The sequence below is a fragment of the Anolis sagrei genome, chromosome 3 (assembly GCF_037176765.1).
Source record: "Anolis sagrei isolate rAnoSag1 chromosome 3, rAnoSag1.mat, whole genome shotgun sequence".
Taxonomy (NCBI): Eukaryota; Metazoa; Chordata; class Lepidosauria; order Squamata; family Dactyloidae; genus Anolis; species Anolis sagrei.
In genome coordinates, this window is record NC_090023.1 from 1,267,861 (window position 1) to 1,400,000 (window position 132,140).

General features: G+C 46.5%; 3 protein-coding genes across 4 annotated transcripts in view; 1 reads left to right on the forward strand and 2 right to left on the reverse strand.

The window, feature by feature from the left end:
• The first annotated feature begins 314 nt into the window (after positions 1–314).
• On the forward strand, positions 315–41,528 carry APBB1 (amyloid beta precursor protein binding family B member 1). 2 transcript variants are annotated; one of them, XM_067466388.1, is made up of 15 exons: positions 315–387; positions 3,821–3,912; positions 11,178–11,807; positions 16,439–16,650; positions 19,663–19,719; positions 24,534–24,628; positions 24,823–24,880; positions 25,354–25,491; positions 26,345–26,472; positions 28,855–28,969; positions 31,883–31,967; positions 32,085–32,168; positions 33,503–33,618; positions 37,719–37,895; positions 40,590–41,528. In XM_067466388.1, exons 3-15 carry the CDS (start codon positions 11,186–11,188, stop codon positions 40,782–40,784), a joined length of 2,082 nt encoding a protein of 693 aa, XP_067322489.1. In that variant the 5' UTR covers positions 315–387; positions 3,821–3,912; positions 11,178–11,185; the 3' UTR covers positions 40,785–41,528. The 2 variants fall into 2 exon arrangements, with proteins under 2 accessions (XP_067322489.1, XP_067322490.1); XM_067466389.1 differs by having other exon boundaries at positions 11,181–11,807.
• Positions 41,529–44,423: 2,895 nt separating this feature from the next.
• Positions 44,424–70,022, reverse strand: SMPD1 (sphingomyelin phosphodiesterase 1). The gene is made up of 6 exons (XM_060767184.2): positions 69,755–70,022; positions 50,213–50,994; positions 48,061–48,232; positions 47,844–47,920; positions 47,500–47,645; positions 44,424–45,498 (listed from the first exon to the last, which is right to left on the reverse strand). Exons 1-6 carry the CDS (start codon positions 69,983–69,985, stop codon positions 45,089–45,091), a joined length of 1,818 nt encoding a protein of 605 aa, XP_060623167.2. The 5' UTR covers positions 69,986–70,022; the 3' UTR covers positions 44,424–45,088.
• A 60,451-nt stretch (positions 70,023–130,473) lies between these two features.
• The window catches only part of CCKBR (cholecystokinin B receptor), a 44,441-nt gene continuing 42,774 nt past the window's right edge, over positions 130,474–132,140 (reverse strand). Inside the window, exon 5 of the mRNA XM_060771341.2 lies at positions 130,474–132,140. This exon is cut by the window's right edge and continues 1,442 nt beyond it. The gene's annotated coding sequence lies outside the window, so the exon portion shown is untranslated.

Consider the following 132,140-nt stretch of genomic DNA (forward strand, 5'->3'; position numbering starts at 1 on the left):
ATTCCCTTCTCTACATCCTTCTTCCCTTCCTTCTTCTATTCCTTTCCTTCCTTTCTTACCCCCTCCCTTCTTCCATTCCTTTCTTTCTCTCCACCCTTCCTTCTCTTCCCTTCTCCAATTCCTTCCTTCCTCCCTTCCTGGGCCCTGCTGGATGCCCCCTGGGGTCCCCATTGCCAAAGGGGTGGGGGCGCCCCTTCCTTTCCCAGTCCAAAAGAGAGGGGGGGAGGGGGTGCCTCTTTTTGCACCACCACCCGCTCCCCCCGCCCAATTCTGCTCCTGCAGGGAGGGGCTGCCAGCCTCGGAAGCGGAAGCGACGCTCTCTCTCTCTCTCTGCCCCCCCCCTCTCCCTCCATCCTGGGAAGGCGCCTCCCTCCTCCTCCTCTGCAGGTACCCACGGGGTTGCCACGGGTGCCAGCCTTCCACGCTCCAAACCGGGGGGGGGGGGTGAGTGCAAGGGGGATTCCCTTTGGAGGGAGAGAAAGAAGCCCCCCCTTCCCCTTGGGGGGTCCTTTGAAAGGGAGGAGAGTGGAGGGGGGGGTGTAGGCAGGTGCAAGGCCTTCTTCCCAGCATGATGGCAGGGTGCCCCCTTCCACTGCTCTCATAGTGGGTGCATCATGCCCAGGGGTTGGCAATTGCACTCTTTGGCTATTATGATTATTATTATAATTAGGGGGGGGGGGGTCATGTTATTGTTATTCCATCACATCCTGGGATTTGCAATTTGTACTGTTTTGCTATTACTGTTCTTAGAGGGGCATTGCAATCCTTTATAGGGAGTTTAATCGTGTGTGCATCATGTCCAGGTTTTGCAATTGCACTCTTTTGCTATTATTACTATTATTGTTATTATTATTTATTAGGGGGGGGCATGTTATTGTTATTCCATCACATCCTGGGATTTGCAATTTGCACTGTTTTGCTATTACTGTTATTGGAAGGGCATGACAATCCTTTATGGGGAGCTTAATAGTGTGTGCATCATGTCCAGGTTTTGCAATTGCACTCTTTGGCAATTATGATTATGATGATGATGATTATTATTATTAGGGGGGAGCATGTTATTGTTATTCCATCACGTCCTGGGTTTTGCAATTTTCACTCTTTTGCTATTATTATTTTTATTGGAAGGGCATTGCAATCCTTTATACTATAGGGAGTTAAATAGTCTGTGCATCATAGCTTGGGTTTGGCAATTGCACTCTTTGGCTATTATTATTATTATTATTATTATTATTATTATTATTAGGGGGGAGCATGTTATTGTTATTGCATCACGTCCTGGGATTTGCAATTTGCACTGTTTTGCTATTATTGATATTGGAAGGACATGACAATATTTTATATTAATAGGGAGTTTAATAATGTGTGCATCATGGTTTGGGTGTTGCAATTGCACTCTTTTGCTATTGTTATTGTTTATTATTATTATTATTATTTATTAGGGGGGAGCATGTTATTGTTATTGCATCACGTCCTGGGATTTGCAATTTGCACTGTTTTGCTATTCCTGTTATTGGAAGGGCATTGCAATCCTTTATCTATTATAGGAAGTTTAATATTGTGTGCATCATGTCCTGGGTTTTGCAATTGCACACTTTTGCTATTATTATTATTGTTATTGTTATTGAGGGGCATGTTATTGTTATTGCACTATGTTCTGGGTTTTGTAATTGCACTCTTTTGCGATTGTTATTCTTGTTATTGGGGGGCATGTTATTGTTATTGCACAATGTTTTGCAATTGCACTCTTTTGCTATTATTATTATTGCTATTCAAGGGCATGTTATTGTTATTGTGCCATGTTCTGGGTTTTGCAATTGTACGCTTTTGCTATTATTATTATTATTGGGGACATGTTATTGTTATTGCACCATGTCCTGGGTTTTGCAATTGCACTCTTTTGCTATTATTATTATTGTTGTTGTTGTTGTTGTTATTGAGGGGCATGTTATTGTTATTGTGCCATGTTCAGGGTTTTGCAATTGCACTCTTGCTATTATTGTTATTGGGGGGCATTGAAATCTTTTATGGAGATTTTAATAGTGTGTGCACCATGTTCTGGGTTTTGCAATTGAACTCTTTTGCTATTATTATTATTATTATTATTATTATTATTATTATTATTATTGAGGGGCATGTTATTGCTATTGCGGATTGTTCTGGGTTTTGCAGTTACATTCTTTTGCTATTATTGTTATTGTGGGGCATGTTATTGCTATTGTGCCATCTTCTGGGTTTTGCAATTTCACTCTTTTGCAATTGGCAAATTATTGTTGTTATTGGGAGGCTTGTTATTGTTATTACATCATGTTTTGGGTTTTGCAATTGCACTTGCTATTGTTATTCCTGTTATCGAGGGGCATGTTATTGTTATTGCATAATGTTCTGGGTTTTGCAATGTTCTGGGTTCTGGGGGGGCATTAACATCTTTTAGGAAGATTTTAATAGTGTATGCATCATGTTCTGGGTTTTGCAGTCACACTCTTTTGTTATTATTATTGTTATTGGGGGCATGTTACTGTTATTGCATCATATTCTGGGCTTTGCAATTGCATATTTTGCTATTTTTATTCTTGTTATTGGGGGCATGTTATTGTTATTGCACCATGTCCTGGGTTTTGCAATTGCACTCTTTTGCTATTATTATTATTATTGTTGTTGTTATTGGGGGCATGTTATTGTTATTGCACCATGTTCTGGGTTTGCAATTGGGCTCTTTTGCTATTATTATTATTATTATTATTATTGGGGGGCATGTTATTGTTATTACATCATATTGTGGGTTTTGCAATTGCACTCTTGTTATTGTTATTCCTGTTATTGGGGCATGTTATTGTTATTGCACAATGTTCTGGGTTTTGCAATTTCACTCTTTTGCTATTATTATTACTATTATTATTATTATTATTGGGGGGCATGTTATTCTTATTTCACCATGTTCTGAGTTTTGCAATTTCACTCTTTTGCTGTTATTATTATTGGGGGCATGTTATTGTTATTGCACCATGTTGTGGGTTTTGCAATTGCACTCTTCTGCTATTATTATTATTATTATTATTATTATTGGGGGCATGTTATTGTTATTGCACCATGTCCTGGGTTTTGCAATTTCACTCTTTTGCTATTATTATTATTATTATTATTATTATTATTATTGGGGGACATGTTACTGTTATTGCACAATGTTCTGAGTTTTGCAATTGCACTCTTTTGCTATTATTATTATTGGGGGGGGGGGCATTAACATCCTTTATGGGGATTTTAATAGTGTGTGCACCATGTTCTGGGTTTTGCAACTGCATTGTTGTGGCATGAGAGGGAAGAGGCCTAAGGAGGCGGATTTGGGGGTTTACCTGGTTTGCAGGTATGGAGTATTGACCCCCCCCCCCCCCCCAATTTATCATTTATTGTAAGAGGCCAGCCCGTGAAGAGCATGCATGCACAGCAACAAAGCACACATCCCAAAGGCTGTGTGGGATTTCCATGGGATGTAACCTAGGTATGGGCCTTCTAAGTGTTTTGGACTGCAATTCCCACCATTCCTCACAGCCTCAGGCCTTTTCCCTTTCCTTTTCCGCTTAAGCGGAAAAGGAAAGGGAAAAGGCCTGAGGCTGTGAGGAATGGTGGGAGTTGCAGTCCAAAACACCTGGAGGGAGGGCCCAAGCTATGTCTTTAGATGGTGTTGCACTCCACCTTCCAACATTCTCCCAATTGGTATCCCAGCAGGGTATTGATCAATATAATAATACTAATGAAAAACCTTAATAATAATGATAATGATAACGATGTAACCCCTTCCCCTCTGCTTCTCTCCCTGCAGGCCCCCCTCCCATTCCAAAGGATGTAGTGGCTTCCTCCTCGGCCACCCTCCCCGCTGACCACTGACCGCTTGACTGCCCGCCCTTTCACCAGGTGAGACATTGGAGCAGGGCTAGGGGTCATTTGAGGCAGAAGGGCAGCCCATATGTCAAAGGTGGCATTGAGCATGTGCAGAGGGACAGCCTCTGGGTAATGAGGGGGTTGTTGTTGTTGTTGTTGTTACATAACGTTGAGCCCTATTGGCATGCGTGTTTATAAACTTGTATGTCTTTTAATATCTGCCTTTCATAGTATTTTAACTGTGTCATGCCCTGCCTTTGACCATTGAGGAGAGGCCAGTAACACATAACATGTATTAATTATTATTATTATTATTATTATTATTATTATTATTTGTCAATCTCTGAGTCTTAATCCAACTCAAGCACAACAAAAAAAATACTTTAGATTTCAAAAAGGTGTTTCTATAATACTGTAGAAGAATGTGGTTGTGTCACAAAATAATAATAATAATAATATATGAATAAAAATGTTCTGTTCGTTTGTGGGATTAACATAAAGGAAAACCCACTGGACGAATGGACACCAAATTTGGTCACAAGACACCTCTCAGGGCAACGAGTGACCACCACTCACAAAAACACTGAAAAACACAGCAGAAGAGACTTAAAAAGCCAAAAAAGCAAAAAAAATGCATTACAACACATGTGCAAAACCACATATATACACAAACACACATATATACACATATACACAAATATATACACACATATACGCATATATACACACACAAAACACATATACACAGAATATACACAAACACACATATATACTCATATACACAAATATACACAAATAGATACACACATATACGCATATATACACACACTAAACACATATACACAGAATATACACAAACACACATGTATACACAAATATATACACGCACATATACACAAATATATACACACATATACGCATATATACACACACAAAACACATATACACAGAATATACACAAACACACATATATACACAAATATATACACGCACATATACATAAATATATACACACATATATGCATATATGCACACACAAAACACATATACACAGAATATACACAAACACACATATATACTCATATACACAAATATATACACACATATACACAAATATATACACACATATATGCATATATACACACACAAAACACATATACACAATATATACACAAACACATATATACTCATATACACAAATATACACACACATACACAAATATATACACACATATACGCATATATACACACATATATGCATATATATACACACAAAACACATATACACAGAATGTACACAAACACACATATATACTCATATACACAAATATACACACACATACACAAATATATACACACATATATGCATATATACACACACAAAACACATATACACAATATATACACAAACACATATATACTCATATACACAAATATACACACACATACACAAATATATACACACATATACGCATATATACACACATATATGCATATATATACACACAAAACACATATACACAGAATGTACACAAACACACATATATACTCATATACACAAATATATACACACATATATGCATATATATACACACAAATCACATATATATAGAATGTACACAAACACACATATATGCATATATACACACACAAAACACATACACAGAATGTACACAAACACACATATATACTCATATACACAAATATATACACACATATACGCAAATATATACACACATATATGCATATATGCACACACAAAACACATACACAGAATATACACAAACACACATATATACTCATATACACAAATATACACACACATTCACAAATATATAAACGCACACATACGCATATTATACATGCACAATACACATATACACAGAAAGGGAGAAGGAAGGAGGGAGAAAAAGAGGGAAAGGAGGAGGGAAGGAGAGAAGGGAAAGAAAGATAGGGAAAGAAGGAGAGAAGGAAATAAAAAAGTGAAATAAGGAAGGAATGAGAGAAGGAAGGATGGAACCAAAGAGCAAAGGAAGAGAGGAAAGGCACAGGTAGAGAAGGAAGAAAGAAGAACAAAAGAAAAAGAGGGAAGGAAGGAGAGAAAGAGGGAGCGAAGATTGGCCGCAGCAACGTGTGGCGGGTACAGCTAGTAATAATAATAATAATAATAATAATAATAATAATAATAATAATGGAATGGAGTACGACTGTGCCACATTAAGTTAAGTTTGTCTTTCTTGGTCTTAATTTGCTTTTCATTACTGAATTTAGATATTAATATCAGGTCATCACAGTTTGTGGTGTGGTGGTAATAATAATAATAATAATAATAATAATAATAATTTAATTGAGAGTCTATTGTACTTAAATGGGCTTCGTAAAAATCTACCTACCACCTTAGCTGTCTGACCATTCATAAAATTTCAAAGCTGGCAATGAGTCTTCCTGTTGCAACTCAGAGTAGGCTTCACCTTGCTTCCAAACACCACCACACAAGAGCTGTAGTTTTATAGTTTATTGAGGAGAAAATCCTAGTCAAAGTAAAGAGTAAGCATTGCAAAATTCCAAAGATTAAGGTTAAAAGCAGAATACAGTTCCAAAGATCTTCAGGAAAAAGCAGGAGACATAATCTTATTGGCAAAGTTCAAACCAGAGTCCCAGGTACAAGCAAGGAAACATTTGCCCCATGAATCACCCTGCAAGAAATCCCAAGCGTACTGTTTTCCAGGCTAAGGTTATTCCATGAAGCTTTCAGGCTAATAAGCTACGTTGAACTGACGCTTTCACAGAGTTTCCAGGAGGCCTAAACACCTTTCTAACATCAAAACATTAGGCTCTCAGCATCATAAAAGCATTGCGATGACCTTTCACCGAGCTAGCCTCCCGTCTGCTTGCCAGACGCAAACTCCGCCTGACCTGGAGATCAAGGCGAGCTTCCCGGGTCAAGTCACTATCTACACTTTCGGTATCATTGTGGGAAGGCACCTGCTCGCTATTCCCTTCGTTCAAATTCCTTTCTGGTGAAAACAGCTGTGTTGAGACTGCACTGTCTGTGAGAGCCTCAGAAGCAGGCTCAGAGATTTGAGGCACAGACAAAGAGCCAGGAAGCTGAAACCCCACAGGAATCTGAATCCCATCATCCTCATTGTCAGAAAATAGCTCAGCCACAACACTTCCTTCACGGAATGGCTTAGTTCCTTATGGGGAGGATCCCCTGGCTGTGACCTTCAGCTCCATGGTTATTTATTTATTGACAGTATTTATATTCCGCCTTTCTCATCCCGCAGGGGACTCAGGGCGGATTACAATGTACACATACATGGCAAACATTCAATGCCATAGACACACAACATATATAGACAGAGACACAGAGGCTATTTAACATTCCAGCTTTTCATGAGGGGGAGCTGTTGCTTCACCATCCCTTTGTTGTTGTTGTTATTATTATATTTATTCAACTCCACTTTACCTCTCCCGTGGGAGACTCAATGCAGCTTAACATAAAAGCATCAGCTTACAATTTGAAATATAGAAATACGCAAACATTGAAACAGAATTAAATATAATCAGTATTAAAAATTCACAGCAAAAAACCCCCATGAAAACATGTTCAGAGTTAAGTGTTGCCGGGCTCCCAGGAGGCATGATACTGCGGAGGCCATTTTGCCTTGGTGGTCACAGGACGCCCAACTCTTTGTTTGTCACGCAAGTCAGATGTTCCCACCTCAACATCTTTAAACTTACTTGCCCAATGATGCACAATACTCACATCAACACAATCCCCATAGAATCATAGAATCAAAGAGTTGGGAGAGACCTCCTGGGCCATCCAGTCCAACCCCATTCTGCCAAAAAGCAAGAATATTGCATTCAAATCACCCCTGACAGATGGCCATCCAGCCTCTGCTTAAAAGCTTCCAAAGAAGGAGCCTCCACCACACTCCGGGGCAGAGAGTTCCACTGCTGAACGGCTCTCACAGTCAGGAAGTTCTTCCTCGTGTTCAGGTGGAATCTCCTCTCTTGTAGTTTGAAGCCGTTGTTCCCTTGCGTCCTAGTCTCCAAGGAAGCAGAAAACAAGCTTGCTCCCTCCTCCTCCCTGTGGCTTCCTCTCACATATTTATACATGGCTATCATATCCCCTCTCAGCCTTCTCTTCTTCAGGCTAAACATGCCCAGCTCCTTAAGCCGCTCCTCATAGGGATTGTTCTCCAGACCCTTGATCATTTGAGTCGCCCTCTTTCTCTGGACACAATATTCCAGCTTGTCAATATCTCTCTTGAATTGTGGTGCCCAGAATTGGACACAATATTCCAGGTAAAGTGGTCTAAACAAAGCGGAATAGAGCATGGGGAGAAGGACTTCCCTAGATCTAGACACTAGGCTCCTCTTGATGCAGGCCAAAATCCCATTGGTTTTTTTGCCGCCACATCACATTCCTGGCTCATGTTTAACTTGTTGTCCACGAGGACTCCAAGATCTTTTTCACACGTACTGCTCTCAAGCCAGGCCTCATTGTCCCCCATTCTGTCTCTTTGCATTTCATTTTTTCTGCCAAAGTGGAGTATCTTGCATTTGTCACTGTTGAACTTCATTTTGTTAGTTTTGGCCAATCATCTCTCTAATCTGTCAAGATCGTTTTGAATTCTGCTCCTGTCCTCTGGAGTATTGGCTCTCCCTCCCAATTTGGTGTCGTCTGCAAACTTGATGATCCTGCCTTCTCGCCCTTCATCTAAGTCATTAATAAAGATGTTGAACAGGACCGGGCCCAGGACGGAACCCTGCGGCACTCCACTTGTCACTTCTTTCCAAGATGAAGAGGAAGCATTAGAACAGCTTGCGTTCTCTGATGAATCTCCTTTGGAGTGACACCTTCTGCTTTCAAGAATTCAATGAGTGCACGTTGCTTAAGTTGCTTTGACCGACCATCTGCGCAGGGTTCCATACTTTGCACTTTAACAACACAACCACTCAATGCTAAAGCTTCCCTCCAAAATGGAACTATAGAGGAGAGTCTACTGAAGAAGCCAGTACCTGCCGCACACCAGTACTGCCATCTGTTGAGGAGTTATGAAGGTGGAGGCATTACTTTTCATTACATTTGGGGTGACACCTTCTGCTTTCGAGAATTCAATGAGTGCACGTTGCTTAAGTTGCATTGACCGACCATCTGCGCAGGGTTCCATACTTCGCACTTGAACAACACAACCATTCAATGCTAAGGCTTCTCTTCAAAATGGAACTATAGAGGAGAGTCTACTGAACAAGTCAGTACCTGCCGCATACCAGTACTGCCATCTGTTGAGGAGGCATTACTTTTCAATCAACCCTCATATGTACAGTGTGATCAGTTGCATCAACTGACATGATGTCCTTTTAGGAGAGATTTAAAACGGTCTTTCGTTCGGCCATGTGGATAAACTTCTTCAGCAGCTCATGACGTGAGAGCACACTCCAAACTCTCTCTCTCTCTCTGCTTCTCTCTTTTTCTCTCTCTGCACTTGCATAGCTCAAGCCTGAACAAAAATGTAACAGTATTCAAAATTCCCAGGCTCAGCCATCTCCCCGACCAATCAGCTTCATGCATCTTATTTTACAGTCGACACACACACACTCACTGGTTCCTTGCATTCTCCAACATATGTTGTATGAGACTCAAGATTGTGTATAGACGTTCACTGTATCGTCCCTTGGTTTGCATGTGAGGAGAGGCTTGTAAGAATTTGTTTATTAGGTTCTTGTGGGTTTTTTTGGGCTATAGAGCCATGTTCTAGAGGCATTTCTCCTGACGTTTCGCCTGCATCTATGGCAAGCATCCTCTGAGGATGCTTGCCATAGATCAGCGGTTCTCAACCTGGGGGTCGCGACTCCCAGGGGGGTCGCTGGGCCATTTTCGGGGGGTCGCGAAGGGGCCTCAGTTGGCCCCGCCCCCTCAAAATGGCTGCCTTGTGCCCGGCAGGAGCAAGATCTAGGGGAGGGAGGCTTCGTGCGGGGCCTAGCCTTGTTGAGCGAAAGATGCAGGTTCAAATCCAGGAAGCGGCATGAGCTTCCGCTGTCAGCCCCAGCTTCTGCCAACTTAGCAGTTCAAAAACATGCAAATGTGAGTAGATCAATAGGTACTGCTCTGGTGGGAAAGTAACCATGCTCCCTGCAGTTATGCTGGCCACATGACCTTGGAGGTGTCTATGGACAACGCTGGCTCTTTGGCTTAGAAATGGAGATGAGCACCACACCCAAGTCAGACATAACTAGACATAATGTCAGGGGAAAACCTTTACCTACAACTCCCAAATGACAAAACCAACCCTCCCCCCCTACCCCCACCAGTATTCAAATTTGGGTGTATCTAGTAATGGTGCCAAATTTGGTTGGGGGGGTCACCACAACATGAGGAACTGCATTAAGGGGTCACGGCATTAGGAAGGTTGAGAACCACTGCCATAGATGCAGGCGAAACGTCAGGAGAAATGCCTCTAGAACATGGCTCTATAGCCCGAAAAAACCCACAAGAACCGAGTGATTCCAGCCATGAAAGCCTTCGAGAATTTGTTTATTGTCTAAGGCTTTCATGGCTGGAATCACTGTTGTGTTGTTGTGTCGTTTCCGGGCTGTGTGATCGTGGCCACCCAGCCACGGCACCCCAATAGCATTGGTCCTGGATGTTAATGCTGTGTATATATAGAAGGTAAGGGGACCAAACCTGTAATAGAAACAACTGATTTTTGGAAATAAGTATTGTAATTGGCTGGTCGGGGGTGAAGGGTTAGCACTGGGTGATTGGATGTCATGAAGCAGGAGAATGAAATATTATAGGTATCAAGACATACATGTTCTGTACAATTGTTAATGGAAAGTGATAAGTATAAGAATGTTTAAATACCGAATATGTTAAAGCTACAATAAATAAAAAAATTAATTGAAAAAAAAATAGATAGGTCAAGTTGACTTATTTAGGTTAGTAGTTAGTGTATGAGTAGAAAGGGTGAGAGAAACCCAGTAAGCATCTCTACTGCAAAAGAAATAACACAAGGAAAGAATAAGCTTGTACCTGAAATAATGGGTTAAGGAAAGAAACACATTTTGAAGGAAAATAAGTTCAAAACCTGTTTAGTAAAAGGAATAGTTCTCTTAAGAGTTGTTTTATGAAATGTATTAAATGTAACCTCTGAAGAAATGTGCCTTTAAGAGCTAAGAAACACTGAAACCATCAAGCTTCTTCTATACTTCAATAAACTTGTTAGTTTCTTCTAAAAAAAAATAATTTAAATTTTTTTAAAAAAATGCTGTGATTTCCTCCTCAGCAGGAGCCATGTCCAGCTCGGTGAGCAAGCGTGGCGACCTGGCCAACGACAACGTCTGCCTGGGGCTGAGCCTCTCCGGGCTGGAGCCCGCCCTGCCCCACAAGGGCCCCCCTCCCCCCTCGTCCTCGTCCTCGTCCTCCGACTTGCAGGGGGTGGTGCTGGCCCCGCCCTCGGCCCCCTCCACCCTGGAGGAGCCCCCTCCAGCCAACAGCAAGTGGGTGAAGGACGGGCAGAACCAGCTGCGGCAGGCGGCCGAGCGCGGCCGCGACCAGAACCGCAACGAGGTCAGCCCCCCACTGCTGCTGCCCCCCAAGACACTCAACGCCCTCCTGATGGCGGGAGAGGAGGAGGAGGAGGAAGAGAAAGAGAAGGACGAAGACGAGGAGGAGGAAGAGGAGGAGGAAGAGGAGGAGGAAGAAGAAGACTCCACGCCGGTGCAGAGCGAGGCTGCCACAGAGTCGGAGGAGCACAGCTCGGAGCGGGCCGCGGTTCCGCGGGGGAACGGCGGGGACCAAGGCCGCAGCGCCAGCCTCCTCTTCGGGATGCGGAACGGCGCCGGCAGCGACGAGGACTCTAGCTGGGCCACCCTCAGCCAGGGAAGCCCCGCCGGGAGCTCCCCCGAGGAAGCAGGTGGGTGGACGGGGGGCCGACGGGAGGGAGGGAGGGAGGGAGGGAGGGAGGGAGGAGCCCTCTACTAGGTTACTCAGTATTTACAGCAGACATAGGCAAACATTCGGTGCCTTGCAGTCACAGACAACGAGGCACACAAACACAACCAAAGGCAAAGGCTTCCTCTTTCATTTCCGGCTTCTGGAGGCAGCGCTCAGCTCTGGTTCTGGGAGAGGTGTCCTCCATTTCCAAGCATGTGTTGTCACCTCCTGGTTGTGTGTAGGTTACTCAGTATTTACAGCAGACATAGGCAAACATTCAGTGCCTTGCGGCCACGTACAACAAGGCACACAAACACAAACAAAGGCAAAGGCTTCCTCTTTCATTTCCGGCTTCTGGAGGCAGCGCTCAGTTCTGGTTCTGGGAGAGGTGTCCTCCATTTCCAAGCATGTGTTGTCACCTCCTGGTTGTGTGTAGGTTACTCAGTATTTACAGCAGACATAGGCAAACATTCAGTGCCTTGCGGCCACGTACAACGAGGCACACAAACACAAACAAAGGCAAAGGCTTCCTCTTTCATTTCCGGCTTCTGGAGGCAGTGCTCAGCTCTGGTTCTGGGGGAGATGTTCTCCATTTCCAAGCATGTGTTGTCACCTCCTGGTTGTGTGTAGGTTACTCAGTATTTACAGCAGACATAGGCAAACATTCGGTGCCTTGCAGCCACGTACAACGAGGCACACAAACACAAACAAAGGCAAAGGCTTCCTCTTTCATTTCCGGCTTCTGGAGGCAGTGCTCAGCTCTGGTTCTGGGGGAGATGTTCTCCATTTCCAAGCATGTGTTGTCACCTGGTTGTGTGTAGGTTACTCAGTATTTACAGCAGACATAGGCAAACATTCAGTGCCTTGCAGCCACGTACAACGAGGCACACAAACACAAACAAAGGCAAAGGCTTCCTCTTTCAGTTCCGGCTTCTGGAGGCAGCGCTCAGCTCTGGTTCTGGGAGAGGTGTCCTCCATTTCCAAGCATGTGCTGTCACCTCCTGGTTGTGTGGCTTGCAAGTCTTCTTGGAGCGTCTTTTGCCTTTTCCCGCCGAGGCAGTACTTATTGATCTACTCACATTTGCATGTTTTTGAACTGCTAGGTTGGCAGGGGCTAGGGCTAACAGTGGGGGCTCACCTTGTCCAGCAGATTCAAACTGCCAACTTTCAGGGTTCCCTCGTAGTCCGAGGATGATGGTCCTCCAAGTGTCATATTCTGGTGGTGGGTCCGTAGGTGGCTGTGGAGCCCTATTCTTGATCTGCATCTTCTCCCGCAGTGAGGGCATCGGTTTCCAGGTGGAAAGCGGTTCCAGTCGGGGTTGGCTTGATGTGCCTTCCTCTTGGCACGTTTCTCTCTTTCGCCCTCCATTCGTGCCTCTTCAAATTCTGCAGCACTGCTGGTCACAGCTGACCTCCAGCTGGAGCGCTCAAGGGCCAGAGCTTCCCCGTTCTCAGTGTCTATGCCAGGTTTTAAGGTTGGCTTTGAGCCCATCTTTAAATCCCTTTTCCTGTCCTCCAACATTCCGTTTTCCATTCTTGAGTTCGGAGTAGAGCAACTGCTTTGGGAGACGGTGGTCAGGCATCCGGACAACGTGGCCGGTCCAGCGGAGTTGATGGCGGAGGACCATCGGTTCAGTGCTGGTGGTCTTGGCTTCTTCCAGCACGCTGACGTTTGTCTGCCTGTCTTCTTCCCAAGAGATTTGCAGGATATTCCAGCGCTGATGGAATCGTTCCAGGAGTTGCATGTGACTTCTATAGACAGTCCACGTCTCGCAGGCGTATAGCAGGGTTGAGAGGGGAATAGCTTTATAAAAAAGCACCTTGGTATCCTTATGGATGTCCCGATCCTCAAACACTCTCTGCTTCATTCGGAAAAATGCTGCACTCGCAGAGCTCAGGCGGTGTTGAATTTCAGTGTCAATGTTGACTTTGGTGGAGAGATGGCTGCCAAGGGAGTGGAAATGGTCCACATTTTCTAATGTTACACCATTAAACTGTATCTCTGGCATTGGAGAGGGATTGGCTGGTGACTTTTGCTGGAAGAGCACTTTGGTTTTCTTGATGTTAAGTGAGAGGCTGAGCTTCTCGTATGCTTCTGCGAAGGTGTTTAGAGTGGCTTGTAGGTCTTCTTCTGAATGCGCACAGACGACGTTGTCATCAGCATACTGGAGTTCTATAACAGATGTTATTGTAACCTTGGTTTTGGCTTGTAGGTCTTCTTCTGAATGCACACAGACGACGCTGTCATCAGCATACTGGAGTTCTATAACAGATGTTGTTGTAACCTTGGTTTTGGCTTGTAGGTCTTCTTCTGAATGTGCACAGATGACATTGTCATCAGCATACTGGAGTTCTATAATAGATGTTGTTGTAACCTTGGTTTTGGCTTGTAGGTCTTCTTATGAATGCGCACAGATGACATTGTCATCAGCATACTGGAGTTCTATAACAGATGTTGTAACCTTGGTTTTGGCTTGTAGGTCTTCTTCTGAATGTGCACAGATGATGTCATCGGCATACTAGAGTTCTTTAACAGATGCTGTTGTAACCTTGGTTTTGGCTTGTAGGTCTTCTTCTGAATGTGCACAGATGACGTTGTCATCAGCATACTGGAGTTCTATAGTAGATGTTGTTGTAACCTTGGTTTTGGCTTGTAGGTCTTCTGAATGCGCACAGACGACGTTGTCATCAGCATACTGGAGTTCTATAAAAGATGTTGTAACCTTGGTTTTGGCTTGTATGTCTTCTGAATGCGCACAGACGATGTTGTCATCAGCATACTGGAGTTCTATAAAAGATGTTGTAACCTTGGTTTTGGCTTGTATGTCTTCTTCTGAATGCGCACAGACGACGTTGTCATCAGCATACTGGAGTTCTATATGTTGTAACCTTGGTTTTGGCTTGTAAGTCTTTTTCTGAATGCGCACAGACGACGTTGTCATCAGCATACTGGAGTTCTATAACAGATGTTGTTGTAACCTTGGTTTTGGCTTGTAGGTCTTCTTCTGAATGTGCACAGATGATGTTGTCATCGGCATACTAGAGTTCTTTAACAGATGCTGTTGTAACCTTGGTTTTGGCTTGTAGGTCTTCTTCTGAATGCGCACAGACGATGTTGTCATCAGCATACTGGAGTTCTATAATAGATGTTGTTGTAACCTTGGTGTTGGCTTGTAGGTCTTCTTCTGAATGCGCACAGACGACGTTGTCATCAGCATACTGGAGTTCTATAATAGATGTTGTTGTAACCTTGGTGTTGGCTTGTAGGTCTTCTTCTGAATGCGCACAGGTGACGTTGTCATCAGCATACTGGAGTTCTATAACAGAAGTTGTTGTAACCTTGGTTTTGGCTTGTAGGTCTTATGAATGCGCACAGGCATACTGGAGTTCCAAAACAGATGTTGTTGTAACCTTGGTTTTGGCTTGTAGGTCTTCTTCTGAATGCGCACAGACGACGTTGTCATCAGCATACTGGAGTTCTATAACAGATGCTGTTGTAACCTTGGTTTTGACTTGTAGGTCTTCTGAATGTGCACAGATGACGTTGTCATCAGCATACTGGAGTTCTATAATAGATGTTGTAACCTTGGTTTTGGCTTGTAGGTCTTCTGAATGTGCACAGATGACGTTATCATCAGCATACTGGAGTTCTTTAACAGATGCTGTTGTAACCTTGGTTTTGGCTTGTATGTCTTCTTCTGAATGCGCACAGACGACATTGTCATCAGCATACTGGAGTTCTATAACAGATGTTGTTGTAACCTTGGTTTTGGCTTGTAGGTCTTCTTCTGAATGCGCACAGACGACATTGTCATCGGCATACTGGAGCTCTATAATAGATGTTGTTGTAACCTTGGTTTTGGCTTGTAGGTCTTCTTCTGAATGCGCACAGACGACGTTGTCATCAGCATACTGGAGTTCTAGATGTTGTAACCTTGGTTTTGGCTTGTAGGTCTTCTTCTGAATGTGCACAGACGACGTTGTCATCAGCATACTGGAGTTCTATAACAGAAGTTGTTGTAACCTTGGTTTTGGCTTGTAGGTCTTATGAATGCGCACAGGCATACTGGAGTTCCAAAACAGATGTTGTTGTAACCTTGGTTTTGGCTTGTAGGTCTTCTTCTGAATGCGCACAGACGACGTTGTCATCAGCATACTGGAGTTCTATAACAGATGCTGTTGTAACCTTGGTTTTGACTTGTAGGTCTTCTGAATGTGCACAGATGACGTTGTCATCAGCATACTGGAGTTCTATAATAGATGTTGTAACCTTGGTTTTGGCTTGTAGGTCTTCTGAATGTGCACAGATGATGTTGTCATCGGCATACTAGAGTTCTTTAACAGATGCTGTTGTAACCTTGGTTTTGGCTTGTAGGTCTTCTTCTGAATGCGCACAGACGACGTTGTCATCAGCATACTGGAGTTCTATAATAGATGTTGTTGTAACCTTGGTTTTGGCTTGTAGGTCTTCTTCTGAATGCGCACAGACGACGTTGTCATCAGCATACTGGAGTTCTATAACAGATGTTGTTGTAACCTTGGTTTTGGCTTGTAGGTCTTCTTCTTCCCACCCACCCACCCACTCGCCTGCCCCTTCTTTCCTGTCCTCAGACTCCTTCTGGTTGTGCAACTCCCTGGAGACGGACTCGGACCTCCCGGCTGGGTGGATGCGGGTCCAGGACACGTCCGGCACTTACTACTGGCACATCCCCACCGGGACCACCCAGTGGGAGCCCCCCCGAGGAAGGAGGACCGCCCCACACGACAGCAACGACAACAGCGCAGACGACACCGGGGGAGGCAGCCCCCCCAGGGAGAGGCAGGTGCGTATGGGGTGTGTGTGTCCAGACACAACTGGCCTTGTGACTAAATTTGAGAAACAACAAGGACATCTAATCACCTCTCAACAAAAGTTTGCTTCAGGCACTGCCAGGCCATTATATGCTAATCGAGGTGGTCAGTTGAAACATTCACACCTAGCTCCAGCAGACAAGAGTCCTTTGTCTCACCCTGGTCATTCCACAGATATATAAAAATTTGAGAAACAACAAGGACATCTAATCACCTCTCAACAAAAGTTTGCTCCAGGCACTGCCAGGCCATTATATGCTAATCGAGGTGGTCAGTTGAAACATTCACCCCTAGCTCCGGCAGACAAGAGTCCTTTGTCTCACCCTGGTCATTCCACAGATATATAAAAATTTGAGAAACAACAATTACATTAATCACCTCTCAACAAAAGTTTGCTCCAGGCACTGCCAGGCCATCAAATACTAATCAAGGTGGTCAGTTGAAACATTCACCCCTAGCTCCGGCAGACAAGAGTCCTTTGTCCCACCCTGTTCATTCCACAGATATATAAATCCTTTTTCCTAGTTCCAACAGACCTCACTACCTCTGAGGGTGCTTGCCATAGATGCAGGTGAAACGTCAGGAGAGAATGCCTTTAGAACATGGCCATATAGCCCGGAAAAACCTACAACAACCCATCCACCCCTAGCTCCAGCAGACAAGAGTCATTTGCCCCACTCTGGTCATTCCACAGATATATAAACCCATTTTTCCTACTTCCAACAGACCTCACAACCTCTGAGGATGCTTGCCATAGATGCAGGTGAAACATCAGGAGAAAATGCCTCTAGAACAACTGCCATATAGCCCGAAAAAACCTACAACAACCCATCCACCCCTAGCTCCAGCAGATAAGAGTCCTTTGTCCCACCCTGGTCATTCCACAGAGATATAAACCCTTTTTCCTACTTCCAACAGACCTCACTACCTCTGAGGATGCTTGCCATAGATGCAGGCGAAACGTCAGGAGAGAATGCCTCTAGAACATGGCCATATAGCCCGAAAAAACCTACAACAACCCATCCACCCCTAGCTCCAGCAGACAAGAGTCCTTTGTCCCACCCTGGTCATTCCACAGATATATAAATCCTTTTTCCTAGTTTCAAAAGACCTCACTACCTCTGAGAGTGCTTGCCATAGATGCAGGTGAAACGTCAGGAGAGAATGCCTCTAGAACAACTGCCATATAGCCCGATAAAACCTACAACAACCCATCCACCCATAGCTCCAGCAGACAAGAGTCCTTTGTCCCACCCTGGACATTTCACAGATATATAAACTCTTTTTCCTAGTTCCAACAGACCTCACTCCCTCTGAGGGTGCTTGCCATAGATGCAGGCGAAACGTCAGGAGAGAATGCCTCTAGAACATGGCCATATAGCCCGAAAAAACCTGCAACAACCCAATTTGAGAAAAGTTTTGTTCCTGTTTTGAAAGTGTTATTTCCTGTTTCGTTGTGCGGCACATACTTTGCAAGTAGTTATTCTAGTCCTCAAACTTTGTTGTTTTCGTGGCTGCCACAAACTCGGTTGAATTGGTCAAGACTCAATGATGAGATATGCATTGAAATCCTATAGCGAAATGTGCTATCGCAGGATGTACCTTCCTCCCAAAAATACAAAGTTTGGGCAGTTTAATAACTTTTCCCATGTTTTTATACTAGAATCAATGAGGAAATAATAACTTTTATAACCTAAGAACAAAAAAAAAAAAATTGGAAAGGGAGATCATAACCTTTTGGAAAAACGATGCCATAACCTTTTGGGAAATGGAAATATCCATAACCTTTTGGAAAATGACATTCATAACCATTTGGGAAAATCGGGAATCTTCCTGAGAAGAGTTAAAAACTCGCTTGAGTTAACCTTCTCCTTAGTGGTAAGTGTGCGGGGTTGTGGAGTAAATAAATAGAAGCTTTACCACTGTTTCTGAACCAAAATAAACCCTGCAGTATAATAATGTGTCACTCAGATTTGTATAATGAGTAACAGTAACTTTACTTCAGTTAAAAAGGTCAAACAGAGAAACAATATATCCAGCAGTCTCTCTGAATTCTTACAGAGAACAGAGGGAATAAACAGTCCCATTAAACTTCCTGCCTGTTTCCAGTCAGCACTCTCTTCACTCTCCAAAGTGAAAGTGTCAGTTAAAATCTGAATTCTTACAGAGAACAGAGGGAATAAACAGTTCCTTTAAACGGTCTTTAAAATGTGCTTCATGCCTTAGAAATGGTCAGGCTTCAGAGAGTTGGCAGCCATTTCCTTCCTGGCTGTTTCCAGTCAGCACTCTCTTCACTCTCCAAAGTGAAAGTGTCAGTTAAAATCTGAATTCTTACAGAGAACAGAGGGAATAAACAGTTCCTTTAAACGGTCTTTAAAATGTGCTTCATGCCTTAGAAATGGTCAGGCTTCAGAGAGTTGGCAGCCATTTCCTTCCTGGCTGTTTCCAGTCAGCACTCTCTTCACTCTCCAAAGTGAAAGTGTCAGTTAAAATCTGAATTCTTACAGAGAACAGAGGGAATAAACAGTCCCGTTAAACAGTTTTTAAAATGTGCTTCATGCCTTAGAAATGGTCAGGCTTCAGAGAGTTGGCAGCCATTTCCTTCCTGGCTGTTTCCAGTCAGCACTCTCTTCACTCTCCAGAGTGAAAGTATCAGTTAAAATGTGAATTCTTACAGAGAACAGAGGGAATAAACAGTCCCATTAAACGGTCTTTAAAATGTGCTTCATGCCTTGGAAATGGTCAAGCTTCAGAGAGTTGGCAGCCATTTCCTTCCTGGCTGTTTCCAATCAGCACTCTCTTCACTCTCCAAAGTGAAAGTGTCAGTTAAAACCGTTTGTCTCAGCAGCAAGTTAGGGGCAGTAGCCTATCAGAATTCTGGCTCCTGGCATGCTCAGACAATATTATTATTATTATTATTATTATTATTATTAACAACAATAACAACAACATTTCATCTTTTCCCCTCCGTCCTCCATTTGCAGCTCACCTGGATGGACTTTGGCCAGGCTGACCCTTCGGAGGAGTCCGACTTCTGGAAGGTGAGACGTTCTTATTAATTCATAGAGTGTGAGGAGCGATAAATGGGATGGACATAAAGTCGGGGTATTTTCAGCATCCTGTGTTATTGCCTTCTTCAGTCATTATCTGATACGAAAAAAGCTTTATGTGATGTTTAAAAAGTTTGTTTCCCCAAGAGATTTGCCTTTCCAAGAGATTTTCAGGATTTTTCCGAGGCAGCGCTTATGGAATCGTTCCAGGAGTTGCATGTGACGTCTGTAGACAGTCCACGTCTCGCAGGCATAGAGCAGGGTTGGGAGGGGAATGGCTTTATAGACAAGCCCCTTGGTCTCCCTACGGATGTCCCGGTCCTCAAACACTCTCTGCTTCATTTGGAAAAATGCTGCACTCGCAGAGCTCAGGCGGTGTTGTATTTCAGTGTCAATATTGACGTCTGTAGTCAGTCCACATTTTGCAGGTGTATAGCAGGGTTGGGAGGACAATAGCTTTATAAACAAGCCCCTTGGTCTCCCTACGTATTTCCCGGTCCTCAAACACTCTCGGCTTCATTCGGGAAAAAACTTCACTCGCAGAGCTCAGGCGGTGTTGTATTTTGGTGTTAATGTTGACGTCTGTAGACAGTCCACGTTTCACAGGTGTATAGCAGGGTTGGGAGGGGAATAGCTTTATAAACAAGCCCCTTGGTCTCCCTACGTATTTCCCGGTCCTCAAACACTCTCGGCTTCATTCGGAAAAAAACTTCACTCGCAGAGCTCAGGCGGTGTTGTATTTCAGTGTCAAAATTGACGTCTGTAGACAGTCCACGTTTTGCAGGTGTATAGCAGGGTTGGGAGGATAATAGCTTTATAAACAAGCCCCTTGGTCTCCCTTCGGATGTCCCGGTCCTCAAACACTCTCGGCTTCATTCGGAAAAAAACTTCACTCGCAGAGCTCAGGCGGTGTTGTATTTTGGTGTTGATGTTGACGTCTGTAGACAGTCCACGTTTCACAGGTGTATAGCAGGGTTGGGAGGACAATAGCTTTATAAACAAGCCCCTTGGTCTCCCTACGGATGTCCCGGTCCACAAACACTCTCTGCTTCATTTGGAGGAATGCTGCACATGCAGAGCTCAAGTGGTGTTGTATTTCAGTCTCAATGTTGACGTCTGTAGACAGTCCACGTTTCGCAGGTGTATAGCAGGGTTGGGAGGACAATAGCTTTATAAACAAGCCCCTTGGTCTCCCTACGGATTTCCCGGTCCTCAAACACTCTTTGCTTCATTTGGAAAAATGTTGCACTCGCAGAGCTCAGGCGGTGTTGTATTTCGGTGTCGATGTTGACTTTGGTGGAAAGGTGGCTGCCAAGGGAGTGGAAATGGTCCAAATTTTCTAATGTTACACCATGAAGCTGTATCTGGCATTGGAGAGGGATGGGCTGGTGACTTTTGCTGGAAGAGCACTTTAGTTTTCTCGATGTTCAATGACAGGCCGAGCTTCTTGTATTCTTCTGCGAAGGTGTTTAGAGTGGCTTGTAGGTCTTCTTCTGAATGTGCACAGACGATATTGTCATCAGCATACTGGAGTTCTATAACAGATGTTGCTTCTGCGAAAATGTTTAGAGTCGCGCTAGGTGGGTAGAGAGCTGGGGCTGACAGTGAGTGCTCACCCCGACCTGGGCTTGAACTGCCAACCTTTCGATCAACGGGATTTTCTGCAACTTAGCAATTTTACCCCGCTGTGCTGAGCCTGGCCCTGTAAACATAAGCACAGTCAGTTTGCCCATCTCTGCCAGATCCACCATGTTAAGTGGGAATGTCTTCATGTTTCCAATATTAAGCATATGTTGGGGTTCAGCCTGCGTGTGAACCTGAACCTGATTCTCTGATTGCTGAACCTGAACCTGATTCTCTGATTGTATTTCCTGATGCTACTGAACATGTATTGTTCCCTGATGGTAATGAAAATGTTGATTCTGAGGTCAGTGGCTTGGAAAGTGAAACTGTTTCAGAGCCAAGCGGTGATAGCTCTCCAGAGGAGCTAACACCTGGCTTCCTTAATGAGGATAGAAAAGGACAGATTTGGAAAAACAGGAGTGAATCGCAGAGTCTGCGAAGGTCAAGCAGATTAAGGGAAAAGGAAGCACAGGCTTCAAAGCCTGGAGGCGTGTCACGAAACAGTTTCTCCAGTTTTAAGTGCCTCTCGCCAGGTTGTCTCGTTAGATCAGGCATCGTTTAGACTGAGGCATTACCTTGGCAGATTTCCCGTTTCCCGTGGCCTACATCCCAAGAGGCTTCTAGTGCTCCAAGTACGGTTAGTGGATTGCTAACAGGTTCCAGGATTTTACAGTGTTGCTTTTGGATATTGATCTAGTTCATGGATATTCTTGACTGCTGAATTTTACTGTGGCTTTTTGACTTTGCATTTTCTTCTATTTTGTAACCATTTTTCATCAATAAAAAGGGGTTGTTTTTTCCCACAGTCAAGTGTGGTGGATTGTTATCTAATGGTCTCGTTTCCTGCTCTGGGTTGCAACAGCGTATACAATATTTCCTGCGATCACCATGTATATGTGTGTGTGTGTGTGTGTGTGTTTGGGCAATACTGCACTGATCATTTCCAGCAGCAATGCTTCTGACTCTCGTGTTGTTGTTGTTCTTGAGCATCTCCTTTGTCCAATAATAACACAATTAAAAACTAAATAAGGAGGAGGATGACCCCAATTCATGCAGGCCAATCACGTTATGTCATGGAGATTGCAAGTTTTGCAAAAATATTAGCTAACGAACTGAAAGAGTTGATTCCAAATTTAATGGAAGAAGACCCATATGGATTCATTAAGCAAAGGATGCTGGCTGACCCCATTAGGAACATCATTAAGGGAGTCAACCAAGCAACGTTAAAGGAAGGACTGGAGGTCTCTCAAGCCTTCGACTCTGTAAACCACGAGTCCCTATCCCAAGTCTGTGGAAACTTCAGACTGGGAAAGATATCTTGCCAAGTAATAACTGAATGATATAAAAATAATCAGGCAGAAATAATTGTCAATGGATCCAAAATCAAGAATAATAATACTTTATTTATATTCATAGAATCATAGAATCCTAGAATCCTAGAGTGGGAAGAGACCTCCTGGGCCTTCATCCAGTCCAACCCCATTCTGCCAAGAAGCAGGAATATTGCATTCAAATCACCCCTGACAGATGGCCATCCAGCCTCTGCTTAAAAGCTTCCAAAGAAGGAGCCTCCACCACACTCCCTCCGGGGCAGAGAGTTCCACTGCTGAACGGCTCTCACAGTCAGGAAGTTCTTCCTCATGTTCAGATGGAATCTCCTCTCTTGTAGTTTGAAGCCATTGTTCCCTTGCGTCCTAGTCTCCAAGGAAGCAGAAAACAAGCTTGCTCCCTCCTCCTCCCTGTGGCTTCCCTCACATACTTATACATGGCTATCATATCTCCTCTCAGCCTTCTCTTCTTCAGGCTAAACATGCCCAGCTCCTTAAGCCGCTCCTCATAGGGCTTGTTCTCCAGACCTTTGATCATTTTAGTCGCTCTCCTCTGGACACATTCCAGCTTGTCAATATCTCTCTTGAATTGTGGTGCCCAGAATTGGACACAATATTCCAGGTAAAGTGGTCTAACCAAAGCAGAATAGAGCATGGGGAGCAGGACTTCCCTAGATCTAGACACTAGGCTCCTATTGATGCAGGCCAAAATCCCATTGGCTTTTTTGCCGCCACATCACATTCCTGGCTCATGTTAACCTTCCTCCCCACGAGGACTCCAAGATCTTTTTCACACGTACTGCTCTCGAGCCAGGCCTCATTGTCCCCCATTCTGTCTCTTTGCATTTCATTTTTCCTGCCAAAGTGGAGTATCTTGCATTTGTCACTGTTGAACTTCATTTTGTTAGTTTTGGCCCATCTCTCCAATCTGTCCTATTCTGTCCTATCTCCCCAGGAGGAATCAGGGCAGATCACGCTACACATAAATGGGAAACATTCGGTAATTTTTGGATAGACAGGACAAAGACAGGCAGAACGGAAAGGAGGGATGGTGCGTTGACGTCCAGCTTTTTGGGTGCCTTGGAGGTTGCGCTCAATTCCAGCCACAGGGGGTGCTGTCGCTCCATCCTCTGAGCCACTTCCTCCTTCCTTTTGCTCACCAGTGTTGGGACTCAGGCTGTGATTGAACCTGAACCTGTGTCTAATGTGGGTCATGAGGAGGGAAATCAGTCCCCTGTTGCTTCTGATGTGGGGGATGCTGGGATTGACTCTGATGTGTAAGATGGAGACACCTTGGTTAATGAGCTTCATGCAGACACTGACAGAGAGGCTTCGGTGCAAAGGGCAGATTCTCATGAGAATGTTCCTGTCAGGCCTTGGGAGGAAGGTTTACGCCCTCCACCTGTGAGCTCTCCAGATTCTAGTTTGGAAAACAGTCTGACACCTGGGAAAGGTAATGAAGAGTCAGATAAGCAGAGTCGGCATCTGGAGATTAGCCAGAATCGACAAGAGGCCCAATGTTTACGTAGATCCGAAAGAATTCATCAATTAAAGTCAAAGTCTGGTGGAAAATGAAACCAGTTTTTGGGATTTAAGGTTTGTCTATAGAAAATCTTGTCAGATCAGGCATTGTTTGGAAACCTAGCATAAGCCTCATGGAATTCTGGGTAAAGCCAAAGACTTCTCAGCAGCCCTGTTTGACTCTTGGAGTCTTTGTGGTTGGCCTTCTTCTCCTTCTCTTTGGTCTCCTGCCCTTTCCTCAAAACGAAGGCCTTTTAAAAATGTCTCATTAAAGTGTCCTGTTTATTAAGCCGTGCTCTTATCCCCCCCTCTTTTGTCCCCCCCCCTTTGCAGGAGATCCCCTCGGAGGAGGAGGGGGGAGAAGCCACCCCTGAGGCCATCCTGGACGAGGGCCACTCCACCCTGCGCTTGGGGGACCACAGTGGCCGGTGAGTGTGGGGACGGGGGACCCCAAAAGAGAGTCCCTCCCCATAAGGATCCCTCACAATGAGGGGCCTCATTGTGACAATGGGAGGGGGGCATCCTTCCCCAGAAGGGCGGAGGCTAAGGAGGAACTCTGCACATGCCCTGAGGCCATCCAGGTGGGGAATTAACCCCTGACACCCCTTCTGTATTTGTGCAGGTCTTTGCAGGAAGAAGAGGAAGAGCTTGCCTTCTTGGGCGTCTCCCAGGGATCAAAGGTAACATGGGCCTGGCTTGAAGGGGCTTTGGCCTCAAAGGAGGCTGGGATTGGGGGGGGGGCACCTCTTGACCTCTTCCACAGGAATATCCCCCCCCCACACACACACACACATTGTGACACTGCCTTCTTTGTAGGCCCTCTTCTTACCTGTTTGGGGGGGGGGGGTGATGTGTGTATGTATATGTGGGGCAGGGGGAGGGGCACAGGCGTCCTTATTCAGGTCAGCTTCCAAAGAAGGCTTTCACATTCAAGTCAGGGCATGTGGTGGCTTTTAGTTTGGAATATGTTTTTACCTGGATCTTTATCTGGGTATAAATTGAATAATTTTTGCGCTGAGTCTATTTGCAAAGGTTGAAGGGAAAGCAGGAAAGGGTGAGCCAGAACTTCCTAATGTCCTTCCCTCTCCCGCTCCCACCCACCCCCCAAACTGACCTCTCTTTCATGCCAATCTCACCCCATCCCCTTTCACAGTGCTTCCTGGTGCGCTCGCTGGGCTGGGTGGAGATGTCCGAAGAGGAACTGACCCTTGGCCGGAGCAGCGCCGCGGTCAACAGCTGCATCCGGCAGTTGGCAGGGGAGGGGCCCCACCCCCGGGGGAAGTGGCCGGAGGTGAGCCTCTCGCTAGGTGCTTTTTTGGGGAGGGGGCTCCTCTGTCCCTGGAGAGCGGTTGGTACTTTATAAAGGAGTATTGAGAATTAATTTGGGAATATAAAGAATCCCAAAACTGGACACCACTTGCGATTGAATGTGGCTTCTGGTAATTAAAGGACACAAAACAAAAAAGCTGTAAGGAAAGCTGGAACTTTCTTCTGGCCGAAAACCCCTTTTTGAAAGCCCTCTGGCACCCACCAACTTAGAAGCGCTGATAAGCCCTTGGCTTACTGAAAGTATTCTGAGGCAAGAGTGTGTTGGATTTAGCCCTCAGGCTTGTGTTTCTGAGGTAACACTAAAGTTTAAATTATATGCTGCCACCATAGACTCTTGATTGTTGCAGGAAACTGCTTTTTAAAACTTCATCCAGAGAGGCACACCTGAGGCAGTTGTTGTGAGCAACAAAACAATGATGTTTATTTGAGAGAACTGGAACAATTCAGGTCTAAAGCTTAGCTGTTTCAGAGCATTGTCTTAAAAAACATGTGGTTACATAAAGCAGTTCAGACTTAGTTACGCAGGAAAAACTTCTCTCTCCCTCCACAGAAATACCAACAGGATTGATTCTCTGACAGTAATCTCTAAACTCCTCCACACAGACAGTCCTTGTCTTTTGGGATCTGTCTCTCCACTTCCCAGCTATCCTTCCCAAATAGCTGCAATCTTCTCACTAGCTAACTCCGCTAGCCAACAGACCAATTCTCAGGCCTCTTTTCACTAACCTATTACATCACTCCAGGAAGCAGGGTGTGTGTTGCTGATTCTGAGGATGGTCCCTCTTACCTCATCCCCCTCCTTTTTTTTTGCACAGGGCAAGGCCATGATCCTGACCCTGGAGAAGGAGACGCTGGCTCTGCTGGACCCGGAGGAGCGGACGGTGCTGCACAGCCAACCCATCGCCGGCATCCGTGTCTGGGGGGTCGGCCGGGATAGCGGCAGGTGGGAAACATGACTGTGATGGGGGGGCTGTTGGGGGTCCTGGGTGGGGGCTGGATTCATGGGAGGATATGGGGGGCATTTTTGGGCAATTGTTCAGCAAGGAGTGCCCCCTCTCTGTTGCAGACCCCTTGGTGTCTATGACAGGGAATCCAGAGATCACAACTTACGGCCTTACCTTACTTACCGTATATTCCGGCATATAAGACGACTGGGCGTATAAGACGACCCCCAACTTTTCCAGTTAAAATATAGAGTTAAGACAACTCCCATGCATAAGACTACACCCGCGTATAAGACGACCCCTGACTTTTGAGAAGATTTTCTTGGGTTAAAAAGTAGTCTTATACGCCAGAATATACTGTACTTTGTGCCACATCAGCCACTTTTGGAAGCTGGAGCACCCTTACCCTGGGTAAGCATTAAATTCTGTGAACTTGCAAAAGCTGTCTCTGTCTCATCCTTCTTCACTGATCTCCTGGATCCTGGAAAATGGGCATCTGCCCGTTACAACTTACTTACTTAGGCGATCCCTCGTAGTCCGAGGATGCGTAGTATGCTGGTGGTGGGTCCGTAGGTGACTATGGTACTATGGCTCGATCTGCATCCCACTCCCCCAGACAAGGAAGCTCCTCCATGGGAGGATATGGGGGCACTTTGGGGTCCCCTCCCAAACAAAAGGGCCACAAAGTCACACTATTAGGACTTTTGGAAGGAAATAGAAGGGGGAAGTGAACCCTCCACGGAGGCAGGAAGCAAAACACCTCGAGTTCCTAACTTCAGGGAAAGAGTTCCTTCGATCAGCCAATAGAGAGCTCTCTATTGATCAGGTATGGCCCAACTTCGGCCCTTCATCCAGATGTTTTGGACTTCAACTCCCATAATCCCTAACATCTGGTAGGCTGTTAGGAATTGTGGGAGTTGAAGTCCAAAACATAGAATCCTAGAGTTGGAATCCTAGAGGTGGGCCATCCAGTCCAACCCCATTCTGCCAAGAAGCAGAACAAACACGTTCAAAGCACCCCCAGCAGATGGCGATCCAGCCTCCATAGAAGGAGCCTCCACCACACTTTGGGGCAGAGAGTTCCACTGCTGAACAGCTCTCACAGTCATAGAATCATAGAGTTGGAAGAGACCTCATGGGCCATCCAGTCCAACCCCCTTCTGCCAAGAAGTAGGACAATCACATTCAAAGCACCCCCAGCAGATGGTCATCCAGCCTCCATAGAAGGAGCCTCCACCACACTTCGAGGCAGAGAGTTCCCCTGCTGAACATCTCTCACAGTCATAGAATCATAGAGTTGGAATAGACCTCATGGGCCATCCAGTCCAACCCCCTTCTGCCAAGAAGCAGGACAATCGCGTTCAAAGCACCCCCAGCAGATGGCCATCCAGCCTCCATAGAAGGAGCCTCCACCACATTTTGGGGGCAGAGAGTTCCATTGCTGAACAGCTCTCACAGTCATAGAATCATAGAGTTGGAATAGAACTCATGGGCCATCCAGTCCAACCCCCTTCTGCCAAGAAGCAGGACAATCACGTTCAAAGTACCCCCAGCAGATGGCCATCCAGCCTCCATAGAAGGAGCCTCCACCACACTTCGAGGCAGAGAGTTCCACTGCTGAACAGTTCTCACAGTCATAGAATCCTAGAGTTGGAAGAGTTGGCCATCCAGTCCAACCCCCTTCTGCCAAGAAGCAGGACAATCACGTTCAAAGTACCCCCAGCAGGTGGCCATCCACCCTCCATAGAAGGAGCCTCCACCACACTTCAGGGCAGAGAGTTCCACTGCTGAACATCTCTCACAGTCATAGAATCATAGAGTTGCAAGAGACCTGGTGGGCCATCCAGTCCAACCCCATTCTGCCACGAAGCAGGACAATCGCGTTCAAAGCACCCCCAGCAGATGGCCACCCAGCCTCCATAGAAGGAGCCTCCACCACACTTCGAGGCAGAGAGTTCCACTGCTGAACAGCTCTCACAGTCATAGAATCCTAGAGTTGGAAGAGTTGGCCATCCAGTCCAACCCCATTCTGCCAAGAAGCAGGAATATTGCTTTCGAAGTTCTTCTTCATGTTCAGGTGGAATCTACTTTCCTGTAGTTAAAACTTGGAGGGAGGGCCAAAGTTGGCCCATGCCTGCTCTAGATCCAAGGGCAGATACCGCTCCACACTCAACATTGCTAACTATTGCTGCTTTCTTCCCTTTCCTTAATGCTCCACTTTGGGATTCAGGGAGAGGTATGTCTTCTTGCATTCATGGCTAAGGGGGATTTTGCTGGGCAGCAAACTGGGGTTGCTTGATGGGGGGTGGGATGTGTGTATATGCCTGAGGAGGGAAGACCACCCCATCACACCCTCATATTTGCCTCTCCTGCTCTTGCAGGGACTTTGCGTACGTGGCTCGGGACCAGCTGGCCCAGATGCTCAAGTGCCACGTCTTCCGGTGCCAGGCGCCCGCCAAGGACATCGCCACCGCCCTCCACGACATCTGCTCCAAGGTGAGGCCGCTCTCACCCTCTTGCGCCCCACTTTCTCTCTCCAAAGGGACAAAGGCGAACCCCTCCTTGTCCTCACTTGGGGGGCACAGCCCATTGAGACCCCCTGTTGAAAATTTGGGACTATAAAGCTAAGTCCAATTTCCAATGTGGCCCTTGCCATTTGCTCAACCAACAAGGCGACTTGACCTATTATTATTATTATTACTACTACTACTACTACTACTACTACTAGCCGTCCCCTGCCACACGTTGCTGTGGCCCACATGGCTGTTCTGTGTGGGAGGTTTGGCCCAATTCTATCGTTGGTGGGGTTCAGAATGCTCTGTGATTCTAAGTGAACTATAAATCCCAGCAACTACAACTCCCAAATGTCAAGATTCTATTTTTCCCAAACTCCACCTGTATTCACATTTGGGCATATTGAGTATTTGTGTAGAGTTTGGTCCAGGTCCATCATTGTTTGAGTCCACAGTCATCTCTGGATGTCGGTGAACTACAACTCCCAAACTCAAGGTCAATGCCCAACAAACCTTTCCAGTATTTTCTGTTGGTCATGGGGGAACTGTGTGCCTCATTTGGTTCAATTCCATCATTGGTGGAGTTCAGAATGCTCTTTGATTGTAGGTGAACTATAAATCCCAGCAACTACAACTCCCAAATGTCAAGATTCTATTTTCCCCAAACTCCAGCAGTGTTCACATTTGGGCATATTGGGTATTCGTGTAGAGTTTGGTCCAGGTCCATCATTGTTTGAGTCCACAGTCATCTCTGGATGTAGGTGAACTACAACTCCAAAACCAAAGGACACTGCCCACCAAACCCTTCCAGTATTTTCTGTTGGTCAGGGGAGTTTGGTGCCAAGTTTGGTTCAATTCCATCGTTGGTGGGGTTCAGAATGCTCTTTGATTGTAGGCGAACTATAAATCCCAGCAACTACAACTCCCAAATGACAAAATCATTTTTTTTGAGTGAAGGATGTACATTGGGTTGTTAGGTGCCTTGTGTCCAAATTTGGTGTCAGTTCGTCCAGTGGTTTTTGAGTTCTGTGAATCCCACAAACGAACATGACATTTTTATTTATATAGATTTACAGTATTTCTATTCCGCCCTTCTCACCGAGCAGGGGACTCAGGGCAGATTACAATGCACATATACATGGTAAACATTCAATGCCAATTAGACATACAACATATGTAGACAGACACAGAGGCAAGTTATCATTCCGGCTTCCCGGCTTCAGGAGGTTATGCTCGATTCTGGCCACAGGGGGAGCTGTTGCTTCACCGTCTACTTGTAACACCTTGATGGAGTACTTCCTCATTCTTCTGCATGCTGCTGGAGAGTTTTATGGTGTCGTAAATTAGTTAAATTAGCCTCCCCGCATAAAGCGGTACCTAAATTTCCTACTTGACAGAGGCAACTGTCTTTCAGGCTGCATAGGTCCCCCCCTGCTATGCCAGCTCCACTGGCTGATGGTCCACCTCCGAGCCCGATTCAAAGTGCTGGTTTTGACCTATAAAGCTCTATACAGTTCTGGCCCAGCTTACTTGTCCGAACACATCCATCCTTATGTCCCACCTCGTAATCTAAGATAATCCGGGGAGGCCCTGCTCTCACTCCCGTCAACAGCACAAAAGCGTCTGGCGGGGACGAGTGACAGGGCCTTCTTGGCAGTGGCCCCTCCGTCTATGGAACACACTCCCAAATGAGATAAGATCCGCTCCCTCCCTCCTGGCTTTTAGGAAAAAAATTAAAATCATGGTTTTGGGACCAGGCTTTTGGGCAGTAGAAGTAAATGTATGCAGCATTTCGGAAAGACAATGACTGGAACGGCGATTCGACGGACGAGACAGTTTTATTGTTTTGTTATGAGTTATTTATTGTTGCATTGTTGTTGTTGTTGTGTTTTCTTGATGTGTTTGGGCTCGGCCTCTTGTAAGCCGCACCGAGTCCTGCGGGAGATGGTAGCGGGGTATAAATAAAGGTTTATTATTATTATTATTATAATGAACCAGCCTGGACACAGCATATTATTTGAGAACACAGAAATGCTGGACCACACCAACAACCACCATGTCAGGCTACACAGAGAAGCCACTGAAATCCACAAGCATGTGGACAATTTCAACAGAAAGGAAGAGACCATGAAAATGAACAAAATCTGGCTACCAGTATTAAAAAGCTCTAAAATTATAACAGCTAAACAACAGAGAGGAAAAATCCAGGCACAGATTAACACCTCCCAGCAACAGATTTTCCCAGGCTCAGGCAGGCCTTCAAATGCTAATGGAGGTGATCAGCTAAACTTTCACACCTAACTGCAGCAGGGAAGAGCTCCTTGCCCCACCCCGGTCATTCCACAGATATATAAACCCATTTTTCCCACTTCCAACAGACCTCACTACCTCTGAGGATGCTTGCCATAGATGCAGGCGAAACGTCAGGAGAGAATGCCTCTAGAACATGGCTCTATAGCCCGAAAAAACCCACAAGAACCTAGTGATTCCAGCCATGAAAGCCTTCGACAATACATTATTATTGTTGTTGTTGTTGTTGTTGTTGTTGTTGTTTTAATGATTGTGTTATTGCTCATGGATGCATTTTTTAAATTTTATTTATGTCTAATTGTAGTATATAATTGTAATTGATTGTACTGGCATTGAATTCTTGCCATTACTTATGTGTAAACCACTTTGAGTCCCCCTCGGGGTGAGAAAAGCGGTATACAAATACTGTAAATAAATAATAGGTCAACAGCAAGCTAGACGTTTAATGGTCGGGAGCTCACTCCGACCTGGGCTGCCTTCGGACTCAGGAACCCTGTCCTTCCCTATAGCACTGATTGGGGGGGGGGGGCTGTGTAGGGACTCAGGAGACCCCCTTGCGACCCCTGACTTTGCCCCCCCCCCCCAGATCATGGCAGAGCGGCAGAGCCCCCGAGGGCCCCCCAACGGGCTCTTCCTAGACCACTCCAAGCTGGTGGATGTCCCCTTCCAAGGTGAGCGGCTGGCTTTTGAGGTGGGTGGAGTGGGGGGGGGGTTATATGGGGAAGGGTCTGGAAGGGAGGCTTCACATGCTTTTTCCTGCCCCCCCCCCCAAATCCATCCATCTGCAGTTGAGTTCCCAGCCCCCAAAAGTGAGTCTGTCCAGAGGTTCCAGGTCTACTACTTGGGCAGTGTCTCCGTGGCGAAGCCTGTGGGTAAGTCGTGTTTATGGAAGGGCGATGGTTATGGGTCACTCTAAATGTGGGGAGGGGGATGATCTGTGCATGGGGTGGGGGATGTGTTTAGTCCCCCAGTTCTGGGTCACTCTACATGGGGGGGGGGGCTGCGCTGTGCATGGGTTGGGGGTTGTGTTTAGTCCCCCAATTCCAGATCACTTTACACGGGGGGGGGGGGGCTGCGCTGTGCATGGGTTGGGGGTTGTGTTTAGTCCCCCAATTCCAGATCACTTTACACGGGGGGGGGGGCTGCTCTGTGTATGGGGTGGGGGTTGTGTTTCGTCCCCCAATTCTGGGTTACTCTACATGGGGGGGGGGCTGCTGTGTGCATGGGGTGGGAGTTGTGTTTAGTCCCCCAATTTTGGGTTACTCTACATGGGGGGGGGGCAGCTCTGTGTATGGGGTGGGGGTTGTGTTTAGTCCCCCAATTTTTGGTCACGCTACATGGGGGGTCTGTTGTGTGCATGGGGTGGGGGTTGTGTTTAGACCCCCATTTCTGGGTCACTCTACATGGGGGGGGGGCTGCGCTGTGCATGGGGTGGGGGTTGTGTTTAGTCCCCCAATTCCAGATCACTTTACACGGGGGGGGGGGGCTGCTCTGTGTATGGGGTGGGAGTTGTGTTTAGTCCCCAATTTTGGGTTACTCTACATGGGGGGGGGCTGCTGTGTGCATGGGGTGGGGGTTGTGTTTAGTCCCCAATTTTGGGTTACTCTACATGGGGGGGGTGCTGTATGCATGGGGTGGGAGTTGTGTTTAGTCCCCAATTTTGGGTTACTCTACATGGGGGGGGGCTGCTGTGTGCATGGGGTGGGGGTTGTGTTTAGTCCCCCAATTCTGGGTTACTCTACATGGAGGGGGGGGCTGCTGAGTGCATGGGGTGGGGGTTGTGTTTAGTCCCCCAATTCTGGGTTACTCTACATGGGGGGGGGCTGCTGTGTGCATGGGGTGTGGGTTGTGTTTAGTCCCCCAATTCCAGATCACTTTACACAGGGGGGGCTGCTCTGTGTATGGGGTGGGGGTTGTGTTTAGTTCCCCAATTCTGGGTCAATCTACATGGGGGGGGGGCTGCTCTGTATGGGGTGGGGGTTGTGTTTAGTCCCCCAATTTTTGGTCACTCTACATGGGGGAGCTGTTGTGTGCATGGGCTGGGGTTAGGGGCTGGCAATGAATGCAGCCAAATGGGCCTTCAAGGGTGGGGTATGGGGTATGGGGGGTGGGCATAGAGAATCCTTGGCCAGCTGGGGCTTCCTTCAGGGGTCTCTTCACTCACATACTCCCCCCCCCTTGGGGTCTCTCTCTGATTGGTTCCTAGGGATGGAGGTCCTCAACGCGGCGCTGGAGGCGGCCCTGGAAGCGGGCAGCAAGGAGCAGTGGACCCCCACCCAGTTCAGCGTGGCCCCCGCCACCCTCACCCTCACCCACCAGCAGGTGGGCAGCACTCCCCCTCCCCAGGGGTCAGCAGAGGTCAAGCGGGCAGAGATGGTGTGGCCAGCAGGGTGCCAAGTGGAGGAACCAGTCATCGATGAACAGATAGATAGACCTTGCTCTCCTCTTTCCCTCTCTTGGGAGACCATCACACACACAAACAGATGTACATATTCATACACATACACACACACACATATACGTACATATACAGGCAGGCCCCGAGTTACATCTGACTTGCAAACGACTCCTAGTTAAGAACAGTGGCTTTATTTATTTATCGTGTCAGGGGCAACCAGATAATTGTATTACATTTCTAACAGAACAAAACAAACAGGCAAAACACAAAATTTGTGAGTTTGGTAGTTGATTAAATGTCCTTTGCCCAGTATCTGGCCCCTTGGAGTGCCTCTGGTGTTGCTGCAAGAAGGTCCTCCATTGTGCATGTGGCAGGGCTCAGGTTGCATTGCAGCAGGTGGTCAGTGGTTTGCTCTTCTCCGCACTCGCATGCCGAGGATTCCACACTGAAGCCCCATTTCTTAAGATTGGCTCTGCATCCCGTGGTGCCGGAGCGCAGTCTGTTCAGCGCCTTCCAAGTCGCCCAGTCTTCTGTGTGCCCAGGAAGGAGTCTCTCATTTGGTATCAGCCATTGGTTGAGGTTCTGGGTTTGAGCCTGCCAGTTTTGGACTCTCGCTTGCTGAGGTGTTCCAGCGAGTGTCTCTGTAGATCTTAGAAAACTATGTCTGGATTTATAAGTCATTGACGTGCTGGCTGATACCCAAACAGGGGATGAGCTGGAGATGTCTCTGCCTTGGTCCTTTCACTATTGGCTGCTACTTCCTGGCGGATGTCAGGTGGTGCAATACCGGCTAAGCAGTGTAATTTCTCCCGTGGTGTAGGGCGCAGGCACGTCTCATGTGGCATGTCTCATTAAGAGCCACATCCACTGTTTTAACATGGTGAGATGTGTTCCACACTGGGTATGCATACTCAGCAGCAGAGTAGCAAAGCGCAAGGGCAGATGTCTTCACTGTGTCTGGTTGTGATCCCCAGGTTGTGCCAGTCAGCTTTCGTATGATGTTGTTTCTAGCGCCCACTTTTTGCTTGATGTTCAGGCAGTGCTTCTTGTAGGTCAGAGCACGGTCCAGACCTACAATATTCCTGCTTCTTGGCAGGGGGTTGGACTGGATGGCCCATGGGGTCTCTTCCAACTCTTTGATTCTATGATTCTATGAGTGACTCCTCCCAGATATTTGGGTGCACTGCAATGCTCCAGTGGAATTCCTTCCTTCCCAGGTAATAATCCTCAGAGCTCGGGATGCTTGTCTGTTCTTAAGGTGAAAGGCGCATGTCTGTGTTTTAGATGGATTAGGGATCAGCTGGTTTTCCCTGTAATAGGCAGTAAGAGCACCTAGAGCTTCGGAGAGCTTCTGTTCTACCGTCTCAAAGCTCCCTGCTTGAGTGGTAATGGCACGATCGTCAGCATAGATGAAACTCTCTGTCCCTTCTGGCAGTGGCTGGTCATTTGTGTAGATGTTGAACATGGATGGAGCAAGCACGCTCCCCTGAGGCAGGCCGTTCTTCTGTTTCCGCCATCTACTTCTCTGGCACTGGAACTCAACAAAAAAGCTCCTGTTTTGTAGCCAGAACAGTGGCTGAGACAACAGGAGTAAGAGAAGTCTTGCCCTCCAAGGGAAATTCCCTCTCGATAGTGTTATAATCCTGGGGGAAAGGGGCCTCCACTGAGGACTTCTCTCCAAACTGACCTGGACTAGGATTCCAAACTCTAACCATCTGTTTTAGTAATTTTAAAGCATTAATGAATTGTTTTAATGGCTTTTAATAATTTATTCCTGTTGTTGGCATTGAATGAATGCCTGTTGTGAAGCTGCCTTGCTGAACTTGCTGATTGGAAGGTTTGCGGCTTGAATCCGGGGAGTGGAGTGAGCTCCCACTGTTAGCCCCAGTTTCTGCCAACCTAGCAGTTCGAAAGCATGCAAATGTGAGTAGATCAATAGGTACCGCTCTGGTGGGAAGGTAATGGCACGCCATGCTGTCATGCTGGCCACATGATCTTGGAGGTGTCTATGGACAATGCCGGCTCTTCGGCTTAGACATGGAGAGGAGCACCAGAGTCCCAGAGTCGGCCACAACTCGACTTCATGTCAAGGAGAAGCCTTTACTTTTACCTACCAACTATTCTAAAGCAAACCCTATATTTAGAGTTGCTTATATGCACAAAAAAAAAAAAACAGTGCCTTGGGATGGAAGAAATGCATCCTGCTTTCCTCTCTCGGGAGACACAATCACCATATATCTATATTTAAATCTATATTTATGCATCCCACTTTCTGTGCTGATTTGAATCTCAATTTAGAGAGGAAACCAGAGTCCCCTCGGGGAGATAGGGCGGCTGTTGCAACTCAGAGTAGGCTTCACCTTGCTCCTAAACACCACCACACAAGAGCTGTAGTTTTACAGTTTATTGAGGAAGTAATCCAAGTCAAAATAAAGAATTAGCATTGCAAAGTCCCAGAGATTAAGGTTAAATGCAGAATACAGTTCCAAAGATCTTCAGGTAAAAGCAGGAGACATAATCCTATTGGCAAAGTTCAAACCAGAGTCCCAGGTACAAGCAAGGAAACATTTGCCCCAAGAATCACCATGCAAGAAATCCCAAGCGTACTGCTTTCCAGGCTAAGGTTATTCCATGAAGCTTTCAGGCTAGTAAGCTACGTTGAACTGACGCTTTCACAGAGTTTCCAGGAGGCCTAAATACCTTTCTAACATCAAAACATTAGGCTCTCAGCATCATGAAAGCATTGCGATGACCTCGCACCGAGCTAGCCTCCCGTCTGCTTGCCAGACGCGAACTCCCCCTGACCCAGAGATCAAGGCGAGCTTCTCGGGTCAAATCCTTGACCGCCCTGAGTCGCCTGCGGGCTGATATGGGCGGGATATAAGTGACGTAAATAAATAAATTATAAATAAATTATCTGCACTTTCGGTATCATCATGGGAAGGCATCTGCTCGCTATTCCCTTTGTTAAAATTCCTTTATGGTGAAAACAGCTGTGTTGACACTGCACTGTCTGTGAGAGCCTCGGAAGCAGGCTCAGAGATTTGAGGCACAGACAAAGAGCCAGGAAGCTGAAACCCCACAGGAATCTCAATCCCATCATCCTCATCGTCAGAAACTAGCTCAGCCACAACAGCAGCCTATAAATAATTATTATAATTATTATTATTTACACACACATACAAAGAGTCCCGGTGACGCAGAGTGCTAAAGCGCTGAGCTGCTGAACTTGCTGATGTAAGGTTGGGTTCGAATCCTGGGATTGGGGTGAGCTTCTGCTGTTAGCCCCAGCTTCTGCCAACCTAGCAAACACATGTAAATGTGAGTAGATCAATAGGTACCGCTCTGGCGGGAAGGTAACGGTGCTCCATGCAGTCATGCCAGTGGCCACATGATCTTGGAAGTGTCTACGGACAATGCCGGCTCTTCGGCTTAGAAATGGAGATGAGCATCAGAGTCCCAGAGTTGGACATGACTGGACTTCATGTCAGGGGAAAACCTTGACCTTTACCTACACCCACACATACCACACACTTTGCACTTCCTTCTATGACCTCACTTTCCAGGTTTGGGTGGGGAAGGAGTTCCCATTGGGAGGGATAAAGCTGGGCATAAATCAACAACAACAACAATAGAGGGATGCCCACCATCCACAGCAATGACCTCCTCCCCCCACTATACCTCTTGAGCACAAAGCGAAGTTGCTAGTAGTTGTAGTAGTATTGAAATTGCTATTATTGAACTTACTATTATCATTATTATAATAATTATCATCATATTTGTTTTTATACTATTTTCCTCTGTGAAAACAGTACTCAAATCAGCTAGTTTTGCAGGAATGTCTTTATTTTGAATGCACTTACATTTATGTTTTCCTCCCAAGTTTCAAAAGAAATATAGTTCAAAGAAGTGGATAAACATCAGTGTTATGAATTGAAGGCAGACAAATGGGGAGAGGGAGGGGCCTTTGCAGGTCGTGACCCTTCTGACCCCCCCCCCCTTGACTCCTCTTTGCTCCTTGCAGACGGAGGCTGTGCTGTGCGAGTGCCGGGTGCGCTTCCTGTCCTTCATGGGCATCGGGAGGGACGTCCGCTCCTTCGCCTTCATCATGGCTGCTGCCCCCGGGGACTTCCGCTGCCATATGGTCTGGTGTGAACCCAACGCTGCTGGGCTAAGCGAGGCTGTCCAGGCCGCATGCATGGTGAGTGGCAGGGACGTGCCTTCACGGTCACTCGGGGGGGGGGGGGGGAGGGTCTCATATGCTGTGGATCCATGATCTGGGTGTTGTGTGCATTCTGGGCTGTATTCCGGGCCATGTTCTACAAACACAAAGACAGTAGAGACAGTTCTACAAACTTTGCCTGCAAACACAAAGACAGTTCTACAGACCTTGCCTAAAAACACAAAGACAGTTCTACAGACCTCGCCTACAAACACAAAGACAGTTCTACAAACCTTGCCTACAAACACAAAGACAGTTCTACAGACCTCACCTACAACCACAAAGACAGTTCTACAAACCTTGCTTCCAAACACAAAGACAGTTCTACAGACCTCGCCTACAAACACAAAGACAGTTCTACAAACCTTGCCTACAAACACAAAGACAGTTCTACAAACCTTGCCTATAAAAACAAAGACAGTTCAACAGACCTCGCTTACGAACACAAAGACAGTTCTACAAACCTCGCCTACAAACACAAAGACAGTTCTACAGACCTCGCCTACAAACATAAAGACAGTTCTACAAACTTTGCCTACAAACACAGACAGTTCTACAAACCTCGCTTCCAAACACAAAGACAGTTCTACAAACCTCGCTCCAAACACAAAGACAGTTCTACAAACCTCGCTCCAAACACAAAGACAGTTCTACAAACCTCGCTCCAAACACAAAGACAGTTCTACAAACCTCGCTTCCAAACACAAAGACAGTTCTACAGACCTCGCCTACAAACACAAAGACAGTTCTACAGACCTTGTCTACAAACACAAAGAACAGTTCTACAAACCTGGCCTACAGACACAAAGACAGTTCTACAGACCTTGCCTACAAACACAAAGACAGTTTTACAGACCTCGCCTACAGACACATAGACAGTTCTACAGATCTCGCCTACAAACACAAAGACCGTTCTACAGATCTTGCCTACAAACACAAAGACAGTTCTACAAACACAAAGACAGTTCTACAGAACTTGCCTACAAACTCAAAGACAGTTCTACAAACCTCGCCTACAAACACAGACAGTTCTACAGACCTCGCCTACAAACATAAAGACAGTTCTACAAACTTTGCCTACAAACACAAAGACAGTTCTACAGACCTCGCCTACAAACACAAAGACAGTTCTACAAACCTGGCCTACAAACACAAAGACAGTTCTACAAAGCTCGCCTACAAACACAAAGACAGTTCTACAAACCTCGCTCCAAACACAAAGACAGTTCTACAAAGCTCGCTCCAAACACAAAGACAGTTCTACAAAGCTCGCTTCCAAACACAAAGACAGTTCTACAGACCTCGCCTACAAACACAAAGACAGTTCTACAGACCTCGCCTACAAACACAAAGAACAGTTCTACAGACTTTGTCTACAAACACAAAGAACAGTTCTACAAACCTCGCCTACAGACACAAAGACAGTTCTACAGACCTTGCCTACAAACACAAAGACAGTTCTACAAACCTCGCTCCAAACACAAAGACAGTTCTACAAAGCTCGCTCCAAACACAAAGACAGTTCTACAAAGCTCGCTTCCAAACACAAAGACAGTTCTACAGACCTCGCCTACAAACACAAAGACAGTTCTACAGACCTCGTCTACAAACACAAAGAACAGTTCTACAGACTTTGTCTACAAACACAAAGAACAGTTCTACAAACCTCGCCTACAGACACAAAGACAGTTCTACAGACCTTGCCTACAAACACAAAGACATTTTTACAGACCTCGCCTACAGACACATAGACAGTTCTACAGATCTCGCCTACAAACACAAAGACAGTTCTACAGATCTTGCCTACAAACACAAAGACAGTTCTACAAACCTCGCCTACAAACACAAAGACAGTTCTACAGAACTTGCCTACGAACACAAAGACAGTTCTACAAACCTCGCCTACAAACACAGACAGTTCTACAGACCTCGCCTACAAACATAAAGACAGTTCTACAAACTTTGCCTACAAACACAAAGACAGTTCTACAGACCTCGCCTACAAACACAAAGACAGTTCTACAGACCTCGCCAACAAACACAAAGACAGTTCTACAGACCTCGCCTACAAACACAAAGACAGTTCTACAAACCTGGCCTACAAACACAAAGACAGTTCTACAAAGCTCGCCTACAAACACAAAGACAGTTCTACAAACCTCGCTCCAAACACAAAGACAGTTCTACAAACCTCGCTCCAAACACAAAGACAGTTCTACAGACCTCACCTACAAACACAAAGACAGTTCTACAGACCTCGCCTACAAACACAAAGACAGTTCTACAGACCTCGCCTACAAACACAAAGACAGTTCTACAGACCTCGCCTACAAACACAAAGAGAGTTCTACAAACCTTGCCTACAAACACAAAGACAGTTCTACAAACCTCGCCTACAAACACAAAGACAGTTCTACAGACCTCACACTCACGATTGATTTCTACCCCTTGTTATCCTAATCCCTTTAGATCAGGCCTGGGCAAACCTCGACCCTCCAGGTGTTTTGGACTTCAACTCCCACCATTCCTAATAGTCTCTACATACAAGATTGTTAGTTTTTCCAACAATATAGTTCTCCATCCACGGCATTTCCTGCCTGTGCCAAGATTATACCTTGCCTTATATTGAGAGTCCGCCCTGTGTTGACCGCTCCTCTTCCTCTTCCTCCGCAGCTCCGCTACCAGAAGTGCCTGGACGCCCGCCCCCAGGCCTCCCCCAGCCCTTCCTCCTCCTCCTCCTCCTGCCTGCCGGCCCCTCCAGCTGCGGATTCGGTGGCGCGCCGCGTGGGCTCCTCCGTCCGGAAGGGCGTCCAGACCCTGCTGGGGACCCTCAAGCCCAAGCGCCAGGGGGGTGCCCAGACACCATGACCCCCGACCCCTCTGGGGACCTCCTCCCCTTGGAGACCCCTCCCCAGATGACCACCTCCCCCTCCCCTCACGGACTGCAGCTCCCCCCTCCCCCTTCAATGAAAGCAAGTGTGCAAGTTGTGTATTTATGCAGAGCGAGTGAGGAAGGAATGACTGCGTTCTCTCCCTTTGCGGAGCTGCTGGAGGGGAAGGGAGGAGGCAAGGGAAGAGGGGTTTTTTTGGGAGGGAGGGGGTCCATATTGGAGGGAATGGGGGGTCTCCCCTCCCCCCACAATGTCATTTAGTCTAACTGAATTGAGAGGGGGAGAGAGAAGCTGATGTTGCTGCTGTTGGTGTTTGGGTGGGGTGGGGGGGTTGTGCCTAGGCACTGACTAGCCTTGCCCCCGCCCCAAATCAAAGGACTGAGGCCTTGCAGGTGGGAAGGGGGGGGCAGAAGAGAGCTCTGTGTTGTACTAAATTCATTAATAAACTGTTCCCATTGAGTCCGGCGAGTTTGTGCTTTCGCGACAGTGTGGGGAGGGGGCAATGAATGGGACTGCTTCCTTATTTCCATTGGCAGAAGGGGGGTCTTCTGGAAGAGAGGGAAGATTCAGGACACAATAGAGTCTCACTTATCCGACCTTCGCTCATCCAACGTTCTGTATTATCCAATGCAGTCTGCCTCCCACCCGGATCCACAGCTGTTTCAATACATTGCGATGTTTTGGTGCTAAATTCGTAAATACAGTAATTACGACAGGACAATACCGTGTATTGAACTGCTTTTTCCGTCCGTTTGTTGTGAAACATGATGTTTTGGTGCCTAATTTGCAAAATCATAATCTAATTCGACATTTAATAGGCTATTCCTTTTCACATGTTCTGCCAGCCCATTTATGTTGGATAAGCGAGACTCTACTATAATAGTAATAATAATAACACTCCTGACCTCATGATCGTGGGGGGGAAAATTATGGATTGTCGATGTTGCAATCCCAAGTGATGGTAGAATTGACGAGAAGCAACTGGAGTGTTTACTCGATACGAGGATTGTTCGACTTGTGATACGAAATCCAGCATATATATCTCATTGGCTGTGTCATCCTGTTTTTGTTTCAGTAATATAATAATAATTTGTTGTTGTTCATTCGTTCAGTCGTCTCCGACTCTTCGTGACCTCATGGGCCAGCCCACGCCAGAGCTCCCTGTCGGCCGTCACCACCCCCAGCTCCTTCAAGGTCAGTCCAGTCACTTCAAGGATGCCATCCATCCCTCTTGCCCTTGGTCGGCCCCTCTTCCTTTTGCCTTCCACTTTCCCCAGCATAATTGTCTTCTCTAGGCTTTGCTGTCTCCTCATGATGTGGCCAAAGGACTTCAACTTTGTCTCTAAATATAATAATAATAATCACCATCATCATAGAATCAAAGAGTTGGAAGAGACCTCATGGGCCATCCAGTCCAACCCCATTCTGCCAAGAAGCAGGAATATTGCATTCAAATCACCCCTGACAGATGGCCACCCAGCCTCTCATAGAATCCTAGAATCAAAGAGTTGGAAGAGACCTCATGGGCCATCCAGTCCAACCCCATTCTGCCAAGAAGCAGGAATATTGCATTCAAATCACCCCTGACAGATGGCCATCCAGCCTCTGCTTAAAAGCTTCCAAAGAAGGAGCCTCCACCACACTCCGGGGCAGAGAGTTCCACTGCTGAATGGCTCTCACAGTCAGGAAGTTCTTCCTAATGTTCAGATGGAATCTCCTCTCTTGTAGTTTGAAGCCATTCTTCCATTGCGTCCTAGTCTCCAGGGAAGCAGAAAACAAGCTTGCTCCCTCCTCCTCCCTGTGGCTTCCTCTCACATATTTATACATGGCTCTCATCATATCTCCTCTCAGCCTTCTCTTCTTCAGGCTAAACATGCCCAGTTCCCTAAGCCGCTCCTCATAGGGCTTGTTCTCCAGACCCTTGATCATTTTAGTTGCCCTCCTCTGGACACATTCCAGCTTGTCAATATCTCTCTTGAATTGTGGTGGCCAGAATTGGACACAATATTCCAGATGTGGTCTAACCAAAGCAGGATAGAGCATGGGGAGCAGGACTTCCCTAGATCTAGACACTAGGCTCCTCTTGATGCAGGCCAAAATCCCATTGGCTTTTTTTGCCGCCACATCACATTCCTGGCTCATGTTTAACTTGTTGTCCACGAGGACTCCAAGATCTTTTTCACACGTACTGCTCTCGAGCCAGGCGTCCCCCATTCTGTATCTTTGCATTTCATTTTTTCTGCCAAAGTGGAGTATCTTGCATTTGTCACTGTTGAACTTCATTTTGTTAGTTTTGGCCCTTCATCTCTCTAATCTGTCCAGATCGTTTTGAATCCTGCTCCTGTCCTCTGGACTATTGGCTATCCCTCCCAATTTGGTGTCGTCTGCAAACTGGATGATCATGCCTTCTAGCCCTTCATCTAAGTCATTAATAAAGATGTTGAACAGGACCGGGCCCAGGACGGAACCCTGCGGCACTCCACTTGTCACTTCTTTCCAAGATGAAGAGGAAGCATTAGTGCAAGATAATAATAATAATCATGCTGCCGTGGGTCCCATCTGCTGCCTTTGCCTTTGGGTATCTGTTCAGGTGCAAGGAGAGTTGGAAATGATATTATTATTATTATTATTATTATTATTGTGGAAAAGAAAAAAGTCTGGATTATTGATGTCGCCATTCTGGGCGACATCAGTCGCATTGAGGAAAACCAACAGGAAAAACTCAGCCGCTATCAAGACCTCAAAGGCTCTGGCATCAACCAGTCCAGCTGGTCCCAGAGGTCATGGGCACACTGGGTGCCGTACCAAAAGATCTCAGTCGATATTTGGAAACCATAAACATTGACAAAATCACAACCTGTCAACTGCCAAAAGCCGCCTGACTTGGTTCTGCGCGCATCATCCAAAAATACATCACACGGTCCTAGGCGCTTGGGAAGTGTTCGACTTGTGATTTTAGGATACGGAAGCCAGCAGAGAGATCTCGTTTGCTGTGACATACTGGGCTTCTGTGTCAGAATAATAATAATAATAATAATAATAATAATAATAATAATAATAATAAAGCTGACACGATACAAGGACTGAAAGACTGAGCTCCAATGACTCTGGCACAAACCAGTAAAGGTGGTCCCAGTGTGATCGGTACACTGGGTACAGTGCCTCAAGACCTTGGCTTGCACTTAAAAACAACCTGGTGTTCATTTCTAAGCCAAGGAACCGGCGTTGTCCATAGACACCTCCAAGGCCATGTGGCCGGCATGACTGCGTGGAGCGCTCTTACCTTCCCGTCGAAGCAGAACCTATTGATCTACTCACACTTCCATGGTTTTGAACTGCTAGGTTGGCAGGAGCTGGGGCTAACAGCAGGAGCTCACTCGCTCCCTGGAATCAAACTGCCAGCCTTTTGATCAGCAAGCTCAGCAGCTCGGCGGTTTAACCCGCTGCACCACCAAGGGGCCCATTCTAACTTTACTTTGTATTTCCTAGTCCCACGTGGGGTTGTTGTACCGACTTTGCAACGAGAGAGAGTGCGCAGCCAAGGAAAGAGACGTCCCCCCCACCCCCAAAAGCAGCCGGCCCCTCTCCCCACCAAAGAAGACAGAAGCTGTTCCACTGAGGCAGAATTAAAGAGTCCTTTATTGCAAATGAGGGGCAGGTGACATATTGGGGGGGGGGGGTCTGGGGTGTGCACCCCCTCCTCTCAACAGTCCATAAATATGAGGGGAAGGGGCTGCCCCTTGACCCCCCAGCTAAGCCTTGGTCCCTTCGGCCACCCTCCTTCCCCTGATGACCCCACAGAGGAGCTTGGAAGAACTGGGATATTGAGGGGAGGGGGCTACTGTCTTTGGAGGGCCAGCAAGGCAAAAACAACAGGGTTGGGGGCAGAAGCCCCTGCTACTACAGCTCCTTTCTCCGCTCCTCCTCTTCCTCTTCAAGGGGTGCTTTTGTGCAGGACCCCAATATTGTGGGATAGAATGTGGGGAGGGGTCTGGCAGCGGAGAGAGTGGCCCCATCTCCCTTGCGCCGGAAACCAGTGCAGAGAAATGGCCCGATGCTTCCACAGCCTTCCTTCTTTGGGGGACCCTCTGCCCCCCCCCCATTTGCCGTTCCTCCTGAGGCCAGAGGGTGCTCTCTCTCGTCCCAAACCCTTTTCAAGGTTTGCAGGGCTGCGTGTGAATCGAAGTCCAGAAGAGAGTGACTCGAGGTCCAGCAAAGCATCACAGGAGTCCCTCCTCCTCCTCCTCTTCCGTGGATAGACAGGGTCCGTGCCCGGCGAGGCTAGCAGAAGCGCTTGCGCCGCCAGAGTGCCTGGATCTGGGGGAAGGGGAGCGCCTGGACCTGCGTGGGGCAGAGCTGGGGGTCGTCGGCGCGGCCGGTGCGGAGGGCGCAGAGCAGGGCCGCCTTGCAGGGTGCCTCGCAGGGTTCCCGTGGCGGGTGGCCCTTGTACATCAGGAACCAGAAGCGCCGGAAGAGTGGCTCCTCCACCTCAAAGCGCTTCAGCAGCTGGTCCCACTCGGACGGGAAGGCGGTGCGCAGGCCGTAGGCCTCCCGAGCCCCATAGAACCTGCGCCACTCCGGCCGCGACCCCGGGACGTTGGCTTCCGTCAGGTTCAGGATGAAGGTCTCGTGGTCCAACACTAAGAAGGAGCCGCCTGGGTAGGGACCGTCCACCTGGTAGAGGCGGTAGCCTGCAAAGGACGAGAGAAAGAAAGAATTGAAGTTTTGGACTGCAAGCTTGCTAATTGCAACATTCACACTCGATTTAAATAGACAAGGGTTCTTTCTCCCACCCTGGACATCATTCCACAGACACTCCACTTGCTTCATTGCCAACAAAACCTCTGAAGATGCCATTATCCACAGATGCAGGTAGAACATCAGGAAAGAATGCTACCGGAACCTGGCCGTACAGACCAAAACACGGTATTTTTAATGACAAAAATGTGAGCCATGCACTGAAATGAACGTCAGGAAAGAATGCTACTGGAACCTGGCCTACAGACCGAAAAACTTGTCAGAAGTATTAAAAATTAACTAGGCATTTTTAATGACAAAAATGTGAGCCAAGCATTGTAATGATGAAATTAATGCAATGACTCCGCAAAAGCTGCAGTTCAATATAAGCAGGTGTGCCTGAAGCTTAGTAGCAGCCGGTCTAACGTAAACCTCAGTGGGAGAAAGGCCTCAGTCTGAGAGAAAGCCTCACAGTGTGAGGAAGTCCTTAGTCTGTGAGAGAAGCCTCTGTGTGAGGATAGGCCTTAGTCTGTGAGAGAGAAGGTGAGGATAGGCCTTAGTCTGTGAGAGGCCTCACAGTGTGAGGTAGGCCTTAGTCTGTGAGAGAAGCCTCTGTGTGAGGTAGGCCTTAGCCTGTGGATTTTGTTTTCATGGACTTTGCTGAACTTTTCCCTGGACTATTTTGCTCCTGCTTATCTTCTTACCTAATTGGATTTACCTATTTCTTTAAAGTGCTTTTTTACTTTGCTGCTTTTTAAAATTATCTTCAATAAAAGGATTGTTTTCCTATTCAACGTGTGGTGTTTTAAAGTCAGAGGGCTTTTCCTGTCCTGGAGTGCAACGTTTACTTTCATCTTCCTCCTCCTCGTCCCTGCTGGGGCCTCTTGCCACCGCTTGGACCTTGCGATTGAGGAAGCGGCGGAGGTGCAATGGGACCGAAGCGGTGGAAAGAGGCCCCAGCAGCAACCATGAGGAGGAAGAGGAAGGTAAAGAGGGCGAGGGGGGAGCAAGAGCCGCCCCCCTCACCCTCTTTACCTTCCTTCTCCTGGTTGCCACCGGGATCAGTGTTTCTCAACCTGGGGGTCGGGACCCCTGGAGGGGTCGCCAGGAGGTGCCAGAGGGGTCACCAAAGACCATCAGAAAACACAGTATTTTCTATTGGTTATGGGGGTTCTGTGTAGGAAGTTTGGCCCAATTCTATCATTGGTGGGGTTCAGAATGCTCTTTGATTGTAGGTGAACTATAAATCCCAGCAACTACATCTCCCAAATGTCAAGGCCTATTTTCCCCAAACTCCACCAGTGTTCACAATTAGCATACTGAGTATTCGTGCCAAGTTTGGTCCAGATATAGTGCTCTCTGTAGGTGAACTACAACTCCCAAACTCAAGGTCAATGCCCACCAAACCCTTCTAGTGTTTTCTGTCGGTCATGGGAATCCTGTGTGCCAGGTGAACTACAACTCCCAAACTCAAGGTCAATGCCCACCAAACCCTTCTAGTGTTTTCTGTCGGTCATGGGAATCCTGTGTGCCAGGTGAACTACAACTCCCAAACTCAAGGTCAATGCCCACCAAACCCTTCCAGTGTTTTCTGTGGGTCGTGGGCATTCTGTGTGCCAAGTTTGGTTCAATTCCATCGTTGGTGGAGTTCAGAATACTCTTTGATTGTAGGTGAACCATAAATCCCAACAACTACAACTCCCAAATTATGTTTCATAACAGGAGCAAAATTACAGTTATGAAGTAGCAAAAGAATGTTATGTTTGGGGGTCACCACAACATGAGGAACTGTATTAAGAGGTCGCGGCATTCGGAAGGTAGAGATACACTGCGATAAATAAATAAATACCTTTAAGTAAATAAATCAATACACCAACCAGGAAGGAGATTGCCAAGAGAGGGAACTACAATTCCCAGCACACCTTGAGGATGGCAGGGGAGGGGGCGCAGCTCACCTGGGTTGAGGGCGATGAAGGTGGTGACGCTGGGGGCCACGAAGGCGATGCCCACCGGGCGGGAGAGGGTCTCCTCGTCGTAGAACATCTCAAACTCATCCACGTGCGTGTGGCCAAAGAACTGACCGGCCACCGTGCTCTCGAACCTGCAAGGAGGAGAATCGTGGGTGACGACAATGCAAGGATGATGTGGGTTATGTCCTGCGTGTCCTGTGGACCCCCACCCACCCAAAGCAGATCTAAGGAAGGTCTGCAGAGCCAACTTCCCCTCCCTTGAGCCCCAGAGAGAAGCCACGCTGGCAAGCAACGGTCACTGAGGTCCACTCAGGTCTGAGCCTCCTCACCTGTTGATGATGCGGTAGTAGTTCCAGCTCCAGCAGCGCAGGCAGTGGGCAGGGGGGATGTGCCCAATGATGTGGACCTGTGGTCAAGAAGAGCACAGCTGAGTGTGGCCAGGGTGGGGCAGGGGGGGATCCCAGCCCCCTCTGCATTCCTGGTGCTTTTGGAAAGACTACCCCCCACCCTGACCGCCCCAAGCTCCCTCCCCAGGCGGCGGCTGACCTTCTCTCCGCTCTCCTCGGCCTTCTGCAGGACGCCCACCAGCCACTGGAGCTGCCCGGCCGGATCGGTGGCGTTGATGAGGAGCCAGAAGTTGGCCTCGGAGCAGAAGTTCATGTTGAGGGAGACCAAGCGCAGGCCGGGGAGCACAGGGAGCGTGTAGAAGCCCCCCACCCTGCAAGGGAAGAAGGGAGGGGAGCGTCACCACAAGGGGACCCCAGAGGGCATCTAGACCCTCTCCATACACAAACAGATATACAGACACACACATGTACACATACACATGTAAAAATACATGCCTACACATATACACATACATATGTATAGATGCACATAGACATATGCATACACATATATACATATGGATATACACAAACATGTATACATACTCATATAATCATACACACGTATACATACCCTTATACACATGCACATATACACATACCCATATATACATACACATGTACACACATATGTGCATCTGTACATATACACATGCATATGTACAGATGCACATACACATATACACACATGAACATACATACACATATACACATACATACATATGCATATACACATCACATGTATACATACACATATATACACAAATACACATATATACATACACATACACATATACACACATGAACATACATACACACATATACACATACATACGCATATACAAATACATACAGACACGTATACACAAAAATACATACACGTGTATACAGACATATACATACACATATACACACACAGAGATATATACATATGAATATTCACATACATACACACAAAAATACATACACATATATACATACACGTGTATACAGACATATACATACATACACATATACACAGAGATATATACATATGAATATACACATACATACAGATATACACAAACATACATACACATATATACACACATGTGTATACAGACATATACAGACATATGAATAGACACACATATATACACATGTACACATACATACATATGTATACAGACATACACACATATATACATACTTATATACACAGACAAGTGTATACATATATACACAGATGTGAACACAGACATATACACATATAAACATACATATACACTGATATCCAATATATATGCATATATAATATATATATATATATATATTACAGATATACACTTTCAAAAGATACGTGCGCTACAGATTCTGGCAATTCCACCGATGTTAGTGGAATGTCACTATCTCACACAATTTGGAAGATATTCTGTTCCTGGTTTGCAAGTGTTATTTCCTGTTTACTTGTTCAGAACTTCCTCTGAAAGTCGTCGTTCTACTCAGGAAACTTTGTTTTTGTGGCTTCCACAAAGTAGGTTGAGTGGGTTGAGACTCAATGATGAGATATTCATTGCCAAAGTAAGTAAGACCAGGCATGGGCCAACTTTGGCCTTCCCTCCAGGTGTTTTGGACTCCAACTCCCACAATTCCTAACAGCCTACCGGCTGTTAGGAATTGTGGGAGTTGAAGTCCAAAACACCTGGAGGGAAGGCCAAAGTTGGCCCAGGCCTGCAGTTGATTAATACAGCCACCTTTCTGAGGCCAGAGAGACATGAATCCAAGGCAGGCAAACTATGCCACAGATGAACTAAAAGCAAGAGCAACTTAGAAACTTGAATACATGATTTCTAAGAACATCAGACCAAAAAATTGAGAGCTCTTCACCTGAATGCAACATTGTTCTCACAAAGATTGTACCAGCAGGAACCACTTTAAAAATCTCCATCCCTCCCATAACATCGTTTCTCACGCACCTGCATTTCATCTCCTTATTTTTAATTCTCTGGGAAAAGCAAGTCTTTTATGCTCTGTCTCCACAGTTTCAAGCACCTTGAACTAGAAAAGACGAGAGACAGGGCCTTCTCGATGGTGGCTCCCCGGCTTTGGAATTCCCTCCCACAGGAGATTAGAACTGCTCCCTCCCTCCTGACGTTCAGGAAGCTAACAAAGACTTGGCTATGGAATGCGGCCTTTGATAACTGAGTCAACTTTGGTCCACATGGAAGAAGAATGAATATGTTGGGGTTCAGCCTGATCCTGATCTTTGTGAAGACCCCTTCTCAAATGGACCCCTCCTCAAATGGAACCCCCCCCCCCCCCCACATACACACCTGAGGGTCTCCAGGGCGTCCGGGGGCAACCAAGGTGCCCACGCATCAGCCATGGCGTCGTAGAGCCATGCGGAGGATTGGTTCCCCGGCACGAAGGGTGGCGGGAAGGAGTTGACGGGCACGGACTCGTGGTTGCCGACGGCTGGGTAGACGGGTATTGGCCCCAGATATTTCCGGACGAGGGCGGAGACGGTGCGCAGTGCCTCCAGCTGGTCCCCGCGGCTCTGCTCCCAGACATTGTGGGCCGGGATGTCCCCCGTCCAGTAGACCAGGTCAAAGGGACCCCCGGCCTCAGGACGTCCCCGGCTCAGGTGTTGCAGTAGGTTCTCCAGCGTGTGCAACGGCAGGTCGCAGTTGCTGTAGCTCCCCCAGAAGCCGGCCTCGGGACCCCCGCTACTGTTGCCCCCTCCCCGGCAGCAGAGGGGGTCCTTGCAGGTCGCGTCACTGCCCGGGAGGTAGCCTCGGTCCCAATGGAGGTCGGTCAAGAAGAGGATCCTGGCGGAGGGGACCCCAGGGGGAGGGGGCTGTGGCGGAATTATGGGGGGTTTCGGGGTGTCCGGCAGAGAGACGTTCCAGTCGGAGTAGATATCCCAGTGTCCACAGTCGGCACCCACGAGGAGGCCGCAGATCTCGGCTGGGCGCAGGATGGAGCGGATCCAGGCGGTGAGTAGGTCGTGCTCAAAGAGGCCCACGATTTCCTGGCAGACCTCCGGGCGGGCTAGGCGGAGGCGCTCACAGGTGGCCACCGCCAGCCGACGGATGTGCTCCACCCCCGTCTCCAGCTGGCCGAAGGAAGAAAAAAGAGATCAGTCTCTGGAAAGATTATTTGGTATCTCTCACAAAGCAAAACTAACAAAATGAAGTTCAACAGTGACAAATGCAAGATACTCCACTTTGGCAGAAAAAATGAAATGCAAAGAGACAGAATGGGGGACAATGTCTGGCTCGAGAGCAGTACGTGTGAAAAAGATCTTGGAGTCCTCGTGGACAACAAGTTAAACATGAGCCAGGAATGTGATGTGGCGGCAAAAAAAGCCAATGGGATTTTGGCCTCAGGCATCAAGAGGAGCATAGTGTCTAGATCAAGGGAAGTCATGCTCCCCATGCTCTATTCTGCTTTGGTTAGACCACACCTGGAATATTGTGTCCAATTCTGGGCACCACAATTCAAGAGAGATATTGGCAACCTGGAATGTGTCCAGAGGAGGGCGACTAAAATGATCAAGGGTCTGGAGAACAAGCCCTATGAGGAGCGGCTTAGGGAGCTAATGGGCATGTTTAGCCTGAAGAAGAGAAGGCTGAGAGGAGATATGATAGCCATGTAGAAATATGTGAGAGGAAGCCACAGGGAGGAGGGAGCAAGCTTGTTTTCTGCTTCCCTGGAGACTAGGACGCAATGGAACAATGGCTTCAAACTACAAGAGAGGAGATTCCATCTGAACATTAGGAAGAACTTCCTGACTGTGAGAGCCGTTCAGCAGTGGAACTCTCTGCCCCGGAGTGTGGTGGAGGCTCCTTCTTTGGAAGCTTTTAAGCAGAGGCTGGATGGCCATTTGTCAGGGGTGATTTGAATGCAATATTCCTGCTTCTTGGCAGAATGGGGTTGGACTGGATGGCCCAGGAGGTCTCTTCCAACTCTAGGATTCTATGATTCTAAGAATTGATGAATACTTCAAAGAGAAATGACTTAGAGATTAAAGCTGGGAGAAAAGATATTTCCAAGACCCTAATGAGGAATTGAACAGAAGAAAAGAAGAAAACAACAAAATAAGAAAGAAAGAAAAGGAAACTCTTCGCAAAGGACACCCGGAAGACAGGCCGAAGGAAGGGGGAAACCTCGATTTTTGTCTCTATTACTTTTAATGCACTCTCTACACTTTCCCTTTCTGACTATGGATACCCCCACTTCTATCCACCCCGTACTTCCTTAAGTCTATTACCCAACCACTCTCTTTCCTTACCCGCTTTCCTCTTTTACTCCTCCCCTTACTCTTCTTGTTTCTCTAGACTGCTCTACTCTTTTTTTTTAACTATCGCTCTCTTTTAATCATATGTATATGGAAAATGTGAATAAAGATTATTTTTTAAAAAAAAGACTCGAGAATTATTATTTGGCATCTCTCACAAAGCAAAGCACGGCAGATGTTGCACTAGAGCCCGGAAATGCCTTTTCACCACAAGCCACACTCTGGCCAGGTAATCCAATAAGTAAAAGTCTAGTAAAAGAAGAGTATATAAAAATAAGCAAGTTGAAAACAGAGAATCAACGTCCAAAAGGTAATTTTATGGAAGCCAAGAGTCCAAAAATCCAATCAAATACACTCTCCAAAATCCTTCCACAGAGATATCCAAATATAAGATAACATGAGCTGGAATGTGTCCAGAGGAGGGCGACTAAAATGATCAAGGGTCTGGAGAACAAGCCCTATGAGGAGCGGCTTAAGGAGCTGGGCATGTTTAGCCTGAAGAAGGGAAGGCTGAGAGGGGATATGATAGCCATGTATAAATATGTGAGAGGAAGCCACAGGGAGGACGAGGGAGCAAGCTTGTTTTCTGCTTCCTTGGAGACTAGGACGCAATGGAGGAATGGCTTCAAACTACAAGAGAGGAGATTCCATCTGAACATGAGGAAGGACTTCCTGACTGTGACAGCCGTTCAGCAGTGGAACTCTCTGCCCCGGAGTGTGGTGGAGGCTCCTTCTTTGGAAGCTTTTAAGCAGAGGCTGGATGGCCATTTGTCAGGGGTGATTTGAATGCAATATTCCTGCTTCTTGGCAGAATGGGGTTGGACTGGATGGCCCAGGAGGTCTCTTCCAACTCTTTGATTCTAGGATTCTGTGACTGTGGGAGCTGTTCAGCAGTGGAACTCTCTGCCGCGGAGGGAGTGTGGTGGAGGCTCCTTCTTTGGAGGCTTTGAAACAGAGGCTGGATGGCCATTTGTCAGGGGTGATTTGAATGCAATATTCCTGCTTCTTGGCAGAATGGGGTTGGACTGGATGGCCCAGGAGGTCTCTTCCAACTCTTTGATTCTATGATTCTATGAATCCAAGGCAGGCAAACTATGCCACAGATGAACTAAAAGCAAGAGCAACTTAGAAACTTTAATACATAATTTCCAAGAACACCAGACTAAAAAAAAAATGGGAGCTCTTCACCTGAATGCAACATTGTTCTCACAAGGACTGTACCAGCAGGAACCACTTTAAAAACCTCAATCCCTCCCATAACATCGTTTCTCACGCACCTGCATTTCATCTTATTTTTAATTCTCTGGGAAAAGTGAGTCTTTATGCTCCACAGTTCCAAGCACCTTGACCTAGAAAAACATTTGTCTCCCAAATTTCTCTCAGCCTGCACTTCTTGGAAGGTTCCCATGGGAACGGATATTGCGTTCTCCAGTCTCGTGGGAACTGCCAGGAGATTCCAAAACTTCCCAGCATTTCCTTCCTCACTTTCCTAGCACTCAAAATCTGACCAGGCTACAACTGCAGAAGCCTATTTGGACCCATAACCTGTTGGGATAGTGTCTGGTTTTCAGGCCATCTCACTGTCTGTTGCAAAGAGTCTCACTGTCTTTCAGGTGCTACTTCCATAGAAATAGAATAATATGGTATGTGTGTGTGTATGACATATGTAGATAGATAGATAGATAGATAGATAGATAGATAGATAGACCAAACACAGCATGGAATTGACATATAGTGGTTAGAGATTGCTGGTCGACCTCCGAGCACAATTCAAAGTGCTGGTCTTGGCCTATAAAACCCTATACGGCTTCGGCCACCTTGTCCGAACATATCTCTCTCTACGTTCCACCTCGTAATTTAAGATCTACTGGGGAGGCCCTGCTCTCGGTCCCACCAGCTTCGCAAACTCATCTGGTGGGAACGAGGGACAGGGCCTTCTCAGTGGTGGCCTCCTGTTTGTGGAATTCACTCCCCAGCGAGATCAGATCGCCATCCTCCCTCCTTTCTTTTAGGAAAAAACTAAAAACGTGGTTTTGGAGCCAGGCCTTTGGCTAGTGGGCACAGCAGCACTTTAAACACAGAACCCGGACCGCAGGACTGTTATGACAACCGGAAATGGCTGTGACGTTGTGACTATATGATTATGTAGCTATGTGGTTATGTGATTTTTAATTAATGTTAATGTTTTTAGCCTGCTATGTATTATGATTTTATATTGTGTTACTGATATTGTAGCATCGAATTGCTTTCAAAAAAGAAAGCAACGGTTTTGAAAGGCAGCAGATCACAGGAGCTGTCTTCATAGACCTGTCAGCGGGGACAGAGAGCTTCATCTATGCTGATGATCGTACCATCACCACTCAAGGAAATCAGCTACCGAACAGGAGCTTTTTTGTTGAGTTCCAGGGCCAGAGAAGCAGATGACGGAAACAGAAGAACGGCCTGCCTCAGGGGAGCGTGCTTGCTCCATCCATGTTCAACATCTACACAAATGACCAGCCACTGCCAGAAGGGACAGAGAGATTCATCTATGCTGATGATCGTGCCATCACCACTCAAGCAGGGAGCTTTGAGATGGTTGAACAGAAGCTCTCCCAAGCTCTAGGTGCTCTTACTGCCTATTACAGGGAAAACCAGCTGATCCCCAACCCATCTAAAACACAGACATGTGCCTTTCATCTCAAGAACAGACAAGCATCCTGAGCTCTGAGGGTGGGCTGGGAAGGAATCCCATTGGAGCATTGCAGCGCACCCAAATACCTGGGAGAAATGGTGTAAAGCACAAGAAGCACTGCCTGAACATAAAGCAAAAAGTGGGTGCTAGAAACAATATCATACAAAAGCTGACTGGCACAACCTGGGGATCACAACCGGACACAGTGAAGACATCTGCCCTTGTGCTGTGCTACTCTGCTGCTGAGTATGCATGCCCAGTGTGGAACACATCTCACCACGCTCAGGCAGTGGATGTGGCTCTTAATGAGACATGCCGCATTATCACGGGGTGTCTGTGCCCTACACCACTGGAGAAATTACACTGCTTAGCCGGTATTGCACCACCTGACATCTGCCGGGAAGTGGCAGCCAATAGTGAAAGGACCGAGGCAGAGACATCTCCAGCTCATCCCCTGTTTGGGTATCAGCCAGCACGTCAACGACTTAAATCTAGAAAAAGTTTTCTAAGATCTACAGAGACACTCTCAGCAAGCGAGAGTCCAAAAGTGGCAGGCCCAAACCCAGCACCTCAACCAATGGCTGATACCAAATGAGAGACTCCCTCCTGGGCACACAGAAGACGGGGCGACTTGGAAGGCGCTGAACAGACTGCGCTCTGGCACCACGAGATGCAGAGCCAACCTTAGAAATGGGGCCACAAAGTGGAGTCCACGACATGCGAGTGTGGAGAAGAGCAAACTACTGACCACCTGCTGCAATGCAACCTGAGCCCAGGCACATGATGCACAAGGGAGGACCTCCTTGCAGCAACACCAGAGGCACTCCAAGGGGCCAGAGACTGGTCAAAGGACATTTAATCCACTACCAAACTCACAACTTTTGTATTTTGTTTGGGTTTTTTTGCTTTGTTCTGTTAGAAATGTAATATAATCGACTGGTTGCACTGACACGATAAATAAATAAATATTGAATTGCTGCCTGTGTTAGCCGCCCTGAGTCCTCCCTCGGGGGTGAGAAGGGCAGGGTAGAAATTATGTAAATCAACAACAACAATAACAACAACAACAACAGCAATGCTGCAGTGGGTCTCATCTGCTGCCTTAGCCTTTGGGTATCAATCAACCAATCAATCAATCAATCAAAACTCATCATAAATACAAATCACTATATACCTATATATACCCCCCTCTCTCTATATATATATATGTCATAGTGTATGTGTGTGTGTGTTTACCTATGCACTTTAGTAACTTATTGCATTTATCATGAGTTTTGATTTGCATTCCCTAACCACTATATGTCAATTCTAGGCTGTGTTTCGTGTATCTATATATCATACTAGCCGTCCCCTGCCACACATTGCTGTGGCCCACTCTGGTGGTCCTGGGGGTTCTCTGTGGGAGATTTGGCCCAATTCTAACGTTGGTGGAGTCCAGAATGCCCCGTGATTGTAGGTGAACTATAAATTCCAGCAACTGCAACTCCCAAATGTCAAGCTTCTATTTTCTCCAAACTCCACCAGTGTTCACATTGGGCATATTGAGTATTTGTGCCGAGTTTGGTCCAGATCCATCATTGTTTGAGTCCACAGTGATCTCTGGATGTAGGTGAACTACAACTCCAAAACCAAAGGACATTGCCCACCCAACCCTTCCAGTATTTTCTGTCGGTTATGGGAGAACTGTGTGCCAAGTTTGGTTCAATTCCATCGTTGGTGGGGTTCAGAATGCTCTTTGATTGTAGGTGAACTATAAATCCCAGAAACTACAATTCCCAAATGACAAAATCATTTTTTTAGGTGAAGGACCTACATTGGGTTGTTAGGTGTCTTGTGTCTGAATTTGGTGTCAATTCGCCCAGTTTTTTGAGTTCTGTGAATACCACAAACGAACATTACATTTTTATTTATATAGATTGTGTGTGTGTGTGTTTACCTATGTACTTTAGTAATATATTGTATTTTTATGTCCATTTGTTTTTGAATGTGTTGTATCCCACCTTGTGCCATCAAGAGAGGCAGGTAATAAATAAAATGTGTTGTTGTTGTTGTTGTTGTTGTTGTGTAAGGCCAGCAATGACCTGGGCTGGGAGGGAGAGGACCATCTTGCCCGGCTGCGTCAACAGAAGCGCCCCGCAGGAAGGCTCCCATCATCCCCAGAGGGAAGGGCAGCCTGATCTGCCTGCCGGTCATCTGTCCAGAGGAGGAATGGGCGGAGTTGAAGGGGAGGGGACTCCTCTCCACCCCCACCCCCCCCTTCCACCGGACACGAGGCTTAGAGTCCCATGACTCCCACGAGGGCCTGGATTAGAAGCAGCAGCAGGAAGCCGCACCACAACAACACAACAAGAAAGGGGGGGGGGGGGGAAGCAGTGAGGGAGGGGCACACAAGGAGGGGAGGGGGAGTGACCCCCTCCCCCAATTGCAATGTCATGTGCCAAAGTGGAAGGGCACAACATGCATTTGGATAATTCCAGTGTCATCTGCCCAAGTGGATGGACACACCATGCATTTGGATGGAGCAGTGCACAAACAAACAGGGGGGGGGGGGGGAAGGGGAAGGTTGCAGCCCCAAGCCCCCCACCCAAATAGGGAAGAGTCATCAGGAGGAAGCCTAGCTCACCCACCGCTTGCCCTTCCTGCCTGCACTTGGCATTTCCAACTCTCCTTGCTCCTAACAGATACCCAAAGGCTAAGGCAGCAGATGAGACCCAATGCAGCATTATTATTATTGCTGTTGTTGTTATTATACACAACAAGATGAGTCCACAGCAGACAAGATTAGGAAGAACTTCCTGACTGTGAGAGCCGTTCAGCAGTGGAACTCTCTGCCCCAGAGTGTGGTGGAGGCTCCTTCTTTGGAAGCTTTTAAGCAGAGGCTGGATGGCCATCTGTCAGGGGTGAATTGAATGCACTATTCCTGCTTCTTGGCAGAATGGGGTTGGACTGGATGATGGCCCAGGAGGTCTCTTCCAACTCTTGGATTCTATGATTCTATGAGGCTGGATGGCCATCTGTCAGGGGTGATTTGAATGCGATGTTCCTGCTTCTTGGCAGAATGAGGTTGGACTGGATGGTGGCCCAGAAGGTCTCTTCCAACTCTAAGATTCTATGATTCTAAGATCACTCTGCTGGTTGTTGTATTGGATCACACATCACACACCTCCCAAGTGTCTAGGACTGTGTGATGTATTGGCAAATAATGCCTGCAGATTCCAGTAAGGTGGCCTTTTGCAGCTGGCAGATGGTAATGTTGTCAGTGCCGATTGCTTTTAAGTAGAGGCCAAGGTCATAGAATCCAAGAGTTGGAAGAGGGCCATTATGACCCTCTAAAACATCTCAAGGTATCTTCAACTTATGGTCCTCTAAAACATCTCAAGGTATCTCCAACTTATGACCCTCTAAAACATCTCAAGGTATCTCCAACTTATGACCCTCTAAAACATCTCAAGGTATCTCCAACTTATGGTCCTCTAAAACATCTCAAGGTATCTCCATCTTATGGTTCTCTAAAACATCTCAAGGTATCTCCAACTTATGGCCATCTAAAACATCTCAAGGTATCTTTAACCGATGGTCCTCTAAAACATCTCAAGGTATCTCCAACTTATGGCTCCCTAAAACATCTCAAGGTATCTCCAACTGATGGCCCTCTAAAACATTTCAAGGTGCCTCCAACTTATGGCCCTCTAAAACATCTCAAGGGATCTCCAACTGATGGCCCTCTAAAACATCTCAGGGTATCTCCAACTTATGGCCCTCTAAAACATCTCAAGGGATCTCCAACTTATGGTCCTCTAAAACATCTCAAGGTATCTCCAACTTATGGTCCTCTAAAACATCTCAAGGTATCTCTAACTTACGGCCCTCTAAAATATCTCAAGGTATCTCCAACTTACGGCCATCTCATAGAATCCTTGAGTTGGAAGAGACCTCATGGGCCATCCAGTTCAACCCCATTCTGCCAAGAAGCAGGACACCGCCATGAGTCGCCCTTAATGGGCTGAGAATGGCGGTTAATAAGTGCATCAAATAAATAAATAAATAATAAATCACGTTCAAAGCACCCTCGACAGATGGCCATCCAGCCACTGTTTCAAAGCCTCCATAGAAGGAGACGCCACCACACTCCGAGACAGAGAGTTCCACTGCTGAACAGCTCTCACAGTCAGGAAGTTGTATTGTCGAAGGCTTTCATGGCTGGAATCACTGGGTTGTTGTAGGTTTTTTCGGGCTGTATGTCCATGTTCTAGAGGCATTCTCTCCTGACGTTTCGCCTGCATCTACGGCAAGCATCCTCAGAGGTCGTGAGACCTCAATAACCTCTGAGGATGCTTGCCATAGATGTAGGAGAAATGTCAGGAGAGAATGCCTCTAGAACAGTGGTTCTCAATCTGGGGTCCCCAGAAGATTTTGGCCAACAACTCCCAGAAATCCCAGCCAGTTTACCAGCTGTAAGGATTTCTGGGAGTTGAAGGCCAAAAACGTCTGGGGACCCCAAGGTTGAGAACCACTGCTCTAGAACATGGTCATATAGCCTGAAAAAACCTACAACAACCCAGTCAGGAAGTTCTTCCTAATGTTCAGGTGGAATCTCCTTTCTTTAGGAAGAACTTCCTGACTGTGAGAGCTGTTCAGCAGTGGAACTCTCTGCCCTGGAGTGAGTGTGGTGGAGGCTCCTTCTTTGGAGGCTTTGGAACAGAGGCTGGATGACCATCTGATTCCAAGGGTTTGCAGATGGCTGTTAGGAATGGTGGGAGTTGAAGTCCAAAACGCTTGGAGGCCTGTTCCGGAGGCTTTGAAGCCAAACAAGGAACGGAACACTTTGTCCTAACCATACATAGAATCCTAGAATCCAAGAGTTGGAAGAGACCTCCTGGGCCATCATCCAGTCCAACCCCATTCTGCCAAGAAGCAGGAACATTGCATTCAAATCACCCCTGACAGATGGCCATCCAGCCTCTGCTTAAAAGCTTCCAAAGAAGGAGCCTCCACCACACTCCAGGGCAGAGAGTTCCACTGCTGAACGGCTCTCACAACTAAATGTTATCTTCCGTTAATTGGCCGTTTAACATTTCGCTTCCTGGAGCACCGAGTATGGAAATGTATGCTAACCGAACGGCTCCGTTGACTCTGGCCTTCTTCCTGCATGAATAATAATGAATAATAATAAGCTTCTGCCTTCATTAAAAGACAATGGCATCGTGATTATGTTGGTTTACAGTCTGTTGCTGTTGTGGTTCGATGCCTTCAAGTCATGGAAGAGAACTCGAGCGATTGCAAGACTTGCTCAAACTTAACTCAGTGGGTTTCCAGGGCGGAGGAGAGATTGGCACCCCATGAGAGGAACCTCCTAAACAACAACAACAACAACAACAACAACGGCCTTTCCCTCTCTCCTGCAGGCCCTTGCTTCCAGGGGCCCCATTAAAATAATGTTGTTGTTGTTGTTCTTGTTGTCTGGCTCTACCTGTCTCGAAGTTCTGGCGGCAGAAGAAGACTCTTGCAAGTCAAACAAGCAGCTGAAGAAGAAAAACACGATGCCCTGGAAGAAGATGGAAAGGGAAGCCAAGAACCTGCTCTAATTAAAGTCAGGATTCGAAAGTCCTTCAGGATTTTTGCGTCTTCATTTTCCACCACCTTTGCAGGTTTATGATCCCTTTACGAGTTCTTTGGTACTTGTGACAGAAGTTCTAGTGAATCATTTAGGCCACAGAGTTGTGCCTCTGTTTGTAGTCTGTCTTGCAGCAGCGGACAAAGAGTCAGTACAAGAAAACTGCACTCCAAACCAGAGCTGACAGCTGGCACCACAAAGAACTACATGGGCAGTCCCTTGAGAAGATTGAAGGAAAAGAAGTTCTAGTGCAGTGGTTAACCTTCCTAATGTCGTGACCCCCCCTAATGTCGTGACCTCTCTTGTGCTGACCTTAAGCTTGTGTAGATCTTTAAGCTGTGCGAACCGTCTTTGTGTGGATCTCCCTTGTGTTGACCTAAGTTTGTGTAGATCTTAAGCCGGCTTCTTCGCCGTTATTTACTGAGCAGAATGTGATTAACCATCTGTGCTGCCCCACCCCCGAGTTATCAACTCCGGAAGCATAACCGCTGGTTATCAACCGTCTAAAGTCCTATCGGGGTCATAGCAATATTTAGTTAACCACCATCTTTTGCCCATAAGAGGCAATCGTACAATATCAACTAGCACTTTCCTGGTAGCCACTGTTACCATCTCTCACCATTGTAATAAGAACGACTTAGAGCACCTAGGTGCCTGCCATCTGCTGCTAGATTGCACCAGCACTTTCGCCCTTTTCCTGTCCCTCTGTGCCGCACTTTATATCAATAAGTAGAGCACTTTAGACCTAGCACTTTATTAACTGTGCCTTGAACATGTGTTGCTGCTAATTAACTTCGATCATTCACGCCCACCGACGGACTGCTCCTTAAGAACTGGTCTATTGAAGCAGTCGGAACATCGACTACCTCCCGTACTGCTGCTACCCATGTGGTCCCCCGCCCCCCTTTGGGTACTGTTTGTGTTGCTCTGGTGTTGGGGAGGGGGCAGAAGAAGAGGTGGCCTGGAGCCTGTGATGGAGAGTGTGGTGGGGAGGGGGGGGGGGAGGGGGGAGGGGGGATGCTGGCAAGAAAGTAATCTTATAGCTCACAACGGCGGCATGGAGGGGGGGAGGTGTTCCACTAGCCGAGGGGTCCCCATAGAGGTCGTGGTGGGAAGGAGGAGATGCGGGAGAAGGAGACCTCGAATTCGGCCTAATTCGGACCGCTTCTCTAAATTAACTATCCCCAATAGGTCTCCTAAGGTAACTTGGTGTAACCAGGTGAGCGGGCCCTCTGGCTTGAAGGTGGTGTTGTTGAACGCCAGGTCTGTCAACGGAAAAACAACTTGGATCCAGGACTTAATCCTGGAGGAACGGGCAGATCTGGCGTGCATCACGGAGACCTGGTTGGATGAAGCGGGGGGCGTAAATCTCTCCCAGCTTTGTCCTCCAGGTTTCTCCGTGCAACACCAACCAAGAGCCGGAGGACGGGGAGGCGGGGTCGCAGTGGTCTATAGAGATACCATCCATCTAACCAGGAGCCCCATCCCGCAGACCACAAATTTTGAATGCGTCCACCTGAGGGTGGGTGACCGGGACAGAATAGGGATTCTGTTAGTGTACCGTCCACCTCGCTGCACTACAGTCTCCCTACCTGAGCTAGCGGGGGTGGTCTCGAGCCTGGCGGTGGAGTCCCAACGGCTCCTTGTGCTGGGGGACTTCAACATCCACGCCGAGGCAACCCTCACAGGTGCAGCTCAGGACTTCATGTCCGCCATGGCAACCATGGGGCTGTCCCAACAAATAACTGGCCCCACCCACTGTGCTGGACACACATTGGACTTGGTTTTCTGCCAGGGATGGGAGCAGGGTGGCGGTGTGGAGGAGTTGTCCATCTCTCCGTTGCCGTGGTCCGACCACTTCCTGATTAGATTTAGGCTTACTGCGCCCCCTAACCTCCGCAAGGGTGGAGGACCCATTAAGATGGTCCGCCCCAGGAGGCTAATGGATCCGAACGGATTCCTGACGGCTCTTGGGGAGTTTCCCGCTACCGCGGTAGGCGACAATGTCGAGGCCTTGGTCGCTCTCTGGAATGGGGAGATGACCAGGGCTATTGACATGATCGCTCCGGAACGTCCCCTCTCAAGTAACCGAGCTAAACCAGCCCCTTGGTTTACCGAGGAGCTGGCAGCGATGAAGCGAAGGAAGAGGGTTCTAGAGAGCGTGTGGCGATCGGACCCAAGCGAGTCAAACCGAGCACGGTTTGTGTCCTCTTTGAGGGCATACGCCGCGGCAATAAAAGCCGCAAAGAAAACTTTCTTTGCGGCCACTATTGCGCCTGCAAAGAACCGTCCGGCGGAGTTGTTCCGGGTTGTCAGAGGTCTTTTAACTCCCCCTACCGGTGGGAGCCCTGACAACTCGGCAACGCGCTGTGAAGCATTTGCTCGGTTCTTTGCAGACAAAGTCGCTTTGATCCGTTCCGGGCTGGACGCCACTTTAGATGCAGTCTCCGTGGATGTGACACAAGCACCTGCTTGTCAGATTTTGTTGGATTCTTTTCAGTTTGTGAAACCCGAGGATGTGGACAAGGTACTTGGAGGGATGAGACCCACCACGTCCATCCTAGACCCCTGCCCATCCTGGCTTCTTAAGGAGGCCAGAGGGGGATTGGCCGAGTGGGTAACGGTGGTGGTTAACGCCTCCCTTCGGGAAGGCAAGATTCCAGCGAGCCTAAAACAGGCTGTTATAAAGCCGCTGTTGAAGAAACCATCACTTGACCCCACTAAATTGGACAACTTTCGGCCTGTTTCCAATCTTCCCTTTTTGGGCAAAGTCATGGAAAGCGTGGTGGCCTCACAACTCCAGGTATTCTTGAGAGACACGGATTATCTGGATCCGGCACAGTCTGGTTTCAGACCGGGGCATGGTACCGAGACGGTCTTGGTCGCCTTAGTGGATGATCTCCGTCGGGAGCTAGACAGGGGGAGTGTGTCCCTGTTGGTGCTCCTGGACCTCTCAGCGGCCTTCGATACCGTCGACCACGGTATTCTTCTGGGGCGCCTTGCAGAGATGGGCCTCGGGGGCACTGCTCTGCAGTGGCTCCGATCATTTCTGGAGGGTCGTACCCAGAAGGTGTTGTTGGGGGACTCCTGTTCAACGCCGCAGCCGTTGACCTGTGGCGTTCCTCAGGGTTCCATCTTGTCCCCCTTGCTGTTTAACATCTACATGAAGCCGCTGGGTGAGATCATCCGGAGTTTCGGGGTGCGGTGTCACCTGTACGCAGATGACGTCCAACTCTGTCACTCCTTCCCACCTGCTACTAAGGAGGCCGTCGAAGTCCTGAACCGGTGCCTGGCCGCTGTAATGGTCTGGATGAGGGCGAACAAACTGAAATTAAATCCAGACAAGACAGAGGTACTCCTGGTCAGTCGCAAGGCCGAACAGGGTATAGGGTTACAGCCTGTGCTGGACGGGGTCGCACTCCCCTTGAAGGCGCAGGTTCGCAGCTTGGGTGTGACCCTGGACTCATCGCTGAGCCTGGAGCCCCAGGTTTCAGCGGTGACCAGGGGAGCATTTGCACAGCTTCGGCTCGTGCGCCAGCTGCGCCCGTATCTTGGGAAGTCTGACTTGGCCACGGTGGTACACGCTTTGGTCACATCCCGCCTCGACTACTGCAACGCTCTCTACGTGGGGCTGCCCTTGAAGACGGTCCGGAAGCTCCAGCTAGTCCAGCGCGCGGCAGCCATGTTGTTAACGGGAGCTGGAAGCAGAGAGCATACAACGCCTCTGCTGTCCCAGCTCCACTGGCTGCCGATCTGCTACCGGGCCCAATTTAAGGTGCTGGTGTTATCCTACAAAGCCCTAAACGGTTCCGGCCCAAAATACCTTGCAGACCGCATCTCGGCCTACGAGCCCACGAGGGCCTTGAGATCATCCGGGGAGGCCCTTCTCTCGGTCCCGCCTGCCTCACAGGCACGTCTGGCGGGGACGAGGGAGCGGGCCTTCTCGGTGGTGGCCCCCCGGCTGTGGAACACCCTCCCTGCTGAAGTTAGACAGGCGCCCTCCTTGATGGCCTTTCGTAGGGGCCTGAAAACATGGCTCTTCGAGCAGGCCTTCAACTGAGTGAATTCAATGACTATGGACTGAACTAGGACTGTGAATTTTGGCTATGACCCCAGGACTTGACGAAGCGGTTTTTTAGTTTAAGTATATGTTATGTTGTATTGTCTGGTCTGTATCGTCTCGGTTCTTGTACACTGTCTTTTTGTTGTTGTGAACCGCCCCGAGTCGCCCTCGGGCTGAGAGGGGCGGTCAACAAATGCAATAAATAAATAAATAAATAAAATAAATAATGCAGTCCCTCATGTTGTGGTGACCACCAACCATAATATTGTTTTCGTTGCTACTTCGTAACAGTCATTTTACTACTGTTATAAATCATAATGTAAATATCTGATCTGCAGGATGTATTTTCATTCACTGGACCAAACTGGGCACTAATACCCAATACACCCAAATGTGAATGCTAGTGGGGTTGGGGGAGAATTGGGAGCTGTAATTTGGGAGTTGTAGTTGCTGGGATTTATAGTTCACTTATAATCAAAGAGCATTCTGAACTTCATCAGTGATGGATTTGAACCAAACTTGGCTCCCATGACCAATGGAAAACACTGGAAGGGTTTGATGGGCATTGACCTTGAGTTTGGGAGTTGTAGTTCACCTATATCCAGAGAGCACTGTGGACTCATGCAATGGTGGATCTGGACCAAACTTGGCACGAATACTCAATATGCCCAAATGTGAACACTGGTGGAGCCTGGGGAAAATAGATCTTGACATTTGGGAGTTGTAGTTGCTGGGAATTATAGTGCATTACAATCAAAGAACATTCTGAACTCCACCAATGATAGATATGGGTCGAACTTCCCACATGGAATCCCCATGACCATCAGAAAATACTGTGTTTTCTTATGGTCTTTGGCAACCCCTCTGACACCCCCTCGCGACCCCCTCAGGGGTCCCAACCCCCAGGTTGAGAAACACTGTTCTAGTGAATCATTTGGGCCACAGAGTTGTGCCTCTCTTTGTAGTCCGTCTGGGCGATTTTCTTGCAGCAGCAGACAAAGAGTCAGTACAAGAAAACTGCACTCCAAACCAGAGCTGACAGCTGGCACAACAAAGAACTACATGGGCAGTTCCTTGAGAAGATTGAAGGAAGAGTTGACAAGGAGAAGACCTGGTGATGGCTCATGAATGGAACCCTGAAGAAGGAGGCAGAAGAAGGCCTGGTTCTTGCAGCCCAGGAGCAAGCCATCACGACAAAGGCCATCAAGGCCAGGATTGAAAAATCATCTGATGATCCAAAATGCAGACTGTGCAAGGAAGTTGAGGAAACCATGGACCATCTCCTCAGCTGCTGCAAGAAAATCTCACAGACGGACTACAAACAGAGGCACAACTCTGTGTCCCAAATGGTTCATTGGAACTTATGTCACAAGGACCACCTGCCAAGAGTAAACAACTGGTAAAGGGATCTTAAGCCTGCAAAGGTCATGGAAAATGAACATGCAAAAATCCTGTGGGACTTTCGAATCCAGACTGAGAAAGTTTTGGAACCAGACATCACGATTGTGGAAAAGAAAAACGTCTGGATGACTGATGTCACCATTCCGGGTGAGAGTCGCATTGAGGAAAAACAAGAGGAGAAACTCAGCCGCTATCAAGACCTCAAAATCGAACGGCAAAGGCTCTGATTGCATCAACCAGTCCAGGTAATCCCAATGGTGATGGGCGCACTGGGTGCCATGCCAAAAGATCTCAGTCGGCATTTGGAAACAATAAACATTGACAAAATCACGATCTGTCAACTGCAAAAGGCCACCAGACTGGGATCTGTGCGCATCATTCGAAAATACATCACACCATCCTAGACGTTTGGGAAGGGTTCGACTTGTGATTTTGTGATACGAAACCCAACAGAGCGATCTCGTTTGCTGTGACACACTGTGCTTTTGTGACAATAATAATAATTATAATATTTATTCAGAGTTCTGAATTCAGATGGACAGAGTTCTGGAGCACAATACGCAGTGGAGGCTCCTTCTTTGGAGGCTTGGGTGGCCATCTGTCAGGGATGCTTTGAAGGTGACTTTCCTGCTTCTCGGCAGAATGGGGTTGGGCTGGATGGCCCACGAGTCTCTTCCAACTTTAGGATTCTAGGAATACTCCTGATCTCATGATCATGGAAAAAACCAAAGTATGGATCATCAGTGTTGCAATCCCAAGTGACTGAAGGATTGACGAGAAGCAACTGGAAAAGATCGAACTGCAAAGACTCTGGCATAAGCCAGTCAAGGGGGTCCCAGTGGTGGTGGGCACTTAAGACCTTGGCCTGCACTTAAAAACAATCACCGCTGACAAAATCGGCAAAAGTACACCCTACTCAAATCTGCATGCATTATTCGCCGGTACATCACACAGTCCTAAATACTCGGGAAGTGTCCGGTATGTGACCCAATACAAAAGCCAGCAGAGTGAAATTGTTTGCTGTGGACTCATCCTGTTGTGTTTCAAATAATGTGTGCATCAATTCGAAAATACATCACACAATCCTAGACGCTTGGGAAGTGTTCGACTTGTGATTCTGTGATACAAAATCCAGCATAGAGATCTCATTTGTTGTGACATACTGTGTTTTTCTGTCAGCAAAATAGTAATAATGGTGATGGGCTCACTGGGTGCAGTGCCTCCGGACCTTGGCCTGCACTTAAAAACAATCGGCACTGGCAAAAGGCCACCATACTGGGATCTGCACGCATTATTTGCTGACACATCACCCAGCCCTGGACACTTGGGAAGCGTCCAATGTGTGACCCAATACAGAAGCCAGCAGAGTGACCTTGTTTGTTGTGTACTAATTCTGTTGTGTACCAAATAAGAACAGCAACAATAGCCCTGGCTCTCCCCCTTGCACCCAGAGGCCCTTCTATTATTATACTAATTAAATACTAATTACAATAGTAATCATAGAAACCTAGAATCCTCAAGTTGGAAGAGACCTGGTGGGCTATCAGGACAATCACATTCAAAGCACCCCTGACAGATGGCCATTTCAAAGCCTCCAAAGAAGGAGCCTCCACCACACTCCAGGGCAGAGAGTTCCACTGCTGAACATAGAATCATAGAATCCTAGAGTGGGAAGAGACCTCCTGGGCCATCATCCAGTCCAACCCTATTCTGCCAAGAAGCAGGAATATTGCATTCAAATCACCCCTGAGAGATGGCCATCCAGCCTCTGTTTCAAAGCCTCCAAAGAAGGAGCCTCCACCACACTCCAGGGCAGAGAGTTCCACTGCTGAACATAGAATCATAGAATCCTAGAAGAGTTGGAAGACACCTCCTGGGCCATCATCCAGTCCAGCCCCATTCTGCCAAGAAGCAGGAATATTGCATTCAAAGCACCCCTGACAGATGGCCATCCAGCCTCTGTTTCAAAGCCTCCAAAGAAGGGGCCTCCACCACGCTCCAAGGCAGAGAGTTCCACTGCTGAACGGCTCTCACAGCTGGGAAGTCCTTCCTAATATTTATTTATTATTATTTATTTACAATATTTCTATCCTGCCTTTCTCACCCCTAAGGCGAGTCAACAACAACAACAATAACAACAGCCCTGGCTCTCCCTCTTGCTTCCAAAGGGCCTTGAATATATATAGTAACAGGAACAGTAATAATAATAATAGTAGTAGAAGTAGGCCTGGCTCTTGCCCTTGCTTCCAGAGAATGTTTTACTATCATAACAACAACAACAACAAGTACAACAGTAATGCCCCTGGCTCTCGCCCTGGCTTCCAGAGGCCCTTTTAAAATTATAGTAATAACAATTGTAATAGTAACAATACTAATAGCCCTGGCTCCCCCTTTTGCTTCCAGGGGCCCTTGAATATATATAACAGTAACAATAACAGTATTAATAATAATAATAATAATAATAATAATAATAATAATAGTAGTAGTAGTAGTAGTAGACCTGGCTTTTGCCCTTGCTTCCAAAGGTCTTTATACATATATAAACAGTAAGAATAACAGTAATAATAATATTACAAGCTCTTGCCCTTGCTTCCAGGGGCTCTTACAACAACAACAACAACAACAAGAGTACTAATAGCCCTGGCTCTCTGCCTTGCTTCTAAAGGCCCTTGAATGTGTGTGTATATATGTGTGTGTGTGTGTGTATATATGTGTGTGTGTGTGTATATATATATAAATAACACAATAACAGTAATAATAGTAGTAGTAGGCCTGCCTCTTGCCCTTGATTCCAGGGGCAATAATAATAATAATAATAATAATAATAATAATAGCAGCCCTGGCTCTTCACCTTGCTTCCAAAGGCCTTTATATCGATATAAACAGTAACAATAACAGTAAAAATAAAAGTAGAAGTAGACCTGGCTCTTGCCCTTGCTTCCAATATATATAATAACAGTAACAATAACAGTAATAATAATAATAATAATAATAATAATAATAGTAGTAGTAGTAGTAGTAGTAGAATTAGGCCTGGCTCTTGCCCTTGCTTCCAGGGGGTAGAATAATAATAATAATAATAATTGTACCAGTAGTAGAAGCCCCGACTCTCTCCCTTGTTCCAGCGGTTCTAATAATAATAATAATAATAATAATAATAATAATAATAGAACAATAATAAGAGTACTAATAGCCCTGGCTCTCCTCCTTGTTTCCAGGGGGTCTTATAATAATAATAATAATAATAATGACAATAATAATAGTAGTAGCAGTAGTAGAAGCCCTGGCTCTCTCCCTTGCTTCCAGGGGTTATAATAATAATAATAGAATGATAATAATAGATAATAATAATAATAATAATAGAATAATAATAATAGTTGTAGCAGTAGTAGAAGCCCTGACTCTCTCTCTTGATTCCAGGGGTTCTAATAATAATAATAATAATAATAATAACAGAATGATAATAATAGAAAATAATAATAATAATAATAATAATAATAATAATAGAATTAGTAGAAGTAGACCTGGCTCTTGCTCTTGCTTCCAGGGGTTATAATAATAATAATAATAATAATAATAAATAGCAGCTCTGTCTCTCCACCTTGCTTCTAAAGGCCTTTGAATATAATAACAGTAACAATATCAGCAATAATAATAATAATAATAATAGTGGAATTAGGTCTGAGTCTTTCCCTTGCTTCCAGGGGCTCTTTCAGATAATAATAATAATAGAATGATAATAATAATAGCAGGAGGAGGAGGCCTTTCCTGCCTAAGGAGGGAGGGGGGGAGTCCCTAGGAGTATGAGAGGTCTCCCTCCTACCTGGACGGTGAGGTCAATGGCGGCGAAGAGGGCCTTGCAGGCCGGGCAGGTCAGGTTCCTCCACCCGAGGCGGGACCCCAACAAGGGAAGCGACTCCCGCAGGGACGCCGCCAGAGGAGAAGGAAGGGGAGGCCGGCCCGGAAAGCCCTCCGAAGGGCCCGGAACGAAGAGAACGAGGAGGAGGAAGGCCCCCGCCAGGAGCGGAAGCAGCAGCACGGAGGAGCCCCCCATGGCCGCCCAGCAAGGAGAAGGAGAAGCCGAAGAGGAAGCCAAGCCTCAGCACCCTCGCCTCCTCCTCCTCCTCCTTGGCCACGCCCCTCTCCCGGGCAGGAAGGGCGGGGCCTACAGAGACACGCCCCCAAGGCAGGCACTCAGGGAAGGGAAGGAGGGGGACCCAGAGGACATCTAGCCCAACCCCTCCTGCCCAGTGCTCAGGCCTCTCCTGCTCTGCCATTGGAAACACACCATCCAAGCAGGTCACACACAGGCCACTTCCAGGTGGCTTATGTCAGCCTAAGGCCTCACACCACGGAGGGGAACCCAGAGGACATCTAGCCCAACCCCTCCTGCCCAGTGTTCAGGCCTCTCCTGCTCTGCCAGTGGAAACACACCATCCAAGCAGGTCACACACAGGCCACTTCCAGATGGGTTATGTCAGCCAAAGGCTTCACACCATCCAGATTATTGGGTTTTTGTAGGTCCTTTTGGGCTCTATGGCCATGTTCTAGACTCTAGAGGCATTCTCTCCTGACGTTTGGCCTGCATCTATGGCAAGCATCCTCAGAGGTAGGGAGGTCTGTTGGAACTAGGAAAAGGGGTTTATATATTGTCAAAGGCTTTCATGGGTGGAATCACTGGGTGGTTGTAGGTTTTTCTGGGCTATATGGCCATGTTCTAGAGGCATTCTCTCCTGACGTTTCGCCTGCATCTATGGCAAGCATCCTCAGGGGTAGTGAGGTCTGCTGGAAGTAGGAAAAATGGGTTTATATATCTGTGGAATGACCAGGGTGGGACAAAGGACTCTTGTCTGCAGGAGCTAGGTGGGAATATTTCAACTAACCACCTTGATTAGCATTTGATGGCCTGGCAGTGCCATCAAACCCATTGTCCTGTTTCCAACAGACCTCACTCCCTCTGAGGATGCTTGCCATAGATGCAGGCAAAATGTCAGGAGAGAATGCCTCTAGAACATGCCCATATAGCCCGAAAAAACCTACAACAAGGACATCTAACCACCTCTCAACAAAAGATTCCCCCAGGCACTGCCAGGCCATCAGATGCTAATCAAGGCGGTCAGTTGAAACATACACACTTCACCCCAACAGACAAGACTACTTTGTCCCACCCTGGTCATTCCACAGATATACTATAAACCCTTTTTCCTATTTCCAACAGACCTCTCTACCTCTGAGGATGCTTGCCATAGATGCAGGCGAAACGTCAGGAGAGAATGCCTCTAGAACATGGCCATATAACCCGGAAAAACCTACAACAAGGACATCTAATCACTTCTCAACAAAAGATTGCTCCAGGCACTGCCAGGCCATCAAATAGTAATCAAGGTGGTCAGTTGAAACATTCCACCTAGCTCCAACAGACAAGAGTCCTTTGTCCCACCCTGGTCATTCCACAGATATATAAATCCTTTTTCCTATTTCCAAAAGACCTCACTACCTCTGAGGATGTTTGCCATAGATGCAGGTGAAATGTCAGGAGAGAATGCCTCCAGAACATGGCCACATAGCCCGAAAAAACCTACAACAACCCAATGATTACGGCCACGAAAGCCTTTAACAATACATTAATGCCAATATTAAAACACCCTAAAATTACAACAGCAAAACAAGAGAGAGTAAACAATCAGGCACATCTAATCACCTCTCAACAAAAGATTCCCCCCAGGCACTGTCAGGCCATTATATGCTAATGAAGGTGGTCAGTTGAAACATTCCCACCTAGCTCCAGCAGACAAGAGTCCTTTGTCCCACCTTGGTCATTCCACAGATATACTATAAACCTTTTTTCCTACTTCCAACAGACCTCACTACCTCTGAGGATGCTTGCCATAGATGCAGGCAAAACATCAGGAGAGAATGCCTCTAGAACATGGCCATGCAGCCCAAAAAAACCTACAACAACCCAGTGATTCCAGCCATGAAAGCCTTCAACAATACATTAATCCAGATTATTATTATTATTATTATTATTATTATTATTATTTCCCTACTTTTATTCTCTCCCAAAGGGGACTCACAGCAGCTTGACATAAAGGCATCAGTACAACCATTTAAAATACTGTAAGATTACTATTATATTTATTATTATTATATTATTATGGTTATTTGAAACACAACAAGATGAATCCACAGCAAACAAGATCACTCTGCTGGTTATTAAATTGAATCACACTTATATAATAATAATAATAATAATAATAATAATATATTTATTATATTATATTATATTTATTATTATATTTATTATATTACACATGGTTTTTGAATCACACTTATATAATAATAATAATAATAATAATATATTATTATTATTATATTTATTATATTATATTTATTATTATATTTATTACTAGCTGTCCCCTGCCATGCGTTGCTGTAGCCCAGTCTGTGTATATGTGTGTTTGCATACACACACACACACACACACATGGTTTTTGAATCACACTTATATAATAATAATAATAATAATAATATATTATTATTATTATTATTATTATATTTATTATATTTATTATATTATATTTATTATTATATTTATTACTAGCTGTCCCCTGCCATGCGTTGCTGTAGCCCAGTCTGTGTATATGTGTGTTTGCATACACACACACACACACACACACATGGTTTTTGAATCACACTTATATAATAATAATAATAATAATAATAATAATATATTATTATTATTATTATTATTATTATTATATTTATTATATTTATTATATTATATTTATTATTATATTTATTTCTAGCTGTCCCCTGCCATGCGTTGCTGTAGCCCAGTCTGTGTATATGTGTGTTTGCATACACACACACACACACACACACACATATGGTTTTGTGCATTCGTTGTAATGTAGTTTTTGTTTTTTGGCTTTTTAATTCCCTTCAGTTGTGTTTTTCAGTGTTTTTATGAGTGATGGTCACTCATTGGCCTAAGAGGTGCCTTGTGTCCAAATTTGGTGTCAATTCGTCCAGTGAGTTTTGAGTTATGCTAATCCCACAAACATACATTACATTTTTATTTATATAGATTATTATTATATTGTTAAAAAGGTAAAGGTTTTCCTTTTCTAATCCGAAGAGCCGGCGTTGTCCATAGACCCCTCCAAGTTCATGTGGCCACTGCCATGACTGCATGGAGCACCGTTTCCTTCCTGCCATCGCGGTACCTATTCATCTACTCACATTTGCATGTTTTCAAACTGCTAGGTTTGCATTCAAATCACCCCTGACAGATGTCCACCTAGCCTCTGTTTCAAACCTTCCAAAGGAGGAGCCTCCACCACACTCTGGGGCAGAGAGTTCCACTGCTGAACCATACAATTCAACATTAATTATTAAAACATCATTTGATATCATGCAATCATGTTCAGCTTGTGTCCTCTCTCCTAAGATGAAGAATATGATGAACATAATTACAATCCCTTTCCTATGCCCCGTCTCCGTCCTATCATGGCTTTTCAAGTTCTTGACCTTCCCAGGTGACTTTCAATTTCCTGTTGGCTTCACAGTTGCGTAGGTGGAAAGCACGCACTTGTGTCTTGGCAGGGTTAGGCTTCAGGTGGTTCTCTTTGGAGTAGCTGGAGAGATTTCTCAACGCATTTGGAAGTTGGATTTCAATTTGAAACCCAAATATGTGAGATGAAGTCTTTCCAAATCCGGGCCATTGCAGGCCAGAATAATGATGATGACAATGATGATACTGACCTTGCTTTGCTTTGTAGGTCGATCCAGAAATGCTTTGGACCAGACACTGGCCAACTTGGGTCCTCCCTCCAGGTGTTTTGGACTTCAACTCCCACCATTCCTAACAGCCTACCGGCTGTTAGGAATGGTGGGAGTTGAAGTCCAAAACACCTGGAGGGAGGGCCCAAGTTGGTCCGTACCTGCTTTAGACCCAAATAGGTGAGACAAAGCCTTTCCAGGAAAGGAAAGGAGCAGGACTTTGGGCTTTGGTTGCCAGATTTGGGCCATCGCAAGCCATAACGATGACGATGCTGATTAACTGGGATTAATACCCATCAATGAATGATCTCCTCCCACCATCTCCTCATTCCCTGATAGCAACTCATGGCAAAGGCAGCCTGCCAAGGGACAGGAAGGCGTTGGTTAACCTGGGCTTCCTGTTGCCAAGCCACACCTGGCTGGGACCTCTTGCTCTGATTGGGATCTGGCCAGGTTGAGGAGGCAAGCGAGACCCACGCAGGGCTCCTCTCCGCTCTGCCTCCGCAATTACCCCAATTGCGGTTGTTGTTTGGGCGGAGGGCAAAGCGGAGTCGGACTGAGTCATGAGAGCAGAAGAAGCGGAGGATGGATGGAAGACTTGGCAAGGCTGAGAAGGAGGGAAGCAGGAAATGGGTTGCAGCAGCTTCAGAAGAAGGGATTCCACCAAAAGCCAGCCTATACACATTCCTCTGTGCACAGTACGACACTTAGGCAACACAAAGGAAATGCATACAAATAATAGGATGGGGGACACCTGGCTTGGAAAAAACCAAAACAACAGTCCATGGGAAAGGGATCTTAATAGACCTCAAGCTGAATGTGAGACAACAGTGTGATGCAGCAGCTAAAAAGACCAATGCGATACTAAGCTGCATCCATAGGAATGAAGCCGAGCACCCCCCCCCCCAAACAAGGGATAGTGACTTATAGTTCTGCAAAGGGCAAGGGCACCAGACTGCACAGTAAGGGTTAAGTCTTGGTCACATTGCCAAGGCACTAACAACAACAAGGACCCCACGAGACTTTTGGGGAATGGCTGGATCTTGGGACTTCTGCCCTTCATGAGAGTTGTAGTTTCCCAAGGACCAGCTTCGATCCCACCCAATGGCTCAGTGGGAAATCAACAGACTTTCCTTTTAGGGTTTAAGAGCTCTGCCTAATGTTTTGGACTCGCAAGGACATCTTTCCCGCTCATGAACTTCCCTCAAAATGGACTATGGACTCATATTGCTTGAAAAGGAGATATTTGATATGAATTTCTGTGGATTTCTGTATTCCCCCATCATGTATTCTCCTTATTCTTGCCCTGACACCCAAAAACCTATCACTCCTTCTCCCTCCCCTTGGGTAAATCAATCCAGGAAGCGGCCAGCTGTTGAAAGGGCAATCAGAGGCAACAAAAGAAACTCATATCCCAGAACTCTGGTGAGGACAATGGAACCTGGAAACTCTATGAGGCTCCAGGATTAAGGCCATCGGGCTGGGGATTTCCTTCTGCAGACTTTTGGCCATTTCACAATAGGAGCGAGATGCCCCTCAGGGGACCACCTTCCCAATTTTGTTTGCTTCATTCAGAACCAGACATTTCCCCAGCCTCCCCTTTTGTGCCCTATCTGATTGTGGCAGGAAGACCAGGATGAAAGTAATCAAGGATCATCGCAACTCCACTCAAGGACAATAGACTGGGCATCGCACCCATTGATTCATTTGCCAGCTCATTGTTTCTGTTTTCATCCCGCCTCTCTCAAGGCGCTGAATAGGGCTAGGCGGTTTCGTTCGTTAATTTCGTAATTCGTTATTAATTCGTATTTAAATTAGCTTACGATCCGATATTGAGCCATGCAGGAATAGTGTGAGGAGTAAATTAGATTCGAAACAATTTTTTAAATTTATTTCGTATTGTTTCGTAATTGTTTCGTAATTGGTTCAAAATTGTTTCGTAATTATTTCGTAATTATTTTGTAATTATTTTCGCGTGTCTGGTGCAAGTTTTATAGTTGTTGTTTGTTTTATCACACCAACAGTCAACAACAGAGGGAGAGGGGAGCTTCAGAAGTTCCTCCTGTCCTATTTGGAGGTTTTTTAGCATATTGCGCAATCGCGTCCGCCATTAACGAATCGATTCAAAATTAACAACATTTCGTAAATAACGAAATTTTGAAATCTCAAAATTTCGGAAGTATTTAGAATTTGGAAACGCTAGCGCCCCCTGGAAACGAATCGAGTTTAGAAACAAATTTTTCCGTGGTTACCCAGCCCTAGCGCTGAAGCAGGGAAAGCTCTCCCATTGGAGGGCAGAGGGAGGGAGTTTTGAAACTTGCAAACCTGTATTTTGCTATACATATGCCTCTGATCAATGTACTGGCATGCTTTGTGTGCGATCTATCACCACATTGCATCCGATCTCAGTTGAATCGCTCATTAAACCTCGATGCCTCTTCATCGCTTTGGCAAGAGTCTCATTTCAAATTTTAATATTAATCAAATGGCTGGAACCAGGCTTCTCTGAAGGCTCGCCAAGGTAGCGTTCCCTCTTTGGTGGGAACTAAGGGTCCTCTCCCCTTGGAGTTGACCCCCCCTAAAGTCTAGTTTGACTTCAGGAGGATAGTAATGTATATAAAAATGTAATGTTCGTTTGTGGGATTAACAGAACTCAAAAACCAGTGGGCCGATAGACACCAAATTTGGACAGCAGGCACCTAACAACCCAATGTATGTCCTTCACTCAAAATTTTGATTCTGTCATTTGGGAGTTGTAGTTGCCATGCTACTAACAGGAGCGGGACGCAGGGAGCATACAACGCCCTTGTTGTTCCAGCTCCACTGGCTGCCGATCTGCTACCGGGCCCAATTTAAGGTGCTGGTGTTGGCCTATAAAGCCCTAAACGGTTCCAGCCCAAAATACCTTTCGGACCGCATCTCGGCCTATGAGCCCACGAGGACCTTGAGATCGTCTGGGGAGGCCCTTCTCTCGATCCCGCCTGCTTCACAGGCACGTCTGGCGGGGACGAGAGAGAGGGCCTTCTCGGTGGTGGCCCCCCGGCTGTGGAACACCCTCCCTGTTGACATCAGGCAGGCGCCCTCCCTTATGTCTTTTCGTAAGAGCCTAAAGACATGGCTATTTGAGAAGGCATTCAATTAAGTGTACATCAACTGGTAATGACAACTGGAACGGAATATGGATTACGAGTTTGGTTATGATTCTACGATAAGACGGAGCGGATTACTTTAGTGTAATTATATTAGTGTGTATTAGTGATATGTTGATTTTTTGTCGTGCTTTATTGTAAACTGTTTTTTATATGTTGTACACCGCCGTGAGTCGCCCTAAGGGGCTGAGAACGGCGGTCAACAAATGCAGCAAATAAATAAATAAATAAATTTATAGTTCACCTATAATCAAAGAGCATTCTGAACCCCACCAATTATGGCATTGAACCAAACGTGGCATACAGGACTCTATTCCGCTTTGGTTAGACCACTTTACCTGGAATATTGTGTCCAATTCTGGGCACCACAATTCAAGAGAGATATTGACTCTAAGCTGGAATGTGTCCAGAGGAGGGCACATTCCAGGGTCTGGAGAACAAGCCCTATGAGGAGCGGCTTAAGGAGCTGGGCATGTTTAGCCTGAAGAAGAGAAGGCTGAGAGGAGATATGATGAGGGCCAGGGATAAATATGTGAGAGGAAGCCACAGGGAGGAGGAGGAGGGAGCAAGCTTGTTTTCTGCTTCCTTGGATACTAGGACGCAATGGAACAATGGCTTCAAACTACAGGAAAGGAGATTCCATCTGAACACGAGGAAGAACTGTGAGAGCTGTTCAGCAGTGGAACTCTCTGCCCCGGAGTGTGGTGGAGGCTCCATCTTTGGAAGCTTTTAAACAGAGGCTGGATGGCCATCTGTCGGGGGTGCTTTGAATGTAATTTTCCTGCTTCTTGGCAGAATGGGGTTGGACTGGATGAGGGCCCAGGAGGTCTCTTCCAACTCTTCGATTCTAGGATTCTATGATTCTATATTGTTCATTTGTGGGATTAATGAACAATATATTTGATGTCAACTGGACCAATTGACATCAAATTTGGACAACATACACCTCTCAGGCCAATGAGTGACCATCACTCAGAAAAACACTTGAAAACACAGCAGAAGAGACTTAAAAAGCCTATATATATATATAGGTAAAGGTTGTCCCCTGACATTAAGTCCAGTCATGTCTGACTCTGGGGTGTGGTGCTCATCTCCATTTCTAAGACGAAGAGCCAGTGTTGTCCGTAGACACCTCCAAGGTCATGTGGCCGGCATGACTGCATGGAGCGCCATTACCTTCCCGCCGGAGCGGTACCTATTGATCTACTCACATTTGCATGTTTTCGAACTGCTAGGTTGGCAGAAGCTAGGGCTGACAGCGGTAGCTCACGCCGCTCCCCGGAATCGAACCTGTGACCTTTCGATCAACAAGCTCAGCAGCTCAGTGCTTTAACCCACTGCGCCACCGGGGGCTCCTATATATATATATATATATATATATATATATACACACATTACAACACATTTGCAAAGCCATACACACACATATGCAAACACACATATATACACATATACACAAAAATATACACAGATGGACAGACTGGGACACAGCAACGTGTTTTGGGGGACGGCTAGTAATCTATATAAATAAAAATGTAATGTTTTGAAGCGGCTGAGGGGGAAAAGGAAGGGGCCTGAGGCTGTTAGGGATGATGGGAGCTGCAGTCCTAAATACCCAGAGGGCCGTAGTTTGCTCTAAGAAGAGGCGGAGGGAGCTGGGGTGCTTCACATTCTGCAGAATGGGAGAACGGAGGGGCTGGACTGGATGGCCTCTGGGAGCCCGTTCTGACTCTGGAGCAGGAAGCCTGGAAGCCTGACCTTGCTGCAGACACGTGTCCCATGCTCCTCGTGCTGCGCATGGCTTTTTCGTGGGCAGGTGGAATGACGCCAGAGAGCCCTTTCCCTCCTCATTACAACACATTTGCAAAGCCATACACACACATATGCAAACACACATATATACACATATGCACAAAAATATACACAATGCACAGACTGGGTCACAGCAACGTGTTTTGGGGGACGGCTAGTAATCTATATAAATAAAAATGTAATGTTTTGAAGCGGCTGAGGGGGAAAAGGAAGGGGCCTGAGGCTGTTAGGGATGATGGGAGTTGCAGTCCTAAATACCTGGAGGGCCGTAGTTTGCTCTAAGAAGGGGCTGAGGGAGCTGGGGTGCTTCACATTCTGCAGAATGGGAGAACGGAGGGGCTGGACTGGATGGCCTCTGGGAGCCCCTTCTGACTCTGGAGCAGGAAGCCTGGAAGCACCAGTCAAGCCTGACCTTGCTGCAGACACGTGTCCCATGCGCCTCGTGCTGCGCATGGCTTTTTCGTGGGCAGGTGGAATGACGCCAGAGAGCCCTTTCCTTCCTCCTCAAGTGTCTCCTCTTCTAGGCCTTCTTTTCCTCTTGACCTCAGGTCAACTTCAACTCAACGAAAGCCGAGCGAAAGGGATTGCAAAAGCAGGGAAGTGGTTTGTTGTTTTCCTAAAAACACACAGGATCCCAATGTCTCCAAATGCCAGGCAACTGTTCTGCAGTGGCTCCGCTCGTTCCTCGAGGGTTGATCTCAGAAGGTGTTACTGGGAGACTCCTGCTCAACCCCACAACCTTTGTCTTGTGGGGTTCCTCAGGGTTCAATACTGTCTCCCATGTTGTTTAACATCGACATGAAGCTGCTGGGTGAGATCATCCGGAGTTTCGGGGTGCGATGTCATCTGTACGCGGATGATGTCCAACTCTGTCACTCCTTCCCACCTGCTACTAAGGAGGCTGTCCAGGTCCTGAACCGGTGCTTGGCTGCTGTGACGGTCTGGATGAGGGCGAACAAATTGAAATTGAATCCAGACAAGACAGAGGTCCTCCTGGTCAGTCGCAAGGCCGAACAGGGCATAGGGTGACAGCCTGTGTTGGACGGGGTCACACTCCCCCTGAAGACGCAGGTTCGCAGCTTGGGAGTGATCCTGGACTCATCGCTGAGCCTGGAAACCCAGGTTTGGGCGGTGACCAGGGGAGCATTCGCACAGTTAAAGCTTGTGCGCCAGCTGCGCCCGTACCTTGGGAAGTCTGACTTGGCCACGGTAGTCCACGCTCTGGTTACATCCCGTCTTGACTACTGCAACGCTCTCTACGTGGGGTTGCCTTTGAAGACAGCTCGGAAGCTCCAACTAGTCCAACGCTCGGCAGCCATGATTCTAACAGGAGCGGAGCGCAGGGAGCATACAACCCCCTGTTGCGCCAACTCCACTGGCTACCGATCTGCTACCGGGCTCAATTCAAAGTGCTGGCGTTGGCCTTTAAAGCCCTAAACGGTTCTGGCCCAACCTACCTATCCGAACGTATCTCGGCCTATCAGCCCACCAGGACCCCGAGATCTTCTGGGGAGGCCTTGCTCTCTATCCCGCCTGCTTCACAGGTGCGGCTGGCGGGGACGAGAGACAGGGCCTTTTCTGTGGTGGCCCCTCGGCTCTGGAACGCCCTTCCCATGGAGGTAAGATCAGCCTCCTTGCTGATGGTATTCCGAAGAAGACTAAAAACTTGGATGTTCAAGCAGGCATTTGGTTAATTCGGTGCAATGAATGTGTTGATTACGGATTGGTAATATGGATGATGAAATTGGACCAGGATTTTAGTTAGGAGATGTGTTGGATTGTGATTTACGTGTAATATTGTGTATTATGTTTTTTTATGGTTTTAATTGTATACTGTGCACTGTATATTTTGTTGTAAACCACGTTGAGTCGCCAGTTAGGCTGAGAAACGGCGGTATACAAGGACAGTAAATAAATAAATAAATGCCGATCAAGAATAGGTCTCCACCGCCACCTGCGGACCCACTGCCAAGACATCATCCTCGGGCTACGAGGAATTGCCGAATAATAATAATAATAATAATAATAATAATAATAATAATAATTCTATAATTTGCTTTGAGTCCCCTTGGGGTAGATGGAGCGGTGGCGCAGTGGGTTAAACCCCTGTGCAGGCAGGACTGAAGACCGACAGGTCACAGGTTCAAACCCGGGGAGAGCACGGATGAGCTCCCTCTATCAGCTCCAGCTTCTCATTCGGAGCCATAAAAGAAACCTCCCACAAGGATGGTAAAACATCAAAACATCCGGGCAACGTCCCCTGGGCAACGTGCTTGCAGATGGCCAATTCTCTCACACCAGAAGCGACTTGCAGTTTCTCAAGTCGTTCCTGACACAACAACAAAAAATTATTGTTGTTATTGGGTTGTTGTAGGTTTTTTCGGGCTATAGGGCCATGTTCTAGAGGCATTCTCTCCTGCCGTTTCGCCGGCATCTATGGCAAGCATCCTCAGAGGTAGTGAGGTCTGTTGGAACTAGGAAAATGGGTTTATATATCTGTGGGATGACCAGGGTGAGACAAAGGACTCTTGTCTGCTGGAGCTAGGTGTGAATGTTTCAACTGACCATTTTGTATTATCGAAGGCTTCCATGGCCGGAATCACTGGGTTCTTGTAGGTTTTTCCGGGCTATATGGCCATGTTCTAGAGGCATTCTCTCCTGACGTTTCACCTGCATCTATGGCAAATATCCTCAGAGGTAGTGAGGTCTGTTGGAACTAGGAAAAAGGGTTTATATATCTGTGGAAAGACAAGGGTGGGACAAAGGACTCCTGTCTGTTGGAGCTAGGTGTGAATGTTTCAACTGGGATTGCACCGGGATTGTGGTGCAGCTGGCTGAGTGTCAGCTGCATAAGATCGCTCTGACCAAAAAGGTCATGAGTTCGAAGCCAGCCCGGGTTGGAGTGGGTTTCCAACCAATTGTGTAGCCTGTTGTCGACCTTTGCAACCCGAAAGACAGTTGCATCTGTCAAGTAGGAAAATTAGGTACCACCTTAAAGTGTGGGGAGGCTGAATTAACTGATTTATGAGGCCATAAAGAAGACTCCAGCAAAGCATTCCAGCGGGGAAGCATGCGGGGAATGCGGAAGTGCTTCATCAGCGTCACAGGTGGACGAGGAAAGCGACAGCTCCCCTGGCGGCCAGAAAAAGTTAAATAGCCTCTGTGTATGTCTGTATATGTTGTATGTCAAAATTGGCATTGAATGTTTGCCATATATGTGTACACTGTAATCCACCCTGAGTCCCCTGCGGGGTGAGGAGAAGGGCCGAATAGAAAAGCTGTAAATAAATAAATAAACTGACCACTTTGATTAGCGTATAATGGCCCGACAGTGCCTGGAGCAAACTTTTGTTGAGAGGTGATTAGATGTCCTTGTTTGTTTCCTCTCTGTTGTTGTGCTGTTGTAATTTTTTTAATACTGGTAGCCACCTCTCAACAAAAGTTTGCTCCAGGCAATGTCCGTCCATTAATCAAGGTGGTCAGTTGAAACATTCACACCTAGCTCCAGCAGACAAGAGTCCTTTGTCCCACCCTGGACATTATTCCACAGATATATAAACCCTTTTTCCTAGTTCCAACAGACCTCGCTACCTCTGAGGATGCTTGCCACAGATGCAGGTGAAATGTCAGGAGAGAATGCCTCTAGAACATGGCCATATAGCCCGAAAAAACCTACAACAAGTCAAGGACATCTAATCACCTCTCAACGAAAGATTGCCCCAGGAACTGCCAGGCAATCAAATGCTAATAAAGGTGGTCAGTTGAAACTTTCACACCTAGCTCCAGCAGACAAGAGTCCTTTGTCCCACCCTGGTCATTCCACAGATATATAAACCCATTTTCCTAGTTCCAACAGACCTCACTACCTCTGAGGATGCTTGCCATAGATGCAGGCGAAACGTCAGAAGAGAATGCCTCTAGAACATGGCCATATAGCCCGAAAAAACCTACAACAACCCAAGGACATCTAATCACCTCTCAACAAAAGATTGCCCCAGGCACTGCCAGGCAATCAAATGCTAATAAAGGTGGTCAGTTGAAACTTTCACACCTAGCTCCAGCAGACAAGAGTCCTTTGTCCCACCCTGGTCGTTCCATAGATCTATAAACCCTTTTCCCTAGTTCCAACAGACCTCACAACCTCTGAGGATGCTTGCCATAGATGCAGGCGAAACGTCAGGAGAAAATGCCTCTAGAACATGGCCATATAGCCCAAAAAAACCTACAACAACCCAGTGATTTCGGTCATGAAAGCCTTCGACAATACATTATTATTATTATTATTATTATTATTATTATTATTATTATTGACTGTATGCAGATTTGTTACTGTAAAAGCCATACTGCAGTCTTGATGCAGTTTAACACCACTTCAACTGCCATGGCTCAGTGTTATGGAGTTCTTGGAGATGGTGATGAGATGCTAATTTGGGCAGGAAGGCTTTGGGGTGTAACCTCTTCTTTCTCCTGTTCTGGTTTTGCTCCCTTTCTTCTCCTTGAGAAGATGCAAATGACTGGCATTAGGATGCACAAGCCCGGGGCCAAAGTTAAGACTGACTTTCTCTCTGGACGCGTTTACCATAAATCCCGGATAAAGCCACATCCCTTTCGTTGACAGTTATAAGACGGCTAGGCTCTGCCCCTAAAATCCAAATGGTGATGACTTTGGGTGCATCTACATCAGGCATGGGCCAACTTGGACCCTCCCTCCTGGTGTTTTGGACTGCAATTCCCACCATTCCTAACAGGCTCAGGACACTTCCTTTTCACCCTCAGCCGCTTAAGCGGCTGAGGGGGAAAAGGAAGGGTCCTGAGCCTGTTAGGAATGGTGGGAATTGCAGTCCAAAACACCTGGAGGGAAGATCCAAGTTGACCCATGCCTGAGCTACACTGTCAACTCATATAATGCAGTCAAAAGCAGTTCATCATATCCGAAAAATGAAGGAAATACTGAGCAGCATTCCGTGGACACAGATACTAAAAGACAAGGGAGTTCAGATGGATGGGTGTTTTTTAAGAGTGAAATACTCAAGGCGCAATTACAAACAGTGCCAACAAAGAGAAAAAAATAGGACAAAGGCAAAGAAGCCAGAATGGATGTCCAAAGAACTTCTAACTGTGCTGAGACTCAAAAGAGACATGCACAAGAAGTGGAAAAAGGGAGAAATCACCAAAGAAGAATTCAAACAAATAGCCAACTCCTGTAGGGAAAAAGTCTGCAAGGCTAAAGCACAAAACGAGCTCAGGCTTGCCAGGGACATTAAAAACAATACAAAGAGCTTCTTTTCTTATGTTGACTCATATATTATTTTTAATTTTAATTACATTTGGTCTACCCATAGATTTTAAAGTGTGTTGTCCTATTGATAATGCTTATGTTATTGTTTATTGTTTGTTGTTTTTAAATTGCTGTTTTGTTGTTGTTATTGCTTGTATTGTTGTATTTTGGGCTCGGCCTCATGTAAGCTGCACCGAGTCCCCTGGGGAGATGGTAGTGGGGTATAAATATTATTATTATGCAGTTAAATTTATTATTTATTTATTTATTTATTTATTATTCAAACTTATATGCCGCCACTCCGCTAGGGCTCGGAGTGGCTTACAAGAACAGAAATGCAGTTCAACTCCATCATATTGATGTGTAAAAGGTAAAGGTTGTCCCCTGACGTTAAGTCCAGTCATGTCTGACTCGGGTGTGGTGCTCATCTCCATTTCTAAGCCGAAGAGCCAGCATTGTCCATAGACACCTCCAAGCTCATGTGGCCGGCATGACTGCGTCACCGGGCCCCCCTATTGATGTGTAGATATTGGAAATATAGATATTCATACATATATTGTATGTACATTACAAGCACTGAAATGTAAGAAAAAATCAGGTTCTCTCTGTATTTGAAAGCCAAGCTGACAGAACAAAGGGAATCTGAAGGATCTGGGTCCGAGGCACAGGCAAGAGGAGGGTGAACATTCCAGTGGGGGGAAATAAGAAAGCCCTGGTGCAAACAGATAGAGGTAAAAAGTTAGGAATCTCTCCCCCTCCCTCCTGACATGTCAAAAGTAGGCCTCTTAATCGATCTGTGTAAGCTGTTTTAGAAAAAAAAAATGAAGACATGCCCATGCATGTAGGAAGATATAATTTGATATTTCTATGATGCTTAAGATGACGTAGTGATGATGTTATGTATGTAGAAGCATGTTTCTTTGTTTGCCTGCATTTAAAGATGTATAAAAGGGAAAGTCAATGCCTTTATCCTCACTCTGGTTGGCTTTTGGATATGATTCCACACCAGGGTCTCAGTTGAAAAATAAAACATACTTCTCTGCCTCCCAGAAAGGATCGCTCTTGGTATTCGGTTCTTGTGGGTTTTTTTCGGGCTATAGGGCCATGTTCTAGAGGCATTTCTCCTGACGTTTTGCCTGCATAGAATCATAGAATCATAGAATCAAAGAGTTGGAAGAGACCTCCTGGGCCATCATCCAGTCCAACCCCATTCTGCCAAGAAGCAGGAATATTGCATTCAAAGCACCCCTGACAGATGGCCATCCAGCCTCTGCCTAAAAGCTTCCAAAGAAGGAGCCTCCACCACACTCCCTCCGGGGCAGAGAGTTCCACTGCTGAACGGCTCTCACAGTCAGGGAGTTCTTCCTCATGTTCAGATGGAATCTCCTCTCTTGTAGTTTGAAGCCATTGTTCCATTGCGTCCTAGTCTCCAGGGAAGCAGAAAACAACCTTGCTCCCTCCTCCCTGTGGCTTCCTCTCACATATTTATACATGGCTATCATATCTCCTCTCAGCCTTCTCTTCTTCAGGCTCAACATGCCCAGCTCCTTAAGCCACTCCTCATAGGGCTTGTTCTCCAGACCTTTTATCATTTTAGTCACTCTCCTCTGGACACATTTATGGCAAGCATCCTCAGAGGTAGTGAGGTCTGTTGGAATTAGGACAATGGGTTTATATATCTGTGGAATTGCTGGAATTACAACAGCAAAACAGCAGAGAGGAAACAACCAGGCATATCTTAACACCTCTCAACAAAAGATTTTCCCAGGCTCAGCCAGGCCTTCAAATGCTAATGAAGGTGGTCAGTTGAAACATTCACACCTAGCTCCAGCAGAGAAGAGCTCTTTGCCCCACCCCAGCCATTCCACAGATATATAAACCCATTGTCCTAATTCCAACAGACCTCACAACCTCTGAGGATGCTTGCCATAGATGCAGGCGAAATGTCAGGAGAGAATGCCTCTAGAACATGGCCCGAAAAAACCCACAAGAACCGAGTGATTCCAGCCATGAAAGCCTTCGACAATACACTCTTGGTATTATTTCTGTTGTGGCTCATCTGGAGCCTCAGGCAGAAGATGATGGGATTCAGATTCATGAAGATGTTCCTGTTGTTTTTGAGGAAGAATCTGAGGAGGTTCAGTTTCCCAGGGCAAGGAATGTTTCAGATGATGTTTCTGATGTTAGCGAAACTAGCCAGGTGCAGATGGAGGAGGATGGCTCCCAGCCTGACGATTCTCAGGCGACTAACGAGCACTCCGACCTTGAGAGCTATGAAGATCTAGATAGGGAGGATCGCTTACAATTCAGAGTTCGCCGCAGTGCGAGGCTTGCTAACAAGAGGGAGGTTAGGGGTCAACGCAATGCGTTCATGCTGGGAAAGTATATTAAACGGGGTGTTTGAAGGCCAATCTTTGTCAGTGCAACTTCTGCAAACAACCTGGTAACTTCTTTGGGATTGCCTTGGCTTTTGGGCAATGTTCTTGGCTTCCTGGGACTCTGTCTTGCTGTCATGGAATCTTCTTTGATTATGTTTCATGCTGTTTGCTATTGAACTTTTAGAACTTACTTTTGCATTTAAGACTTTTCCTTTCTTCAATAAACTACAAAATCTTCAGCCTTTGTGTGGTTTGGTATTTGGAGCAAGGTGACTCTACTCTGAGCTGCGACAATCTCTCCTATCAGCCACAACAATATGAGTACACTGACTGTTACTATAGTGTGTTAAAGCACCCGTTACAGAAAATCTTGCCGACCGGAAGATTTGGCAGTTCAAGTCACAGGTTGGGGTGAGCTCCCACCATCAGCCCTAGCTTCTGCTTACCTAGAAGTTCAAAAACAGCAATGTGAGTAGATAAATAGGTACTGCTTTGGCAGGGAAGTAAAAGGCGTCCCTGAAGACATGCCAACAATTTGATCATGAAGGCATCCATGGACAACAGGCTCCTCGGCGTGGGAAATGGAACAACAACCCCCTCCCGTGGCCAAGTTAAGCACAGCTCCAGATGCCGGAAATGAAAAAGAGGGAAGCCTTGCATATGTCTATATGTTGTCTGTCTTTGTTAATTGTATAATGGCATTGAATGGGTTGTTGTGTGTTTACCGGGCTGTATGGCCTTGTTGCAGAAGCATTCTCTCCTGATATTTCACCTGCATCTATGGCAGGAATCCACAGAGATTGTGAGACCACACAATCTCTTGCAAGGCAGCAATATCACTTTGCTCCAGAGCTCCCATGGGACTTCCCCTTATTTGCATCCTGATGAATATGCATAACCAGATTTGCATTTATCACCCTAATTATAATCAGCAGAGATGCTTTTTAAAGACAGAGAGAGACCACTGAACTGCTGAACTTGCTGACCGAAAGGTCGGCAGTTCAAATCTGAGGAGCGGGGTGAGTTCCCGCTGTTAACCCCAGCTTATGGCAACCTAGCAGTTTGATAACATGCAAATGTGAGTAGATCAATGGGTACCGCTTCTGCAGGAAAGTAAAGGCACGCCATGTAGTCCTGCCAGTGGCCACATGTCCTTGGAGGTGTCTACGGACAATGCCGGCTCTTCAACTTAGAAAGGGAGATCAACACCTCCCCCCCCACCCGAGTTGGACACAACTAGATTTAATGTGAAAGGGAAACCCTTACCTTTACATACATACGTACATATGTACATACAAATACACTAGCTGTACCTGCCATACGTTGCTGTGGCCAACCTTCCCTCCCTCTTTCTCGCCTTCTTTCCCTCCTTCCTTTGCTCCCTTTTTCCTTCCTTCCTTCCTTCCTTCCTTCCTTCCTTCCTTCCTTCCTTCCTTCCTTCCTTCCTTCCTTCTCTCCTTCCTTCCTTCTCCATCTCTTTCTTTCCCCCTTTTTTCTTTTCCTTCTCTTTCTTTCCTTTTTTCCTTCTCTACCTCTTTCCTTCCTTCCTTCGCTTTTTGCTTCCACCCTTCCTTCTCTCGTTCCTTCTTTCCTTCCCTCCCACTTTCTCTCCTTCTTTCCCTCCTTGCTTCGCTCCCTCTTTCCTTCCTTTCCTTTTTTCTTTACTTCCTTCCTTCCTTCCTTCTCTACCTCTTTCTTTCCTCCCCTTTTTTCCTTCCTCTTTCTCTCCTTTCTTCCTCTTCCTCTTTCCTTCCTTCACTCTTTACTTCCATGCTTCTTTCTCTCTTTCCTTCTTTCTTTCCCTTCTTTCTTTCCCTCCTTTTTGCTTCCACCCTTCCTTCTCTTGTTCCTTCTTTCCTTCCCTCCCACTTTGTCTCCTTCTTTCCCTCCTTGCTTCGCTCCCTCTTTCCTTCCTTTCCTTTTTTCACTCTCTCCTTCCTTCCTTCCTTCCTTCCTTCCTTCCTTCTCTACCTCTTTCTTTCCTCCCCTTTTTCCTTCCCCTTTCTCTCCTTTTTTCCTCTTCCTCTTTCCTTCTTTCACTCTTTACTTCCATGCTTCTTTCTTTCTTTCCTTTCCTTCTTTCTTTCCTCCTTTTTGCTTCCACCTTTCCTTCTCTTGTTCCTTCTTTCCTTCCCTCCCACTTTCTCTCCTTCTTTCCCTCCTTGTTTCACTCCCTCTTTCCTTCCTTTCCTTTTTTCTTTACTTCCTTCCTTCCTTCCTTCCCTCTTTCTTTCCTTCCCCCTTTTTCTTTTCCTTCCTCTTTCTCTCCTTTATTCCTCCTCTACCTCTTTCCTTCCCTCACTTTTTACTTCCATGCTTCTTTCTCTCTTTCCTTCTTTCTTTCCCTGTCTCTTTCTCTCCTTCCTTCTTTCCTTCCTTCCTTCCTTCCTTCCTTCCTTCCTGCCTTCCTTCCTTTCATTCTCCTCTTCCTTCCCTCCCTCTTCCTTCCCTCCCTCTTCCTTCCCTTTTTTAATGTATTGTCATTTCGCTTTTTGTCATTTAGCTTTTTTGGGTTTTTAAGTCCTTTCCACTTTTTTATGAGTGGTAGTCACTCATAAATCAAAGCCTAGAAAAGACAATTATGCTGGGGAAAGTGGAAGGGAAAAGGAAGAGGGGCCGACCAAGGGCAAGGTGGATGGATGGCATCCTTGAAGTGACTGGACTGACCTTGAAGGAGACCCTGGGGGTGGTGACGGCTGACAGGGAGTTCTGGCCTGGGCTGGTCCATGAGGTCACAAAGAGTTGGAGACGACTGAAAGAATGAACAACAACGTCACTTGTTGGCCTGATATGTGTCTTGTGTCCAAATTTGGTGTCAATTCGTCCAGTGGTTTTTGAGTTATGTTAATCCCACAAACGAACATGACATTTGTATTTATATCGATATAGCATTTTCACTCTTGCAGTTATATTGTAGTGCTGAAGAGGCCCTTATTTAAAAGGAGCCCAAAACAAAGCTGAAAAATAGAGATAGGTTGTCTTTTCCAAAGGAAATTACTCACTCGCCACAAAGACACCAGAGATACAGCCACCAACTTCCTGTAAAAAAAAAGTCCAATTAGCAGAACCAATCAGCAAGGAAAACCCACACTTCCCTACATTGCACTAATTACTTTGAAATCAGTGATACAAATTCTTGCTTTCTTGCCTGCCTGCCCGGACATTGAAGAAAAAGGCAAGAGAGGAACCGGTTTCCTCATTTCCAACAGATAAGGCCTGATCCTGACAACTTCCCGTCTGGAAAGGACAGGAGGAATCCGTACATTTTAAGGTTAATCTGTCCCAAACTCCATTTGGTTTGGAAATGAATGAATCCTTAAAACCTTAAAAGATTAAGAAAAGGTGACAGAAGCACCATCGGTCCCTTTTGAGTAAATTTATAGAGATGGTTGACTTTTAAAAAAAGTTATTGACAAACTCAAACCAAGGAAATAGCCCGGCCCTGATGGTATTGCGACTGGTTTTGCTTCACAAATCACATCTTGGTTATTTTAATGAACTTATCAACTTGGAGTCCTCGTGGGCAACAAGTTAAACATGAGCCAACAATGTGATGTGGCAGCAAAAAAAGCCAATGGGATTTTGGCCTGCATCAAGAGGAGCATAGTGTCTAGATCTAGGGAAGTCATGCTCCCCATGCTCTATTCCGCTTTGGTTAGACCACACCTGGAATATTGTGTCCAATTCTGGGCACCACAATTCAAGAGAGAGATTGACAAGCTGGAATGTGTCCAGAGAAAGAGGGCGACTCAAATGATCAAGGGTCTGGAGAACAAGCCCTATGAGGAGCGGCTTAGGGAACTGGGCATGTTTTGCCTGAAGAAGAGAAGGCTGAGAGGAGATATGATAGCCATGGATAAATATGTGAGAGGAAGCCACAGGGAGGAGGAGGGAGCAAGCTTGTTTTCTGCTTCCTTGGAGACTAGGACGCAATGGAGCAATGGCTTCAAACTACAAGAGAGGAGATTCCATCTGAACATGAGGAAGAACTTCCTGACTGTGAGAGCCGTTCAGCAGTGGAACTCTCTGCCCCGGAGTGTGGTGGAGGCTCCTTCTTTGGAAACTTTTAAGCAGAGGCTGGATGGCCATCTGTCAGGGGTGATTTGAATGCAATATTCCTGCTTCTTGGCAGAATGGGGTTGGACTGGATGATGGCCCAGGAGGTCTCTCCCAACTCTAGGATTCTATGATTCTATGACTTTTAAAAAAAGTTATTGACAAACTCAAACCAGGGAAATGGCCCGGCCCTGATGGCATCGCGGATGGTTTTGCTTCACAAATCACATCTTGGCCTATTTAATGAACTTATCAACTCTGGGCCCACTTCCTGAAAAAATGCGATAGCCTACATCAGTGATTCTCAACCTGGGGGTCGGGACCCCTGGAGGGGTCATGAGGGAATGTCAGAGGGGTCGCCAAAGACCATCAGAAAACACAGTATTTTCTGTTGGTCATGAGGGTTCTGTGTGGGAAGTTGGCCCAATTCATTGGTGTGGTTCAGAATGCTCTTTGATTGTAGGTGAACTATACATCCCAGCAACTACAACTCCCAAATGACAAGGCCTCCCCCCCCCCCAAACTTCACCAGTGTTCACATTTGGGCATATTGAGTATCCGTGCCAAGTTTGGTCCAGCTCCATTGCTTGAATTCACAGTGCTGGCTGGATGTAGGTGAACTACAACTCCAAAACTCAAGGTGAATGCCCACAAAGTCCTTCCTGTTTTTTCTCCTGGTCATGGGAGTTCTGTGTGCCAAGTTTGGTCCAATCCCATGGTTGGTGGAGTTCAGAATGCTCTTTGGCTTTGGGTGAACTATGAATCCCAGCTGTAGTAGCAGGAGCGGTTTGATGAAAGGAGACACAGAGAGAGGTCTGGAGACTTTAAAGCACGTTTATTTATCCAGCTGGAGCCTGGTGTGGAGTCACCTCTAATCACACCAGCCGCGATCAAGGTGCGGACTGGCCTTTTATAAGTTTCAGACTCAAGTAGACAAAGAACATACTACAACATATATCATCGTCATCCCTACGTCATCTGAGCATCATAAGAATATCAGGTTCCCCCTCCAACATGCAAAAGGCATGTCTCTGCCTTGCAGAGCAAGCATGGAGATGTTTTCCCCTCCCTCTTGGCTGTGCTTACAGTCATCAATCAAAGACCACTTTGAGATGTCAAAAGGCTTCTTCTTGATGCCGAGCATCTTCCCCCCCCCCCCTCCCAAGTATTTGTAGTTCGCCAAGGGCCGGACAATGGATTCTGTTGCTTCCTGACCCAGCGCACATAACTGGGTTCCTGTTTCCTCTTTGTGAACTCTCTGGCTTGTGCACTGGACTATGGACTCTGCTACTACCCAACCCAGCACCCATCACTGGACTTCTGCCTTCTCTTATTGACTCTCTGCATCATGAACCTTTTTTCCACATCCCTGGCCACGAACTTCCTTCTGGTGCTTGCCTTGAAAAGCAAGCAGCCTCCGTCTCCACGCACCTTTGCCAAAGGACTATGAGATCTCCAGTTTGCGTTATAATAAAGATCCAATATTGTAATAAACCATTGCTGGGGATGGGGATGGGATTGCCTTATGAAATGTATGAGATATATGAAATGTATGTAATGGAATGAAATGTACTTTGGTTCCCCTTCCCTACTTCTCCTCTTTGACCCTTGCCCCAAAAGGAATGTGACCTAAGGATTACTGCGACAGGGAGGAAACCCTTTGTCCTCCTAAAAATGGTTCATATTTACATTTGCATGGGCCCGTGATTGATCCCTTCTCCTTGCATACTTTCAGAGCAGACAGTAAGCCAGGGAAGGGTCAACAGAAACTTAGGAAGAAGAGACTGATTAATTCACCCAGATATTGTTGACCTTCCGGGTGGTCCGATATCGATCTAGCCCATTCAAATCACTCGCCAGACCCATCAAGGACAGGAAAGCTCTTTGTTTACCAAATATCTCCCTTTTCCCGCCCAAGACAAAGCCTGTATTCCAGCAAGCAGGAAATCCAAATCCCATCATCTTTCCCCTTTGTCTGCGGCCGTCCCGCCCCCCTCGCTCCTGATTGGTCCAAACTCAGAAGCGAGCAGAGGGCGCCCATTGGCCCTCCCGGGGCGCAGGAACGTTCTGATTGGCTGAGAGCCGAGGCGGGCCGCCAAGCCTCCTCCCAGCTGTTCCGCGGCCAGCCAACCAGAGCAAAGCCGGCCAGCAGAGGGCGGGCGGGATTTTTGAAAATGTTTCCTTTGTCTGTTTACTATAAAAATGCCTGTAAAACTCAGTAAAACCATGCTTGCAGTGGAATGATTCCTGTAATGCATCTGATCTCAGCTGAATCACAATAAACCTCGGTTGCTGAAAAGAAACTTCTTCCACTTGGATGAGGCATTATTATTTATAATATTTTTACTCTTTGGATTGGCTCTCGCTGGCCTCACCAAGGGACCTAAAGCCCTTTAGGCGCGGTCCTCGGGTTTCTCTCTCTCAAGGAGACCCTGCTAAAAGCAGCTCGATATCATTCTCCGTCCTAGCACGGGTTTCTCCAACAGGCTTATCTCTCTTCTGGAATGCATACCCCCCTTCTCCTCCCTCCTGCCATGCCTTGGAGGTAGCCTGCTTGTTTTGGGTCTCTTACACACAGAGAGAACTTGAAAATCCTATGCATTTCAGTGCTTGTAAGATACATATGATTTTATACATAGATCAATCAATAAATATCTATATTTTCCCAATATCTCCTCATCACAGCAACAACTCCCAAATGGCAAAATCAACACCAGCAACCCCAACCCCATCAGTATTCAAATTTAGGCGTATCGGGTATTTGTGCAAAATTTGGTCCAGTGAATGAAAATACATCCTGCACATCAGATATTCATAACAGTAGCAAAATTACAGTGATGAAGTAGCAACGAAAATAATTTTATGGTTGGGGGTCAACACAACATGAGGAACTCTATTAAGAGGTCATGGCATGTGGAAGGTTGAGAAACACTGGCCTACATCACCCTATAATGTTATAATGCTGTTGAACTGCAATGCTGTTGAGGGCGACTAAAATGATCAAGGGTCTGGAGAACAAGCCCTATGAGGAGCGGCTTGGGGAGCTGGGCATGTTTAGCCTGAAGAAGAGAAGGCTGAGAGGAGATATGATAGCCATGTATAAATATGTGAGAGTTGACAAGCTGGAATGTGTCCAGAGGAGGGTGATTAAAATGATCAGGGGTCTGGAGAACAAGCCCTATGAGGAGCGGCTTGGGGAGCTGGGCATGTTTAGCCTGAAGAAGAGAAGGCTGAGAGGGGATATGATAGCCATGTATAAATATGTGAGAGGAAGCCACAGGGAGGAGGAGGGAGCAAACTTGTTTTCTGCTTCCCTGGAGACTAGGACGCAATGGAGCCATGGCTTCAAACTACAAGAGAGGAGGTTCCATCTGAACATGAGGAAGAACTTCCTGACTGTGAGAGCCGTTCAGCAGTGGAACTCTCTGCCCCGGAGTGTGGTGGAAGCTCCTTCTTTGGAAGCTTTTCAGCAGAGGCTGGATGGCCATCTGTCAGGGGTGATTTGAATGCAATATTCCTGCTTCTTGGCAGAATGGGGTTGGACTGGATGGCCCAGGAGGTCTCTTCCAACTCTTTGATTCTAGGATTCTATGATTCTATATGAGTCCACACTGGCCAAATGATGCAGTTTCAAGCTGCATTATATGTTAGTGAAGATGGGGCCCGTTAGGACAGGACTTTCGGAGCTACAGTAGCAGGAACCTCTCTCTCTCCTTGTCTTTAAAAAGCATCTCTACTGATTAGAATTAGGGGGATAAATGCAAATCTGGTTATGCATATTCATCAGGATGCAAATGAGCGGAAATCCCAGGGGAGCTGCAGAGCAAAGGGATCTTGATGCCTTGCAAGGGATTCCTAAGGCGTTCAACCTTCTTTCTTGGTTTCCAACACTTTTGGAAGTTGGGTTGTTGTAGGTTTTCTCGGGCTGTATGGCCATGGTCTAGAGGCATTCTCTCCTGACGTTTTGCCTGCATCTATGACCTCACTACTTCTGAGGATGCTTGCCATAGATGCAGGCGAAATGTCAGGAGAGAATGCTTGGTATCAGGTACATAGTGTTCTAGCATGTACACAGATATATAAACCCCTTTTTCCTTGTTCCAACAGACTTCACAACCTCTGAGGATGCCTGCCATAGATGCAGGTGAAACGTCAGGAGAGAATGCCTCTAGACCATGGCCATATAGCCCGAAAAAAACCTACAACAACCCAGTGATTCCAGCCATGAAAGCCTTCGACAATACATTTGGAAGTTTCATTTAATATTGGGCTGTTGTAGGTTTTTTCGGGCTATATGGCCATGGTCTAGAGGCATTCTCTCCTGACGTTTCGCCTGCATCTATGGCAAGCATCCTCAGAGGTAGGGAGGTCTGTTGGAAGTAGGAAAAATGGGTTTATATATCTGTAGAATGACCAGGATGGGACAAAGGACTCTTGTCTGCTGGAGCTAGGTGTGAATGTTTCAACTGACCACCTTGATTAGCATATAATGGCCTGACAGTGCATGGAGCAATCTTTTGTTGAGAGGTGATTAGATGTCCTTGTTGTAGGTTTTTTCGGGCTATATGGCCATGTTCTAGAGGCATTCTCTCCTGACGTTTCGCCTGCATCTATGGCAAGCATCCTCAGAGGTAGTGAGGTCTGTTGGAACTAGGAAAATGGGTTTATATATCTGTGGAATGACCCGGGTGGGACAAAGGACTCTTGTCTGCTGGAGCTAGGTGTGAATGTTTCAACTGACCACCTTGATTAGCATATAATGGCCTGGCAGTGCCTGGAGCAATCTTTTGTTGAGAGGTGATTAGATGTCCTTGTTTATTTCCTCTCTGTTGTTGTGCTGTTGTAATTTTAGAGGTTTTTTTAATACTGGTAATACTAATTTAATATTGTTTTATTGGCTTGACATTTTGTGGCATGTTGGCTATTTTCTCTGGATCAGTTGTTTCAGAGTTAGATAGATACGACCATTTTGTGTTTGTTCCTTCTCTTTCCCTCTGCTATTTTGTATGTGTATACACATTTGGAGTCCGCATGTCATCAGCACAATCCTCTGTTTACGTTATTTTTATGCTAGAACACTATGTACCTGATGCCGAGCGCAGACCTCCCTCTCCGGGTCAAATTATATTAAATTATCTTGCTAGGGCCGTGGTGGGGACAAGCCATTTCTGCAATGCCAGAAATATAGATTAATGGGGTAACGTTAGAAAATGTGGACCATTTCCGCTCCCTTGGCAGCCACCTCTCCACCAAAGTCAACATTGACGCCGAAATACAACACCGCCTGAGCTCTGCGAGTGCAGCATTTTCCTGAATGAAGCAGAGAGTGTTTGAGGACCGGGACATCCATAGGGAGACCAAGGTGCTTGTCTATAAAGCTATTGTCCTCCCAACCCTGCTCTATGCCTGCGAAACGTGGACTGTCTATAGATGTCACACTCAACTCCTGGAACGAATCCATCAGTGTTGCCTCCGAAAATCCTGCAAATCTCTTGGGAAGACAGGCAGACAAATATCAGTGTTCTGGAAGAAGCAAAGACCACCAGCATTGAAGCGATGGTCCTCCACCATCAACTCCGATGGACCGGCCACATTGTCCGGATGCCCGACCACCGTCTCCCAAAGAAGTTGTTCTACTCCGAACTCAAGAACGGACAAAGGAATGTTGGAGGGCAGGAAAAAAGGTTGAAAGACTAACCTAGAATCATAGAATGATAGAATCAAAGAGTTGGAAGAGACCTCCTGGACCATCATCCAGTCCAACCCCATTCTGCCAAGAAGCAGGAATATTGCATTCAAAGCACCCCTGACAGATGGCCATCCAGCCTCTGTTTCAAAGCTTCCAAAGAAGGAGCCTCCACCACACTCCCTCCGGGGCAGAGAGTTCCACTGCTGAACGGCTCTCACCGTCAGGAAGTTCTTCCTCGTGTTCAGATGGAATCTCCTCTCTTGTAGTTTGAAGCCATTGTTCCATTGCGTCCTAGTCTCCAAGGAAGCAGAAAACAAGCTTGCTCCCTCCTCCTCCCTGTGGCTTCCTCTCACATATTTATACATGGCTATCATATCCCCTCTCAGCCTACACTTCTTCAGGCTAAACATGCCCAGCTCCTTAAGCCGCTCCTCATAGGGCTTGTTCTCCAGACCCCTGATCTGCTCCCTCCTCCCTGTGGCTTCCTCTCACATATTTATACATGGCTATCATATCCCCTCTCAGCCTACTCTTCTTCAGGCTAAACATGCCCAGCTCCTTAAGCCGCTCCTCATAGGGCTTGTTCTCCAGACCCCTGATCTGCTCCCTCCTCCCTGTGGCTTCCTCTCACATATTTATACATGGCTATCATATCCCCTCTCAGCCTACTCTTCTTCAGGCTAAACATGCCCAGCTCCTTAAGCCGCTCCTCATAGGGCTTGTTCTCCAGACCCCTGATCTGCTCCCTCCTCCCTGTGGCTTCCTCTCACATATTTATACATGGCTATCATATCCCCTCTCAGCCTTCTCTTCTTCAGGCTAAACTTGCCCAGCTCCTTAAGCCGCTCCTCGTAGGGCTTGTTCTCCAGACCCTTGATCATTTTAGTCGCCCTCTTTCTCTGGACACATTCCAGCTTGTCAATATCTCTCTTGAACTGTGGTGCCCAGAATTGGACACAATATTCCAGATGTGGTCTAACCTAATAAAGTCTGGCATAGACACTGAGAACTGGGAAGCCCTGGCCCTTGACCGCTCCAGCTGGAGGTCAGCTGTGACCAGCAGTGCTGCAGAATTTGAAGAGGCATGAATGGAGGGCGAAAGAGAGAAACGTGCCAGGAGGAAGGCGCATCAAGCCAAACCCAACCAGGACTGCCTTCCACCTGGAAACCGTACTTGGAGGAGAATCTTACTCGGACAACGAGGGATTGTCTAAGTAAGTGAGTAAAGGGGACAAGCCGTGGCAGGCGAGGAACTTTGATTTTACAGTATAAGAACCCAATTTGCGAATATCCGGAGGTGTAGAGCAGGCCAGCAGCAGTTCCCGGTGCCCAGGATAGTGCTGGCAACATTCTTTCCCTTTGATTACAAAGTATCTCCTTAATAAGTGAGCATTGCTTTGTGTTACCTTCTACTCCTGTTTCTTTCATAGAATCCTAGAATCAAAGAGTTGGAAGAGACCTCCTGGGCCATCCAGTCCAACCCCATTCTGCCAAGAAGCAGGGAAATTGCATTCAAAGCACCCCTGACAGATGGCCATCCAGCCTCTGCTTAAAAGCTTCCAAAGAAGGAGCCTCCACCACACTCCCTTTGGGGCAGAGAGTTCCACTGCTGAACGGCTCTCACAGTCATGAGCCTCATACCAACCTTCACCCCCGTGGGTGCCCCAGTTCCTTTGGCTGGGAACACAGTACGGTTTTACAAGCTTGAAATACTGGAACTAGAAGTTCCCTAAGGCCATCTAGCCCCAATCTATTGTGCCTTGCAGGAAAGTCACCACTTAAAATACTCCTGAAAGAGGCTCGTCCGACCTCCTCTTCAAGGCCTTCAGAGAAAGACACCTCTACCATTTCCAGGAGCCTTTGGTTGGTGGCATAGAGGGTTAAACCACTGAGCTGCTGAACTTGTTGACCGGAAGGTTGGCGGTTCTTATCTGAGAAGTGGACTACAAGAAAGGAAATTCCATCTGAACATTCAGGAGCTGTTCAGCAGTGGAACTCTCTGTCCCGGAGTGTGGTGGAGGCCCCTTCTTTGGAAGCTTTAAACAGAGGCTGGATGGCCATCTGTTGGGGGTGCTTTATTTATTTATTTATTTACTTTACTTGTATACCGCACTCTCTCAACCCGTAGGCGACTTTACAGCCAGAACAATATACAAAGTGCACAACATTAGCGTTTAAAACAGTAACTAAAGCAACTACATCGATATAACAATACAACAGTACATCAATATATCATCAATACATCTATATAACTTTGAATGCAATATTCCTGCTTCTTGGCAGAATGGGGTTGGACTGGATGGCCCATGAGGTCTCTTCCCACTCTAAGATTCTATGATTCTATGACTGAGCTCCCACTGTCAGCCCCAGCTTTTGCCAACGTCCGGCGGGAAGGTAACGGCGCTCCATGCAGTGATGCTGGCCACATGACCTTGGAGGTGTCTATGGAAAACACTGGCTCTTTGGCTTAGACACGGAGATGAGCCCCAACCCCCAGAGTCAGACACAACTGGACTTAATGTCAAGGGGAAATGTTTACCTAATCTTTACCATACCTACCTTTTCCAAATTCACTGGAGTGGGAAGGGGCTCCCAAGGGGTATTTATTTATTTATTGACAGTATTTATATTCCGCCCTTCTCACCCCGCAGGGGACTCAGGGCAGATTACAAGGCACATATATATGGCATACATTCAATGCCATAGGCACACAACATATATGTATAGACAGACACACAGAGGCTATTTAACATTCCAGCTTCATGAGGGTATTCCGACCACCAGTGACACTGATGGAATACTTTCTCATTCTTTTGCTTGCTTGCTGGAGATTTTATGGCATTGTAAATTAGTTAAATTAGGCTCCCCGCATAAGCGGTACCTGTTGCACTCCAGAATAGGAATAATCCGTACGTTGAATAGGAAAAAAACCCCAATCCTTTTATTGAAGATAAGTAAAAAACAGCAAAGTAAAAAGCACTTTAAGGAAATAGGTAAATCCAATTTGGTAAGAAGATAACCAGGAATAAATTAGTCCAAGGTAGAGTTCAGCAATGTTCATAAAAGCAAAGACCACACATCTCCAATACAATCCAGAAAATCAGGAATACATTGATCCAAGGCTTGGGTAGGCAATCATGAAATCCAGGAATCCAAAACCACGAACAAGAAAGATCTTAGCATGCAACAAAGCAAGGTTTCCATAAAACAAGGATAAGAACTTGGCGCGATTCTAAACGATGCTTCATCTGACTACACATCCCAAACTTGAGACTTTTATCCCCTCGTTAGCAAGGTCACTAGCGGTCAGAAATTGGTTCTCTTTAGTTGCGACTTAGTTATTGCTTTCATAGAATCATAGAATCATAGAATCAAAGAGTTGGAAGAGACCTCATGGGCCATCCAGTCCAACCCCATTCTGCCAAGAAGCAGGAATATTGCATTCAAATCACCCCTGACAGATGGCCACCCAGCCCCTGTTTCAAAGCTTCCAAAGAAGGAGCCTCCACCACACTCACTCCAGGGGCAGAGAGTTCCACTGCTGAACAGCTCTCACAGTCAGGAAGTTCTTCCTCATGTTCAGATGGAATCTCCTCTCTTGTAGTTCGAAGCCATTGTTCCATTGTGTCCTAGTCTCCAGGGAAGCAGAAAACAAGCTTGCTCCCTCCTCTCTGTGGCTTCCTCACACATATTTATACATGGCTATTAGGCCTGGGTAACAACGCAAAAATTTGTTTCTAAAATCGATTTGTATTTGGGGTTTTTTTTTGTTTCGATATTTAAAATAATTACAAAATTTTCCCTTAAAAAAGTTCGGTATTTACGAAATTTCGTTAATATTTACAAAACATTTTGTAAAGATGGCACCCTTTTTTTTCAATATTTTTAAAATATTTTTTAATTTAATTATTAATTTAGTAGAATAGGGAGGAGAAATTATTATTAAGGAGGGAAGGCAGGCACTCACTCTGGCGGGCCCTCAAGCGCTGCCGCCGAGTCGGGCCTGGCTCCTCCGAAGCAATGCGAAATTGGGAGAAGGGCTCCCCAAAGGCCATCTAGCCCAGCCCTCCGCTAAGGAATTGGGAGAACGAAGCACACCCACCGCAAAGGTGAGGAAGGAGGGACGGGCCGCCTTCCCGCTGAGGGTCGCTCGCCCTCTCGCTCGCCCTCTCACTCGCCCTCTCGCTCGCTGCTCGCCCTCTCGCTCACCGCTCGCCCTCTCGCTCGCCCTCTCGCTCGCCCTCTCGCTCGCCGCTCGCCCTCTCGCTCGCCGCTCGCCCTCTCGCTCGCCGCTCGCCCTCTCGCTCACCCTCTCGCTCACCCTCTCGCTCGCCGCTCGCCCTCTCGCTCACCCTCTCGCTCGCCGCTCGCCCTCTCGCTCGCCGCTCGCCCTCTCGCTCGCCGCTCGCCCTCTCGCTCACCCTCTCGCTCGCCCTCTCGCTCGCCGCTCACCCTCTCGCTCGCCGCTCGGCCTCTCGCTCGCCCTCTCGCTCACCGCTCGCCCTCTTGCTTGCCCTCTCGCTCGCCGCTCGCTCTCTTGCTCGCCCTCTCGCTCGCCGCTCGCCCTCTCGCTCGCCCTCTCACTCGCTTGCTCAGCCGGCGCCTTCCCCGCCCTCTCCTCCTTCTCCTCCTCCTCTTTCAGGCTCTGATTGGCTAAGGAGAGGAGAGAGAGGAGAGCTCCCAGCAAGCATCGCCAGGCCATCTTACGTATTTTCGAAATGGACGGAAATACAAAATTTTTTGGCGCCTGCCGTTTCGATATTTAAAAACACTTCCGGGTTTAAAAATAAGTTTTGTAATCGTTTTGTAATTGCTAAAATTAACGAATATTTAACGAATTACAAAATTAACGAACGAAACCGCCCAGGCCTAATGGCTATCATATCTCCTGTCAGCCTTCTCTTCTTCAGGCTAAACATGCCCAGCTCCTTGAGCCGCTCCTCATAGGGCTTGTTCTCCAGACCCTTGATCATTTTAGTCGCCCTCCTCTGGACACATTCCAGCTTGTCAATATCTCTCTTGAATTGTGGTGCCCAGAATTGGACACAATATTCCAGATGTGGTCTAACCAAAGCAGAATAGAGGGGTAGCATTACTTCCTTAGATCTAGACACTATCCTCCTCTTGATGCAGGCCAAAATCCCATTGGCTTTTTTTGCCGCCACATCACATTCCTGGCTCATGTTTAACTTGTTGTCCACGAGGACTCCAAGATCTTTTTCACACGTACTGCTCTCGAGCCAGGCATCCCCCATTCTGTAGCTTTCTGTCGAAGCCTGGCAGAGCACCAAAGCCATTGCACATCTCTCCTGTTTTGACTGGACTCCTCTCGTCTATCTCTCAGCTCATTATCTACTTGCTCATTAATTTCTGCAGGTGCCAAACTATTTTCATCATCATCCACACACCCCTCAGGGACCTTCTCATGGGAAACGACAGGGATCGCCTAGTCATTCTCTGCATTAATATCACTGACCAAACCATTGCCATCTTGAAACTCATCTTGAACCTCATTAGCATCATTCCCTTCATCCAAAGCACCCTGATCCTGAAATACAATCACAAGCTGAACTCCAACAGTACCAACATTTCCTACTTGAAAGATGCAACTGTCTTTTGGGCTGCAAAGGTCAACAGCAAGCTACATCATGGTCGGAAGCTCACTCCAACCCAGGCTGGCTTCAAACTCATGACCTTTTGGTCAGTAGTGATCTTAATGCAGCTGACTCCCAACCAACAGTCCCGGTGTTTTAGAGCAGGAATTTAGGAGTCTTTGCCAGGAGGCAGAGACCAATTAGACTCATCAAAGAGTTCTTTTTCCCTGGCGAGACAGAGAAGCACCCCATATTTTCCCCTGATTTTCCCAATGAAAGGTTTCACCAAGTTGAAAAAAAGCCATCGAGGTTTATTAGCGATTCAGCTGAAAAGGATGCAGAGCGGCAATCATTCGCCAAGCAGAGCATGTGGTTACAAAAGTAAAGGCCATTTTTATAGAAAATACAGAGTTGTGAGTTTCAAAATTCCCACTCCCCCCTCCCGCCCAGCTTGAAGGTGATTGGCTGATGCGCAAACAGCTGAGAGGAGGCTTGGCCGTCCCCCATGCATCAGGACCAATCACAGGGCTTTCGCAGGGTGCCAGAGCCTATCAGAAGGGAGGGAGGCGGGATGAAGGGAGACAATGTATTCTGGAGTGGATTATGACAAAATTGTCCCTGAGGCTTAGCGAGATCCGGGTGGGCGGTCTGCCAGCCAAGCCATTTTATTGTGTTCGTGAGTGAAGGCAATAAACATATGTTAAAGAAATCCGAGTTTTCTTGTCGCCATCAGATATGACACAAAGGGGAAGACTTGGGTGGAAGTTCTTTGCGGAGAAGTTTGAAAGAAAAACGGCTTGGAGGAAAAGAGGACTTTCCTAAGGTCATATTCCCCCCACCCTTAATTGTTATATGATTAAAAAGTCTGCCAAACAGAAACTCTAATGGTGGCCCAACTCCGAAGTCAAAAGGATTTCCTTTACTATTGTCCATGCAAAGAATGTCCAAAGAGAAGGGTCGTTTCATGATGGCTGATGGCTTTTCCAGAGGCAGGGCAGTTTCCTGGTAGATTTCCCCCAGGAGAGGGGAAGGGGGCCAAAGGGTCAGGGCAAGGTCAAATACAGGAAGGGAAATATAGAAATACAGGAGGAAATATGAAAATATAGAAATCATAATACAGAGAGTAAACCCAACTACCTTCCCCCAGTGTCCATAAAGGGAAATATATCCATGGGGGGGAAAGAGAGTCCCTTGTTTGTGAGATGGGGGACCCTCAGGAGCCCAGGTGTGCCTTGGGTGGGAAAAGACAAATACTTTTGTGGCATGATTTTCAGTAATACATTGGTTACCTTCTGCTGTCAACATATTAAATGTCCAGAGGAGGGCGACTAAAATGATCAAGGGTCTGGAGAACAAGCCCTATGAGGAGCGGCTTCAAGAGCTGGACATGTTTAGCCTGAAGAAGAGAAGGCTGAGAGGAGATATGATAGCCATGTATAAATATGTGAGAGGAAGCCACAGGGAGGAGGAGGGAGCAAGCTTGTTTTCTGCTTCCCTGGAGACTAGGACACAATGGAGCAATGGCTTCAAACTACAAGAGAGGAGAGTCCATCTGAACATTAGGAAGAACTTCCTGACTGTGAGAGCCATTCAGCAGTGGAACTCTCTGCCCCGGAGTGTGGTGGAGGCTCCTTCTTTGGAAGCTTTTAAGCAGAGGCTGGATGGCCATCTGTCAGGGGTGATTTGAATGCAATATTCCTGCTTCTTGGCAGAATGGGGTTGGACTGGATGGCCCAGGAGGTCTCTTCCAACTCTTTGATTCTATGATTCTATGAAATGATACACACCAAACTGACCAAGGCTTAACCCCTTATTATCCAGCCTGGCATCCTTGCCCTTAGCAAAACTATAAGTTACTATCTCTTATGGGGGGGGGGGGTCATGTTCAACTTCACCGGTGCTAGCCCAACTCTGTTGCGCCTTGCAGAAATGTGCAGCCAAAGCATGTGAAAGATGCCAAAAGAAGGCGAGTCCGCCTCCCTCCAAGGCAGAGCGTTCCTTTCTTAATCATCTCTTGCGTTCTGGAAATTCCTCCTCATGCTTTTAATTATAGGCTCTCTCCTTGCCATTGAATCATATAGTCTCTTGGTTGGAAGGGAGGGAGCCCAAGGGCCACAGTCTAGGGCCCCCCCCAGGCAGGCTCTCTATCCCAGGATCTCTGCTCTAAACTGGGTTCTATGAGTCCGCACGACCAGATAATCCGGTTTAAACAGAAACCTGGGATCGGATCCTGGGAGAGAGGACCTGTCTAGGAGGGCCTAAGGTCATGCCAGATAGAGATAGGATGGAAGGAGAAGGAAGACCCCAAAGGCAGGTTGGAAGAGACCCCCAAAGGCCATCTAGTCCAGCCCCCTTTTGCATTCGTGCAGGAAAAGCACAATAAAAGCACCCCTGACAGATGGCCATCCAGCCTGGAAAGGGTTGTGCAAAAGGGGGAGAGGCTGCCTCTGTGCATTGCCCGGTTTGCACTCTGCCCATGCTCAGGGTCCTCTTCATTCATGAAGAGTCCTTGCACCACATTTCAGGACGCCATCTGATTACAGTATGCAATAATATTTGAGAAAATGTTCTGTTCCTGGCTTGAAAGTGTCATTTCCTGTTTAATTGTGTGGTCCTCACTTTGCAAATAGTTGTTTCCATTCTGGAAATGTCATTGTTTTTGTGGCTGCCACACTGGTGACCCAGGAGCAGAAACCCTATTGTGGCCGAGTGTTGTTTCCATGCTGGGGAGGGGAGGCCCACGGCCTTGTGGGAAGGCGCAGGTGACCGTTATCGGAAAGCAAACTCAGGTGTGGGCTGAAGGGAGCAAACACAGACGTCAGCGCAGGATCCAAAGGCCGGGAAAAACACAACCGGCTGTATTTGCTGACCGCTGGGCTGGTCAGCAGCTCCAAAGGCAGTGGATGCCCCTCTCCCCTGGCCCTTATTGGTTGCCCAAAGTCCAGCATGTGAGGCTGGACTTTGGAGACTCTCCTTGGGGTCAGCAGGCAGGCAAGGCCAAAGGTCAGGCTGGATGATCTCTGGGGCTCCGTTTTAGCGGGCTTGCAATAGAGTCTCCTTCCTTCTCTGCAGGCTTTGAACTAAAGTGCAATTTAAGAGATTGAGCAAGCCCTATGAGGAGTGGTTGAAAGAGCTGAGCATGTTTAGCCTGCAGAAGAGAATCATAGAATCATAGAATCAAAGAGTTGGAAGAGACCTCCTGGGCCACCCAGTCCAACCCCATTTTGCCAAGAAGCAGGAATATTGCATTCAAATCACCCCTGACAGATGGCCATCCAGCCTCTGTTTCAAAGCTTCCAAAGAAGGAGCCTCCACCACACTCCCTCCGGGGTGGAGAGTTCCACTGCTGAACGGCTCTCACAGTCAGGAAGTTCTTCCTCATGTTCAGATGGAATCTCCTCTCTTGTAGTTTGAAGCCATTGTTCCATTGCGTCCTAGTCTCCAAGGAATCATAGAATCATAGAATCAAAGAGTTGGAAGAGACCTCATGGGCCATCATCCAGTCCAACCCCATTCTGCCAAGAAGCAGGAATATTGCATTCAAATCACCCCTGACAGATGGCCATCCAGCCTCTGTTTCAAAGCTTCCAAAGAAGGAGCCTCCACCACACTCCGGGGCAGAGAGTTCCACAGCTGAATGGCTCTCACAGTCAGGAAGTTCTTCCTCATGTTCAGATGGAATCTCCTCTCTTGTAGTTTGAAGCCATTGTTCCATTGCGTCCTAGTCTCCAAGGAATCATAGAATCATAGAATCAAAGAGTTGGAAGAGACCTCATGGGCCATCATCCAGTCCAACCCCATTCTGCCAAGAAGCAGGAATATTGCATTCAAATCACCCCTGACAGATGGCCATCCAGCCTCTGTTTCAAAGCTTCCAAAGAAGGAGCCTCCACCACACTCCCTCCGGGGTGGAGAGTTCCACTGCTGAACGGCTCTCACAGTCAGGAAGTTCTTCCTCATGTTCAGATGGAGTCTCCTCTCTTGTAGTTTGAAGCCATTGTTCCATTGTGTCCTAGTCTCCAAGGAATCATAGAATCCTAGAGTTGGAAGAGACCTCATGGGCCATCATCCAGTCCAACCCCATTCTGCCAAGAAGCAGGAATATTGCCTTCAAAGCACCCCTGACAAATGGCCATCCAGCCTCTGTTTCAAAGCTTCCAAAGAAGGAGCCTCCACCACACTCCCTCCGGGGCAGAGAGTTCCACTGCTGAACGGCTCTCACAGTCAGGAAGTTCTTCCTCATGTTCAGGTGGAATCTCCTCTCTTGTAGTTTGAAGCCATTGTTCCATTGCGTCCTAGTCTCCAAGGAATCATAGAATCATAGAATCAAAGAGTTGGAAGAGACCTCATGGGCCATCATCCAGTCCAACCCCATTCTGCCAAGAAGCAGGAATATTGCATTCAAAGCACCCCTGACAGATGGCCATCCAGCCTCTGCTTAAAAGCCTCCAAGGAAGGAGCCTCCACCACACTCCGGGGCAGAGAGTTCCACTGCTGAACGATGGCTCTCACAGTCAGGAAGTTCTTCCTCGTGTTCAGATGGAATCTCCTCTCTTGTAGTTTGAAGCCATGGCTCCCTTGCGTCCTAGTCTCCAAGGAAGCAGAAAGGAAGCTTGCTCCCTCCTCAATTACAATGGTTACAATGGTTAACGGAAACAGAGCAGGTGAAAACATGTATGATTAAATGGGCAGAAAATCTAAGAAGGCCCATTCAATTTAGAGAATGGGAACAAATATGGAATAAAAAGTTGAGGTATACATATGCTATGGACTTAAAGGAAAATTGGTATAAAATGTTCTATAGATGGTATCTGACTCCCAATAAATTAAGTCATATGTATAAAAATGTCTCAGACAAATGTTGGAAGTGTAGTGAACAAACTGGTACATTCTACCACATGTGGTGGACATGTAAAGAAACGTCTAAGTACTGGTCAATAATACATGAGGAAATACAAAAAATATTGAAAAGGAAGTTTAAGAAGAAGCCGGAGTATTACTTATTAGGTTTTACAGACTCAGACTTAAAACTTGAAGAAAAGGAAGACAAATTACTGACACATTTTACAACAGCAGCAAGGATTATTTTTGCCAAACATTGGAAAAATGAACAGGTTCCCATTATTGACGAATGGATGGATAAGGTTAAAGAAATAAGAGACATGGATGAATTAACTTTTTTGATGAGAAAAAATACCGGAAAATCGCTAAAGAGGACAGATTGGACCCTTTTTCATGAACATGAAAAAAAAAAAACAGAAAAGTATTAGAGGATAAGAATATACAAACTGGTTTAAGAAGTAGAATCATAGAATCATAGAATCAAAGAGTTTGAAGAGACCTCCTGGGCCATCCAGTCCAACCCCATTCTGCCAAGAAGCAGGAATATTGCATTCAAATCACCCCTGACAGATGGCCATCCAGCCTCTGCTTAAAAGCTTCCAAAGGAAGAATCTCCACCATGCTCCGGAGCAGAGAGTTCCACTGCTGAACGGCTCTCCTTACAGTCAGGAAGTTCTTCCTCATGTTCAGATGGAATCTCCTCTCTTGTAGTTTGAAGCCATTGTTTCGTGTCCTAGTCTCCAAGGAAGCAGAAAAGCAAGCTTGCTCCCTCCTCCTCCCTGTGGCTTCCTCTCACATATTTATACATGGCTATCATATCTCCTCTCAGCCTTCTCTTCTTCAGGCTAAACATGCTCAGCTCCTTAAGCCGCTCCTCATAGGGCTTGTTTTCCAGACCCTGGATCATTTGAGTCGCCCTCCTCTGGGCACATTCCAGCTTAGAGTCAATATCTCTCTTGAATTGTGGTGCCCAGAACTGGACACAATATTCCAGGTAAAGTGGTCTAACCAGAGGAGAATAGAGCATGGGGAGCATGACTTCCTTAGATCTAGACACTATGCGCCTAATCATGCAGGCCAAAATCCCATTGGCTTTTTTTGCCGCCACATCACATTCCTGGCTCATGTTTAACTTGTTGTCCACGAGGACTCCAAGATCTTTTTCACACGTACTGCTCTCGAGCCAGGCATTGTCCCCCATTCTGTATCCTTGCATTTCATTTTTTCTGCCAAAGTGGAGTATCTTGCATTTGTCACTGTTGAACTTCATTTTGTTAGTTTTGGCCCTTCTTCTCTCTAATCGGTCAAGATCCCTTTGAATCCTGCTCCCGTCCTCTGGAGTCTTGGCTCTCCCTCCCAATTTGGTCCCGTCTGCAAACTTGATGATCCTGCCTTCTAGCCCTTCATCTAAGTCATTAATAAAGATGTTGAACAGGACCGGGCCCAGGACGGAACCCTGCGGCACTCCACTTGTCAAGTATCTAGAGTAGATCCTGAGGCTGGAGTGGAAGTCATTTTAGAATGGTGTGTGGTTTTTTTTTGGGGGGGGGGGGATTTTTTTCCTCTTTTCTTTTTTTCTTTTTTCTTAATTTTTTTCATTTTTGGCCTACTTGGCCTCTTTTTTTCTTTGGGGGTGACGGGGTTTCCTACTTTTCTATCTTCTTTATTATTGTTCTCCCTCTTTCCCTGTGTTGGTGTTTAAAATGTTCAATAAAAATATTTCAAAAAAAAATGGAGTTGATCACTCAACTCGCGGATATGGGGGCCTGAGGGGTTTCCGTATCCGCGGTTTGAAGGAACGCATATTTGGCCACCCTGGGACTCCTGGAAAGCATCCCAGGCAGGCCTGTGGTCTCCCGCAGCCCGGAAAAAGTTAATTCGTGCATTGCAACAGTTTGAGTCAGGAAAGGAACACAAAGTATCATTCTGGAGAGGTTAAGGTTACAATTTAGTTAGTTTTTTTAATTAAGGGTTTTGTTACATAGTTTGGGCTGGGGAAAGAAGTGAAAGGAGAGAGCTCCAGGCTGCAAAGAGTCCTCGGTTGAGGCTACTGCTGGGGCACATTTCATCAGTTATGGCCCAACTGGATGTTCAGGAACTGAGGAACTCCCTGCGGCTGGTCAGATCAGCTTGAAAGCAGAGACCTGGGGGTACCCTCGGCATTACTAGGACGGAATAGGGCAATGGCTTCCAATTACAGGAAAGAAAGGAGATTCCACCTGAATATGAGGACTAAAATGATAAAAGGTCTGGAGAACAAGCCCTATGAGGAGCGGCTTAAGGAGCTGGGCATGTTTAGCCTGAAGAAGAGAAGGCTGAGAGGAGATATGATAGCCATGTATGAATATGTGAGAGGAAGCCACAGGGAGGAGGAGGGAGCAAGCTTCCTTTCTGCTTCCCTGGAGACTAGGACGCAATGGAGCAATGGCTTCAAACTACAAGAGAGGAGATTCCACCTGAACATTAGGAAGAACTTCCTGACTGTGAGAGCCGTTCAGCAGTGGAACTCTCTGCCCCGGAGGGAGTGTGGTGGAGGCTCCTTCTTTGGTAGCTTTGAAGCAGAGGCTGGATGGCCATCTGTCAGGGGCGATTTGAATGCAATATTCCTGCTTCTTGGCAGAATGAGGTTGGACTGGATGGCCCATGAGGTCTCTTCCAACTCTTTGATTCTATGATTCTATGAGGAGCTTCCTGACTATAAGGAGAGCTGTTGAGCAGTGGATGTCCCAATCTCTCTGCCCCGGAGTGTGGTGGAGGCTTCTTCTTTGGAGGCGTTGAAGCAGAGGCTGGATGGCCATCTGTTGGGAGGGCTTTGAAGGCAATTTTCCTGCTTCTTGGCTGAATGGGATTGGACTGGATGATGGTCCACCAAGGTCTCTTCCAACTCTTCTAGGATTCTAAGACTCAAAGCTGGAAGATGAACAGAGGAAGAGGGCAACTAGAAGGTTCAAAGGTCTGGAGACCATGGACAATCCCTATGAAGAGGGGCCTCACAAAGAACTGGGTCTGCTGAGCCTCAGAAGAGAAGAAGGTTGAGAGGAGGAGACCTGAAAGGATGTCCTAAGGGTGAGGGGGCTTCCTTTCTGCTGCCCTGGAGAGTAGGACTCAAGGGAGGCATGGGTTCAAATGACAGGAGAGGAGATTCCATTGAACAGTAGGAAGAACTTCCTGACTGTTCAGCAGTGGAACTCTCTGCCTCAGAGTCTGGTGGAAGCTCCTTCATAGAATCATAGAATCATAGAATCAAAGAGTTGGAAGAGACCTCATGGGCCATCCAGTCCAACCCCATTCTGCCAAGAAGCAGGAATATTGCATTCAAATCACCCCTGACAGATGGCCATCCAGCCGCTGCTTAAAAGCTTCCAAAGAAGGAGCCTCCACCACACTCCCTCTGGGGCAGAGAGTTCCACTGGTGAACAGCTCTCACAGTTAAGAAGTTCTTCCTCATGTTCAGATGGAATCTCCTCTCTTGTAGTTTGAAGCCATTGTTCCATTGCGTCCTAGTCTCCAGGGAAGCAGAAAACAGGCTCACAAATATGCATAGAGACATGCACACACATATACACAATATACATATGCACATATAACACACACAAATATATACACACATATACACATATATACACAGACTGGGCCACAGCAACGTGTGGCAGGGGAAGGCTAGTGGGACATAAAAATATAAAAGTGCATTTGAAACGGCATTTGCAAACTGTTCCTTGGTGCGGCTCCCCTCTTTGGTGTCCTTTTGCACTCTGGCTCTCTTACACAACCCAGGGGTCCAGGTGCGCCAATGCGCAGAGTGCGGCCATGCAGTAACAGGGCCCGATGTGCAACGAGGTGCAAGGAGAGCGCACAGCTGGCTGCACATTCATAAATAACCATCAACTCAAGACACAATGGCCGGATGAGAGGAAGAGGAGGCGGAGATCCTCATGTGACCAATGACCCCTGGGGTCTGTGGTTTGGTGACCTGGGTGCACAAAGGGTCAAAAAATCATCGGAGGTGGGAGGGACCCCCAAAGGCCATCCAGTCCAACCCTTATTCTGCCAGGTAGGGAGACACAAGCAAAGCACCTCCGACAGATGGCCATCCAGCCTATGCTTATTATTATTATTATTATTATTATTATTATTATTATATTAATACTATTATTATTATATTAATACTATTATTATTATTATTATTATTATTATTATTAGAATCATAGAGTTGGAAGGGACCCCAAAGGCCATCCAGTCCAACCCTTATTCTGCCAGGCAGGACAGCACCATCAAAGCACCCCAGACAGATGGCCATCCAGCTTATTATTATTATTATTATTATTATTATTAGAATCGTAGAGTTGGAAGGGACACCAAAGGCCATCCAGTCCAACCCTTATTCTGCCAGGCAGGACAGCACCATCAAAGCACCCCCGACAGATGGCCATCCAGCTTATTATTATTATTATTATTATTATTATTATTAGAATCGTAGAGTTGGAAGGGACACCAAAGGCCATCCAGTCCAACTCTTATTCTGCCAGGCAGGACAGCACCATCAAAGCACCCCCAACAGATGGCCATCCAGCCTATTATTATTATTATTATTATTATTATTATTAGAATCGTAGAGTTGGAAGGGACCCCAAAGGCCATCCAGTCCAACTCTTATTCTGCCAGGCAGGACAGCACCATCAAAGCACCCCCAACAGATGGCCATCCAGCCTATTATTATTATTATTATTATTATTATTATTATTATTATTATTAGAATCGTAGAGTTGGAAGGGACACCAAAGGCCATCCAGTCCAACTCTTATTCTGCCAGGCAGGACAGCACCATCAAAGCACCCCCAACAGATGGCCATCCAGCCTATTATTATTATTATTATTATTATTATTATTATTATTAGAATCGTAGAGTTGGAAGGGACCCCAAAGGCCATCCAGTCCAACTCTTATTCTGCCAGGCAGGACAGCACCATCAAAGCACCCCTGACAGATGGCCATCCAGCCTATTATTATTATTATTAGAATCGTAGAGTTGGAAGAAACCCCAACAACCATCCAGTCCAATCCCCTTTTGACACCAACGAAGACACCACCTAAGCATTCCCATCAGATGGCCAGCCAGCCTTATAGAATTGGAAGGGACTCCAAAGGCCGTCCAGTCTAACCCTTATTCTGCCAAGTAGGGAGGCACCATCGAAGCACCCCTGACAGATGTTATTATTGTTATTATTATTATTATTAGAATCGTAGAGTTGGAAGAAACCTCAAGAGCCATCCAGTCCAACCCTCTTTTGACACCAACCAAGCATTCCCGACAGATGGCCAGCCAGCCTTATAGAATTGGAGGGGAACCCAAAGACCATCCAGTCCAACCCTTATTCTGCCAGGCAGAACTGCATCATCAAAGCACCCTTGACAGATGGCCACTGAGTCTTATTGAATTGGAAGGGACCCCAAAGTCCATCCCGTCCAACCCTTATTCTGCCAGGCAGGACAGTACCATCCAAGCACCCCTGACAGATGACCATCCAGGCTATTATTATTATTATTATTATTATTATTATTATTATTATTATCCTAGAGTTGAGACTGGTTCCAGATTGGGAAAGGCGTCCGGCAAGGCTGCATCCTCTCACCCAACCTTTGTAACTTGTATGCAGAACACATCATGCGAGGATGTGCGGGGCTGGATGAATGCAAGGCTGGGGTGAAAATTGCTGGAAGAAACATGAACAACCTCAGATATGCAGATGACACCACTCTGATGGCCGAAAGCGAGGAGGAGCTGAGGAGCCTTCTAATCAAGGTGAAAGAAGAAAGCGCAAAAGCCGGGTTGCAGCTAAACGTCAAAAAAACCAAGATTATGGCAACATGAATGATTGACAACTGGGAAACAGAGGGAGAAACCGTGGAGGCCGTGACAGGGTTTGTATTTCTAGGCGCAAAGATGAGTGCAGATGCAGACTGTGGCCAGGAAATCAGGAGACGCTTCCTTCTTGGGAGGAGAGCAATGTCCAGTCTTGATAAAATAGTGAAGAGTAGAGACATCAGACTGGCAACCAAGATCCATTGCCTAGTCCAAGCCATGGTCTTCCCTGTAGTCACCTACGGATGTGAGAGCTGGACCTTCGGGAAGGCTGAGCGAAGGAAGAGAGAGGCTTTTGAGCTGTGGTGTTGGAGGAAAGTGCTGAGAGTGCCTTGGACTGCGAGAAGATCCAACCAGTCCATCCTCCAGGAAAGAAAGCCCGACTAAAGCTCACTGGAGGGAAGGAGACGAGAGACAAAGTGGAAGTCCTTTGAATGCCACATCATGAGGAGACAGCCAAGCCTAGAGAAAGGAATGATGCTGGGGAAAGGGGAAGGCAAAAGGAAGAGGGGCCGACCAAGGGCAAGATGGATGGAGGGCATCCTGGAAGTGACTGGACTGACCTTGAGGGAGCTGGGGATGGTAACGGCCGACAGGGAGCTCTCGCGTGGGCTGGTCCATGAGGTCACGAAGAGTCGGAGACGACTGAACGAATGAACAACAACAACATCCTAGAGTTGAAAGAAACCTCAAGAGCCATCCAGTCCAACCCTCTTTTAACACCACCCAAGCATTCCCGACAGATGGCCACCCAACCTTATACAATTAGAAGGGACCCCAAAGGCCATCGAGTCTAATGCTTATTCTGCCAGGCAGGAAGGCACTATCAAAGCACCCCTGACAGATGACCATCCAGCTTATTATTATTATTATTATTATTATTATTATTATTATTATCCTAGAATTGGAAGAAACCTCAAGAGCCATCCAGTCCAACCCTCTTTTTACACCACCCAAGCATTCCTGACAGATGACCACCCAACCTTATAGAATTGGGACCTCAAAGGCCATCCAGTCCAACCCTTATTCTGCCAGGCAGGACAGCACCATCAAAGCACCCCTGACAGATGGCCATCCAGCCTATGCTCATCATCATCATCATCATCATCATCATCATCGTAGAGTCTGAAGAAACCTCCAGAGCCATCCAGTCCAACTTTCTTTTGACACAAAGGAAGACACCACCTAAGCATTCCTGATGGATGGCCACCCAGCCTTATTGAATTGGAAGAGACCCCAAAGGCCATCTAGCCCAACCCTTCTTCTGCTTGGCAGGACAGCATCATCAAAGCACCCTCGACAGATGGCCACTGAGTCTTATTGAATTGGAAGAGACCCCAGAGGCCATCCAGTCCAACCTTTTATTCTGCCAGGCAGGGAGGCCCCATCAAAGCACCCCAGACAGATGGCCATCCAGCCTATGCTCATCATCATCATCATCATCATCCTAGAATTGGAAGAAACCTTGCAAGCCATCAATCTCAACCCCCTTCTGCCACCAAGGAAGACACCACCCAAGCCTTCCCAACAGATGTCCATCCATCTCTAAGGGCAGAGGGTCCTACTCTACTTGTGGTTTCTCACCTTAGCATCTTTCCCAAACCATTTGAGATTGTTTGGATGGCCCTGATGGAGCTGATTCTACCTGTGAGTGAGTCTCCAAGGGTCCCACCTGGGATGGAGAGAACCTGGGATAGGAAACCAATGCATTCCTTCTGCCTGCAATTCCAGACCTGGCCGCCGGGTGGCAGTGACACGCAGAGACACGTGTCAGGCAGCCAGCAGGCAAAGCTGGGCTCTGGGCAATTGGGGAGGGGGCGAGTTGCATAGGTTGGAGCCCCCACCCCACTTTCCACTGATACTTGCGTCTTGCTGGGAGGGGCGAGCCAAGGCCAGGGGAGGAGGGAGGGAGGGAGGAGAGGATGAGGGAGGGGTGGGAGACCCTCCTCCCTTTCTCTTCTGGGGTGGGAGGGGGGCATGTTGGGAGCCCAAGGTCAGTGTGCCATGGCGACGGAGGGGGCGTCATGGCAACCGGTAGCCCTGCCGGATGAGACCTTGGGAGGCTTTGAGGCCGAGGGAAGGAGGGAGGGAGGAGGCCCGGCTCCAGGAAGCCCTCCAAGGGCACCCCCGAGGACATCTAGCCCAGCCCAGCTCCCCAGCCTCAGCCTTGAGGGGAGGGGGGGGGGGCTCGGCCCTAGAGGAAAGCGCCTTTGCTCTGAAAGGAACCTGGCTGGGAGGGAGGCCTTGGGCCAGAGGGGCCTCTCGAGGGCATCTAGTCCAGCCCCCAAAGCAGCCCAACCTCATCACTCCAACTCCCACCATTCCTAACAGCCTCAGGCCCCTTCCTTTTCCTCCTCAGCCGCTTAAGTGGGATGTAGCTGGGAGTAGGAATCTGGTTGACACAGCAAGGCCATAAATTTTCTCATAGAGGATGTGAAAAAACAAGGAGGCTAATTAGCTAGTAGTAACACATCTATCTATCTTATATCTATCTATCTATCTATCTATCTAGCTTATATCTTATATCTATTTATCATCTATCTATCTATCTATCTATCTATCATCTATCCATTGTCTGTCTGTCTGTCTGTCTATCTATCTATCTATCTATCTATCATCTATCCATCTATCTACCCATCTTCTATCTATCTATCTATCTATCTATCTTATATCTTATATCTATCTATCTATCTTATATCTTATATATATTTATCATCTATCTATCTATCATCTATCTGTCATCTTCTATGTATCATCTATCCATCGTCTGTCTGTCTGTCTATCTATCTATCTATCTATCTAGCTTATATCTTATATCTATTTATCATCTATCTATCTATCATCTATCAATCGTCTGTCTATCTATCATCATCTTATATCTATCTATCTATCTTATATCTATCTATCTATCTTATATCTATTTATCATCTATCTATCATCTTCTATGTATCATCTATCCATCGGTCTGTCTGTCTATCTATCTATCTTATATCTTATATCTATTTATTATCTATCTATCTATCATCTATCTATCATCTTCTATGTATCATCTATCCATCGTCTGTCTGTCTATCTATCTATCTTATATCTATTTATTATCTATCTATCTATCATCTATCTATCATCTTCTATGTATCATCTATCCATCGTCTGTCTGTCTATCTATCTATCTATCTATCTAGCTTATATCTTATATCTATTTATCATCTATCTATCTATCATCTATCAATCGTCTGTCTATCTATCATCATCTTATATCTATCTATCTATCTTATATCTATCTATCTATCTTATATCTATTTATCATCTATCTATCATCTTCTATGTATCATCTATCCATCGTCTGTCTGTCTATCTATCTATCTTATATCTATTTATTATCTATCTATCTATCATCTATCTATCATCTTCTATGTATCATCTATCCATCGTCTGTCTGTCTATCTATCTATCTTATATCTTATATCTATTTATTATCTATCTATCTATCATCTATCTATCATCTTCTATGTATCATCTATCCATCGTCTGTCTGTCTGTCTATCTATCTTATATCTATTTATTATCTATCTATCTATCATCTATCTATCATCTTCTATGTATCATCTATCCATCGTCTGTCTGTCTATCTATCTATCTATCTATCTATCTATCTATCAATCATCTTCTATCTATCATCTATCCATCGTCTGTCTGTCTGTCTGTCTATCTATCTATCTATCTATCTATCTATCTATCATCTATCCATTTATCTACCTATCTTATATCTATCTATCTATCTATCTATCTATCATCTATCATCTATCCATTTATCTACCTATCTTATATCTGTCATCTATCTATCTATCTATCTATCTATCTGTCATTTTCTATCATCTATCCATTGTCTGTCTGTCTATCTATCTATCTATCTATCTATCTATCATCTATCTATCGTCTATCCATCTATCTACCTATCATCTATCTATCTATCATCTATCTATCTATCTAGCTTATATCTTATATCTATTTATCATCTATCTATCTATCATCTATCAATCGTCTGTCTATCTATCTATCATCATCTTATATCTATCTATCTATCTATCATATCTATTTATCATCTATCTATCTATCATCTATCTATCATCTTCTATGTATCATCTATCCATCGTCTGTCTGTCTGTGTCTATCTATCTATCTATCTATCTATCTATCTATCTATCTATCTATCATCTTCTATCTATCATCTATCCATTGTCTGTCTGTCTGTCTATCTATCTATCTATCTATCTATCATCTATCCATTTATCTACCTATCTTATATCTACCTATCATCTATCTATCTATCTATCTATCTTTCTATCTCTATCTATCTATCTATCTATCTATCTATCTATCTATCTATCATCTTCTATCTATCATCTATCCATTGTCTGTCTGTCTATCTATCTATCTATCTATCTATCATCTATCCATCTATCTACCTATCTTATATCTATCTATCTATCATCTATCATCTATCTATCATCTTCTATCTATCATCTATCCATTGTCTGTCTATCTATCTATCTATCTATCTATCATCTATCCATCTATCTACCTATCTTATATCTATCTATCTATCATCTATCTATCATCTTTTATCTATCATCTATCCATCGTCTGTCTGTCTGTCTATCTATCTATCTATCTATCTATCTATCTATCATCTTCTATCTATCATATATCCATTGTCTGTCTGTCTGTCTATCTATCTACCTATCTTATATCTATCTATCTATCTATCTATCTATCTTATATCTATCTATCTATCTATCTATTTTATATCTATCTATCTATCTATCTTATATCTATTTATCATCTATCTATCCTCTATCTATCATCTTCTATGTATCATCTATCCATCGTCTGTCTGTCTGTGTCTATCTATCTATCTATCTATCTATCATCTTCTATCTATCATCTATCCATCGTCTGTCTGTCTGTGTCTATCTATCTATCTATCTATCTATCTATCTATCATCTTCTATCTATCATCTATCCATCGTCTGTCTGTCTGTCTATCTATCTATCTATCTATCTATCTATCTATCTATCTATCATCTTCTATCTATCATCTATCCATCGTCTGTCTGTCTGTCTGTCTATCTATCTATCTATCTATCTATCTATCTATCTATCTATCTATCATCTATCCATCTATCTACCTATCTTATATCTATCTATCTATCTATCTATCTTATATCTATCTATCTATCTATCTATCTTATATCTATTTATCATCTATCTATCCTCTATCTATCATCTTCTATGTATCATCTATCCATCGTCTGTCTGTCTGTGTCTATCTATCTATCTATCTATCTATCTATCTATCTATCTATCATCTTCTATCTATCATCTATCCATCGTCTGTCTGTCTGTCTGTCTGTCTATCTATCTATCTATCTATCATCTATCCATCTATCTACCTATCTTATATCTATCTATCTATCTATCTATCTTATATCTATCTATCTATCTATCTATCTTATATCTATTTATCATCTATCTATCCTCTATCTATCATCTTCTATGTATCATCTATCCATCGTCTGTCTGTCTGTGTCTATCTATCTATCTATCTATCTATCTATCTATCTATCATCTTCTATCTATCATCTATCCATCGTCTGTCTGTCTGTCTATCTATCTATCTATCTATCTATCTATCTATCTATCTATCTATCATCTTCTATCTATCATCTATCCATCGTCTGTCTGTCTGTCTATCTATCTATCTATCTATCTATCTATCTATCATCTATCCATTTATCTACCTATCTTATATCTATCTATCATCTATCTATCCATCTATCTATCTATCTATCTATCTATCTATCTATCATCTTCTATCTATCATCTATCCATTGTCTGTCTGTCTCTCTATCTATCTATCTATCTATCTATCTATCTATCTATCTATCATCTATCCTTCTATCTACCTATCTTATATCTATCTATCTATCTATCTATCATCTATCATCTATCTATCATCTTCTATCTATCATCTATCCATTGTCTGTCTATCTATCTATCTATCTATCTATCTATCATCTATCCATCTATCTACCTATCTTATATCTATCTATCTATCATCTATCTATCATCTTTTATCTATCATCTATCCATCGTCTGTCTGTCTGTCTATCTATCTATCTATCTATCTATCTATCTATCTATCATCTTCTATCTATCATCTATCCATTGTCTGTCTGTCTATCTATCTATCTATCTATCTATCTATCTATCATCTATCCATCTATCTACCTATCTTATATCTATCTATCTATCATCTATCATCTATCTATCATCTTCTATCTATCATCTATCCATTGTCTATCTATCTATCTATCTATCTATCTATCTATCTGTCATCTATCCATCTATCTACCTATCTTATATCTATCTATCTATCATCTATCTATCATCTTTTATCTATCATCTATCCATCGTCTGTCTATCTATCTATCTATCTATCTATCTATCTATCTATCTATCATCTATATACCTATCTTATATCTATCTATCTATCATCTATCTATCTACCTATCTTATATCTATCTATCTTATATCTATCTATCTATCATCTATCTATCTATCTATCTATCTATCTATCTATCTACCTATCTATCTAATAAAGTCAGTGTTTGTATGTGGCTATGTGCGTATGTATGTGGCAGCTTTCTGATTGGCTCCCACTTCCACAGGTCACAGTGACCTCCACAAAAGACGAACCTGGACAAAACTTGGCACACAAAACCCCCATGACCCACTTTACAGCATGCTCCAGTTTGGGGGAGGACAGACCATGGATGATGGGAACTGTAGTACTTTCAATTGCTTTGGCTCCCACAGACCACTGTGACCCCCACCAATGATGGATCAGCTCCAAACTTGGCACACAGACCCCAGTCAACTCCTTTGATTCAATGGGTCTCCTCAGCTGGGATCTACCCAAAGGATGTGAGTGTCTGGGTTGTTGTAGGTTTTTCGGACTACATGGCCATGTTCTAGAAGCATTCTCTCCTGATGTTTCACCTGCATCTATGGCAGGCATCCTCAGAGGTTGTGAGGCCTGTGTTCAAAGCTGGCCATGCTGGTTCTGTGTGCCAAGTCTGTTGTTGACTGGGTTGAGTGCTCTCTGGATACAGGTCCGTCATTGACGGGGGTTGTAGTGGTCTTAGGAAGTGAGTGAAGGTACTGCAAATCCCATCATTTGTGGTCCATCTTTCCCCAACATGCACCAGGATGTAAAGTGGGTCATGGGGGGGGGGGGTACAGGGGCCAAGTGTGGTCCGGATCTGTCGTCGTCTGGGTTTAGTGCTCTCTGGATACAGGTCCATCGTTAATTGGGGTTTTAGTGGTCTCAGGAAGTGAGTGAAGGTACTGCAAATCCCATCACATGTGGTCCATCTTCCCCCAACCTGCACCAGGATATAAAGTGAGTCATGGGGGGTGGGGGTGGCGGGCCAAGTGTGGTCCGGATCCATCGTTGGCTGGGTTTAGTGCTCTCTGGATACAAGTCCGTCATGAATGCGGGTTGTAGTGGTCTCAGGAAGTGAGTGAAGGTACTATAAATCCCATCACATCTGGTCCATCTTCCCCCAACCTGCACCAGGATGTAAAGTGAGTCATGGGGGGTAGGGGTGGCAGGCCAAGTGTGGTCCGGATCCATCGTCGGCTGGGTTTAGTGCTCTCTGGATACAGGTCCGTCATTAATGGGGGTTGTAGTGGTCTCAGGAAGTGAGTGAAGGTACTATAAATCCCATCACATGTGGTCCATTTCCCCCAACCTGCACCAGGATGTAAAGTGGGTCATGGGGGGTGGGTCTTTGTGGCAAGTTTGTTGCTGATCCATCATTGGTGGGTGTCACAGTGTGTTGCAACTCAGAGTAGGCTTCACCCTGCTTCCAAACACCACCACACAAGAGCTGTGTTGTTGTTGTTCATTCGTTCAGTCGTCTCCGACTCTTCGTGACCTCATGGACCAGCCCACGCCAGAGCTCCCTGTCGGCCGTCACCACCCCCAGCTCCTTCAAGGTCAGTCCAGTCACTTCAAGGATGCCATCCATCTTGCCCTTGGTCGGCCCCTCTTCCTTTTGCCTTCCACTTTCCCCAGCATCATTGTCTTTTCTAGGCTTTCCTGTCTCCTCATGATGTGGCCAAAGGACTTCAACTTTGTCTCTCGTCTCCTTCCCTCCAGTGAGCAGTCGGGCTTTCTTTCCTGGAGGATGGACTGGTTGGATCTTCTCGCAGTCCAAGGCACTCTCAGAACTTTCCTCCAACACCACAGCTCAAAAGCATCGATCTTCCTTCGCTCAGCCTTCCCGAAGGTCCAGCTCTCACATCCGTAGGTGACTACTACAGGGAAGACCATGGCTTGGACTAGGCAATGGATCTTGGTTGCCAGTCTGATGTCTCTACTCTTTACTATTTTATGGAGACTGGACATTGCTCTCCTCCCAAGAAGGAAGCGTCTTCTGATTTCCTGGCCACAGTAATCTGCATCTGCAGTCATCTTTGCGCCTAGAAATACAAACCCTGTCACGGCCTCCACGTTTTCTCCCTCTATTTCCCAGTTGTCAATCATTCTTGTTGCCATAATCTTGGTTTTTTTGACGTTTAGCTGCAACCCGGCTTTTGCGCTTTCTTCTTTCACCTTGATTAGAAGGCTCCTCAGCTCCTCCTCGCTTTCGGCCATCAGAGTGGTGTCATCTGCATATCTGAGGTTGTTAATGTTTCTTCCAGCAATTTTCACCCCAGCTTTGCATTCATCCAGCCCCGCACATCCTCGCATGATGTGTTCTGCATACAAGTTAAAAAGGTTGGGGGAGAGTATGCAGCCTTGCCGTACGCCTTTCCCAATCTGGAACCAGTCTCCTGTTCCGTGGTCAGTTCTGACTGTGGCTCCTTGGTCCTTGTACAGATTCCTCAGGAGAGAGGGAAGGGGGCTTGGGATGCCCATCCCACTAAGAACTTGCCACAATTTATTATGATCCACACAGTCAAAGGCTTTAGAATAGTCAATGAAGCAGAAGTAGATGTTTTTCTGAAACTCCCTGCCTTTCTCCATTCTCCAGCATCGGGATATTGGCAATCTGGTCTCTCGTTCCTCTGCCTTTTCTAAACCCAGCTTGAACATCTGGCAACTCTCGCTCCATGTCTTGCTGGTGTCTTCCTTGCAGGATCTTGAGCATTACCTTACTGGCATGAGAAATAAGGGCCACTGTACGGAAGTTTGAGCAGTCCTTCGCATTTCCCTTTTTTGGTATGGGGATATAAGTTGATTTTTTCCAGTCTGATGGCCATTCTTGTGTTTTCCATATTTGCTGGCATATGGCATGCATCACCTTGACAGCATCATCTTTTAAGATTTTAAACAGTTCAGCTGGGATCCTGTCGTCTCCTACTACAAGAGCTGTAGTTTTACAGTTTATTGAGGAAAAAATCCAAGTCAAAATAAAGAATAAGCATTGCAAAGTCCCAGAGATTAAGGTTAAAAGCAGAATATAGTTCCAAAGATCTTCAGGTAAAAGCAGGAGACATAATCCTATTGGCAAAGTTCAAACCAGAGTTCCAGGTACAAGCAATGAACATTTGCCCCAAGGATCACCATGCAAGAAATCCCAGGCGTACTGCTTTCCAGGCTAAGGTTATTCCATGAAGCTTTCAGGCTAGTAAGCAACGTTGAACTGACGCTTTCACAGAGTTTCCAGGAGGCTTAAATACTTTTCTAACATCAAAACATTAGGCTCTCAGCATCATAAAAGCATTGCGATGACCTCTCACCGAGCTAGCCTCCCGTCTGCTTGCCAGACGCGAATTCCGCCTGACCCGGAGATCAAGGTGAGCTTCTCGGGTCAAATCCTTATCTGCACTTTTGGTATCATCATGGGAAGGCACCTGCTCCCTTTCCCTTCGTTAAAATTCCTTTCTGGTGAAAACAGCTGTGTTGACATTGCACTGTCTGTGAGAGCCTCGGAAGCAGGCTCAGAGATTTGAGGCACAGACAAAGAGCCAGGAAGCTGAAACCAAACAGGAATCTGAATCCCATCATCCTCATCGTCAGAAACTAGCTCAGCCACAACACAGTGGCTGAGCGACTAAAATGATCAAGGGTCTGGAGAACAAGCCCTATGAGGAGTGGCTTAAGGAGCTGCGCATGTTTACCCTGAAGAAGAGAAGGCTGAGAGGGGATATGATGAGGGCCATGTATAAATATGTGAGAGGAAGCCACAGGGAGGAGGAGGGAGCAAGCTTGTGTTCTGCTTCCTTGGAGACTAGGACGCGGAACAATGGCTTCAAACTACAAGAGAGGAGATTCCATCTGAACATGAGGAAGAACTTCCTGACTGTGAGAGCCGTTCAGCAGTGGAACTCTCTGCCCTGGAGTGTGGTGGAGGCTCCTTCTTTGGAAGCTTTTAAACAGAGGCTGGATGGCCATCTGTCAGGGATGATTTGAATGCAATATTCCTGCTTCTTGGCAGAATGGGGTTGGACTGGATGGCCCATGGGGTCTCTTCCAACTCTTTGATTCTATGATTCTATGGTTTTGTGTGCCAAGTTTGGTACAGGTCCATTTTTTGTGGAGGTCGCAGTGACCCATGGATGCGCATGTCCTCCATCCCAGAGGCGATGTGTGGGTGCAGTCGGTGGTGCTGAGACCACCAAACCACCGAAAAGAGAAGGAAAATGGGTCATGGGGTTGCAAATCATGGGTCCCTGCAGGGCCAGGAAGAGGCGGATTGGCTTTGTAGTTTGCAAGTGACATCTTTACACAATCGCAGCCAACCTTGTGGGCTGCCACTCTTGTAAAGGTGATCAAAGCAGAACGAAAGCCTCGCCGGAGGCGCTAGAGCTGCGCATCCAAAAAAGCATTGGAAGTGCTGAGGCAAGGGAAGGCCTTCCTAAGCATCCCTGGCAAAAATGAGAGCGGGTGGGGATGATGGGAGGTGTCAGTAGTCTGCAAAAGGCGAGATCTATGCAATGTTGTCTGCTTTGCAAATTTGGGGAGTGCAAGCAAAACAGCCCTCATGAGGCTATTGCAGGAATGGCCAAACTTGAGCACTTCAGGTATTTTGGACTAGCTTGGGGACCCGGTGGTGCACAGGTTATCTATCAGTTATTTATGTGGTTCGCAGTGGTCTCAGGAAGTCAGCGAAGGTACTGGAAGTCCCATTATCCGTAGGCCGTCCTCCCCCAAACCGCACCAGAATGTTGAGTTGGCCATGGAGGCTCTCTGTGCCAAGTTTGGTCTTTATTGGTAATTGGATGGGTGTTGCTGTGGTCTCAGGAAGTGAGTGAAAGTACTGCAAGTCCCATCATCCATGGTCCATCATCCTCCAAACAGCACCAGGATGTAGAGTGGGTCATAGGGGCTCTGTGTGCCAAGTTTGGTCTTGATCAGTCATTGGATGAGGGTCACAACAGTCTTGGGAACTGAGTGAAGGTACTTCAAGTCCCATCATCCATGGCCCATCCTCCTCAAAACTGCACCAGGATGTAGAATGGGTCATGGGGGCTCTGTGTGCCAAATTTTGTCTTGATCAGTCATTGGATGAGGGTCACACTGGTTTCAGAAAGTGAGTGAAAGTACTTCAAGTCCCATCATCCATAGTCCATCCTCCCCCAAACTGCGCCAGAATGTTGAGTTGGCCACGGGGGCTCTCTGTGCCAAGTTTGGTCTTTATTGGTAATTGGAGGAGTGCTGCTGCGGTCTCAGGAAGTGAGTGAAGGTACTGCAAGTCCTATCATCCATGGGCCATCCTCTTCCAAACAACACCAGGATGTCGAGTCGGTAATGGGGGCTCTGTGTGCCAAGTTTGGTCTTGATCAGTCATTGGATGAGGGTTGCAGCAGTCTCGGGATGTGAGTGAAGTTACTTCAAGTCCCATCATCCGAGGTCCATCCTCCTCCAAACTGCACCAGGATGTAGAGTTGGTCATGGGGACTCTGTGTGCCAAGTTTGGTCTTGATCAGTCATTGGATGAGGGTCACAGCAGTCTCGGGATGTGAGTGAAGGTACTTCAAGTCCCATCATCCATTGTCCATCCTCCTCCAAACTGCACCAGGATGTAGAGTTGGTCATAGAGGCTCTATGTGCCAAGTTTGGTCTTCATTAGTCATTGGATGAGGGTTGCAGCGGTTTCGGGAAGTGAGTGGAGGTACTTCAAGTCCCATCATCCATGGTCCATCCTCCTTGAAACTGCACCAGGATGTAGAGTCGGTAATGGGGACTCTATGTGCCAAGTTTGGTCTTCATTAGTCATTGGATGAGGGTCGCAGCAGTCTCGGGATGTGAGTGAAGGTACTTCAAGTCCCATCATCTATGGTCCATCCTCCTTGAAACTGCACCAGGATGTAGAGTTGGTCATAGAGGCTCTATGTGCCAAGTTTGGTCTTCATTAGTCATTGGATGAGGGTTGCAGCAGTCTTGGGAACTGAGTGAAGGTACTTCAAGTCCCATCATCCATTGTCCATCCTCCTCCAAACTGCACCAGGATGTAGAGTTGGTCATAGAGGCTCTATGTGCCAAGTTTGGTCTTCATTAGTCATTGGATGAGGGTTGCAGTGGTCTCGAGAAGTGAGTGGAGGTACTTCAAGTCCCATCATCCATGGTCCATCCTCCTTGAAACTGCACCAGGATGTAGAGTGGGTCATGGGGGTTCCCCCTCAAGATCCCCCTCAGCTGCTTAAACTTAAGGAAAAGGAAGGGGGCTGAGACTCTTAGGGATGGTGGGAGTTGTAGTCCAAAACATCTGGACGAAGGGCTGACGTTGGCCCATGCCTCCTCTAGAGCAATTGTGGGGTGTCTTGAGCCCTGCACATCTTTCTCGCCCTCATTCGGAGAGTTTTGCAAGCGAGGCGGGGGCCCAGAGGGGTTGCTAGGAGACCCCCCTGTGCGGTGGCCTTGGCATTTGGAGCAGATGGGTCCAAATACACACACACACACACACAAAGCCTGACTCCACTTCTGACTCTGCTTTGCCAGATGGGCCTCTGGATTGGATGCCATTTGCTCTGCTCCAGATGCCAGGCGCACAACTGGATTCCCCTGATACTCAAGGGCTGCGCCAGATGCCAGTGCTCTGGGTTTACCCAATGGTGTCTCTGTGACACTGGGGTCAAAGCCCCCAGCCCCATATCCACAGAAGAGCTCCCCAAACAGACAATGGACCTTGTTATTGTTGTTGTTGTGGTTATTGTTGTTGGTCTTGTTGTTGCCTCCCATATCCACAGAAGAGCTCCCCAAACAGACAATGGACCTTGTTATTGTTGTTGTTGTGGTTATTGTTGTTGGTCTTGTTGTTGCCTCCCATATTCACAGAAGAGCTCCCCAAACAGACAATGGACCTTGATATTGTTGTTGTTGTGGTTTCTGTTGTTGTGGTGTTGTTGCCCCCCATATCCACAGAAGAGCTCCCCAAACAGACAATGGACCTTGATATTGTTGTTGTTGTGGTTTCTGTTGTTGTGGTTGTTGTTGCCCCCCATATCCACAGAAGAGCTCCCCAAACAGACAATGGACCTTGTTATTGTTGTGGTTGTGGTTATTGTTGTTGGTCTTGTTGTTGCCCCCCATATTCACAGAAGAGCTCCCCAAACAGACAATGGACCTTGATATTGTTGTTGTTGTGGTTATTGTTGTTGGTCTTGTTGTTGCCCCCCATATCCACAGAAGAGCTCCCCAAACAGACAATGGACCTTGATATTGTTGTGGTTGTGGTTATTGTTGTTGGTCTTGTTGTTGCCCCCCATATCCACAGAAGAGCTCCCCAAACAGACAATGGACCTTGTTATTGTTGTGGTTGTGGTTATTGTTGTTGGTCTTGTTGTTGCCCCCCATATTCACAGAAGAGCTCCCCAAACAGACAATGGACCTTGTTATTGTTGTGGTTGTGGTTATTGTTGTTGGTCTTGTTGTTGCCCCCCATATCCACAGAAGAGCTCCCCAAACAGACAATGGACCTTGATATTGTTGTTGTTGTGGTTATTGTTGTTGGTCTTGTTGTTGCCCCCCATATCCACAGAAGAGCTCCCCAAACAGACAATGGACCTTGTTATTGTTGTTGTTGTGGTTATTGTTGTTGGTCTTGTTGTTGCCCCCCATATTCACAGAAGAACTCCCCAAACAGAAAATGGACCTTGATATTGTTGTTGTGGTGGTTATTGTTGTTGGTCTTGTTGTTGCCCCCCATATTCACAGAAGAGCTCCCCAAACAGAAAATGGACCTTGATATTGTTGTTGTTGTGGTTATTGTTGTTGGTCTTGTTGTTGCCCCCCATATCCACAGAAGAGCTCCCCAAACAGACAATGGACCTTGTTATTGTTGTTGTTGTGGTTATTGTTGTTGCTCCCCATATCCACAGAAGAGCTCCCCAAACAGACAATGGACCTTGATATTGTTGTTTTTGTGGTTTCTGTTGTTGTGGTTGTTGTTGCCCCCCCATATCCACAGAAGAGCTCCTCAAACAGACAATGGACCTTGACATTGTTGTTGTTGTGGTTTCTGTTGTTGTGGTTGTTGTTGCCCCCCATATCCACAGAAGAGCTCCCCAAACAGACAATGGACCTTGTTACATCCCGATTGGATTACTGCAACACACTCTACGTGGGGTTGCCTTTGAAGACTGTTCGGAAACTTCAGTTAGTACAACGGGTGGCAGCTGGACTTCTCACCGGAGCGTCATACAGGGAACACACCACCCCCCTGTTGTGTCATCTCCACTGGCTGCCGATCCAATTCCGAGCACAATTCAAAGTGTTGGTTTTGACCTACAAAACCCTATACGGTTCCGGCCCAGCGTATCTGTCCGGATCTCCCTCTACGTCCCACCTCGGAACCTAAGATCCTCTGGGGAGGCCCTGCTCTCGACCCCGCCTCTATCACAAGTGAGGTTGGCGGGGACGAGGAGCAGGGCCTTCTCGGTGGTGGCCCCCCACCTGTGGAATTCACTCCCCGGGGAGATTAGATCGGCAACGTCCCTTCTTTCATTTAGGAAAAAGTTATCTATTTTATTTTTATTTGTCGTGTCAGAGCAACCAGTCCATTATATATTACATTTCTAACAGAACAAGCAAACAGACAGAAAAATACACAACTTGTGAGTTTGGTAGTTGGTTAAATGTCCTTTGACCAGTATCTGTCCCCTTGGAGTGCCTCTGGGGTTGCTGCAAGAAGGTCCCCCATCGTGCATGTGGCAGGGCCCAGGCCGCACCGCAGCAGGTGGTCAGTGGTTTGCTCCTCTCCACACTCGCATGTCGAGGATTCCACTTTGTAGCCCCATTTCTTGAGGTTGGCTCTGCATCTCGTGGTGCCAGAGCGCAGTCTGTTCAGCACCTTCCAAGTTGCCCAGTCCTCTGTGTGCCCAGGGGGGAGTCTCTCATTTGGTATCAGCCATTGGTTGAGGTGCTGGGTTTGGGCCTGCCACTTTTGGACTCTCGCTTGCTGAGGTGTTCCAGCACGTGTCTCTGTAGATCTTAGAAAACTATTTCTAAATTTACGTTGTTGACATGCTGGCTGATACCCAAACAGGGGATGAGCTGGAGATGTCTCTGCCTTGGTCCTTTCACTATTGGCTGCTACTTCCCGGCGGATGTCAGGTGGTGCAATACCGGCTAGAAGCGACCAGCATGCAAGCAGGAAAAAGTTGAAAACCTGGATATGGGACCAGGCATTTGGACATTCTGGCAGTTAAAGAAAGATTTGATGACGAGCTGGAATTTGTCGAGACGGAATGGATTTACGGAACTCCGAACGCTGAGCTCAGGATTAGCCTACTACTGTTGTGTTTATTGCACTGTTTTGTATTGATGATTTAATTGTTAATTTGTAACTGTTTTAATTGCTTTTATATATGTATGTATATGTGATAAAGGCATCGAATTGTGCCTTCCTCTGTAAGCCGCCCTGAGTCCCCCCTTGGGGGTGAGAAGGGCGGGGTAAAAGTGACGGAAATAAATAAATTGTTGTTGTTGTGGTTGTTGTTGCCCCCCCCATCCACAGAAGAGCTCCCCAAACAGACAAGGAACCTTGTTGTTGTTGTTCCCCCCCCCCCAATATTCATAGAAAAGCTCCCCAATGACTCTTGTTTTTGTTGCCCCCCATATCCACAGAAGAGCTCCCCAAACAGAAAATGGACCTTGTTGTTGTTGTTCTCTCCCCCCCCCCATATCCACAAGAGCTCCCCAATAAGGCAATGTAAACATTGTCATGTAAACAAGGAACAGCCAAAGTCCCAGTTGGCCTTCTTGTGTGGAAGTTGCATAGACAGCCAAGGAACAAAGAAGGAAAACAGTTTGTGTCTGCTCCCCATCAGAGCTTCCTCTTCCCATAGATGGATAATGGGAGTGGGTGCATCCTGGATTGAGAGAGACTTGGGGCTTTTCCCTGAGTGTTTGATGGGGGACGGAAGGCAGGGTGGGAAGAGGGTTCAGCACTGGACAGCTCCCTAGAATCATAGAATCCTAGAATCAAAGAGTTGGAAGAGACCTCCTGGGCCATCCAGTCCAACCCCCTTCTGCCAAGAAGCAGGAATATTGCATTCAAATCACCCCTGACAGATGACCATCCCGCCTCTGTTTCAAAGCCTCCAAAGAAGGAGCCTCCACCACACTCCAGGGCAGAGAGTTCCACTGCTGAACGGCTCTCACAGTCCGGAAGTTCTTCCTCATGTTCAGATGGAATCTCCTCTCTTGTAGTTTGAAGCCATTGCTCCATTGCATCCTAGTCTCCTTCGATAGAGCTACAAGCTGGGTAGATGCGGGGAATGCCGTGGATGGAGCGTACCTGGATTTCAGGAAGGCCTTCTTTGACAAGGTTCCCCATGACCTTCTGGCAAGGAAACTAGGCCAATGTGGGCGAGGCAAAACTACGGTGAGGTGGATCTGGAATTGGTTAAGTGGACGAACCCAGAGGGTGATTCTCCTGATCAAGGGTCTGGAGGACAAGCCCTATGAGGAGTGGCTTAAGGAGCTGGGCATGTTTAGCCTGAAGAAGAGAAGGCTGAGAGGAGACATTATAGCCATTTAAAATATGTGAGAGGAAGCCACAGGGAGGAGGAGGGAGGGAGCTTCCTTTCTGCTTCCCTGGAGACTAGGACGCAATGGAACAATGGCTTCAAACTACAAGAGAGGAGATGCCATGAGGAAGAACTTCCGGACTGTGAGAGCCGTTCAGCAGTGGAACTCTCTGCCCCAGAGGGAGTGTGGTGGAGGATCCTTCTTTGGAAGCTTTTAAACAGAGGCTGGATGGCCATCTGTCAGGGGTGCTTTGAATGCAATTTTCCTGCTTCTTGGCAGAATGGGGTTGGAATGGATGATGGCCCAGGAGGTCTCTTCCAACTCTAGGATTCTATGATTCTATGATATATCTCATAACTATATGAATACAGGAGTGCATTTGCAGCTTTTTGCAAAATGTGTTTTTGGAGGCTCAAGGAAGCAGCTTGTACGGCATCAATATTTCAAAAACAGCCTGGTGGGAGAGAACGCATGCAGGCGCATGCAGAAGGGGCCTTGCAGTGGAATGCTTTGGGTGCTTTGGAATCCCAGCTTTGGAGCAATGTGTGTGTGTGTGTGTGTGCACATGGGGAGCCTCTTCCAGGACATTTCTAGGCCAGACCCCTCCCCACATTTCCTTCCGAAATAGAGCGGAAATAGAGAAGGATGAATAATTCAGGGGCAGAAGGACGGCTCTTCCCAAAACTGGGTGTGTGTGTTGTTGTTGTTATTGTTAAGCAATCACAGAAGATGAGAGTGGAATGAGATGAATTTCCAGGTTAGTACCCCCCCCCCCCCAGAAAAACAACACAACCCGGTCACAGACAAGGAAGGCAGCTCAGAATACGTGTAGGCTTTATTTCACAATCACAAAGAAACACAAAGGGAACCCTGTTGTCGCCCCCCTCCCATGCAGCCCCCTCCCCAAAATGGCAGAAACGAAGAAGCAGAAGCAATGCAGGGAGGGAGGGGGGCTTTCAGGTAAAGCTATGACTCAAGGGCATGCATGGGCCAACTTGGGCCCTCCCTCCAGGTGTTTTGGACTCCAACTCCCACAATTCCTAACAGCCGGTAGGCTGTTAGGAATTGTGGGAGTTGGAGTCCAAAACACCTGGAGGGAAGGCCCAAGTTGGCCCATGACTTTGTCCTCCTGGAACTGGACACTTGAGTCAATTGTGGAGTGCACCAAACTGAAGGGGATGATGACGTTGGTATGCAGATGATCCCGTGATTGACGCAAGTGTCCAGGTCCAAGAGGACAAAGGCATGGGCCAACTTGTTAGGAATTGTGGGAGTTGGAGTCCAAAACACCTGGAGGGAAGGCCCAAGTTGGCCCATGACTTTGTCCTCTTGCAACTGGACACTTGAGTCAATTGTGGAGGGCACCAAACCGAAGGGGATGATGATGTGGATATGCAGATGATCCCATGAATGATGCAAGTGTCCAGTTCCAAGAGGACAAAGTCGTGGGCCAACGTTAGGAATTGTGGGAGTTGGAGTCCAAAACACCCGGAGGGAGGGCTCAAGTTGGCCCATGACTTTGTCCTCTTGCAACTGGACACTTGACTCAAGTGTCCAGTTCCAAGAGGATGAAGTTATGGGCCATCTTGTTAGGAATTGTGGGAGTTGGAGTCCAAAACACCTGGAGGGAGGGCCCAAGTTGGCCCATGCCTTTGTCCTCTTGCAACTGGACACTTGAGTCAATTGTGGAGGGTGCCAAACTGAAGGGGATGATGATGTGGGTATGCAGATGATCCCATATTGATGCAAGTGTCCATTTCCAAGAGGACAAAGGCATGGGCCAACTTGTTAGGAATTGTGGGAGTTGGAGTCCAAAACACCTGGAGGGAGGGACCAAGTTGGCCCATGCCTTTGTCCTCTTGCAACTGGACACTTGAGTCAATTGTGGAGGGTGCCAAACTGAAGGAGATGATGACGTGGGTATGCAGATGATCCCATATTGATGCAAGTGTCCATTTCCAAGAGGACAAAGGCATGGGCCAACTTGTTAGGAATTGTGGGAGTTGGAGTCCAAAACACCTGGAGGGAGGGACCAAGTTGGCCCATGCCTTTGTCCTCTTGCAACTGGACACTTGAGTCAATTGTGGAGGGTGCCAAACTGAAGGAGATGATGACGTGGGTATGCAGATGATCCCATATTGATGCAAGTGTCCATTTCCAAGAGGACAAAGGCATGGGCCAACTTGTTAGGAATTGTGGGAGTTGGAGTCCAAAACACCTGGAGGGAGGGACCAAGTTGGCCCATGACTTTGTCCTCCTGGAACTGGACACTTGAGTCAATTGTGGAGGGTGCCAAACTGAAGGGGATGATGACGTGGGTATGCAGATGATCCCATGATTGACTCAAGTGTCCCGTTCCAAGAGGACAAAGGCATGGGCCAACTTGACCGGTAGGCTGTTAGGAATTGTGGGAGTTGGAGTCCAAAACACCTGGAGGGAGGGCCCAAGTTGGCCCATGCCTTTGTCCTCTTGCAATTGGACACTTGAGTCAATTGTGGAGGGCACCAAACTGAAGGGGATGATGACGTGGATATGCAGATGATCCCGTGATTGACACAAGTGTCCAGTTGCAAGTGGACAAAGGCATGGGCCAACATGTTAGGAATTGTGGGAGTTGGAGTCCAAAACACCTGGAGGGAGGGACCAAGTTGGCCCATGACTTTGTCCTCCTGGAACTGGACACTTGAGTCAATTGTGGAAGGCGCCAAACTGAATGGGA

Excerpts from the sequence above, each read along its gene's own strand:
- APBB1 (XM_067466388.1), top strand. The coding sequence starts at position 11,186 with ATGTCCAGCTCGGTGAGCAAGCGTGGCGACCTGGCCAACGACAACGTC. Across the intron at positions 16,651-19,662 it reads GCCCCCCCAGGGAGAGGCAG|CTCACCTGGATGGACTTTGG; the intron begins GTGCGTATGGGG and ends CTCCATTTGCAG. Across the intron at positions 33,619-37,718 it reads TCACCCTCACCCACCAGCAG|ACGGAGGCTGTGCTGTGCGA; the intron begins GTGGGCAGCACT and ends TGCTCCTTGCAG.
- SMPD1 (XM_060767184.2), bottom strand. The coding sequence starts at position 69,985 with ATGGGGGGCTCCTCCGTGCTGCTGCTTCCGCTCCTGGCGGGGGCCTTC. Across the intron at positions 47,646-47,843 it reads TACTACCGCATCATCAACAG|GTTCGAGAGCACGGTGGCCG; the intron begins GTGAGGAGGCTC and ends TCCTCCTTGCAG. Across the intron at positions 45,499-47,499 it reads CTTCATCGCCCTCAACCCAG|GCTACCGCCTCTACCAGGTG; the intron begins GTGAGCTGCGCC and ends CGTCCTTTGCAG.